Source organism: Prosopis cineraria, unplaced genomic scaffold (genome assembly GCF_029017545.1).
Source record: "Prosopis cineraria cultivar Desert tree isolate PC_DT_omini unplaced genomic scaffold, ASM2901754v1 PC10, whole genome shotgun sequence".
NCBI classification, from domain to species: domain Eukaryota; kingdom Viridiplantae; phylum Streptophyta; class Magnoliopsida; order Fabales; family Fabaceae; genus Prosopis; species Prosopis cineraria.
The window spans coordinates 9,671,816-9,815,994 of NW_026555341.1; the positions used below are offsets into that span (position 1 = coordinate 9,671,816).

General features: G+C 32.5%; 8 protein-coding genes across 20 annotated transcripts in view; 2 read left to right on the top strand and 6 right to left on the bottom strand.

Annotated features, from left to right (window-relative positions):
• Nucleotides 1-4,241: 4,241 nt before the first annotated feature.
• On the bottom strand, nucleotides 4,242-10,654 carry LOC129323152 (bZIP transcription factor 16-like). 4 transcript variants are annotated; one of them, XM_054969730.1, is made up of 13 exons: nucleotides 10,255-10,654; nucleotides 9,647-9,757; nucleotides 9,488-9,544; nucleotides 9,327-9,401; nucleotides 8,066-8,155; nucleotides 7,899-7,958; nucleotides 7,599-7,777; nucleotides 6,777-6,831; nucleotides 6,534-6,576; nucleotides 6,145-6,434; nucleotides 5,250-5,327; nucleotides 5,046-5,171; nucleotides 4,242-4,807 (listed from the first exon to the last, which is right to left on the bottom strand). In XM_054969730.1, the coding sequence occupies exons 2-13, from the start codon at nucleotides 9,698-9,700 to the stop codon at nucleotides 4,688-4,690; spliced, it is 1,227 nt and encodes a 408-aa protein (XP_054825705.1). In that variant the 5' UTR covers nucleotides 9,701-9,757; nucleotides 10,255-10,654; the 3' UTR covers nucleotides 4,242-4,687. The 4 variants fall into 4 exon arrangements, with proteins under 4 accessions (XP_054825705.1, XP_054825706.1, XP_054825707.1 ...); XM_054969731.1 differs by having other exon boundaries at nucleotides 7,608-7,777; nucleotides 10,255-10,652; XM_054969732.1 differs by lacking the exon at nucleotides 10,255-10,654 and having other exon boundaries at nucleotides 8,095-8,155; nucleotides 9,647-9,730.
• Nucleotides 10,655-19,577: 8,923 nt separating this feature from the next.
• Nucleotides 19,578-24,045, top strand: LOC129321644 (probable xyloglucan endotransglucosylase/hydrolase protein 30). The gene is made up of 4 exons (XM_054967490.1): nucleotides 19,578-20,034; nucleotides 20,112-20,212; nucleotides 20,365-20,573; nucleotides 22,487-24,045. Exons 1-4 carry the CDS (start codon nucleotides 19,818-19,820, stop codon nucleotides 23,010-23,012), a joined length of 1,053 nt encoding a protein of 350 aa, XP_054823465.1. The 5' UTR covers nucleotides 19,578-19,817; the 3' UTR covers nucleotides 23,013-24,045.
• Nucleotides 24,046-27,898: 3,853 nt separating this feature from the next.
• Nucleotides 27,899-32,966, bottom strand: LOC129321795 (uncharacterized). 2 transcript variants are annotated; one of them, XM_054967687.1, is made up of 5 exons: nucleotides 32,236-32,953; nucleotides 31,442-31,478; nucleotides 30,231-30,467; nucleotides 29,702-29,749; nucleotides 27,899-28,979 (listed from the first exon to the last, which is right to left on the bottom strand). In XM_054967687.1, exons 1-5 carry the CDS (start codon nucleotides 32,577-32,579, stop codon nucleotides 28,500-28,502), a joined length of 1,146 nt encoding a protein of 381 aa, XP_054823662.1. In that variant the 5' UTR covers nucleotides 32,580-32,953; the 3' UTR covers nucleotides 27,899-28,499. The 2 variants fall into 2 exon arrangements, with proteins under 2 accessions (XP_054823662.1, XP_054823663.1); XM_054967688.1 differs by having other exon boundaries at nucleotides 28,551-28,836; nucleotides 32,236-32,966.
• A 16,790-nt stretch (nucleotides 32,967-49,756) lies between these two features.
• LOC129322248 (glycerol-3-phosphate acyltransferase, chloroplastic-like) lies at nucleotides 49,757-64,184 on the bottom strand. The gene is made up of 12 exons (XM_054968427.1): nucleotides 63,748-64,184; nucleotides 62,693-62,790; nucleotides 61,083-61,169; nucleotides 60,811-60,908; nucleotides 59,490-59,547; nucleotides 56,242-56,343; nucleotides 56,102-56,163; nucleotides 55,884-55,994; nucleotides 55,475-55,553; nucleotides 54,266-54,385; nucleotides 54,074-54,187; nucleotides 49,757-50,949 (listed from the first exon to the last, which is right to left on the bottom strand). The coding sequence occupies exons 1-12, from the start codon at nucleotides 64,106-64,108 to the stop codon at nucleotides 50,815-50,817; spliced, it is 1,425 nt and encodes a 474-aa protein (XP_054824402.1). The 5' UTR covers nucleotides 64,109-64,184; the 3' UTR covers nucleotides 49,757-50,814.
• Nucleotides 64,185-72,689: 8,505 nt separating this feature from the next.
• LOC129322918 (inactive poly [ADP-ribose] polymerase RCD1-like) lies at nucleotides 72,690-81,650 on the top strand. Of its 5 annotated transcripts, none has more exons than XM_054969379.1 (8): nucleotides 72,693-72,946; nucleotides 73,612-73,726; nucleotides 76,369-77,609; nucleotides 78,373-78,614; nucleotides 78,895-78,995; nucleotides 80,121-80,306; nucleotides 80,387-80,482; nucleotides 81,254-81,650. In XM_054969379.1, exons 3-8 carry the CDS (start codon nucleotides 76,513-76,515, stop codon nucleotides 81,302-81,304), a joined length of 1,773 nt encoding a protein of 590 aa, XP_054825354.1. In that variant the 5' UTR covers nucleotides 72,693-72,946; nucleotides 73,612-73,726; nucleotides 76,369-76,512; the 3' UTR covers nucleotides 81,305-81,650. The 5 variants fall into 5 exon arrangements, with proteins under 5 accessions (XP_054825359.1, XP_054825354.1, XP_054825357.1 ...); XM_054969382.1 differs by having other exon boundaries at nucleotides 73,618-73,726; XM_054969383.1 differs by having other exon boundaries at nucleotides 72,694-72,946; nucleotides 80,124-80,306.
• Nucleotides 81,651-96,803: 15,153 nt separating this feature from the next.
• LOC129321387 (probable transcription factor KAN2) lies at nucleotides 96,804-102,153 on the bottom strand. Of its 2 annotated transcripts, none has more exons than XM_054967127.1 (6): nucleotides 101,001-102,148; nucleotides 100,787-100,863; nucleotides 99,605-99,650; nucleotides 99,280-99,433; nucleotides 98,277-98,340; nucleotides 96,804-97,456 (listed from the first exon to the last, which is right to left on the bottom strand). In XM_054967127.1, the coding sequence occupies exons 1-6, from the start codon at nucleotides 101,755-101,757 to the stop codon at nucleotides 97,322-97,324; spliced, it is 1,233 nt and encodes a 410-aa protein (XP_054823102.1). In that variant the 5' UTR covers nucleotides 101,758-102,148; the 3' UTR covers nucleotides 96,804-97,321. The 2 variants fall into 2 exon arrangements, with proteins under 2 accessions (XP_054823102.1, XP_054823103.1); XM_054967128.1 differs by having other exon boundaries at nucleotides 97,316-97,456; nucleotides 99,280-99,357; nucleotides 101,001-102,153.
• A 14,239-nt stretch (nucleotides 102,154-116,392) lies between these two features.
• LOC129322714 (lysine-specific demethylase JMJ13-like) lies at nucleotides 116,393-123,542 on the bottom strand. Its single transcript, XM_054969051.1, has 11 exons — nucleotides 122,853-123,542; nucleotides 121,060-121,402; nucleotides 120,517-120,673; nucleotides 120,217-120,436; nucleotides 119,614-119,667; nucleotides 119,450-119,529; nucleotides 119,059-119,336; nucleotides 118,570-118,965; nucleotides 117,841-118,259; nucleotides 117,434-117,712; nucleotides 116,393-117,269 (listed from the first exon to the last, which is right to left on the bottom strand). Exons 1-11 carry the CDS (start codon nucleotides 122,853-122,855, stop codon nucleotides 116,916-116,918), a joined length of 2,583 nt encoding a protein of 860 aa, XP_054825026.1. The 5' UTR covers nucleotides 122,856-123,542; the 3' UTR covers nucleotides 116,393-116,915.
• Nucleotides 123,543-140,185: 16,643 nt separating this feature from the next.
• The window catches only part of LOC129322979 (homeobox-leucine zipper protein HDG5), a 5,450-nt gene continuing 1,456 nt past the window's right edge, over nucleotides 140,186-144,179 (bottom strand). For 2 of the 4 annotated variants that reach the window (XM_054969466.1, XM_054969464.1), the window contains exons 5-12: nucleotides 144,008-144,179; nucleotides 142,834-143,319; nucleotides 142,496-142,597; nucleotides 142,179-142,391; nucleotides 141,908-142,076; nucleotides 141,528-141,796; nucleotides 141,355-141,450; nucleotides 140,186-141,276 (exon numbers count right to left, since the gene is read on the bottom strand). The exon at nucleotides 144,008-144,179 is cut by the window's right edge and continues 20 nt beyond it. In XM_054969466.1, the coding sequence (XP_054825441.1) occupies nucleotides 140,803-141,276; nucleotides 141,355-141,450; nucleotides 141,528-141,796; nucleotides 141,908-142,076; nucleotides 142,179-142,391; nucleotides 142,496-142,597; nucleotides 142,834-143,319; nucleotides 144,008-144,179 (1,981 nt within the window). In that variant the 3' untranslated portion in view covers nucleotides 140,186-140,802. Of the gene's footprint in view, nucleotides 141,277-141,354; nucleotides 141,454-141,527; nucleotides 141,797-141,907; nucleotides 142,077-142,178; nucleotides 142,392-142,495; nucleotides 142,598-142,833; nucleotides 143,320-144,007 lie in introns of all 4 variants that reach the window. The other 2 variants (XM_054969465.1, XM_054969462.1) reach the window with 1 other exon arrangement.

The following is a 144,179-nucleotide window of genomic DNA, read 5'->3' on the forward strand; positions in this document are numbered from 1 at the left end:
TATCTCACTAAATGAAGTTGGCTACATGAATTATATAACATTATTATGCTCTATCATTTATTAAGCTTTTAAAAATATTATTAATTAAAAAGTCTTATTCAACAATTTTTAAAAGTGTTCTCTTTAGCTTTCCTTTACCTTTCTTGACAAGGATCAAAGTTATATGTTCTATTTTTTTCATAGGTGCCTCCATTAGTCTTCTTTGTACTTATCCAAATTACTTCAAATGATTATCTACCATTTTTCCTTTAATAGATGCTGACGCTCACTTTTTTCTGTATATGCTCATTTTAGATTTTATCTTTACGGTACATCCACACATCCATCTCAACATTCTCATCTCTGTTATTTCAACTTTATGCTCATATTATCCCGTTAAAGCTCAACATTCACCACCATATAATATTACTAGTCTCATAGCAGTTTGATAAAGCTTCACTTTAAGTTCATTAGATACCTTACGATCACAGATAACTCCTTTAGCTTTCTCCAATTACACCACCCAACTTGTATCCTATATGTAATATCTCCATCAATTTTCTCATTATGTTGAATAATCACTCTCAAATATATAAACTTTTTTACTTGAGGTATGATTTGATCATTCAATTTCACTTCCAAATTACTACTCACTAACCTTTTATTAAAATTACAATGTAGATATTTCATTTTATTCCTACTCAAATGAAAACCTTTTAACTTTAATGTCCTTCTCCATAACTCAAGTTTACAATTAATCTCTTCTCTTATCTTTGCAATATGAACTATATCGTCCGTGAAAAGCATGCATTTAAAATTTCCTCTTGAATATGGTTAGTCAAAGCATCTAAGACTAGATCAAAAAAATAAGAATTCAAAGATATTAATCTCTTCTCTTATTTTTGTAATAAGAACTATATTGTCCGTGAAAAGCATACATTTAAGGATTTCCTCTTGAATATAGTTAGTTAAAGCATCTAAGACTAGATCAAACAAATAAGAACTCAAAGATATTAATCTCTTCTCTTATTTTTGTAATAAGAACTATATTGTCCGTAAAAAGCATGCATTTAAGGATTTCCTCTTGAATATGCTCAGTAAAAATATCTAAGACTAGATCAAACAAATAAGAACTCAAGAATAATCCTTGATACAATCTAATTTTTATAGAAAAGTCTTTTGTTTTACCGTCAAATATTCTTATACTAGTTGTTACCCTGTTACATGTCTTGTATAGCTTGAATATAGGCAACCTGGACACCCTTCTTTTTCAATGCCTTCCAAAATACTTTTCTCAGTACATGATCATAAGCTTTTTTCAAATCAATGAAAACCATATGTAAATCTTTACCTTTATATCGATATTTTTTTGTTAATCTTCTTAGTAGATAAATCACTTTTGTAGTCTCCCTACTTGGCATGAAGCCAAACTGATTCTCAGAAGCATCAATTTTCTATCTCAACTTATGCTTAATCACCCCTTTCCATAATTTTATTATCTGATTCATAAGTTTAATCCCTCTATAGTTAGCACAATTCTGAATATCTCCTTTATTTTTGCAAATAGGAACTAAGTTGCTTTTGTCAGGCAATATCTTGGATTGTAAGATCTCATTAAATAACTTAGTTAACTTACTATACTTCTTCTTCACCCAAATATTTTCACATTTCAATAGGAATACAATTAGGTCAATTGGCTCTACCATTTGCCATTTTTTAAGAACTTCCTTTACTTCTCAAGCATGTATCCTTTGATAAAATGACAAATTTTGCTCTCTTTCAAGAGTTACTAAATCCTCCAAGTTAATTGACAAAACCCGCCATCATTGAAAAGTTTAGAAAAGTATGCCTCCCATCTGTTTTTAATATTATTATCTGTAACCAAAATATTTTCTTCTTCATCCTTTAAACACTTTACTTATTCCAAATCTCTTGATTTTCTTTCCTTACTCTTAGCAATTTATAAATTTTTCATTCTCCATCCTTTGTCTCAAGATCATTATAAAACTCTTTAAATGCTTTAGAATGCAAGCTTCACTCACTGCCTTTTTAGTTTCCTTTTTAGCCATATGATACTTTTCTTAATTTTTATCATTATTACACATATGGATGGCTTTAAAACACTCCTTCTTATACTTTATTTTTTCATCTAAACTATTATTTTACTATTAAGACTCCTTATCTCTCAAACTAAAACCTTTTAATTCTCTCAAAACTTCTTTTGCAACTTTCCTTACCCTCACAGCCAAATCCTCTCACAAAATGTTAGCATTTCCTCGAAACTCCCAAAATTCCTTTAGGTAAAAGATTTCTCCTGAAATTTCTTGCTTTTCACCTTTTAATTGCCATCACCTAATCCTTGGATGTATTACTCATCGACACTTTTGGTTTTTACTCATAATACACACATCAAGGACAAGGATCCTGTGTTGTATCATTGTAGCATCCCTAGGAATCACCTTATAATTTTTACAAAGTTTTCTATCTATGTTTCTTACAAAAAAGAAATCAATCTGTGACCTTAAAGCTCCACTTTTATAAGTGATGAGACACTAATCCCTCTTCTCAAAACAAGTATTAGCAATCTTAAAATCATACGCCAAAGACAAATTATCCTTTATTATTTAGCGCCTCAAAACCTAAACCACCATGCACCCTCACATAATGACTTGCCTTCCTCTCAACATGACTATTAAAGTCTCCTCCAATAAAAATTTTTTTATTATGTGGTATGCTTTGGATCAATCCCTCTAAGTCTTCCTAAAATAATTCTTTAAGACTAGCTTCTATCCTGGCTTGAGGTGCATAAGCGCTAATAATATTAATAGTCTCATGTCCAACAATTATTTTTAAAGAAATAATTCTATCTCTAATTATGTTAACATCTATCACGTTCTTCTTCCACTTCTTATCAACAATGATACTCACCCCATTGCGTGTGTTTACTTTCCTAATATACCAAAGTTTGAGACTTTGGATATCGTTAGTTTGTTCGCCAAACCATTAAGTTTTTTGCAAGCACAAGATATTAATTTTTTTATGAATCATAACTCCTACCACCTCTATAGATTTAGTAGTCAAGATTCCAACATTTTGAGTACCAAATTTGATCTTGTTTACATGGACTAACTTCTTTAGCCGTGCTTATCCAAAATAACGTGATAGCCTTTGCTCATTTAGCATTACATCTGAACATTGATGCAGGGGCCCTAACTCACTTGTCAGTGTACTCGAGCCATGCAACACGTTACTCACAAGCAATAACTTAGCATTAGCACCATAACGTCTATTGTCTTTATCCATGTGAGATTCAACAGCTCTCCTCCTTTACTTGGGCTTAAAATCGCTATAAAACATAGGAGGAGTTTCATTCGATCTTCAGATTCAGTATAATCCTCCTCAACAATATTTGGTTTAATTTTCTAACACAGCCCTCATCCCCTGGTACCCGCGTACGTGCGTACATGCACTCTCAATATACGGTTGGCATCCATATGCTCTACCTCTTGATGCTGCAGCTCCCCTGCTCTATGCTAGAATCGCAGATTAGTCGTAGTGTAGATGATGAGCATTCTAAGCTAACCAATTACTTCAGAAGTTATGATTCTTCTATCGTTTAGGATATTCTTTACAGGAAGTTGACTAGAATGTTCTGTGAAAATAAGATTCAACATCTCCACCTAGTCACTGCATAATAATATGACTTTTCTGCAACCCTCATCCCAATAGGGTTTAGGATTCTGTTGTTCATTTTATATGACCGTTGTTTAATTGTAGTTTCCAATTCAAAGTGTATTATTTATTTATTCTCCAAGTGTCGGATAATTATAGTTTTCAGCCCCGCGGCCCCACCCTCCCCCCCCCCCCCCAAAAAAAAAAATAGAAGGCATATGCTAGCTTGATATAAAACTTTGAGTACCTTGGTCGCAGCTATCAGCTTGCAGTGAAAACATGTAGTCATAAGGTTGTGTACTTGTGTTCGTGAGCAAAAATGTGATCTTTCATGGTTTTAAGCTTCATTCGTCCATAGCAATCTCGCGAGTTTCCTATCCGACTTTCTGTGATCATGTTGTTGGGGCGGGACAATTTTGGTTGATGAGAGGCTCAGTTTTTTCTTTTTCTTTTTATAATTCCCCTTTGAGGGGTCCGCTGGATCAGGTAAATAAATGCACAATGAATTATGTGATCTTGGATTCGGGTCTATTGTGTTTACATGCCCACATCTGTCTTGATACATCTGATGTAACTGCTAGGTCATCTCATGCTGAAACTGTGGATCAATGAACTTGCCTTGACAAAAATAATGAAGCGCACAATACAGCAGCTTGGACAGGATTTGAATTCAACTAAAGGGGACATGGAAAAACATGGCATCCCATGAAAAAAGTTAAAAAGACAAAAAAAAAATAAAAAAAAAAGCAGGGGAGTGGGGGCCTTACCCATATCCCATATGAACTTAAGCTTGTCAAGCCAACAATGCATGACCCAGAATTGCACTATAAATATAATCCAGGTTGCCTTGACTGTTAGAAGACCTAATTAGAAATTAGTAATGATATAGCACAAACAGATCCTAACACTATATTAATGGTAATGGTCAACTTTAAAACAATTTGATTTGAGCTACAAGCTATTCAAAACGTGAACTTGCTGTTGCTATTTGGTTAGGTTATGATCTTGATCGCAGGAGCATGAAGGTAGTTAGATCCTAACGACCACCCTGCACGGCTTGTGTCTGCTCGGCCTGTTGAGTGTCACTATCCACATGTTGGTCATTCCGGCTAGGCAAATGTTCCCCGTTGTTCTCAGGTAATTCCCCGAGTTTTTCCTGTATATTATATAAAAATTGTTAGATAGCAGGCTCAAGATTTGACAAATCCTTCCAGATCATAAAGGAATACAAGTGGCGGTTATTCCTTATTTTGTTTGCTTAATCAGGGATCTAATGCGCAGAGCATATCAGTACATTCCTTGGCCGCTATTAGGGACTGCCTAGCAGGTGGAGTGCTCATGAATTTCCGAAAGAGACCAGAAACAAATATCAAACCATATCAAGATTTTATCACCTTGAGGGCAGCATTTTCTGAGAGCAGCTGCTCGTATTCACTCCTTATCCGATTCACTTCAGAGCGGAGAGAAGCATTCTCTTCCTTTAAAGCCTCAGCTCGCTGGGCTAGTTCATCACATTCAGCCTGAAATAGCAGAAACACTTAAATTAGACATGTCGCACGCATGATCGGGCAACCAGAAGCAGAAACAGGTTACATCACCTGCTTGCGCAACCTAGATCTGCGAGCTGATTCCCTATTAGATTGCTTTCGTCTCTGTCTCTTTAGCTCTCTTTCATCCTATATGTTAACCAGGACATAAAATGATTTTTAGAGGGGAAAAGAATTGTAAAGAAACCAATCATACAACAATAATGGTCGTTTGAGAAAGTCTTTGCAGCTATTGATTATGATAAATTTTTAGATCTAATGATTAACTTATAATACTACCGGGGATCCATACTTTAAAGAAACATCACAATGACTAAAGTAAATGTCCAAATAACACAAACAATCATCATAAGGCTAGATGCATCTACCAAGTACAGTAGCTCACTTAAGACCAAACAATATTTTAATAAAGAGGAAGAGAAGAGACACAAGTTGAAGGGCAATAAAAAAGCCAGACATAACATGTTACACATGTTCGTTACAAGCACAGAATCTAATATTTCCTTGAATAATTATTTTACCAGTATTCAAACAAAACCAACTTTTTTCCATCGAACACACCTAGTAGTAAACAAACCAAACATTACAACTGGTGAACCCCTGTAATTGCATATGCCGTTTTCATATCAAATTCCATACTGAGTACCGCATGCACCAGGTCACCAACACTATATTCCTTTTTTCAAATATTGAAGCTAATGAGTATGTTTTATTTTCAGAATAAAGGAGCTTAATTTTGCAAGCCTCCAGCATGTAATAAAATTTAACTTTTAACAAGTTCAACAACTAGTGAACAATTTTATGAGCCTCAATATGCAGTACAAAGTTAGGTACAAATCTGTCAAAAGGCAAGCAAATTAATATTCTTTACTGATCTAGTTAAATCATCTTGAACTGCCATGATATTATAAGTAGAAAATGGACATTATCCCGTTACAAAACTAACCTGCACCCAAAGTTGTGACTGAACACTCTCCCGTGATCCAGCAGTAACAATTCCTCCAGCAACAGCAGTAGAAGGAACCTTTCCACGCAGTGCAGGAATAGTGGATGAAGTGGGTGCACCCCAATAATCCATTCCTATATTTAAATTTGTCGTGGGACCAGAAACTCCACCAGGAGCACCAGCAGCAGATATAGGCATGATACTCATAGTTTGATTGACCATATTGTGAGGTGTATTAAGTCCCCCGTTTTGAGGAGCACGCCCTGAACCTCCATTCTGAGACGGTTCAGCTGTAATTCAGCAAAAAAGGCAGTACCTCAGCAGTGACATGCATAACTTTATCTTCATATGTACAAAACTCAGAAAAGCAAAACGAGAACATGTCAGACCTCCCAAAGAGTCATGCCTTTCCTCTGATTTCAGCTGTGAGTCCTACAAAAACAAGAGAATGAAAATGTATGATATCATATCACCTAAGACATTTTACTAAATAAGCATGCAAGAGCAAACATTGCTCTAAAGTTTTTTCCCTTCATTTTTTCTCTTTTTACATATCTTATGCTTGTTCAAGTATATAAGTACTGCAAAACTTAGTCATAACAGACATATATTGACCACAGAGTAGCATTTACATTCTCAGAATTTGCATCGCTTCCTTCACTGGTACCTTCACTTGCACTTTCACCACTGCAAATCCAAGTTAGACTATCAGCATAAGTAGCCAACATGCAATTGCAAATCGCAACTGAACACAGAAAAGTAATTGACTGTCATTCTAACAATAAAATTTCTGCTGAGCGGCAGTATAGCCACAAGATTGATGAAAGTAGGAATCAATTAACTGAGGCATTGAAAATAAACACTACTATTAACAAACATCCATAATATGCCAAACATCCAATGACTGACAAAAATGAAAAGGAAAAGCTGATATAGTTTTCATATAAGAAGCGCAGACTCTACAATATGGAAGCTGTGTCCAAATTCATGTCTATACATGCTACATGTTGGCTTTAATGAAGCACAGGCACTAACACATTACAACACATGTAGACACTTCAGATTTTCCCATGCCATTGTCCATTCAGTGTTCTGCCTCGTGTCCATGTCAATGACCAAGCTTCGTAGGTTTTCTAGCATTAACATAATCAGGAAGAAAAACCAAGTGGGGCAAGAATGAAGTGAGCAACTTCAGGAGTTATTCAACTATTTCCATATTCAACTATTTCACATCCAGAAACCTCACCAGATATAACTAGAAAACAATCTTCAAAGACACAAAAGAAGATGCTAGAATCAATTCATCATATTTGGCATTGCCTATAGGCTTAAAAAAGACTTCATTTGAATCCCTCACAAAGGCGGCCATACATAGAAAGTTACTCATCCAAAGACATCAGCAGTTTTCTAGCTTAAGTTATAAGATCTGGAATTATAGAAAAGCAAGACCTTACACGAGATACCTTTTTGAATGAACTCCATTAGCAGATGTCCCTGGTGTTTTATTATGTTCAACATTCTTTCCTGTAATCATATTCAAACTACCCAAACTTCCTTTTGATCTTTTGATTGGCAATTTTTCCTTCACCTCAGGAGGCTTACCATCAGCTTCCATGTTTCCAAGAGTGTTTCCCTGCATGAAAACTCATGGGTTTTCCTTACTTGGATAAAGACTGGTCCAGTGCAGAAGAAAAGGATGGAGATGAAGAAAAAGTCAGAAAGAGCCAAAAAAACAGGAAGGGTGAAAAACTCACAGAAGGCTCTGCAATACCATTCGGAGAAGGCATGGCAAAGGAACTAAAAGGATAAGATCCCTGTGCAAAATCATGGCAATTGGCAAATAATGATTAATGCTTTAGAGATTGTGATGATTTAGTAACTATAAGACAATTTCAAGAAAGGATAATTCACAAAAGAATACCGAAGGCATAGATGGATGAGCATATATACCACCATGAGGATACATTGCAACATATGGATGTGGTGGGGTACCATAAGGAGGCATAATATGCTGCAAGTAACAAACCATAAAAATCAAGAAAAAAATACAGTATATTATGTAATATAGCTGTATAAGAGGAAAGAGGTACATACTAGTCCCTATATTGCAAGCACAATAAAAAACAATAAATAAAAATAACAAAGGACCATTCAACAATTGAACGAGAAAAAAATCTACATTCACTGTTCGGGCAACAGAAGTATCATATTACTAGCTATTTTCCCAAAATACTTCACAAGACCACCTTTGACATGACAATTTCTTATCTACAGTAGCATACACAAACGCAGATAGTGCCCTGGAGTAATCTCTTGATATAAACAACCATATCTGTCGGGCACATGCAACAAGAATGTTAGGCATGTTATGGCCTTTACAATATCACTAGACATCCATATATTAAATGCAATGATATTTTCCATATAGTTGACAGCTCAAAGAAATTGGTCATGCTTCTGCTTGTTAAATTGTGCTAACTTATCCAATGCATGAAAGAGCAAAGAACTTCATCCAGTGGAAAAGTTCAATGAATATAAGGACCTCAGTACTATTTTGGAATTCTTACATAGAGGGTCGGATTTGACTTTGTATTCAATTCCAGTTATAAAGGAGATAGTGTCCCTTAGGTTACATAGCAAAATTAAAATAGCATCAATACCACATGCTCTTTACTATCTAGGACATAGATGTCTTCATATTCAAATAATAACCTTATGTCATGAGGTCACCAAAACCACAATCACCGCCTAAAATACCTACCATAGGTGTAATCCCAGCTGCACTACTGATCATCCAAAACGACTACAACTACAGTCACCACCCTCAATGCCTTGCCAATGATCAATTGCCACCCCAAAACCATCATAAGGGCAAGTTTTACCACAATTGTCCTTGCCCAACCGTCTAAGTCACCTTTGCTGCCCCATCCACCCAAATGCCACCACTGGATAGCTAATGGTTTTATTTGAAGCCAAATAATTTCTTCTTTCCTTTTGCTCCAAATGCATTAGAAAATAAAACGTCCAAGCACTAGAAAGAAGCAATCATGACTATTTTATGAAAAAATAAAAGATGATAAGGAAACATGCATATATATTAGGGGGAAATACACTCAGACTGAGCGATATTCTACATCATCATTTGCTTGAGATTGGTCAATCATAAGTTAGGGGATAATTACCTGGACACCCCACACATATGGGTGAGCTTGGGGACTTGATGCTAAGAACCCATGTGGAGGCATTGGAGAAAATGCCTGTAGAACGAAGCTGGTGGAATCAAAATCTAAGCTTAATATTAGTCAAAACATAATATGCCAACAAATATTTTGTCATGGCAAACCTGAAAGCTGGACCAATCTGGATTAATTGTTCCAGTGCCAGGAGTTGACGACTGCTCCTGCAAAAAAAAAAAAAAAAACAAAGCAACAGGGTTTTTTGCATTGCGTGCAAAGTGCCATTAAAATGTCCTGGTAGATAAAATAAAAGAACCCAGGTGGACCTGTGACATCACCGGAGGTGTCTTTGGCTCCTTTTCTCTTGGGGTTTTATCCATGTCACCGAGACCCGTGGCTTTATATCAGTGCCCTCCAAAAATGTACACTAAACCATGCTGCATAACGAGAAAACTTGCGTTATAAGTCAGCTAACGAAATGTTTCTCATCCGCAAAACAGACAACAAAGTCACACTGCTCAAAAGTAAAGCCTTGTAAACAAAACTTTTCATCCAAAAGCCCCAATGTCAAATCTTACAAAGTGTTACAATCTTTACGTTACATTAATAGATTAATAGGTTGTACAGGAAGCAAATGAACCAATAATACATTACTCTTTCCTTCATTCCCAATTAAAGTAAACCGTCTAAAAACATTTTTTAAATCAATTTCCGATGTTATCTACAAAACTAGCACTGGCATATAACTGAAAAATTCTGTTCAGCTAAAAAAAAAAACACTACTCGTTTAATATCTATTTAAAATGACTTGGCGTAAGGTGATAATCAGGCTCAGAACAAAGCAGAGATAACTATGAGCAAAAATTGAATTCATGCACAATTTAGCTACATAAAAAATTCAGCTCTTGGCCAACAGAGGAAATAATTCAATTACCGCTCATAAAGACAGGAATCGTCGCGGCAGAAGGAGAAGAAGAATCGGAATATGCAGAAAACAAGCAATGGAAGCAACAATTGATAGTAGAAATATATTATATGAATAATAAAATTATTCCGTGACACGTAGGTCAATCAGGCGTTTATTTTGGGAAATGTCAAAGCAAGAAGGTGATCTTCCATCTTAGAAGATACGACAAGACGAGAATGGGAGAAAGAACTGATGAAATATCAGACTAGGGTTTTTTTGGCTTCGGTTTGAGTTTGTTCGGGCGTGTTCACTCCCTCACGGAGAGGAACGCATAGGTCGTCCGTCGTACGGTGTCGCTGTCCCGTGAGATTGTCGTTACCATTTTGCACCGCGGGTGTCAAATCTCCCTTTTCTCCTCCTGCCCATTGTTTTTGTCTTTCCATCCCCTTGAATCACCGTTTTAATTGGTTCAAAAAAAAAGAAAAAATCACCATGGTTAGATACTTAGATTATATTGGAGCATTATAGGATTCTTGGAAGCCATATATGAAACAAACTCAAGCATTTGAAGAAATATTTATAAATCATTTACTAATAAAATCCTGATGTCAATAACTAAACTTGAAACATTATAGGATTCTTAAATGCTACATATGAAACAAACTAAAGCATTTAAAAAAATATTTATAAATTATTTACTAATGAAATTCCCATATCAATAACTGAATTTGAACCAATAATTTTATAAATTATTAGTGAAATTTTTATCAATTAAATCATATTTGTTAGTGTCTTTTTAAGTTTTTTTATATTGTCCATGACTATTCTCTTATTGAAAATAATTCTATTCAAATACAATTAAATATTAAATGTAAATATTTTTTAACAAAAATTTAAAATTTAATCCGTTATATTATGAAAGATTAATTCTTTCTATCAAACCTAACCTTCATTAATGTGTTTTCAAGCACAAAATCTACAATGGATGAAATGGGCATTACAGAGAAATAGATAAAGCCTAGAAGCAAGCCCGCCCATTGTTTGGAGCTGGCAAAAAGAGGGAGCCGTTGATTGGAACGTCGAAAGTTGAAAGCTTGTCCATAAACTGCGACGCAGGGCTATTAAAAATTGTGTTAGACTAGTATTACATTTAATTTAGACTTCACCAAAGCTAATTTAATTTATTTCATTGGAATCTCTTTGGCTCAAAATCAAAGTAAATGGCCTAACATACAAAGTACACACAGATATGGTATTTGGAATATTAGGCCTAATATTCCATGTCGGTTACAAGCACATGTGCGCCTAACAATCATTCATAATGGAGAAAGATTGGAACACAGAATGAAGCAAAATTGAAGGTGACGATTAGAACAATGTGGCTTTCTAGGGAGGCAGCCATTAAAAGATGGAAATAAACTACTAAAAGTACAAGAATGTATAATTGCAAACTTGAACAAGAACGGTTAATAATAGTAAGTATAATAGCCAAACAACTTGAAATGAAAAGAGGAATAGGGATGGTGTATGAATGATTATAAACAAGTGGAAAGCAACATAGAATGAAGCAAAATTCAAGACAACAATGATAAGTGTAACTTAGCATTTCCATGAAAGTTATGACAAGAAGATTCAATAAGGTTAGAGTTCACCCTAATGATGTAACATTGTGAGTTTAATATCACTTGGGATCCTCTGTTTAAAAAAAAAATGGAAAGGAGTTGTTGTGAAGACAAAAGTGACTGAAAATCTAAATATAACGTAGAGTATTAATAACTGCAACTATACCAGACAAACAACATAGAACGAAAAGAGGATAGAATAAAACAAACTCTAGCACATATTGCACCTGGGTAAGTAGGTAATTTCCTGTATTGTTGATTATTAATCCTAATTAGTTTGCCTACACTTGAAGATATTGTGGTAGAGAATTCCGGAATGCACATATTGCACTTGGGTAAGCAGGTAATTCTACAAGAAACTCGCCTACAAATTCATATTAGTTTGATTTATTTTTCACAACATGCTTCGTTTCAATGTTTTTGTTGTAAAAATTAAAGTTCCAATATATAGTAAGTCATATTATTCATTAATTATAAATAACATGATTTATTTAAATCCATGCCACCCACGACCCACAGATTAATTTAGATTCGATGTAAAGCTAGTCTGAGGATCCTTAATATATAACGATTAAGGAATGAAGAAAGAGATACGAGAGAAAGAAAGTCAAACTTCTCTATGCAAATTATCTCGTGTCTTACATCTATTCTCATTAAGTTATTTAATGTTTGACATTATCTTAAAGTTGAGAATACTGACAGACCTAACTTTTAAAGTCTTAAGTTTTGAAATCTGATTTTTTAAATTTTAATAGTATCTTGAGGCTCGGCCTTTATTGATCAGGACCAAGGTCGGGCCCTGAAAGCTTGATTTTAAAAAAATAAAAAATAAAATTATAATTTAATGTTATTCTTTTAAAAAATAATTTAATTCAACATTATAATATTTAACATTATAATTTAAATATAAAATTTAACATAAGCTAAATTAAGTTCTCACATTATTTAGAAAATAAATAAAAGATTTAAAAGCCTAAATATATATTAGTTGATGTTATTATAATTCACAATAAAGTTTCAAAAACAAAATAAATAAGGCATATCAATGTAATCTTCACAAAATAAGATGAGGAATCAAAAATTTTAAATCAAATTAAAATCTTAAAAGCAAGCATCAATTTAAAATATTGAACACCCATGACCTAAAAAAAGGTTTATGTCAAAAAAGAAATTAATTGAGAGTAAAAGAATTAAAAAGTCAAAGTAATAAAACGCTAAGAGAGAGACACCATGTTGAGAGATAGAGCAAGGTAGAGGGCTAGTAAAGCAATGAGAAGGAGAGGCAAAATAGCTAGAGAAAAGGAGAGGGCAAAGAAAAAAGTTTGAATCAGAAGATAAAGAGAGTTAAAAAACTTAAAATGATTCAATATTTAAAGATTTTTTTTTTTCATTTACCAAACAATGCATTTCAAAAAAAGAAGGAAAAAAATGGAATGAGGTTTAGAAGACCGCCCGAGCTATTTTTTTCTATGGTTTATTAGGGCTTGGCTTAAAAGTTCAGTTACCCTAAAAGCTTTTTTTTTTTTCAAGCTCGAACTCTTATTTAAATAAGACTTTCAGACTCGATCCTAATTTTTAACTCTACATTATCCTTTCATGAAATTTTTCCGTTCTCACTAAGATTATTTTTTTTATAGTTAGATTTAAGTATTGTAAAATTTAATTGAATATAACTCTCTTATGTCTTTTGTTACATTCCCACGAATTTAAACTCAAGACATCATATTTAATTAGTCATAGTCCTTTTATTAGAAACAACACCTGTAATAACCCTACAAGATCTAAATGGGTGAATTTTTTTATATGATTTTTTTCATTTACAGAAAGATCTTCTAATTAAGCATGATGCTTCATTGAAAAAAGATATTATGGTATATTTAGATTTATGAAAATTTGATATGTCATAATTTTTTTATAATTTTAAATTCTTTACATATACTAATTATTTGAAATTTTATCTCCTTCAACCCTCTTCCACTCCTCTCATTTATTATTATCGTCTCTTACCAATTAAAAAATATAGATTAACTCGTGACTTTCAATATACTATTTTTGTTTCAAATTTAAGACTGTCTCTCTTTGACCTTTAAATTTTTTTAATTATCTAAAAAATAATTATAAACACATAAATTTTAAATATAATATTTTACATTTAAATTTTAAATTCAAATCCATTCAAATGCTGTCTTGGCGTTTTTTACTCAATCAATTAAATTACAATTTTCTTTCAACAAGACCCAGCCACAATCAGTCTCTTTTTCTTTCTTTTCCGTATTTTTATCAAAAGCAAGAGTACAGATTTGCAAGACTTCAATGTCACTTTTCACCGAAGAGTTTTCAAGCTTTTGTCATTCACAAGAGGAGGAAAATATTTGAATCATTTGCTTATGCGAAACTTGACTCAAATTGACAATTTTTATATTTACTGTAATTTTATTATTTTTATAAGTATTTTATCCGGTTTTGTAAAAGAAAAATATAAAAATTTTTTTGTTCCAAAAATATTTATTTAATTTTTATTATGTTGTAGGTACCAAACATCATGTAAATTTATCAATCCAAATTGTTACCGGTATATGCTGTAATTGAAAAATGAAGACAGATACAGAAATTCAAATTTTAATAAAGAGAAATAGAGGACTGTGAAAAAAGAAACATGTCCTTGCCCTTTATAAATTTCTTTAATTGATTAAATTTGTAAAATATCATTTAAAAATATAAAAGAATTTTAATCAAATCTCATCTCCAATAAAATAGTTACTTCTATTTAAATTAATACTATTTTTTATATTTATTTTTATTTAAAAATTATTTCATTTTAAAAAAAATAAAATCATCTATTTAAAAGGGCGCTGATTAAAAATATCTTTAATATTTAATCCTTTAAAAAATGATTTATACTTTCAAACGGAAGCAATATATAATTAACTTGAGTAAAAATATAAAAACCGAAATGAAAGGAAAATGGTATCAGTAATGTGTGACACCTGTCGAAATAAAAATTTTAAATTATAAAAAGAATTCTTTTTGACAAAAAATAAAAGTGATTGATGTACGAAACTTGTATGATAACAAAGGCATAACGACGGACTCACTAAAAAGAAAAGGAGAATAACGCCGCCGCGAGTTTCGGACGCGCGTGTCATAACGCAAATGTCAGAATTGAAGAGGCATTTTTAATTTTTTTTGCGTTGAAGAGGCATTCCACTTTTGACTATGAGGAAAATCAAAGGCCATGTTTCCTTAATTGACCCTGCTTCTCGACCCAAATTACTATCACAGGTCATTTCCTTTTCCCGGACGATAATGCCCCATATTCTCCTACCCGTTTTATAAAATTATATCTTAATTATTTATTTTTAACCCCACTCTTGCAGTCTTCCCTTTTTATCTTTTTTTAGTCTGGCCTGGCTTATTTGCATTGCACTTAAAGGTGCTATTTAATAAAGTATTATCTTTATCTTGAGTGGGGGTATCTTTCGGTGAAGAATTGCACATAAATATACATATATATATGACACACACACACACACATTTTGCGTTTTAATGAATTTTAGTAGAAGTTTTAGGGTGCGGGATTAATATTTTAGTTTATTTAAATAATAACTACGTTTCAATAGGTTTAAAATTTTGAGCCTATTAAACCCAGACACCTGTAAGGTCTCATCATCATGATTCTGCTTTGATTTCGTGGGCAAGTTTTTTGTCTCTCAAGCTTGGTATCTTTTTTTTTTTTTTTTTCAAATGGCCAGAAGTTTGGCATCGAACTAAGGCTTACTATATGCGTAATTTTCTTATTATGAAATAAAACTGATAATTCAAAACACTGTTTTAATGAAATACAATAGTTGTTTTTGTCTATAATTGATAATAGCGTATGGATATGTTAATTAAAAATAATGTTATATGATTTTGGATTGGTAAGTTTGGATTTAAATTTTATATTTAAAATTCATGCATTTGAAGACCATTTATTTGTATAATATACAAAATTTTAAAGACAAATGAAGATGGGTTGGAATTCAAAACAAAAATTGCTAGAAGATTAAAAATGACAAATTTACTTCTATTTTTTAATCAATTCATGACTGAAACAAAAAATAAGAGAAGAGATGAAAGTGACAAAAACAAAATGAACGAGATATTTTGAATGATTTATTAAATTTCAAATGATTATGATGTACAAAAATTTAAGATGGGCAAAGGTGTAAATTTAACCTTTAACTATTTTTCTAGAAGCATTGGGTAGTTTGTACTATAAGGTAGTACGAAATAAATTTTTAACTTCAAAAAATGAAGCATCCAACGACCTTTGTTAATTTTTATTTACGAGAGGTTAACTTTTCATGTGAGGTTTATAAATTTTTGACTGAAATGATATGTGACACTCCATCTCAGCAAATAAAAGTACAAATCAAGCAAGAAATTATTTTTTGAAGAGCACTGGATAACCTCAATTTACTATAAAAAATGAAACATCTAGCACCTTTGCTAACTTCTAAAATTTCATGTCATTTGAGCACATTTTTTTTAGATTTTTAATATATCTTGGCACAATTTTACATATTTTGAATACTCAAGTCAAAAAATGTACATATTATTTTGAAAATTCAAACTATAACTCTATTTTGGTATTTTAAAGCTAATTTATTAATATTTTGGTTTAAGGTTTAGTTGGATGTATTTCTAAACTCTTAATGATGCTTTTGGAAAGCTTTTGAATGAAAAATCAAGTGCAAAAAAGATAAATTTGGTTAATTAAAAAAACAGCGTAAAACAAAGCAAAGTCATCCCAGAATCGTGAGTTGCAACTTTGTGTTGCAACATCAAAATGAAGCATTTTGTTTATCTGATAAAGTTAGCGCTCTTGACTATATATGATCCATTCTTAATTTTGGCCAACATTCTAGACTTTTTAAGAGTATTTGGGAGATTTGAATGTGTTAGGACATATATTTTGGTCGAGATTGAGCTTGAGTTTGAAGATTAAAAGAGATTTTGACTCCATATCTTAGTTATTCTTCTCCATTCTCCTTCCTTTCCCTTTGTTCAATGTTTGTGCCAGTATATTTGTATTTTCTCATGGGTTTTATGAATATTTGTAGTTAAACATTTGATTTTAGGATTATTTTGAACCCTTTGTATAAATTAAATACTCATTCCCCATTTGTATTTGTAATTAATGATATGATTATGTTAATTTTACTCCATACTCAATGTTTTTAACTGGTTGGGACCATTAATTAAATTGTTGAGTTCACTTAATTAATGTTTGAGAAAGCTAATTGAGTGTAAAAATTAAGCTAAATTGTGTGAGAACTTTAAGTTTGCAAATTGAATGGACGATTTTGCTAATGAGGTAGAGATACACCATTAACCACTTATAATCACATAGGATTTGCAAGAAAAATTGAAATTTAATTAGTTAATTAAGAGCTTAAGGGATTCATTAAGCTAAACACTTACTTGGAGACTCAAGAGAGCACTTGTGAAAAATTTAGTATCATTGACTAGCATAATTCTTCATTAAGAGCAAAATATATTGGGAGTTAATTAGGTATTCTTGAAGTATAAAAGGAGATAAATAATCTTAGGCCTAATTACTTTCAAAAAGTTTTAATCATTCTCTTTACTTTATTTTCTAATGTTAATTTAGTTTGCAAAATTATTTTCACCTAATTGTGTTTGACTTAACTTGATTGAATTTACTAAATATTTTGTTTGACCTCTGTTTTTAAACAAACATTCGTGTAAATGATACTCTATTCACACTTTATTATTTGTTAAGGCCTGTGCACCTACAGGGCACAACAACCTTTCTATTAATTTTGACCAAACATTATTTTTTTCAGACTTATGAAACCTCCAATGCGTCATTCGTTCTAATTTTATTATTTTCGTTTTCAATCTTAGCTTAAGAAGAAAAGATTCAAAAAGTTCTTATCTGAATACATTCATAAGGGTGATGCAAATAAAGAAGAATAAGAAGAAGAAGAAGGTAAGGTTTAGTTCAAATCTCTGTCAAGCGAAGTAACAATTTGAATTGTGATGCAGCTAGGTGTGAGAGAAGCTTGATTCAAACTTGATTTAGTCACAAATTATTTTTATAGAAAATAAAGCAATTGAATCAATTTTATCCCACACGAAGCAGCATCACAATTCAAACTGTTATGTCACTTGAATTGTTATAAAGATTTAAACAAAACATTGTATTCTTCTTTTCTTCATTGACATCATCCTTATAAATGTTTTTAGATAAGAACTTTTTGAATATCTTTTTTTCAAGCTAAGATTGAGAACAAAAGCAAAAGGACTAAAGAGATTGAAGCGTTTGTGAGTCCCATAAATTCAAAAATAAATGACATTTGATCAAAAGATGGAAATGTGTTAAATGGTCCATTTTTATAATAGATAGAGGCTACCCAATGCTCATCAAAAAATAATTTATGATTAGATTTGTATCTTTATTTATTGAAATAGAGTCTTACATAATATTTCAGTCAAAAATTGATGAGTCCCACATGGGAAGTTAACTTTCCTTAAATAAAAAATAACAGAGGCTACTAGATGCTCCGTTTTTAAAAGTTAAGAATTTATTTTACACCACTTTATATTTTAGGCAATTTAATGCTCCTTAAAAAATAGTCGAAAGTCAAATTTATACTTTTATCCATTTAAAATTACAAAGAAATCATCATAAAACGTGGATTTGGATCCAGGAAAAATAAAAATCCATAGATTTTCATGTATCAAATAAAAATTTTGAGCCGGATCCAGGTACACAATTCCCAGTAATTGAAACGCAATGTTAGTTATGTTCATCATCTGTAATAATAGCATTATGTTATGATAATTGATAATTATATATGAATATGAATAATCCGTAGTATCATGTTGCTGAGAATTAACTATTAGGATACCTCTAGAAAGCACTAATTGCTTTGTATGATTAACTTGATAAGTAAGCATATGATTCAAATTTCAAAGCTTTAAAGAACCGTAATCTTCTTTACTTAACATGATTAGAGGATTTGCCACTTTTAACATCACGCGTGGAGAGTCTTCGTCAATTCATCACCCTCTCTTTGCTTTATTCTTTCCCCACAATTCTTTTTTCTTTTTCTTTGTCATTTTTATTTCCTAGGTGGATGACCCTACAATATATGCTTAAATATATTAGCATGTACAATTCTGTATAAACAAGCAAAGGGAACTTTTGAGCTGTAACAAAAAATTTCGACATATATAGAGCGCATAATATTATAGATAAATGATGCAAAATTCACACACATAAAAGAAGATATAACTGCTTAAATACAAAATTGAGTGAGTTACTCTATTTTGAGCTTAATAATACTTAAAGCTGACTCAATAGAAATATAATAAATACTTCATCCAATCATATTTATAAGTCACTTTAAATATGTTTCATTTAATTAGAAAAATTTTAAAAATTTATTATCTCTACATACTTATATTAGATATACATATTTTAAAAATTAAATAATACAATATTTAATAACATTTTTAATTTTAATATTTAATAGGAAATGAAATAGCAAAGATGAACATAAAAATCACATAAATGCCTTTTTACCAAAACAAAACTCTCCTCCTTAACAATAAGGGAAAGATTTAAATATTACAATTAAAAACAATTAAAAATTTGTCACCATAAACCGCCATGATATATAACAGTGGCGCGTCTCATAAATGCTGGAGCAAGCAAGGGCATTATTGTACACCAGAAAAATATCTAAACCTGATTCAGCTGGCAGCCTAAGAGCAGGAGTAAGACTGCCATATACCATCGTCATCATCGTCTTCAATTCTTATGGTTCTCTCTTCCGCGATCATTTCGGGTCGTCTACTTGTGTATGTCTGAGAGATCGAGGCAAAGAAAGTGGAAGAGCGCGCGAGAGAGAAAGACGCAGAAATTATTAGCACAATCACTTAAATTTAGTATATATGGATCGCTCACGTTGTTTTGGGACTCATTATTTTTTTCTCTCCTATTGCTCTTTCATATTCTTCTTCTTCACCCTCGCCTTGTTCCGCAATGCCGCGTCGTTTAACCTCACCACCACACCGTTCGACAACGCCTATTCTCCTTTGTTCGGCGACGGCAACGTCGTTCGCTCCCCTGACGGCTATGGCGTCCGTCTCCTCCTCGATCGCTTCACTGGTAATTCCATCGTTTCAACAGCTCTGTTTGGGCGTCTTTGTGTGTATTCTGATTTTCTTTCTTCTTCGATGAAACAGGTTCGGGTTTCATCTCCTCCAGCATGTACCAGTACGGATTATTCAGCGCAAATATCAAATTGCCTTCGGATTATACAGCTGGCGTTTGCGTCGCCTTTTACGTATGTTTGTATGCATAATATTTATTCATTTTTCAGAATTGGATACTTTTTAATAGTTATTAATTAGGTTTTCTGAAGTCTATTGATCCGTAGCGCGGCATTCCAAAACAGTGTGAATAACGAGTATTGTTGATTTGAATTGGTCATAACAGACATCGAACGGTGGATTATTCGAGAAGACTCACGACGAGTTGGATTTCGAATTCTTAGGCAATATTGCAGGAAAGCCATGGAGGTTTCAGACGAACTTGTACGGCAACGGAAGCACTCATCGTGGCCGCGAGGAGCGATACCGTCTCTGGTTTGACCCGACCAAAGAGTTTCACAGATACAGCATTCTTTGGACCCCAAACAACATCATGTGAGTCTCTCCTTAATTTCTCTATTTCTCTTTTTTACTTATAATAATTATAAACTTAAATTTAAATTCCTGAATTGCTGAATATATGCGTTCGTGTGTATTATCCCAATCGAAAACTGTGCTTTGGTCATGTGTAAATGGGTGGGTGGGTGGTTTTTGTTTTGGAGAATTTTGGGATGTTGGATTGATCACGGTTCACAGGTTTGACATTACGTGAAAGCCTTTGGGGTTGCGTGTGGGATACTTCATACTTCTACGACCTGTGAACTATCAACTTGACCAATAGTTTTTTTTCTCATTGATGCTTGAGAGTAATTCAGTTCATTCATTTTTTTTTTGCTAATTTCATAAATAAAATAGGTTCCCTCCCTCACACAAATATATATAGCCAGTATAAAGTTTATTATACACTTTTTGAAAGTTACTCTCTCTGGAATTTTTTTGTTTATATTTATAAGCAATAACATCATTTTTTATCATAAATTTTCCCTATACTTCCATTAAATGTTATTAATCAAAGGGATATATATTTGACGGAGATGAAATTAAAAACTTGTTAAATTTTTCGGTAAAATTAATTTTAAAATTTTTTTAGTTTCAGTAAAATACGTTCGCTGGACCCGACGAGTGTCTTGTTCCTCTGACCGCATGATTATTATAAATTAGATTATCCAAGTTGTATTTTCTTACATAAATTTTGTGCTTATCCTTCTACATGTGATATAGGAGGACTCTTTCTTTCCTTCTTTTTTTGAGTCACACGCACACATATGTATGCTCACACACGTCCACACTTCACGGTCCTTGGTATTGAGTATTGACAGTTTTCAAAGCTTTGAATAGATTGCGGGGGTGGTGGTGGGCAAAGTCACGATTCTTAATTTTGCTAAACGCCTAACACATAAAGTGGATTAACCTCTTATGTGGTTCTAGAATATGGCTGAATTTTCTTTAATTTCTTTGCACATGTATTTGAAAGTTGACAAAAATTTGAAAAGGGTATTGATTCTATTGGGGGACCTACGCTCTCATGTATGTGATACTTAAAAAAGCGGAATTATTTTCGTGCACTATGATGAACCATGTGAACTGGATTCTTTCGTGCTTTTAATACATGGCGCGGCAATTTTTGTTACATTACCAAACTAAGCTAGCTCACAGATTCCTGTAGTGTTTTGGAAGACTTTGTCCCCACATTATTATTTCCTCTCATCGAATTCAAAAATAGCTGGCCCAACATTATTCTTCACATTGGAATATATGCATGTATGCAATTAATGCTACCGACTTTGCTTCAATTTCTGTTAAAATAAACTGTATTAGCTGTAATTTGGTGTTTTCTTCGGTCAAAAAAAAAAATAGTTTGGTATTTTCTAGGCGCTCTAATTTTGGAATATCATTTCCAGTGACTTGTATTTAGCTTCAAAACCCAATTGTGTCTGAACTAGATCTTTAGTGTTATATGTTTTGCCTCTGGAGAGTTGACACCCTAACAATATCCTATTTGACAAGAGACGAAAGAGAAATAATGATGCAAAAAGCTTAATTAAGATCTCTTGATCAGCTAACTAAGCTAATTTGTATTGGCTTTATCTTATGTAACAAAAAGGGGAAAAATTGACTCGAGTCAAAGTGATAAACAATTAAACAACTTTTCTAACATTTGAAGATAACACAGACGTCGTGTGGAATCTGACCTCTCTGAAATTGGTTTCTTAGAAATTTTTGAAGTTCAATAATAGGGATTATATATACTTTAGCTTTATCTGTAATTAACATTGCAAATTTTAGAGGCACCAACTTTAGAAGATCTGATTTTGCATGTGTGATACTCTTTATTTCATGCAAATTCTTTTTCTTCTGACTCTTTTATTTTTCCAGTGTTGAACTGAAACATGGTGGTGAATTTGCAGATTTTACATTGACGAAGTACCAGTAAGAGAAGTACAAAGAAGTGAGGAAATGGGTGGTGATTACCCATCAAAGCCAATGTCCCTATATGCGACCATATGGGATGCTTCAAATTGGGCCACGTCAGGGGGTAAATACAAAGTGAACTACAAGTACGCTCCATTTGTATCAGAGTTCAAGGACCTCGTCATTGACGGTTGCTCCGTCGACCCCATCCAACAAGTCGCCGCCGATTCTTGCTTCAACCGGCACGCCCAGCTCGAAGCCCGTGACTATGCTGTGATAACTCCGACTCATCGCCGTGCCATGCGGAGGTTCCGAGAGCGTTACATGTACTACTCATACTGCTATGATACGGTGAGGTACCCTGTGGCACCGCCGGAGTGTGTTGTTATACCCTCAGAGAGACAGAGGTTTAAGGAAACGGGAAGGTTGAGGTTTGGCGGCAGCCACCGTTCGCGGCGCTCCAGGCGGGGAGGCCGTACTTCGACGCCGGTGGATGAGAATGAACAGGCTGATATGAGATGATTGATGTTCAGATGCAATGCAAGTGCAGAGAGTCAATTAAACTTTTCATTTATTAATTAATAAAAATAAATAAATGAGTTAATTATAAAAAAATGGCAATAAAATTTCTTTAAAATATATAAATAATAATTTAATATCTTAAAATATTATAATTTTTTGAAAGTCTTAAAAATTTTTTTGTCATTAATGAATTTATGTAAATGATCAAATTGTTCTTATTAAAAATAAATGATTTAAAATTTTTTCTTATATTCACAATTTTTGTTTTTAAATTTGTAATAATGCAATAGCAAATTACAATTTTATAAGTTAAATTTTTTATTTAATATTGCATTATTGTGAATATAAGAAAAAAAGTTGTGAATATAAGAAGAAAAGTTATGAATTATTTATTTTTAATAAGGATAATTTAGTAATTTAGATAAATTGATTAATGATAGAGAAGTTTTAAAAATTTTAAAAAAATTATGATATTTTGAGAGATTAAATTATTATTTATATATTTTAAAAAAATTTTATTATCATTTTTTCTTAATTATATCTTGTCATATATTTTCACATTTTATAATTTATGTGTTGAGAATAGTTTGTGCATATTTGTGTATGGCAGGGTTTTCTTTTCTTTGTTGATAAATGTTTTTTAAAATTTTATCCAGAGCCTGGGACTGAATTATTTTAATATAGTTGGAAATTTCATCCATTTCATCATGACCCCAGTTTGAAATTTTCGTACAGTCAAGAGTAATATGCAATAGAATTTGAGTTGGTGGGACTATTTAAAATTTAAAATATTATTAAAAAGGAGACAAAATGAAATGAAATAAAACTAATGATGGAGCAAGCAAACTTACCATATGTCGTGTTGCACCCTTCCAGCAGAATATGACCATTGGAAGAGGATCATCCGCGAGTGATATGTTTGGGCCGTGTGCACTAAGGTCTAAGTAATCAATATTACCACCAAGCCCATTTGCATATGTGTAGAGGTAGAAATATATAACAACCCAAATCATATGAGTAGAAAAAAATATGAGTTGGATTGAGTTTAACCTATTTTTATTTAAGTTAAAAAAATTTCAACACAATCCAACCTTTGAAGGTTTGTGAGTTAAATGAGCTAATTCACCAACTCATTTATTTATTTATTTATAATTTATTTTTTATGAATTTGAAAAAATATACTCAAATAATGAGTTTCAATATAATATTTCTTCATGATTCATTCTAAATATCAATATATTAATTTTGTAATGTTTCTATAAAATATATGAATTGATCCATCTAGGTAAGCCATGCTTAATATAGTTTATATCTACAAAATTTTTATCTTTTTATTTTTAAATTTTTTTTAAAATAATATGGGTTAAACGAGCCAACTTCAATTCATTAGAATTAACTCATATAATTCACAGGTTATATGGTTCGAATTAATAAAACCCATTTTTATTGTGGTCAATTTTTTTTCTCACCGACCCAACCCTTATGATAGGTTATTAAGGCCAACACACATAATCTAAGCCATATTCCTAGTGATAAAAATTAGTCGCTCTACCCTTAAAATTAATCTAAATCAACCCAAATACAATATAAGGCCAACCTAAGTCATTTCTCAAGGAATGATTTTAGCTTAATCAAATGTTATCTAATGAAATAAATCACTCAAAGTTGTGAAAATTGATTACCTAATTATTATCTAATTACCTAGTTGACAAGAAATCAAAATGCTAGCTAAGTGAATGGAATGAACTTCCTTTTTTCAAAAGTAGGAACCTTAGGGTATTGCTAATGGAGGAATTCTAGCCTCTAATTAATTATAGCAACTCACTCAACTTTTCTTCCTTAGTTAAAAAATGTGTTTACTTAAGATAATTATGTCAAACAACCTAGTTTTACTAATTCATTTCCCTAAATGCTAATTACAAGCCCTTTAGGTAATCCCGTTAGCTTAGCTCAAGAATTAACCAAGTGTTTAGTCAAAATTCATCTCCTAATGCCATGGCCCAAAGTTATACCTAAGCTCAAGACTATGAAACTCAAGCAACTCATTAAACATTTACCACATAATTACATGCTAGGTCAATATAAGGCATTCACTCATTGAAATCATATATTAGAATGCAAAATCACAAGGTGGATGAAATTCCAGCAAGCAAAAAGGAAGTGAAATTTAAGTCAACAATCTTGTTCCAACACTAACAATTACAACCAACTAAGAAACTAAAGTCAAATTGAATTATAATTAACTATAGTCATAGTATTCTAATAGAATTGAAACAAGATGAAGAAATAGTTAAGCCTAACCAAATGAAGACTTTAAAGCTTCTCTTCCATCAAATCTTTCCTAGGATTTCATGGAGAATCTAGCTATAAAACATCAAGAACACTTTGCTCATCCAAGAACTCCAAGAAGCCAAGTTGTGCTCTATGACTCTTAATGAATTGAGTTTCAAATCTCCTTCCAAATGCTTGGGCTAGGTCGATTAAAGGAGGAGGAGAGAATGGTGGAAGAATTGAGTAGATTTGATGGTGAAAAGTGGAAGAATGGTGGCTGAATGTGAAAAGTGGAAGAATGGTGGCTGAATGTGTTACTGGTGTGGAGAGAAAGAAGAGAAAATGAAAAACATTATGAATTAAAGAGAGAAAATGGAAGAGATGAATGAAGTAAGGTGAATCATTTGAATAATAGGCTGAATGGCGTGATTCCTTTTATTTTCCATTAGCTGAAGTTCAATTAAAAAATAAGAAAAGAAAATAAAAAGGAATATTAGAGCCTTGCTACATTTGCAATGTGACACCCTCCTATTGGTTGATAGATAATTCTAATATATGTACAATTAATCTCATGCATCATTCATACCTTAAGCTGATCTAATCCTCCAATGTAGCATAAAACACACCTCTTGCTTCAACTTTGACCTCAAGAAGTTTTGACTTCATTTGCCCAATTGATGCACAAGTCACCCCATTTATGTAAAAAAAATTACATAATTCAATTAAATAACATGTGACATGATAAAATCTAATGGAAGTTCATAATTAAATTCATAATTAAAAAGAAGAATTTATTAAAATAATCAAGTTTCAAGCTGCACAAAATTATATAAAAATTTTCACACAAAGGCCAATCAAAAACTAGATCAAATTAAAGACACTTGAGAAAATATTGGCTATTTTATTTAATTACTACTAAAATAAAATAAATTTTAAAAATATAATTTTACTACTCATCTTTTGGACATAAAATGAATTTTAAAAATTTTTCTTGTATATTTTCTCAAAAGTTTATTTTTGGACTAAAATATCCTTAGTGTACAAAACCTAGACACTTAGGTATTTTTTTAATTTTAATGCAATGTGTGCACGTTGAGATGATAAAAAATTAATAAAATGATCATAATTGACAAATAAAATTGCGTAATAAATATGTTCTATCACCCAACTCCACCTCTAAAGCTGTAATCATAAAACTAGTATTCCTTCTGTTCTATATGTATAAATCATTTTTAACTAACCCATCATAATCAACACAAGTTAGCTAGAGTAATAAAGTTGTCTTAACAAAAATTAATTTTAGTTTTACCCTTAAATTTAAATAAGAGCACTTCCTTTGTTAAAAATATAAGGCATTTTTTGAGGAGTTGCATGTTAAAAAATGTAAGGCATTTTTTTTTAAAGGATTGTATATTAAAAAATATAAATCATTTTTAGTCTTTTAAGGTGTAATCATTACCTTTTTTTTAAATGTCTCCATTGAATAAATCACTTTATATTTATTTTAGAATAAAACACCCTATTAAATAGAGATAAATATGAAAAAATAAAATTAATTTGAAGATAAGTAACTATTTTATTAGGGGTAAAATTCAGTTAAAAATACCTTACATTTTTTAATGAAGGGAATAATTTAGAGAAAAGATTTTTTGGGAATATAAATATTTCATTTTTTAAGAAAATCTGCATGAGGACATTTTTGGGATTATACATTAAAAATTGCATAAAACAAGGAAGAATGACTTGCATAAGAACCAAAATGATCTTCTACCAACAAACATTTGATTCAATTGATAAGGAAGTTGTATCAACTTAACCAAACCTTTGGAATGTAACAGCGTTCGATAATAAAACTTTTGCCTGAAAGAAATCAAACCCAACTTGATTTGAATTAGTCAAAGTCATTGGCTCTTGGATGTTAAAAGTTTTACTTTATTTAAAAAAAATTCTAAAAAGTTATTAAAATACGACTGAGAGAGAGTAAATTACATGAAAAAGGAGGGCTATTAAGGGGCATATGTGCTAGTATATGAGAAAACAAAAAATTGGAAATTGGAATATGGAGTTGTGGGCCTCCTACATTTGCTGAGTTTTGAATGGACAACAATGAATATGGACACAGTATTAGCGTGAACAAATGGAAAATGGATCCAACCTGCGGGCGTTTGGGTCCCTCCAAAGGACACTTCGGTGGCCATCCATGTTCAAAATTTGTTCAATCTGTCAACCACTATATGATCCATGGTCGGAAAAAAACATCCATGTATGATCTCACATACATTTATCCAATTATCAGAGATGTAACTCATGTTTCAAGATATAAGCTAGATAAGAAGAAGACACTGCTCACAATCTGACCTGATACAAACAGAAATTTAATTTTTTTTAAAAAAAAAAACCTAATACATGTCATGTTTTCACTGGCTTACAACCCTCTTCCTAGCAATTCAAATGCAGTAAGCAATTCATATTTAACTTGCATATATAAACCATTTCATGTTCAAAATAGTGTTCTTTTCATTTTTTAATCTTTGGATCAACACGCACAGTTTTTCAGGAGAAAGTGAAAAGCACATAGAGCATGGAACAGCGCTTAGTTATTACCAACTAGAGGCTAAACGCACAAGTCATAACCATCTATTTGTAACATTCGATTTCTGAACTACAAACAGTACTTCAAAACATGATTTTGCTTCTCATTCACTTGCCGACCCTGCTGTAACTACTGTTTGAGGTCATGGAATAACACGCGTGTCCATCAAATGAAACACAAGTTGCTTTCTCCCAAACATAACAGAGACATTTCAAGTCTGTGTTACACACATGTCGGAAATTGGGGGTACAAGACATGACTTATGCTTTATATACATCACAGACTATATCGTCCATTTCCTCCAGCTCCTGTATGGACCCTGCAAATACCTTATTCATAAATGTTTCCAAATGGAAGACAAAATGCTATTCATTCATCATCATCATATGCCTAAACAGTTCAATGAAAACCCCCAAGATGAAACTCCACAATAACTTGAAGATGACTTTGGATCCTGTAGATTTCCTAAATTTGCCATCCACCACTTCCTCTTGTTTCTACTACGTTCACTGCACAATATTTCAAGGGCTTTGTTATCTGTACATACACTAGTTTGCCAATGTCATTCACCACCATTAGGCATCTCGTTTTACTTCTATTCCTCCACCGTGTCTTCTCACACATCATTGCCAACAGAAACATTTGATGCAGCAGCAGCGCATTGAGCAATTTATGTGGCAGCTTGGTCTTGAGCATTTCGTGCAGCAGCAAGGTGGTTGCAGACATTTCGAGAATTTCAGTATTGAGCAACATTTGAGAAAGCTAGGTCTCGTACATTTGAGGGTCCACGAACATTTTGTGCAGCTGCATTTTAAGCATTCATGATCTTTTGGTCTCCAACATTTCACTCCACAGAATCTGCAGGTGGAACTGGTGTTTGACTTTGATTGTGCTATCAGGCTTTGCCGAATCTTCTTGAGACGTTTTTGGGTTGTCATGTTCTCCATCTCTACGATAAATCTGCAGAGATGGCGTATGTAATCAGGGTAAAGTTCCAAGTTGCAGTGCCCACCTCCTTTAATCCACAAAGGCTCATATGGTTCTCTAGCCATTTTCCAGAGTCCATTGCCATGAAATAAATTGACAACATTATCCTCTGTACCCTGTATTAATAATTTTGCCAATTCTTCTAAGTTTCCAGTCCATAAGAAATTGGCACTTTAATGGATGTTCATGCATGGCACAGTACAATTATACATGACATTCATAGATGGGATGTAACAAGTGTCTTTTATATGACTCAATGTTAATTGAGAAACTATAGTTCAAATGCCTAGTCATAAAAAAAAAAAAAAACTCACGAATGTGACAAGACAGATTAAAATTATCAGAAAGAAAGTAAGTAGCAGTCCTGTAAGCATCAATATAGATGTTCAAAGTGGAATATTTCTGAGAGGAAATTTAGTATCAAAGCCAGTGAACCTTCTCCTAAAAGAAAGCTCTTCAAAATATACTAGATATTTCTTGAGATCATGACATGGTGTTTTTACTTTAAGTTTCATATAATATTTGATGTTCCAAACAGTTAGGGCTTGTATACCTTATAATATTTAGTTTTATGAGTTATCTTGAAAGAGGCATTATCTCTCCGTTGTGTTTCTCAGATACTCAGACAAAGAAAGAGTATATAGAAGCATTTTAAAATACTACAAGGCAACAAAAGCATCATGCCTATTCATGAAACAACTGCCAATTATTTCATTGTGTCATTTCCAAATAAGCAAGAATAATTGAAAATCAAACAAAGAAAAGACATGTACTCTGTAAACATCTTGTAGCATATGCAAAGAGGCAAAGTAATATGATTAGAATTCATTTTACTCACATGTATTACGAGTACAGGGCACTTCACCTTCTTTATTTTGTTGATGTTCTGCAAAGGTTAGAAAACCGTTACACTCGGATCATAGCAGAAGATACAGAAACCAACATACTCCCTCCGTTTCTTTTTATATGTCAACAAAGAATTGGTTAACATAAGATTCCAAAAATTTAGGTCTAAAAATGCGAATCTTCTTTAACCTTCATCAAAGCTCTACCAAATATACCTAGTCATTAGTTGTTACTTATTCAATTTTAATTAAATTTCTTTATCTTTTGTAGCCATGTCAATGAAGCTATCGAATGATATCTTTTGGTTAATAATATATCCAAAGATTTGGTTGTTGATAAAGCATATTAACATCGTGCAACCTATGTAGCCAACTTAACCTAATAGGATAAGGCTTCTTGCTGTAGCCATGTCAAATAGATAAGACAACAATTGTGTATGCTTCAGCTTATGCAGTGCTATAATACCAGATTAACCAAGTTCCACCTAATGTTAAGTCCTACTTTAATTTGGATAACTTTACCTTGTAAATGTCAAAGCAAAGAGTGAACTTGACATGGCAGAGTACACGAAGACCAGAAAGAATTCCACTGTGTAAAACGACACCTCTCAACCTTGGCAATTTAGCTGCCAAATGTAGTGTTGGCCCACTTCCAACTGACTGTCCATACAGGATCACGTCTTCTTGGCTAACTCCATATTGAGTCTCAAGGCATTCATATATTGCTTCAATATCAGCATATGTGTTGGATTCACTAGGCTGTATTTTCCATAGCAGTAACACTATCAGTACAAATCAACAGTGTGACATTCATAGAACAGTTTTCTATCATGAAACAATATAAGGAGACAAGCATAGAAAAACCATAACATATCTCAGATGCAAGACATGAAACAAAACTGAGAAGGAATCTTTAGCTAGTGAAAATGTTCAGACATTGAGATGAAGACATCATCAACCTAGTCACAAAATCTAGCATCATGGGGTTTTTCTTAAATTCCCAAATTACAAACAACTAGATTACTGGCTCACTACTTCAACTTTATCCTTGAACCCTATTTTTATGGATTCAGATCCTCGACATATACAAAACAATTAAAGCATAATAATGCATTCAGAATTAAATAAATAGAAGATAAGATGTAGTTTCCACACATAATCATATTCTTTTGTAGTAACTTCCCTCTCTATTTCACTCTCTCAATGCATGGATGTAAGAGATCCAATTTGCTAATATTTACCAGCAAGGTTTAGATTCTAACCTCAGAAAGTAGAGGGCATGCCTTTATGTGTTTCCTTATCATAAAGGAAATATTCTTGTGGTCCTAAAACTTGTAATTTGTCAATTAACTGTTTGGTGGCTCACTTTTTGTTCATGTCTAGTTGAATTATTATATGACTTTGCTTCTGAAATGTATTTTATTAATGATCTGTTCAACAATCAGCTATCATGGTTCCAATACCTTTTGCACCCCGACAAATGGATCTACTTTGTTCTCTGAATAATGGAAGTGAAGATATGATTTCTTGGATATTTGTTAGTATATTTCTGAATAAATACCTGTATTTTATTTTGTAAGTATATTCGTTTACTATACTTGCTATATTTTGTTAGAATATTAGAAAAACTGTTTTGAATTCATCAGTTATTATACAACATATTCTGTATTTGATTTATCATTTATAAATCCATTTTGTCCAACATTTGTACGTCAAAAAATAAAAGGTCTTACCTTGCCTGTAGAGGCCCCATATCCAGAGTAGTCATATCTGCCCAGAAAAATTTGCAGAAAAAAATATTATCAATTCAAGTCTTGAAACGCATGTAATTCGATTGTTTCCCAGAAATAAGCTAGGAGATTTCTCAAGGCAAGGTAAGATGAACATTACAGTGCAACTTAAACATGCTTGAAAGAGAGACACAAACAATGATGTATCATCATGAACTTTGAAGGGGGGGGGGGGAAAGCGTCCTTCTAAAATGCAGACAACGTCAGAGAGTTTGAAAAGCGCACGAAATACCAAGGAAAACGCTAATCCTCATCCTATGTCGCCTCATCAATCAATGTAAAGGTAAAAACTCTCGATCACTTTATACAGAAGAGAAAGTGAATCCAACGAAAGACAAAGAAAGGTCTGAAAAGACAGTTTCGAACTAGCTGCCAGGAACCATAAATACAATCACCTTTATATCTCCCCATTCACTTCATCTTTTACCTTTAGGCCAGACACCAAAACCCACACACTTTTCCCTTTTGATTGGAAAGTAGTAAAAGACATTCACCAGATCTCATTCTGATTTTGGATCCAAACTGGGCAAACAAAACACCCAAAAAAAAAAACCCCCCATGAAAAAATACATATATCCATCGGTCCATTAGTTTAAATCAACTCACACTTATACAATCACCACACGACACAAAAAGGGATCGGAGAACGCAATACCAGAAGCAGACGATGAACTAACTTGAACATGTTTTTGGTGATTATGTTGGCAAAAGTGATAAAAGAAAAGAAAAACACTGACCCCATGAGATTAACTCTGAGATTGACCTTGAGCTGCACGAATAGGTCGTAGAGCTGGCCCAGGTCAGCGGCATTGCCGTGAGAGTAAAGCAGAGTGAGGCGAGCGTAAGGATTTCTGAGGTAAAAAGCCACAATCTTGTTCCCGAACTTGGTATCCACTAACAGAATATCCAACGAAGGATCATCCGCGTGAGGAATCGGTATCAGCATGGACGGCGACGGCGACGGCGACGTCGGCGAAACCACCACGACCTTCCCGTCGGGCCGCTTCTTGAGCTGGTATGTGGGCGGAGACGGCGGAAAGAAGGCGAGTTTCGCCGCTAGCTGAGAAACTATACACCCCATTCACGACACGATAGAAAGAAATAAAAGAACCCCAACTCATTTGAACGTCAAAGAGACTGAGTTCATCGGGGCTAGTTAATATATGAATGATCCCTCTAAAGTTCTTTGTTTCATACACAACAGGTTTCTGGTCTGATTTTCGGACTAAAAAATGCTCAGAGGTGTAAACGAAGGAAGGAGATGGTGCTGCGAATCGAAGGCAGCGAGAGTTGGAGCGGTGTGGTGGTGTTGGGAAGTGTGGGTGTGAGTAACTGAGAAATGAGCACTGAGTGAGAAGGGAGAGAGAGAGAGGACATTAATTTCAAAATTCAGTTTTAATTTATGTGCGTTTCTTCATTCGTGTCAGCTCTTGCAGGAGAAATGCAGGTCTTGTCAGTCTTGGAGACAAATTTTCTTTATTAAGTTACCCTCCTTGGTTTCTCGGCCAGAGAAAATACTAGTATTACCTAGACGCTCAACTTATACCAGAGAGGAATCTCTCTGCTGCTTTTTTCTCCAATTCTCTTCACTTCCTTTATCTTTATTATTTATTAATTTTATCATTTAAAAAAATTATTTAAATGATAAGAATGAAAAAAATAAAAAAAAAGATAGAGAAAAAGATGAAGAGACCTCTCTACCCAACTTATATAGGTCTTCATTAGCTCAATTTCGTCCTTGCTATATCAGAACGGATCAATGGATCTTATTATTTCGCCTGAAAATAATTTGAACAGAACTCCATAGGATGGGATAAGAGATTGCCCAACGTGTCTCATCGCAATCCAAATATTATATATATATATATATATATATATATATTTATTTATTAAAAAATATAAAATATTTTTAATTGAATTTTACATTTTAATACAGTAATTATCTACTTTCAAACTAACCTTATTTTTTATATTTATCTCTATTAAATACCTTATAATAAATATAAAGTCATTATCAATAGAATACTTTAAAAAAGTAATGATTACACCTCGAAAACTAAAATTTTATATTTTTAAACATCTAACTTCTCAAAAAATACCTTATATTTTTTAACAGAAAGAGTATTTTTTTATTTTAAAAATATACAGTAAATATATTAATTATATTAATATAATTTAGACTTATATTAATTATATTAATTATGCTATTCTTATTGAAATTTTTTATATTAATAATTTTAATGATACAAAGTAAGTAGTACATGGTAATATTTTTTTTCAATATATTAATTATATTAATATAAATTATTTTATATCTGCTTATTTAATAACTTTTGTTTATATCTTATTTTTTATTTTATTTCAGAAAGAAGTACTACCTTGACATGTCTTAACTAAAAAAAAAAAGAACAATGATTTAATGTTGTGTCAAGCTTGTCTGTTACTTTTATAGCCTAAAGATTATTTGTAATTACTATTATAATATATTATGTTTCATGTATACACAATTTTAAATTGTATACTTGTAGTTGTGATTGATGTAATTCAATAATTGTTCTGATTTATATATTCATGTTATTTTAATTTTAAACTTAATAAGTTATATGATTTAAAATTTTAATTAATAAATATTATTATACAGGCCTTTCTTTCACATTGTTCACTTTATCAAAATGACAAGATAGATAAAAATTCAATCCTAATCATTTTTTGGGATAGGATATAGGATAAGAGTATCTTGATTCCGTTCCATCCCTTGAACAACCTTAGTATTACCCTTCTTATTTGCAAATGGCATTCTTTTAAATTTAGTAATATTAATATTAATATATTATATATTAATATAAAAAATTAATATTAAATTTTTAATGAATGTTAATAATAATATTAATATATATGGATTAATAAGTTTTTAACTTTAATTAATATATATACAGTGTGAAATAAAATGCTCCCTGTGAGAATCAGAAATAAGCATGAGTTATGACTATATATGCACGCATTATTAATTAACGTGACTAGGAAGAATGACAATAAAATTTTAAAATTAAAAAAGTTATGGCAATTAAGTTTTGAAAAAAAATTAAAAAAATAAATTGTAAATATTAATTTAAATAATTACAAATAACAATCCAACTACAAATTGAGACTTATATTTAAAATTTAAATATTTTATTTGTATTAAAATTTTTAAATTTATTATTGTCTAAATCAATATTTATAACTAATTTTTAAAACAAATTATCAAAAAATTAACTGATATAAATTTACTGTTTTAGGACTTTATTATTGTTCTCCCCTTAAATTTCGTTGAACTTATAAAGACCAGCATCTAGTTATTATGCCCATATAAAACTAAAATAAAATATCTAACAAAAGTGCTCTATTTAAGAGTTATCAATAAATAATTTATTTTCAGGTCAAGAAATAAATAGTAATTTATTTATAAGTTTGTACTGACCGTTTTATTTAATAAAGTTCGACATTGCTTTAAGAAACATATAGAAATCTTAGGGGGAAAATAAGAATGAGTGAATGGAAGATAGTGTGTGTAAGTATGAAGAGGAGCAGATAATAAATTAAAATTTAAGGTAATAAATTAAAGGGACAAATGGAAAATTTAATCTTAAATTATAGGTCTAGAAGTATGGAATCTTAATCTTGTTTTGTGTGTAATGTTTTCTTTCAATTTTTCAAAAGACTACTTGTAATTAAATTAATGTATTTTAAAAATTATAGTTATTAAACTGATAAACTCTAGGAAAATAATTAATAATAAAAGTAATAATCAAAATCAAAACTTGCAAAATCACCTTCAACACCCAAACCATTAAATAATAAAATATTTTTATCAACTATGAAGTATTAACTATTAAGTGTGAAGGCTCAAAGGATGAATGGAGAGAGAAAGAAAAGCCAAGAAGGTTGGGAGAGAGTGTCCACCAAACTCCCTTTACAAGGAAAGTGTAAGAATCGACTCCCTATACCGTAAATAGTTAAACTCCACTGTCAAGCCATGGAAGCCAATTCGATAAAAGAATGCAAGCATCTTTAACCTTATCGACAATAGCTAAAAGAAAAGGAAAATACATTCTCTAATCTCTATTGAAATAAAGCAGAAACACTTGACAGTAACAACGAATAGAGGGGTAAGAAAGATAGAGCCACAAATGAAGGATGAGGCAGATAGACTTTATTGAGGTTGAGTTAGGGGCAAATCTGGGGGGGCATACAGGGTGCTTGCCACCCATGTCACAAATTTTTGGATGAATTTTCTTCATTTTTACTTGACAAAATGAAAAAAAAAATAATGTTGACCCCCCAACTTCATAAATTTTTTATTTTGACCCCTCACATGTCGTGTTCTAGATCCATTACTGGGTTGAGCAGACGATCATAGAGGAAAATAGTAACAATGAATGGAGTCACTTACATGAATAATGCATTGGCAGTCCTTTGACTAGGAAGACGATGGTCAAAGAGGAAAGCCATAAGCAAAGGAATGATGGGATCTATGAATGTGATAAGGAAGACGGTGGAAGATAATGATGAAGGCTTAAGGCTGTTAGTGGCAAGCAAGAAATTGAAAGTTGCTTGAGTCGTATAGGAGGACATTATCTTTAAGAACTATTCCGACATACTAGTACGGCAGACCAGCAATTCCCCAAAATTAAACAAGTACGTCCTGCACAATTAAGGCAACAAAACAGCGGGCACTAATAGAAAAGAAACTCAGATAGATGAACATAGCACAGTCAAGGCAGAGGAGGAAAGAAGTAGCTCGAAACTTAAGAGCCTAGCACCTCATTTTGTCCGCATGCATGCTTATATATAGGTCGAAATCTTGGACATGAACATTAAACTCATAATCACCAGATTAAGCACTATTAAACCTCAATTATAAGCATTTTATTTCCATTAGGCACTGAGCCATTGTGGAGACAATGCAATAATGAAACTTGATTAACAAAATTCGTTTAAGAATTTGCTTAAAAGTCAGAAACGATTAAGATTCAAATTCAAATTGCAATAAGTCAAAAAACAAGGTTTTCTAGTAAGCTCATTTAAATAAATAATTATTTATTTTTTTGCAAAAAAATTGGCAAAAGGAACCTAATGCTTGTTTAACTCGTGCACAAAGGAGGTAAATCGGCTATTTACAACTGCGATTGCTTTAAGCTGGCCTGTTTTGTGTGTATGAGTCAACTTCTCCTCCAAGGCCATTTCACCAACCTATTTCATTTCTTAATATTTTCATACACTAGGAGTTCTCTTTATTTGGATAATGTGAGACTTTTTTTTTTTGATACACACACAATAATAACTACAATAAGGGCTTAGCCAGGAGAGAAGTTTAGGTTTACAGTGTGACTTCTGAATGCAAGGCTGTGTGTGTTTGCCCTTTGTTATTCTCCTATGTTCTGTTCAATCTTTTTTTTTAAAAAAAAATCAATGTTATACTATGAAATTGGGAAGAAGAAGAAAAGATAGAATCACCTAAACTGTTTAAATTGCTGGCTCATACAATTCTTAAGTGATTCCTTCTCCTCTTGGTTATGCCTCACTTCCAAACAAGCTACCTAGCTAGTTCCTTGTTAAACTAGTCAAACTAGCTAATCCAATCTAGTTCTAATAACATTACTTATCGTTGACTAATTCTTGATCATTTTTTATGATTGTTGAAATCATTTTTATAATTCTTTAATCAAATAATGGCCAAAATTAATATTTATTAACAATAAGAGCAATATTGCATTGCTTTGAAATGTTAAAAGGAAATACTGTATCAAAAATAAATTTAAAATTTTAAACATTCCTAAACTTATGTTTTTAGGACAAGCTTATCTGTTGACTAGCTAAATAAATAAATCAATATAATAGATCATTTTACTCTTTTTTAAGCCAAGGACTGTTTTATTTCTAGCATGCTCCTACTTCTCTGGTCCTATTAATAAAGTAGAGAAAGAAGATTAATCTTGATATTATTTTTATGACATTTCACTATTTTTTATATTCACCCTTACCCTTTTACCTTTAATAAATACTAAAAAAATTTATTAAAAATAATTTTTTCATTATTATTAGAAGTAGAGGTGAAAATTTATAAAATTTTAAGATAAAGTTAATAAATTTTAAATTTTTTTTAACTTAATAAAATATGTTAAAAATAACTTATAAATATCATAAGAAAAAATATATTGTATGTTCTTACAAAAATAATTTTTTTTGTTTTTCTTTAAATTGCACGAGAATCTTTAACCATTATTCACGCTAGGCTCAGATGGGTGAGAAAGATAAAAATTAATCAAATTTTTTAATATATTAATTTATTTAATTTAATATTATTGAAGCATAGCCGATATCATTGGAAGTCTTCAAAAACACCTTTAAGAAACCCAGTCAAATAGTAGTTACTCTATAGAAAGTGATGATTTAATTTAATGATTTGAGCAACCTTTTCAAATTCCCGAAAAAAAAAAAATACCCTTTTCATCTCAAATTATAAAATATTTTTAAAGGAATTTTTTTATCTCAAAATATAAGATACTTTAAGTAAATTAAGGTTTTATTAAATGTGTCAATTTCAATATTATTCTTTTTTTTCTCTATAATTAATTTTTGTTCCTTCTCTTTTCAATATATTAAATGATGAATATTTTTAAAAATTAATATTTTTATTTTGAAAAGATAAAGTTATTAAATATGTTTAATAAAATTTATTAGTATATAAAATTATATTTAAAAATATTTTATAATTTAAAATAGAAGGAGTATTACAACAAGCGGATAATGTTGAGCTTATTTAAAAATATGAGAGAGGCTAATCACAGCCTGCTGATAGGTCACATGTATCAATCATCCCATATTAACAGTAGTAGTAGTGATATAATACTAATACTAATAATAATACATCGAATTATTTAGGTTAATCTTGACAAAAAAGCAAACATGTTCAAATCAAAACGCGATATCCTTTGATCTCGATGAAGAAAGATAGAAAACACCAAGAAAGTCGTAAAGAAAAAACATAGACATCACTTTTGTTTGTTTGTTGGTCAAATAAATATTTTTTCATTGGCTGTAACTGACGCCTCATTCATTGAATGCCGACACGCTTATATACTACAACTGTAGATGGCTCTCCGTAAGGCATGCATGCATCTGAACAGTAATATCACACAATATGGAAAGGATTATGGATTATAAATTTAATATGTGACCAAAATTGGAAAGGAAAAGAAAATGATTATTTGTTTGATAATGCAACGAGTATGACTTTAAAATATACACACCCTTTCTATTTTAGCTATAATATACTCCTTCCATTTAAAAATATAAAATATTTTTTAAAAAATTAGATATTAAAAAATATAAAATATTTTTAATCTTTCGATGTGTAATTATTGTCTTTTTTTTTAAATGTATCTATTGATAATGACTTTATATTTATTGTAAGGTATTTAATAGGGATAAATATGAAAAGATAGGGTTTGTTGAAAAGTAAGTAACTATTTTATTGGGGGTGAGATTTGGTTAAAAATATCTTACATTTTTTAACGGAGGGAGTATTTTTTTGTTGGAATGTCCTATGTTTTTTAACTTGTAAAATATTTTACATCATGCAAATTAATAATTTTTTGTTTTTAATAGTAGGGAATTAATTTTAATTTACTCTTAATTAAATTTCAGGTAAAAAATATTAATTGCTCTTGGAATTTCGTAAAATATTTACATATTAAAATTAAAGATTTTTTTCTAAAACAATGCCCGATATTTGAAATGGAGGCAGCATATCAATAAATATGTGTGTGTGTGTGTGTAAGTTTCATCCTTTTTTTCATATAATTTTTTCTCTTGCCAATTTTCCAATATTCTGCATTGCCTAACTAATTCAAATTTAAGATAAAGAGGTGGGAATATGGGCCGATTCGGCTCATATGGGTTAAAAAAAAGTGGATTGAATTAGATTTAATTTATTTTTATATGAGTTAACAAAATTTTAATTCAATCCAACCCTTAAAAGTTGGCAAGTTAATTGAGCTAACTCGTCAATCTATTTATTTATTTTTTATAAATTTTTTTTAAAAAATATACTAAAATAATAAGTTTTAATTTAATATTCCTTCATGATCCATTCTAAATATATCAAAATATTAATTTATAATGTTTATACAAAATATATAAATTAATTTAATTAAGTAAGTCATGCTTAATATAGTTTATATCCACAAATTTTTTTTAAAAATAATATGAGTTAAACGAGCCATCATTAACCCATCACAATTAACTCATATAATTTACAAGTTATAAGGTTTGGACTAGAAAAAACTTGTTTTTATTTGGGTTAAATTTTTTTTAATCCAACTTGACCTTTATAACCTATTATTCAGGCCAATTTATATAATCTGACTTATATTTTTAACTCTTAACATGAGTCAGGTTTCATTTAGGAGGAAATTTTTTTAACTTTTCTTTTTTGGCAATTCATTAAACTCAAACTCAAAATCTTACACAAGACATGTGATGTGTTTTCCACCACTCAATTTACGTGCTATAGTGCCTTTAATGATTTCTTTCAAGTAACATGCGTTATTAAAAGAAGTTGTGACAAATACTTAGAAATAATTCATAATTTTTTTATGGAACAATGATGACGATACTTACGAACAACCTGAATTACAACCAACACTTGGACATGAATAATGAGGGATCACACATGTTGGATGGTGTGGAGTTCTTGGGAAACAGAGTTTCCTCCATGTATGATCGTATCGCTTCTATTTTGTTCTGTGTCTCGAGTGTCCAGTCTTTGTCGAGGCATTTTGATTGGATTGCTCATAAAAAAGAAAATTATAATAATAGTAGAATTAATGTGGAAGCTTTTGTGGCCGTGATTTTCAACTTTGATATATACCCTCTTCCCTCGTTCATTTTGGATAAGCTACGGAGGGCCCACTTTAAGGTCTTCTATGGGTCCCACTAATCCGTGGCTCTCTTCGTTTCCACCATCCCATAAACGCTGATAAAAAATGGAAAGTATTTTTACAAATGAGCAAGACATCATTAGTGCTTCGAGACTAGAGAGAGCAACATGGCACGCAGTTCAATAAATTTTGATGAGCAACGTAGCATGGCTTGGTGAGTGATTTGAAGCTGGTATGTCAAATCACTGGGTCAAGTGAAATGGACCACAGAAATGGTTAGAGACATGATCACAGTCACCTGGTGAGAGTAGGGTGTTGGGCATAGAGCGTATTTGATTCTAGACGTTTTTGAGCCTTATGATAGTTTTGAACATGGAAATAGAATCAAACATCTATACCCATTTGATACGGGAAATTGTTTTTGATACAACCAAAAGTGAAAATAAAAGTAAACCTAGGATTTAAAAATGTATTTGATATATAGATAAAAATATTAAATTTATTTTATTCAATAATTATATTTATAATGTAAAATTATAAATATGTTTTCACCCCCCAAAAACACAACCCTAACCTATAACTCGTGCTTGTTAATGGTTATTGCCTAAGGTCATGCTCGCCCTTGGAAAAGGCAAAATTTACTATAAAATACGACGAAAGTTGAAATCATTATTGTCAGATACAGAAATAGGTAGGGAAAGTGTGCATTTTAGTGAGTCTACCATCATTGGAGGAGCTCCTTTGAAGTTGAATATTGTGAACAGTGCTCCAGCGCATTGGTTCAAACATAAGCAATCACTAATAATCTCTCTCTCTCTCTCTCTCTCTCTCTCTCTCACATATCCATGTAAAGTCTTTCTTATTAATTTATAATTAACTCTAAAATTTAAGACAATCACGGAAATAACCCAAATAAATTATTAAGTTTGTAAAATTTACATAAATGAGATATCAAGTTTTCAAAACTTAATATGCTAAAAATCATTTCATGAACTAAAATTCAAAGCAAAACATTTATATGGAAGCATGAACATCATATAAGGTAAGATAACATCAAATTGGGGTTAAAATAACAAAATAATAATTCTGGCACAATTGTGCCGCAGCATAAAATTTTATGTTGTGGAATAAAATACAGAAGCCTATGACGACAAAAAAAAAACAATCATGGCAGATTTTTGACCAAATTTTTGACGCATCCCAATTCTTCATCTGACATTCGATTAAGGTGATTTAGGTGTTTACAAAAAGCTTTCTCTGAGCTCTAACTAATATCACTGGTTTCATATTCAAATCATTTCTCAATCAAAAGTTAGACACTAAAATGCAAACTTACCCATTTATACTTTTAAAACATAACTAAGATGTCCAAAATCACAACTAAGTGACATAAGCTCATAACCACCCTTAGACTACACTCAATGGACCATATAGGACTTGTGCAAAACACCACACTCAACCAAAAACACATATATCACAAATTCATCACTCAACCCCATAACACATAAAACACAACAGGGAGGAATTTCTTGCACAAGACAATCATTTTCATTTCAAACCAATTAAAAATACACATATTCCTACTTACACAAGTATTTTGGCCCTATACTAGAGTTTACAATCAAGACTCATTAACTCAGGATACAAAATGCACAAGTACGATATAATAATAATGCAAGTATTATAAAAATATTTATGTGAATTTTATTTGGCAAGTTAACAATCTTAATACATATAAAACAACATAAAGAGGCATACAAAGTATTATTCTACAATCTTATGCCTCGGCTCATTTTTCCCAATCTTAACCCGTAAGCTAGGCCTTGAAAATATTAAGAATTGAGGGGTGAGTACAATCACTCAATAACCAAGTTTCACTAGATCTATACAGTTGCATATCAATTAAAAACAGATCCAATTGGCAATAAACATGCACATAAAACATGTATGACAACGTATAGCCTTAGCCATAATAATAACAATCATGTGATTGGACTTCAAATACATAATCGTGTATATATATATATATATATCAATAATGCACAATCTGGTGTCGCAATAATACCAACCATAGGCCCTAAACTGCATCGGACCACAATATTAATAGTCATGTGATCGAGACTAAATGTATGATCATATGCCAACCTTATACCCTCTTGTTATTTCTGACATGAAATCAGTGGCTATTCAGTCGCTGCATCTTTCACGAACTAACCCAGCCTTCCACTTGTGAGGAGTTATCAGGCCAAAGTCAATTCACTCACTCGTGTAATTTGATTTCCCCTAATATTAACAACTATGGGGTGTCGTACTTCTAATCTAGCCTCCTCATGAACCAGTAAAGACTAGTTAAGTTCGAATCCCTCATAAAACAAGTGGGACAGTCCCGAATCAATCACAGGATAAGGGCTACCTTTTGATTCCAATGGTCGGTGTCAAGGCAAGCTCTCGATTTCAACAGTTGTTGCCAATACTACGTGGGTTTAGTCAACTACTCCTCTCCTTAGGTGAATTCCTGCCAATGATCATGTTATGCACGTATATCATATATGTATGTGCATTCTAATTAATCATTCATATTATGAATCCATATATTCATACTCACACCAAACTCACGTCACACACCAACTAGTACATAATTACAATTTCTCATTCATTATCACCATTAGCATGTATATGAATATATATATATATAATTTGCAACAATAATACATCACCAACCATGCCAAATTTGCATCTTGAGTTTAAAAATATTAAACATGTTTCACATCAACCATTTCAACAAATAATCAATTAATATTCAATTATATAAACTATATTTCTCCCGGTTATCTCAAATTTTTAAGAGGTTAAATGTTTACCTCTCAACAAAAATTCTTCACAAGCTATACCAAAGCTTGAATAGTGTATAAGATGATTGATCTACAATTAATTATACCAATCATTATTAAAATCATCACAAACACTCTTCCAACTTTTAACTTCCATATATCAATACTTTAATTACCCAAAATTCTAAGCTCTTGCACTTAAGCATAACTATTAAGTTTATTAACTTTTATTAACTCCATTTAGCTTCTATTAACTTAAATAATTACTAATATAACACCCAACAATTCAAAATCACACTTTAGAGGTCTATGGTTCGTCTAAAATGGATAACCCAAGCTTATAACCTTGTAAAAACTTTCAAACTATGTGTAGAATACTTAAACAACTCTTATTAATCTCATTTAGACTAATGGGTTTGGACCCATTGCCTTAAATCTAAAAATCATCATCTCTCAATCTTAAATCTCACTTTCAAAATGTGTAGAGGGAAAGAGATAAAGAAAGGATACCTAGGTGAAACCAAGCTTCAAATACCTCCAAAATACCCAATATTTGATGCCATAGCAAAGAAAATGTAACATTTCAAAATTTAACTGAAGATTAATTAAGTTAATTAAAGAAAAATGAATAATTTTAGAAGAATATTTAGAGATAAATAATTTTATTAAGGAATTATTATTAAATTTAATTTAAAATAAAATTCAAGTCTTAAATTATGACTTTTTAAAAAAATAGAAATATTATTATATAAAATTAAAAAGAAAAGAAAGAAAAGAAAAGTAGATGGGAAATGGACGTTGGGGGTGTGTGTGTTTCGTGTGCATGTAAATATAAAACAAAAAACACACAGAGAAAAGGGATTTGCTAAATCCGTGCGCGTGCACGTTTGATTTAAGGATAGGAAGAAAACAAAATTGTGTGAGACCCACACCTGTTTTTTGTCAAACAAACCCACCCCCCTCATTTCATTTTCGGGTAAAATAGTAAATTTAGCCACAAATTATTTTTTGAAGAGCATCTAGCAGCCTAAACTATCAGATGGTACAAAATAAATCACGAACTTTTAAAAACAGAGTATCTAGTAGCCTATCGTTAACTTAAGCTAACGGATGTTATGTGGGGCCCATAATGACATGTGGCACGACACGGGCGTGACACATCAGCATGGTAAAAGTATAAATTTAACCAGAAACTATTTTTTTAGGAGTGTTGGGTAGCCTTTACTATAAAAAAAATAGATCATCCAATACCTTTCCCTCAATTTTGACCAAACACTATTTATTTTCATACTTATAAGGCCATAAAGCATTAATCTCTCTAATCTTCTTGCCTTCATTCTCAATATAAGCTTCAGAAGAAGAGATTCAATGAGTTCTTATCTAAAGACATTCACAAGGACAATGCCAAGAAGTAGAAGTTTAATTTTACTATGCATGAGAAAAAGCTTGATTCTAGCTTAATTTAGTCATGAATTATTTTTTCTACTTTATTAGCGTCGTCTTTGTGTTGAGATTGAGAAGGAAGATGGAGAGATTGAGAACCTTTTCTTCTCAAGTTGAGATTGAAAATGAAGGCAAGAAAATGGAGAGATTAATATTTTGTGGGCCTCACAAGTATCAAATAAATGATGTTTAGTCAAAATTGTGAGGAAGGTGTTGGATGATTTGCTTTTTTATAACAGAGGCTACCCAGTGCTCATTGAAAAATAATTCATAGCTAAATTTACACATTTACCATGGTGATGTGTCGCGCTCGTGTCGTGCCACGTATCATTGTGGGCCCCACATAATGTTCATTAGCTGAAGTTGACGACGAGCTACTAGATGCTTCATTTTTAAAAGTTCATAATTTATTTTACACCATCTGATAGTTTAGGCTACTAGATGCTCTTCGAAAAATAATTTATGGCCAAACTTACACCTTTATCCTTTCATTTTCTCTTTCCTCTCCTCATTTCTCTTTGTGCGGACAAAGAGAAGGGAAACAGAGTTGTGTGAGTCGTCGATGGGAGCTGGTTTAAGAAGTAGAGCTTCATAATAGAATACTTCAAATGAGATTTTAAGTATTTTAAAACTAGATAAGTATTTAAAAAAAATTTAATCATATTTTCTCTTGACTTTCAAATTTTAGGATTATGAAAAATCTAAGATTTGAAAGAGGGATGAATATTTGATGAAAAATATGATTATAAAGGTTGTTGATAGTATAATAAATATTTTAGAGTATTATTTTATTAATAAATTTGAAATTGAGACTTTTGAGTTAAACTCTATACCTCTTTGGATAAATTTTTTGTTAAATTTGAAGTTATAAATTAATTTGTTGATATTTAAATGATTATTTAAAATAAGAAATAGATTATTATAACTATAGAATGATGATTCTATATTTGAGACTAAGTTTGCAATTTTTAGGTGCAAATTTTTGGAATAAAAAAAAAATTTTGATATTAGAAAATTGTTTGAATAATAATTTTAGCTAAACTTCAATAAAATTATTGTGAATGAGGCTATTCAACCAAGTAGATAAATTCAAATATATGAGATTAGATTTTAGAACTCAAGACGCTGAGACTAAGGTCTTAAAAAATGAAACAAAATAAAATAAATACTTAAGTGTTAGGATATGAGTGAAAATTATGTTAATAATATTATTGATATATTGTGATATGATTTAAATGTAGATTAATTATTATTAACCACCAATCAAACTTTGAAAAGTTTTGAAAGTATTGTAATTTGAGGGGTAACTTTTGACCTTTTAAAAGTTGAGGTAATCAAGAAAAATTTGTTTTATACATTTGTATGTTAATTAATTATTTATGTTTGTGAAACAAATGAATATGTGTGTGTGTATACAAATCTTGAATTGTTATTTGTAATGCATATTGTGGCTTTGTTGAGACCCTATAATTTGTAACCAAGTTAATTGTGACATGATTTGAGTAATGAGATTGATGGTTGATGATGATGTGCATACTCTTGATTATAAATTGTGTATTATGCATAGTGATAAATTGTATATGAGTATGTTGAGTTTTATATGATGTTAATGTGATTTAAGTGGTAATATAAAAATTGATGCAAGAGGCGTGATTGAAATATGATAATTCTTAATGCTTGTTAAGCGAGAAAATTGATGAGCATGTGGGATAATTTTGAATTATATATATGAGTTTTTGAAATACATTTTCTCATGAACATGATCACATGATGGGAGTTCACCTTAGTGAAGGAGCTAGCGATTATGCAAAATCCATGTGGTACTTGGCTATTAATCGATAATCCTAAGGGTTATAGCAACTACTTACCTTATAGGGTACTATACCGCTGTTCCTATTAAGGAACTTAACCTTACTGGTCTGCTAGAGTTTTGGGTAGAGTTAGTCTTGGGTATATCACCCCATAGTAAGTGATTTGGGAGAAACTGTGTTCATAAGTAAGTAAGGTAGCCTTGGCCCAATAGCCCCTCACGATATGATTAAGGCCTTGGATAGTCTCACCACATGAATGATCCCTTCTGATTGTTGGCCTACGAATTTCATGTCAAAGAAAATAAAGAGGATATAAGGAAGAGATTGATTATACATATTATTATTATCCTACCATTTGAGTAATTGATGGCTATGTTTGAGATTATAATTGTAATTGTTGAATTGAGAACATGTGGTAAATATGTGAATAATGTATATGTGGCCACTTGTGCTAATTTTGTACGAATATTCAGTACTCGTGGGCAGTCATGCCAATTTTATACTTGACTTTATTCTTGAGATTATTCACATGAGTTAGATATTAATGTGATTAATATGTTCTTGACATGATTATTTATATGGTTATCTTGATGAATTTATTAGCTACATGCATTCATGATTAATTATCATGCATTTGTATAGCTTAGATATACCTTGATTACTGAGTGGTTATATTCATCCCTCTCTTTTAACATATTATAGGAGCTAGCTCATATGGAAAGAACAAAGGAAAGGAGCATTAAGCCAAATGATAATAATCACTTCTATAAGCCTTTTTCTTTTTAGTTTGACATGTATATTTAGTTTATGATATTATCAATTAGGATAATATATTCTTAATTCACTTATATTATGGGTTTTGGTGTTAGGTGAAAATATATTTTGGGCCCTTGGGGATGTGAATTGATACTTATGTTTATATTAGTACATTAAAATACTTGTGCAAGTGAAAATAGTTATTATCTACTTGATTTGAGAACTTAAATGTTGTTATGGTCTTCCCTTATATTTTTTATGTCCAAGGGTGAATGGTTGATATTAATTATATGTGAATGAAAATGAAAATTCACGAACATGATAGGCTATTGACAATTAGATGATATATAGAGTATGATGACTAGATAATAGTTATTGTGATAAATGTGATTGAGATTTTGACCCCCCATTACCAGTTATGGAAGGGTTTGAGTGGCTAAGTATTATGTTAGTGAATATATATATATATATATATTACGTGGAATAGGGTATAGAGAGAAAATAAAGGGGGGAAGTTTTTCTCCCATCTTGAAATGTGTTCCTTAATTATGCTTCCACACATATTTAATTGAAAGATGTGAGTTCTTGAAATATTTTAAAGACTTGGGATCCCTTTATTTTAAATAGTTCATAAAAATACATGTTAAGAATTTGTTTAGGTTAATCTCTATAGGATAACCCTTTTAGGCTAGTCTTTGATTAACCATGATTAATGTGATGATCTAAGTTCTAATTTAGGGCACACATTACAGAAAACACTCTCTTGGTCACCTCCTCTCTGTTTTTTGAACTGATTTCGCGTTTTAAAAAAAACTAGTTCAGGAATTACACTGTGGCATAAATTTTTATATTGCAGCATAACGCACAATGGCTAAAAATCCAATTTGTCTTTATAATTTAAGCTTAGGTGATCGAGTTCATTTTTGAACTCAATCCAAAAGCTAAAGCTAAATTCAATAGACGTCTCTAACTATCATCAAACCCAATTATACTTAAATTTTTATAATTATCCTTCATTAGATTACTAAATCATGGGAAAAATTTTTAGGATGTTATAATCCACCTTTGCATTTTTGATCTAGTAATCTCTTCTCCGCCTTAAGGATTTTGTCTAACATTGCTTAGAACCAAAAATCAAACAAAATAGAAATCAAAGGTAGAAACCAAAGATAGTCACCACTATCCACAATCATCCATGTTGGAGTCACTAACATCGCTGCCATCATCATCCTCTATCAATAACAAGGAGAGATGGTGGTAGGGCAAAATTGTCAAACTTGAGGGTACGATGAAAGTGGACTGGAGTTCTGTGAGGTTGGATAGGGAAGCATCATTTTTTTTAGAAGTGACTTCCAGAAGAAGACAGTTCAAGTGTATCAAACAGTCCAAAATTTAGGATTCTACTTCCACCTCTATTTCCCTACCTTCATTTTACTCTTATCAAACGAGCAACTAAATTTTTTTGAATCAAGCTTGACTTGTTTTTCTATTAAAAATAATCATGATCGAGATATTATTAGACACCAAATATGAATACTCTCCTAAAATGAACAAGAATATGAGTTTATTATATATGAAAGATTAACCCTTTTTATTAGACCCTAATCCCATTAATTTATCAAACTTGACTTTATTTTTAAACTCATGAACCTTATTACTGTAAGAAGACAGTGTAGCAACTTCCTATTGGTAGTAAGGTTTTGTATTGTTGAGAATAGTCTAGCATGTGTGCATGAGATTTGAATCTTAGGTCATGATTGCTTTACTATAATAAAATGGAATAGAATGGATTGCAAAAATTAAGATAAAAATAAATTAAATCATCTTTTTCCTATATTAAGTATGATAAAATTCATTAATATATATTAAAAATGTGAAAATTATTACACCCTCTAAAAATCTCATAAATCATGATTTCCAACTCTATGAATTAAACTACCCCTCCCCCTTATTAATGTGCTCACCTATCCCATTTAATCATCTTATTTTTACTTTTAGCTTTTTAATCTATTTCATTCCTTTCTATTCTAGCAAGTAAATATGACCTTAGTGGTGACAAAAAGAACATGTTAAGAAATGAATACTATACAATGGGGAAGAGTCCATGGTATGAAAATACCAGAGCTAAGGTTGAGTCGTTTTCAGTTGCAGTAGTTCCCTGTTGATGGAAACAATCCGCGGAGCTCAACGCTATTTGCTTTCATGCTTCATTGTTATTAACACTATACACTAATTGCTCTGCTTAATTCATAATTACTAATAAGATGTAGCTCAACTTAGCAATTGTCATATACTCGTTTTAAATAAGGCAACTGACATGCTGTTATCTACTTCAACCGTGGTTACTATTGAAAATAGCAGATCTTAGTTTGAACATGAAAATTATTTCCCATATATTTATATATCTCCATTAATTTTTGCATTCTCTGTCCAAGCAATTTTTTTTATACATAACCCCGTTCTAATATTAAACACTGTTACGCATGACGTATCTTCTGTTACATAAATATTTGAAATTACATTTGCAAAATTATGAACGTTTAACTATTCAACCAGGGAAATGAGAGCCTAATACAAAACTGCAAGTAAAAGAATGAAATTACATATAAAATTTTTATGCCGATGGAAAGGACTTTACTCGGAACTAAGAGGGAGCTGTACAGTAAGCAGCTTAACCTGAACCTTGCTCATGCAAAACATTTTGATCGATTCCGCTATAAATATGCAAAAAAGAATTTATTGAACCGCAATTCCACTGAACCCATCCGATGGGCGTGGAAAAGAAGTGTTGAAGTGCATTAGTTGAATTGCAAAACCGATGTCTTGTCACTTGCATCCGAAAGCAAAAGGAAGAGATGTACAGCCTTCAGCCATGTAATCGGATCAGTACAAGAACTCTTCAATTGTTTTTCTAAAGATATTACATCAAAAGAGAGTTTGAACTCTTAGTCTACACCTCATCCCACAATTCGATTTCAAGTAAACTATAAAAGCAACCATACGGTAAGATGCAGATAAGTTTTAAGAACATCATTCAATGAAAATTCTATTGTTTCAAGCCGTGAACCGATCTCTATGGTTCATTAAACACCAGCAAATCAATTCAAAAGCAATTTATCTCTGACAACTCCACTGCTAAAAACCCCATTTTCAGGTTAGTTATAGCTTCTAACGAACCTTTTCCCCTTGGAGGAGCACCGTCACAAGAACAGAAAGCATGTCTTAAAACACTCCAAGGAACTAATCACACACAAAATTAAAAATGAAGGATGGTGGAAACTGTGCAGCTCTAAAGGCGAGCTGCCTTCTAATCATCACCAACAGGACCCTAAGCCTATGGATAAATATATAATCCCAGCATGAGAAAAGATGCTGATTCTGACCATAGGCTTTTAGATGTATAAATAGTTCAAAATTCTATAGCGGTCCACTAAATTTAAAAATTAGAAATGTGCTTGATCTTATAACAAAATAAAAAATAAAAAAAAAACAAAGAAAGAAATGTACCTGATCATCAAAACAAAGGAGATTGAAAAAGACACAGCTTTGAATTAAATCCATGGCTGTGACAGAGACACATTCGGAATTGATGCCACTAAACCTTTCCCGCCATGTATGGCAGATTTCAGTACAGCATATTGCTCAGTTACAGAATCATAAAGTGCCTGTGTATAAACCTCCTTACTCTGTTCCACAACCAAATATGAAGATCTTTGAAAAGACACAAGTATAAATATAATCAATGAAAAATTAGAACTACAATTTACATGCAGCAATTACAGGTGATATACCTTGGATTTAATTTAAACAATTTATGTCATCCACCAAGACAAATACTCAGTATACCACATTGTGCAACAACGCAAGCATTGATCTGTTGGTTTAACTAGATTTTATACCGATGAACTCTCAAATTAGATGAAATAGGATGGAGAGGAAAGATTTTAATCAAATGAATTTCTAAAAAAAATAAACGAAATTGAAAATCTTTAATATAGAGAAATTGTAAAGGAAAATGCAAGTGAAATTAATTAAATTCTTTTCCATAAAATTAATTAAAAATTTCAAACCAAACTATTCCAATTTTTTTAAAATAAATTTTATTAAAATCTCTCATTCTCTCCATTCCCCTTAGAGCCTCAATTCATACTGAATTTAAAATATTTGAATATATAAAAAATCTATAGTCAAGCTCGACTTTAACAACTCTAACTTTCGGGTTTATTCAGGCCAAAACTACCTCAAATTATTAAAAATTATCTTATTTTATTTTTCTCTCTTTATTGAGTCCATAAATTGCATCTTTGAATTTTTTTGGCCAACTTATATATTTAATTTTAAAAAAATTACAAAATAAACAAATTTACATAATAAAAAAAATAATTTTTTGGGTAATTTAAATGATTTTTAAATGATATTTATATTTAAATAGGGGTGTTTTAGTCCAACAAATGGTTAGATGGATGAAAATAAAATCTTAAAAATAGAAAGAAAGCTTGTATTTTGTAACTCTCTATACTAGAAAAGGTTCAATTTGGTTTTAAAAAATAAAAGAGAAGTATTATTAATTAAGATAAAATAAAGAGAAGGTCAAAATATTTTACTCTTTTTTAATTATAAGCTTCATATTAACGATTAATTTTTTGTAGGTCCCACATGTACCTTATACTACAGGGCCTACATCATTCTTTACCTTTTTTACTATATCATATTTAAAAAAGATTAACAAAACGAAAAGAAAAGAAAAAGTCATATTGGTATTGTAGATCCGACCATAATTACAATTATAGATATAGATATAGATTATAGATTACAGATATCATAGATTATAGATTAGGTGACAGATTAACTTTTGGGCCAAGGAAGCTAAAGGGTCATAGCAAGATAATGAAGATAAAGGATAGCGGAGGGGCTAAGGCTGCATTATCTGGCAGTGTGGTGATTAAAGGAAGAGAGAATTGAGAGTTATTACATCCGGTCCTATTCATAAGACACTTTCTAAAAATAATTTTTGGTTTAAAATATAGGATACCTTACAATAATTAAATCACTTTTTCCAATTTTATCCCTTCTTGATTAGTATGTAGATATTTAATGTAGTTGTATCATTATTTAAAGCCAAGGGTAAAAATGAAAACACATCACCTTTTTATGATATTAAGAAAAAATTACTTCTTCTTAATATGCGTGAAATGGTTGAAAGTATCTTATAATAAGAATAAGAAAGAGTATAACAAAAGGGATGCAAGGGGAAGAGCTAGGAGGGAAATTTTTTTTTTATTTTTTTGGGTTTTGGGGAGTGGGGGGAGGAACTTTTGCTTGAGAGGTTTAGAAGGGGGCTCAGGGTCTAAGACTCTATCCAAGTGTACTTTTTTTCATTGTCGCTATTCTACTTAGACCCGCATCATGACAGAATCCTTGTTTTTTGGTTACGTTGGGCAGAGACCTATCATTGGAGGTTGATTAGTAACTTTGTTAAAAGTTTAAACATATACTTTCAGAGCCATTTTCAAAACTTAAAACCTTATTTCCAAGCACAAAGCCATGGTTTCCCATCTTATAATAACCAGGCAGGACAGAAGACTGGCACCTTTCGTGAAGAAGCCGAAAGAAAATTTGATGAAAGACAGAGGCACAAGAGAAGTGGTGGAGAGACATTGGAGAGATGAGGGAAGGCATTAAGGAGAGATCTTCATGAGAAAGTGGAACAGAGCTTCCACCGTTGTCAGTAGGTTTGACCGAATCAGAGGCCAAGGAGCAAGGGAAGAACACTGGAGAAGTCAGTAATCTGGAAAATGTAATGCTACCAGGTTTAGATTTCTTGATCATGTGGCTTGTGGTGGTGGTGGTGGTGGTGGTGGTTGGGGGGGTGTAACTGAGGGAAGGATGAAGCAGGTAATCATTGAAGAGCAATGAAGTGACCACAAGTTCATGGCACATCATCTCCAACCATTTCCTTTCAGAATTTCAGTGCCGGAAAGTTGTCTAGACTTCTATTCACTTTTATTTACCATTAGACGTTGACCAAGCCAAGAAATTGGGTGCTGTAACAAATTGTCGTGGCTGGTGCTGGAGCGGTTTAGAGGAAGGTTTGGAGTTTGAGAGGAAAATAAGTTAGAATTTGAGTGTGGTGTGGGAGATAGATAGGAAGAGAGACAGAAGATAGGGAAGGGAAGAGGAGAGATCAAAGATGAGAGTACATGAGAGAGAGAGAGAGATGATACTTACTCAATAGCCAAAAGTCAGCCGTACATTCCAATAACACACCCATTTATAGCCATTACTCCTCTAACAGTTATAACCACCCTAACATTTCACACATGCTCCATATATCGTACACACACTAGCAAAATCCTTGTTCTTTGAGTTTGAGTTATATTGAGCAGAGTCCCACCATTGGAGGTTTGCTCATAATTTTGTTACAACATGATATTTTCACAGCTATTTTCAGAGCTTAAGAACATTGGTTCCCAAGCTTTATTAAAATCCTGGTTACCCAGATTAAAAACTGGTTCCCACATCAGGGCACTTAATGGCCTCACATGACCTCACCCAAGAGCACCTTGCTCAGAGTAGTAAGCCTCATCCAAAATTTTACCTAGGTAGCATTGCTAATGAAAAAAACAAAATGCACCTGTATTTGCACTAATAGTGACATAGAAATGGTTTTCTGTCACACTCTAGTGGAGCCAGTTCTCAGTTCAACAATAACAAAGGGGATTCTCTATAGAAAATGTGACCAGTCCATGACATAGAAAACCCATGCAAGTGACAAGGGAATAGAAATCCAAGTCGTTAAGTTTATCTAACCTCTTCTGGGCTTTCACAAGCAATGGTGGCTTCAGAAAAGCTTATTGCTGGAGCCACTGATAATCCAACTCCATGAAAGGAGATAATTCTTTTCTCTCCAATTTCTTTTTCCACCTGCAAAACTTCTTGGTCACATTAAAAGAATGAAAGAATGTGCGCGCATGTGGGTTGAAATGACAAGGACCACTATACCTGTTGGGGAGGGGGCATGATATCATGGCACAATAGTACCAAAGGATAAATATGACCCAGTTGACCAGAATTTTCAGCAAGCCTTCTCATATTGTCCACTGAAGAAGAATCAAATGGTGCCTAAATGCCTTTTTTATCAGTATGAAATGATTATAAAAACTGGTAAAAATCTTATGCTAGCATCGATATGCATACATATACACATTCACTTATAATGTTAGCCTACGCAACAAGCCAAGAAATGGCAAACTAAAAATTGTCCAAGCAATTATTTAAAGAGAGATATACGACATGCTTCATTTACAAACTAAAAAGTGCAATTGTCTAGTTAGGAACAGGTGATCCAAAGCCCAACATTTCCAACTCCAATGCTTAAACCAAGCTTCAGCTTAGTTTTGAAATAGGTACTTTTTCCTTCTTCTTTTTTTGGGCATGCCTACCAGTGTTTCAGCACTAAAATTTATTTTCATGCTGTGAGGAACCAGGGTACTCGGTTTCTAATTGAAATCGAAGCTAAAAAATAATTTAACAAGCAACTCACAAACTGACAATGCAGGCCACAAATTCAACCTGTGCATCCCATCCTAACAGGAATAAGTACTGAAACAAGCCAAAAAGAGAAGAAGAAAACCAGGAGGTATGCTAAAAGTGAGCTAGAAGTTTGGGCTTGTTTAGTACACAAAATGTAAGGGAATATAATTTTTTTAAAATAAAAAAGGTAATTTAAGAATGAAAAATAATCTTTATGACCCTACTTTCAAAAACTAATTTAAGCTTTTAATGTTACTGAGTGATGATTACAAAGGCATAATAGATATTGTGCAGAGAGGATGGAAAGAGATTCCCTTCCCATCCTTCAAACCAAACCAGTAGCCTGAAACGTAACCACAAGTCCTCCTACACACTACTGAGGACTAGCTCTATAATTTTCTCGAAGTACAACACACTACAAGAGATCAAGAATCAGATGACATGCCTCCCATTTTAAGAAATAAGTTAATGACTAAGCAACGTTCATGAAATTTCAAAAATTCTTGTTCTAAGTGCTAACACAGATCACCTGGTCTTACACCCAGCAAACCTTTACGTTATATATCATTATATGATGTTCTCATGAATATTTTCTGAAGGTTTAAAATGGGATAAGCATACTCTGATCAAAACTACAATGCATTTGGATGTTTTACTTTAGGTAAAAACTGTGCTTACAGGTAGCCATTCTCCTGTTAGGGGATCTGGTCTATCCCTACCACCACTTGGTGCAATCCAGACTATCTGTGATCCACCCCTGCATCAAAAGGCTGCATATGTCATGGATTGCCAATATGATGTACATTTGGCCAATGAAACCAATCAACTATACCATCTAAAATCTAAAGGGAAACATAACCAACAGTATCGTTAGATCTTTCCTTCATATCTACATGCTAATCTATAAATTTTGAGATTTCTAGTAAATTAATGGACTCATTTTGACGCACTACACCTCATCACTTGCCAGAGTGCACTGCTTTATGGTCAAACATTGATGCATTACAGTCTTGACAGACATTATAGTTTTCCTTCTTAAAAAAAAGAAGCATAAAATCCCTAAAGTTCCTCCATAAACTAGATGTACCTTAAAAGCACAGCCATTTCCTTCAGGCTTCTTGTATTTGCCTTTCTTTTCATCTCTACAAGTTCTGGAATATCGAGCATGTGCTTTTTAGAGTAAACACAGATAAGATTCCTGTAAACATAAAATTGAAATTCAACAATTAGCAAGGTCAACTCCATTTATCAAAGATAATATGATTATAATTCTAAAACTAGATATAGAGAAGTACGAAAAAAAACCTGCCGATACTAAAGGGTTTGCATAAGGGATCTGTTACAACTCTATCTCCTGCAACATAGGTCTGCAGAGAACAGTAGAATTTGATCACTTCAGCATTTATCAAGCATTATAATTTATGAATATATATTTTGTATTCTACCATGCTTTCGGCAATATATGGGCAGGCTGTTTCAAGAAGCAGCGCAATTACAGCTGGATCAGCTTCAGTTTGGTGATTTGATACTAAGATGATATTGTGTCCCTGCAGTAAATATTTCATTATTCCATAAGTGCCTCCAACATTATGAATTTTCATGTCTAGGTATATGTTAAATTAAATTAAATTTAAGATGGCCGAGGCAAATTGATACATAGGAATTAAGAATAGTAGGGGTAATTAGGAGAATTAGAGATATAAGGGTAGTTTGGGTATTTAGTTTTAGTTTCTATAAATAGGTCTCTAGGTTGTAATAGGTCATTACAAATGGAATTAGTCTTTCTCTTCCTCTCTATTTCCCTTCTGCCTCCTCTCTCTATCCCTCTTTGTCTTCTACTTCTATCAAAGGTATCAAAGCCTTCTCTTTGGCCATAGAGGGGCTGTCGGAGATTCGATCCTTCGATAGTAGTAGTGAACTGGAGCACTGCCTTCATTTTAAGCAATACATGTCTCAGCTTTCCCAGCAAATGAATGAAATCTTGGCTAAGCTCTTTGTGCTCGTCAACTAACGCCTATACCCTCTGTCGACAATGACACCCTTTACATCTACTACAACTATTCCTCCTCAACTTTTAGTCACCAAGAAAACAATCTTCACAGCAGTCATTGAGTTATTACAGCTGAAGAGACCACAGTGGAGGAGTACTAGCAGAAGTTCAAAACACTCCTGCCCTGGGCAAGGTTATCGTAATCCACCGCCATCAATGTCTTCATTAATGGACTCCAACCAGTGATACAATGAATAATCCAGTTCATCAATCCAAGAACCTTTGCCAAGGCTATGTATTTTGCTGATAAAAAAAGATATGGGTGGAAGAAGAAACTTGACAATCAAGAAGAATGCATCGAGGAGGAATTCAAGACTTCGATGCAAGAAGAACACAGAAGTACGGAGAAGGACTTCAAGAGTCGAAGAACCACAAATCATAAATTGCAAGGATCAAAGAACTCAAGCAACGGAGACTGATAATCAAGACAACTCATTTGTCATGGAATTCAATATGCTCCAAACCCCACTTTCAATCGATGTTATGATTACATCGAAGCAAGCAGAGCCTCTTCTCAGTCTTGAGGGTGGCGATGGATTTGTTATCCTCAAATTTCGTCCTCAACGTTTCTTGCTAATGAACCAGCTACTGCATCTTCAACCCAATAAAGGTCTTCTATCCACATTTCATGCTCACGCTCCCTCTGTGCCGCCTCATAAGTCCTTCTAAGCATTTGCATCGCTGAACTCATTTGAGTCTTGATTTTCCCCTCTAGCACTATCAGGTTATAAACCAAACCTGGTTTCCAAACCCACCTCACATACAAGCCCAGTGGTTGACAAGCCCAAACCAATAATCTCTTCTCCCAATCTTGCTAGTTTTGTGTTGTTGACCTTTAGACCACATTCAAAGCGCGAAATGGACGATAAGCATCACAAAGTCAAATGATTCAGACTCAAAACGCAAGAGAGCACTAGAGTCCAAATTACAGTTGCAGATAGTCAACAAATTTTGGAAAAGATTTCTCTACTTCGAGGAAATGAGACATTGTTGCAAGCAAATAAGAGGTTAATTAAAGACAAGGAGAACCTAGTCCAAGCTTTTGTTGAAGGAATCAGGTGGAATGGTGTTTGCAAAGAGATTACAGAATTGATTTTCTCTTGGGTCTGAGATCTCTTTGCATAGTGAAATGAACAGAACGCATGAACAAGGTTGTCGAAGCTGTATAGATGTTTGGGGAAATGGGTTTTGGATCTCCAATTCAAATATAGTTTCATGGGTTTGGATGTTGTAAATTGAGGGTTTTCTTTCAGGCCTCTTGAATCTTCTTTAATAGGGAGGACATGCATCTACTATGCATTTCCACATTAAATCGTTTGCTGCTACTAACGCTAGTCGTATTCCAGATTTCCTCCAAATGTTCTCCACATGACAGCAAGGAAATCCCATCTAATATATTTTGGGTGACAAAGGGCAATGAAATTAGGCCTTTGCAACTTAATCGAATAGTACATGTAATCAACAATTCAAGGTGGGGGCAACATATAATCTACATGAGTTTGGTGAGTTTCATGAAGTTGGGCTGAAACTGGGCTTATGGTCTGCAATGTCTAGACCTGTTAAACAATTATGGATCCTCTACTCATTGGTTTATAGCATCAACAATCCTATATGGAGGGTGACAATGGGCTTCTGGATTGAAGGACAACTGCAAAAAGTTTGAGCTTCTGATGTCCATTAATTTTTGGTTTTCAAATTATTATTTTTTCTTTCTTTTACAAGTTTTAGCACTTTAAGATTAAAAGAAAAAAAATTAATTCTAGATGTACATGTTTTACTTTCAGTTTTTGTACTGACCCTTAAGGACAAGGATCTCTTTTAAGGAGGAGCATATTGATACATGGGAATTATGAATAGTTGGGGTAATTAGGAGAATTAGGGATATAAGGGTAGCTTGGGTATTTAGTTATATTTTCTATAAATAGGTCTCTAGGTTATAATGAGTCATTATGAATGAAAGTAGTTTTTCTCTTCCTCTCCATTTCCCTTCTGCCTCCTCTCTCTCTCCCTCGTTCTCTTCTACCTCTATCACAAATGCACTCAAGAATTTATTAGTCAAAATCATGCTTGATATATCATAAGAGATTGCAGGCTTTTTTTTTTTTTTAATTCTTTTGTGTAGTTTAAAGAAGTCTCATTTAACAGGATAAGACTTGTTGTTATTGCAAAACAATCAAAGCAACAGAAACACGACAATCTAAAGATAACAAACATAACTGTGACAGGAAGCATTTTAACCAGACTAATTAGAGGACAAAGAGAAGAGCGCAAACAGTCAAATCAGCTACATAACCAGGGCCTACCAAGGTCTGCCTGATTGATTCATTGAAAAACTTCCAAGCCATAATACATGAAATTTGTTGTAAATAAAAAGTCAATTATCATCAATATTGTCCCAAAACAAGAGGGACAACCTACTGCCCCAGTCTGATGGGCATAAAGAGCTCATGCTATGCACACATGCTTAGAACTCAACCTTTAAAATTTGCCGAAGAAGGCAGGTGCAATAAAGGAGGAAACTTCAACTTTCTGTACCTCACCTCCCTCTCCCACTTGGTGATAAAAGGCTAATTACGTTTACCAATATTTTACATCAAGCAAAGAAAATCTAGAATATAAAATCAACTTGCTAGGAATTGGCACCTGCTTAAGTTTCTCTTCTATTTCGTAGAAAAGGGAAATGTTGCCAACATAGGAATTTCTGCAACAAAAAGATCACATTCATTTTTTTTAAAGAAAAACACATGTACTGCCAGATGGAACTGAGATTATCTGGATATAATAAAATTTAAACTAATTCCAAGGGGGCCAGAAAACCTGAGAATAGGAATATAGAATGCTACATGCCATAATTATACTCCTGAAAGTGCAACACATAAGTTTACTGAAATAATGTATAGGATTACAGAACCTTGAATATAAGCATATGCAAAAGTGAACATCATGAGTTTGGCATAACCAAGATAAACACATGCATCATGATCTCCAATTGAGGATCAAATTTACAGAAAGATAATTAAGTTATAAGCACATGCAAAATCATAAGCAATCATTAACAGCTTTACAAGTTCCATCTTTATACACATGCATCATGATCTCCCCTTGAGGATACAAAGAAGAGAAAGAATGAAGCCAAATAAAAATCCCACTCAAACAAACAGCTATAGAGGCAAAATTTTTGCATGGTAATAACAAAAATCTTTAGTTTTATTGTGTTATTTCTATCTTAAAGGTAACCGCAACAGCTGACTGATCACATATTCAGCATCTATACATCCATGCAAGACTTGTTTCTATATAATTAGGCATGTTCAAGACTTCTAGCATTCTAGCACCACACTCTGCAGTTGGCTGTTGGCAGAATCTTTACACCTGGAGTATTTGTCTCTCCAAAACTGTAAAAGAATATGTATTTAATCCTAGAGACTCCATGAAGACAGTGGATTATCAACCTAGATATATCACAAGCTTCAAATGTTAAACTGTATAAGTCACCACCACCTACATAAATAAATATTACATTCCTGCTCCATTCCTACATATATAAAGATGTTTTGTGTGGATGCCTAATTGAATTTACAAAAATATCATGAAAACAAAAAAAGCTAAGTCCAAGATCAGAAGTGCACAACCCCAGGATTTGAACAGCTCATTGACAAGTACACTAAGGGACGTAGCTAAGGAATCATCACAATTGCTTCCACAATAGTAAATACTCTAAATCAAACGATTGGTTATAATAGTACAGTTACATGTACAGAATTTCAATACAAACTGTACATGCAGATTGCATGCCATCTTCTCCCAAAAATTTAAACCTTTAAATTATAGACAGAACATGCATCACCTGTGCTTTCCCAACACAAGAACTTTTGCAGGTCTTATGTATTCTAAAATATAATAATTACTTGAGTAGATCAGGATATGAAGGAGATGAAGGAGAAACTTCAAGTTGTGAACTTACCTGAAATCAATTAAAGGACGTATATAATTTTGACCAAACGTATAGTAGTCAAAAGGATCTCGCTTTGCCTTGTGGTGTGGTTCAAAGACAAAAGGATCCTGAAGAAAGTTTGTAAGAATCATATTCATATATGGTGGTGAGAACATCAGCAAACTAAATGTGCACATATGTCAAGATGCCATGAAAATTTTCTCTCTCTTTTTCCTTTCCATTATTATTGTAAGTTTTTTACTGACATAATTAATGCACATTCTACTATGGTTAAAACTTACCTCTACATCCAAAAATATGCGATCCAATGCAATAGTCATGTTTGACAATACAATCTCATCTGCCCTTGGATGGCCACTTTTCATAATCTGAAATATGATTGCATGCATAAGGAATTGTATTCAACCATTTAAGTCATTCAAATGTAGAAAGATAAATGGAAAGACCTGTATATCAAACTGCAGTGCAATAACATTATATTTGAACTGCTTATGTCCTTAAAGTATATCAAATTATTTACATTACATAAGATCGTAACAAGTTTGCCTTTTACAGTACAAATGACAAGAAAACATGCAGAAGTAGCAACAAGCATTATCCCACTAGGTGGGATCAGTTACACAAATTGTACGACGCCATTATGATTTATCATATACTAAGCTTTTAAAAATGTTGTTAACTAAGAGATCATGACCAATAATTTTTAAAAGTGTTCCCTTTACCGATTCTCTACTATTCTTAACAAGGCTTAAAATTATCCCTTTCACTCTTCTCATGGTGCCTCTAGCGGTCTTCTTTGTATATGTCTAAATCATCTCAAATGATTTTCTACCATTTTCTTTTCAATGGGTGCTATGCCCACTATTTCACATATGTGATCATTTCGAATTTTATTTTTACGTGTACATCCGCACATCCATCTCAATATTCTCATCTCTACTACTTCAACTTTATACTCTTGTTATCACGTGAAAGCCCAACATTCACTACCATATAACATAGCTGGTCTCATAGCAGTTTGATGAAACTTCCCTTTAAGTTTATTAGGCACCTTACGATCGCAAATAACTCCTTTAACCTTTCTCCAATTAAACCACCTAACTTGTATCTCGTGTGTAATATCCCCTTCAATTTCCCTATCATGTTAAATAATAGCTCCCAAATATTTAAAATTTTTCACTTTAAGATATAATCTGATCTTCTAATTTCACTTCCAAATTACTACTAATTGATCTCTTATTAAAATTACAATGTAAATATTCCGTCTTACTCCTACTCAAGTGAAAACCTTTTGATTTCAATGTCCTCCTCCATAACTCAAATTTATAGTTTATCTTTTCTCTCGTCTCCACAATAAGAACTATATCATTCGCAAAAAGCATGCATTTGGGATTTCATTTTGAATATGCTCAGTCAAAATATTTAGGACCAAGTCAAACAAATAAGGACTCAAAGATGATCCCTGATGCAGTCCAATCCTTAAGCTGATATGACAAGAAAACATATTAAAGATGAAATAGTAATATAAAGCACACTAAGGTTAATGCAATACCATAAGCTGATATGCCAATCAAGAGGTAAAGGTTGAAGTGACAAACATGAATAGATAAAAGAGATGATAGGCTCAAGAAATTATCGGCACTTGAAACATAAATTTTAGGTGGTTCATTAGGAAATTCTGAATGCCGACATGATTTTATTATGATATTAGGAATGATTTAGTAAAGTAAATCATGGTCAAATACTTCATTTACATTATATCGATTGCAAAATAGAGTGATTCCAAACAAAATGACAACATTTTGTATGCATATGATAAAATGGAAGGCTCACATGTATTTTAAAACAAGGCATCTAGAGTATAGTACAAATTTATATGAATAAAACGTACTGCACTTTTATAGTTCTGGTACAATTCCTCCATTCCAGCAGCAACATTAGAAGGCAGAGATCCTACTTCTACTTCTTTCTTGATTCTTGACAGAAGTTCTGCAAAAATACAAGAAACATTCAGTAAAAAAATAACCTTTTAGGATTAGATGTAAAAACTATGCTGGAAAATAAGAGTACGGTAAGAACTGAAATTTTACATAAACTATGCCTCAAAGTGTTAAATTCTATAAGCGGCTATATTTAATAATTAAACCATTCTTCCAATTTTTACACAATACATCAAAAGATTTCCTAGTTCTAAACCATTACCTTGGAATTCATACTGTATATCAAATAATATTTCCTCAACACAAATTGGTGAATGATATTATTTGGAGAAATTGTCCTGTAAATACATCCATAGAGAGTTTGATAATTACTGTTTCTTTCTATTTACTACAGATATAACATCATGAAGAAAAGGAAAATACAAACAAACAGGGACAAAGAAAAAAATGCATTTCACATATTCAAAAAACTCCACCAATTTCATGAATTGTCGTTTCAATTTCCTAAAAAAAAGGTTCAATTTCCAAGGCAAAAAAAAAACAAATGACAGAATTTGCAGTGACTAATTGAGCAGGAAATTCCAAAAAAGTGAAGGAAAAAAAATCTAGAAATCAATAATTAATTTGATTGATTCTCTTCTACCATGTTTTCCTAGTTCAAAAGATGATATAACTCAAATATTAAATATATCTAACAAGCAACAACTAAAATCAGCGGCGCCATATTGTCGGGAGAAAATAAAAATAAAAAACAGAAGCGCCAAAGTTCAATCTATATTCTAAAACAGCAAAGCCAAAGTTCCTCTTCTCATCGATTATGTTATATAATTAAATATGACTTTCTAGATTCATTGAACTCCACATTTCTCAGCAACCAAATTGACAAAACGTCAAGAATCATTTTCTTGAAAAAATGGCAATTTGCAATTAGTAAAGAAGAACAACCAAAAATGTCAAGAGATTCATAAAAGTAAAGGAATGGCAATCAAGAAATGAGAAACCAAACCTTCCTCAGTGCGAGCATTTAGAAATACTCGCGAAGAAACCGAACTAGCCATATTATACTGAGAGTTCTTGCCAGAAAACACTTCCTCCTTTGCTATAACCTTCAGTGAGTTAAGTGAGCAAGAACAAGCAAGACTCAGAGCAGCGGATCGCAGAGGAATCCAGCCAAGCTTTGAGTGAGAATAAAACGAAGAAGAAGAAGAAGACGTTGATGGATAAACCCTAGGTGAGCTTGCGGCGACGAATGTGGATGATAGAGAAGGAGCGGAAGAAGAAAGAATAGGCATAGTCTTCTTGGAGAGGGAGAGAGAGTTCGGTTGAACCGCTGAGAAAGGACAAAGCATGCTCGTCGTTGAAGCCATGAGAGCACAGAAAGGTGAGAGAGTCGAACAGGAGGATTGGCACGTGCCTTATATCGTTTTTTTTTTTTTTTTGGGGTGTGGAGGCCCACACACCAGCAGCCAAGGCAGCGAGGGCAACAATAATTGAAGATAAGGGAACAGAAGTGAAGTACTAGCATCAGATCAAGAGGCTTTCTGTTATTGTAGCTATTCACCACCATCGGATTCAGAAGCAGCCGTTCGATGTCCAAGAAGAGAGCTGGGGATGAACCCAACACGTGGAGAACATTGGTCGGTGTGCACTAGACGGAGAGTACAATTTGGAGCGGAGGTAGTATGTCTTTTTCATTCATTTTGGAACGTTAAAAAAATTAAAAAAGAAACAAGAAACAAGAAACCAAGTACTTGGAGATTTTTTCCTTCCATGCACGAAATAATAATAACCTTCTAACAAATAAATCTATGATTTTAGTTCTTGTGCTAAATAATTTTGGTGATATTTTATTCTCATATAATACAATTTTTTATATGAAAAATAAAAGATAATTTAATAAAAATAATATTTTAATAATGATACATTTTTTAATGTTACCCTATAACTAGTAGAAAGATAATTAAATGATTGCAGTGTAATACTAACTAAGAGCTATCTTAAAAAGATTAGTATTTTTGTTCGAAAAAATAAAATTATAAAATGTTATTACTAAATTTTATTGGCATATGTAATGATATTTTTAAATTATTTCATAATTTAGTATAAAGAGAGTGTTGCACTGCTTATACTTTAATTAATCCTTATTACAATTTTAAATTTTAGTTAATTAATTTATTTTTAATTTATTATTTTAATACATTTTTTAATAACATTTTATATGATCTTCACATTATTTTTTATAAAAATATACTTCTTTCATTCAAAAATATAAGGCATTTTTGAGGAGTTGAATATTTACAAATGTAAAACATTTTTAATCTTTTAAGATATAATTATTGTTCTTTTTTTAAAAGTGTCCCTATTAATTAATAATTTTATATTTATTGTAGGGTGTTTCATAGGGATAAATATGAAAAGATAAGGTTAGTTAAAAAATAAATAACTATTTTATTAAAGGTAAGATTTAATTAAAAATGTCTTACATTTTTGGACAGAAAAAGTAATTTTTATACTTTTGAAATTAAATCATAAAAGCTCATAGATGTCAAAATTTCTATCCATGACCAAACTTGAAAATTTTAAAGCAAATATAATAAATAATAATTGTAAAGTGATTTTATAAGTATATTGCACCGTTTTTTTCAAAAAATTTATACTTTATTTTATAGTGATATATTAATTATTAGTTAATTAATTGGAAAAAATATTGTTAATTCATAAGGCCCCACCTGGAAATTTAAGGAAATAAATTGAACAATAATTCTACAATAAATTCATAAAATATGATAATAAATATAATTTGAACTAATCTCTCAAAATGGTGATGGCCATATCTACAAATCTTCGTTGTTATTATTACAGTTTTACGAAGTGGGAATTTGAGTGAGTTTGGGCAATATTCTTGTATTTTTCATAATACTTTCCCAAATTTATAAGTCAATTTTAGTATGTTTTATCAAAATTAATAAAATATTAAATCTCATTAACTTTATCTTAAAATTTAATAATTTTTTACATTTAACCCTAATAAATATTCTTAAATATCATTACTGATATTTTTATTCAAAATATTTAATAAAGATGAAATGTAAAAAAGAACATTAGAAATTAATAAGTGCCCCGTAAATATGATTAAATTTTTTTTTCTCTCTCTACCCTATAAATAGGACCAAAGGAGCACCGTGTGATGAAACAGGAAAAATTATATATAGGTTATGTACAATAAATTTATTTATAAATAAGCCCAACAAAATTCATAAATTATAATTAAATCCCTTGAAACATAAGTGTAATTTGAAGTTGAAGTGTAAAAACAACATTGTCTTTATTTCACTCATAGCTATAACTTCATAATGTATAGGTGAAAATTTTTAATTCATGAGTTAAATTTATTAACGCTTGATATCACTCGCAGTCTCTATGAAATTAATTATGCCTACTTAAGACTATAATTAGAAAGTAAATTATGAATTTTACATCCTAATTAGACTAGTTATAGGATTAAGTAGTCAGAAGGGGAGGGATATTATAATAAAAATTGAGAAATGTTTGCTTGAATAAGGAGTTGATAGGGTGTTTGCTATTACAATAGACAATGTTACTTTTAATGATGTTGCTCTATTATACTTGAAAGAAAAAAAAATTATAATTAGGGCTTTTCTATTAGGAAGTATCAATTTCTACACATGAGATGTGTTGTTCACATTGTAAATATGGTTGTTTTTTATGGGTTGAGATTAATAGGAAATTCTGTGAAGAGAGTTAAGGAGGTTGTTTAGTTTGTTAGGCAATCTGCCCTTAGGATGAAAAAGTTTAAAAAGAGTTGTGAGGATGAGAAGGTTCAAAGTAAGAACCTTTTGACTCTAGACGTCTCTACTAGGTGGAACTCCATTTATTCAATGTTAGAGACTGCTAAAAAATTTGAGGTAGCTTTTAAGAGGTTTAAGGATAAAGACCTTTATTTTTGCATTGATCTTAAATAAGGGCAAGGGGTGCCTAATGCTTATGATTGGAGGAATGTTAGAAGGATGTGATGTTTCTTAGTCATTTTTATGAGATGACCTTATGTGTGTCTAGTGCTTTCTATGTTACATTCAATAGCTTGTTTTATGAGATTCACATGATATATCGCCTTTTAGATTAGTGGACAAAGTATCATGATTTTGAGCTATCATCAATGGCTTTTAAAATGAAAGAAAAATATGACAAGTATTGGGAAGATCCTTTAAAGATGAACTAACTCATTTATGTTGTTGCTATTATAGATCCTCAATAGAAGTTGGAATGGGTTCAATTTTCTCTTTCTAAAGTGTTTAATGGTGAAGGTGAAAATTTGGCAAAGCAAGTGAAGGATGTTTTCATTGCTTTATACATGAATACAAAGAACATATCTCTCCCTTAAAGCAATCTAAAAAGGAACAATAAATGAAATCCAAGCTAATTTTGGTGATGAAGAAGACTATACTGTGAAGGTTAAAAGGTTGTTGAAATCAAAAAAGAGAAAATTTTCAAGTGATCGCCTTGGTGGAAAAAGTAACAAAACTGAAGTTGATAAATATTTAAATGAAGAAATTGAAATAGATAAACATAACTTTAATATTTTAGGCCGGTAAAAATTGAATGGTCTTAGATTTTCCATTATTTCAAGGTTGGCAATAGATGTTTTGCCAATACTAATTTCCATAGTTGCTCTAGAGTTTACATTTAGCATTAGAGGATATGTTTTGGATGTGTTTAGGAGTTTTTTAACTCCCAATATTGTGCAAGCCCTTATTTATGCTAAAGATTGGTTTCGTCACTCCATTTCATGTGGTTGTAGAAGAGAAATTAGATGATATTTAAAAGATTAAGAGGGGTAAAAATTTTATAAGGTTGTGTATGTGTTGTGTTACCTTTAAAATTCATTTGTTTATGATTTAATTTAACTTATAAATAGATTTTTTTAAGATTTTCAAAGAATTGAATTGGAATAAGTAGTGGATATAATGTGAACTCTTCGAGGTAATTCTCCACTATAGACTTCTAAAGAATTGAATTGGACTCAGTGGTGGATATAGTATGAATTTTTCAAGGTAATTCTTCATTATTATTATCCATGGTAATTAGTTCATTTAGTTATGATCTTTGTTTTGTTACTGCTTTTTGTAATTTTCTAACTTCTGTTGGTTCTTGTTGTTGTTTCTTATTGTCTTGAGTAATAAGCTTGTTCATTTTCTTAACTCTATAATATTTTGGCTAGATATTTAATTTAATTATTTTCTTTTATAATGTAGGTTTGAACAAAGACTTTATGTCATTGGCAGTTGACAACTTGTAAATTGTAATGGTTTGGTTATCTTTTATTTTTTCTTAATATTTTCTGATGATCTTATAAATGAGTTATTTTGGATTATGTTAAAACTCTTGGACTTATTTGTAATTTTTTAATGGATTATTATTGTTATGTAATGGATTATTTTGGATTGTTAAGAATTTACATTAGGTGAATTATGAATTTATAAATTATATGTGAAACTCATCTATTTTTTGCTTTACTCTTTTAGCTTATAGGTGTAGATTTGAATATGATTTTTCATTTTGATATGTTTTTCTATGTCATTCAATGTCCACGCTGTTGTTTTTAGGGGTCCTTTTTGTTTTCCTCATGGTTATCTTTATATTTGTTATGTTAATTTTACAATTTTGAGGTTTCTAAATTTTACAGGATCCAATGATATCTTAATCATTTTTCCCTCACTTTAGTTGGGGGGATTTGGAGTTTTAAATTATTTATTAATTAGTATGACACTTCTTTTTTAGATAGGCCTAATGTGTTGACAAAAACAAACCTAACGTGTTGACAAAAACATGCCCAATAACCAAGACAAATAATCTAATCAATTTGTCGGTTTGGTTTAAAAAATTTTAAATTTTAGTTTGTCGGTTTTCTTAAATCACAATCAAACCGAACCATAATAATCGATGCTCACTCTTATGCATTATTTTTAAAATCGAACTGGCAACCCGGTGACTTGACAGTTTGTCTGGTCTGATTTTTTAGTTGAAGTTGGCATTAGTTGATTTGAGTTAACCCCGAACAACTCCTGAATTTTTTTAACTGAGAAAAATTTAAAAAAAAAAACCTAAATCGCATTTTGCAAAAGCTCAAATCAAACAACCTTCTTCACCTCTTTGTCGAGTGGTCTCCCTCCCTTTTAGTGGTAGTGTTGCTCAATCTCTGCTATATGGTTCCCTTCTCTTCTCGGTGTTCTCAGTCATCGACCCCAAACCCATAGTAAGTTAATCAAATGAAGATTAGGAGATCTAGAGGTGAGAAGATAGAGGATGGAAGATGGAAGAGAGAAAATAGATTATAAAAGAAGAGAGAACGAGATGAAAAAAAAAATCTATAGTTATCGAAGAACTGATTGGGTTCCTATGTTGATAAACTCCAGCTTTTCTTCTTTGCTTAAAAAAAAGAAAAAAAACAAAGACCGAGACAAGGGACATTATAGTGTAGAGTGGGTAATGAAGATAGAGAGAGAGAAAAAGAAAGTGATTGTCAAGTTGCTTGTAACGTGATTGTCTACCTCTTTTGCTTGGCTTTAGCTACTCTAATTTTATTTCCTCAAACAACATGTTGATTGGACTAAAAGATATTCATATTATGTTATTTATAATATATATATATATATATTATTGTTTAAACATATGTATTAAATATTTTTTAATATGGAAAAATATTCTAAGAATTAATGTATTTTTATTTAAATTATATTATTTTATTGTGATCGATTTGACCCCTAGCACAACCTCAGTTGAAGCCTTAACCCCTGACCCTTGATCTTAGCCGGTTTAATGATCAATCTTATTTTTAATACCTTGCTCCTATACAACATGGCTAACAAGACATGTGCACAATGCTTTATTAACACAATGCGGAATTTGTCAAAATTTTCCAACTTCAAACATACATAGCCTTACATACACAATTCCAATTTAGTTATTCAAGTGTCCACACAAAATTTATTTAAAAATCAACCTAATGACTTTAGTTTGGTATAAAAATTCCTCCAAGTGAGAATTTTATCCACTAAAACACATCAAGAAGCAAAATCCCACTTTCCAATCATTTAACACCTTATAAATCAAAACCAAGGCTGCTAGCTATTATATAAAATATTTGACTGACTTAAATACATTCCAAACAACAATTATATCATATTAAATTGGCATATCCATTCAAAATCTTCATAGTTGGGTTATAGTCACCTAACATAATTAATATGCAAATACCACATAAATTGACACAAATAAAACATTTCCTCAAAATATGTTGTAAATCATTTAATCATTACAAAATATGACAATGAATGTGACAAAACCACTTCTTGGAAATCAAATAGAAAGTTAATCAAAAGTATGGGAGTTACAATACTCATAATTACATGTAAATGCCTTAGGGTTGACAAAGGTACATATACCTAATAAAAAAAGGGCCAACATGGCCAATTAGTATCTACTTACACCAACTATACTTCCAGTGCTTTTTCAACTATTTCCTATAAAAAAATTAGCAATGGAAAGTGAAACACAAAGGTCTTAGTAACCAAAATTAATATGCAATTATGCATTCAATACAACCTATCATGTGATTGCAAAGCGGGGCATACAAGATAAATTCCAAATATTGAATATCCAAACAAAACCAAACATTTTCTGTTTAAACATGACAACACCTTATACCCATCCTATTTGTGTGCTTAAAACCAAATCACCTAACTAAAGGTGGGTTGGTCTTAGCTCATAGTTACTCATTGGGTCCGGTGAAAACTTCCCACATGATAGAATAACAACTCTAAACAAAATGTTGAGACAACAATTTATTTTCCAAACAATCCCATCATGTCATACTTTTAAACAGTCGAATAAAAACGTAACTGAACAATTATATGCTCCCATACAATAATCATTTTTGAACAAAATACACATATTTATATATGCAATATTATCCTACTCGGCAATTATTTTTCCGAACAACAAAAACATGCTTTCTCAACATTTTGGTATCCAAACAATATAAACACACACATGACAAATCACAATGCATGCACAATTACACATTAACAATGGTTACCTTACTTACTTGCTAATAAAGCTCCCTTGCACAAGAGCACCTCTACCTTTTTCGATGTTTCTACCACAATTTACATACCATGCAATGTTAATTATAATTAATAAAATGCTGATTAACATTAATCATAGTGTCAGCACACTAATCACACCCTAAACTGCTGATTAACACCGGTCACAGTGTTAACACACTAATCACACCTTAAATCCAAGGTGAGGTTATTACCCCAGTTAATCCAAGTCTATCACAACCATTTAAACTCCTAAACTCAATTGGAATCATCATCGTCATACTTTCTAAATACTTATTTCACCTTTTCATAACCCAAATCATCCTTATAATCACCTTACCAAGTCTAAAGTTTCAAACTCGACCCGTTCAAGATCATAAACAACGTTTTTACTTATTTAATCTTAAAACACCCATATGATTCAAAGTCGAGTACTAGGTATAAATAAAAATACAACCTTAGCTTCAGTCCTTATAAGAACAAGCTAAGGGAGAGGAGTATAAGGTAGAAAAGTGATTAAATGTGCTTATCTTAACTGTTAGAAGGCCAAAATCATGCACGATAAATACCTCTTACCAAATCCTTATCGAGCTCATTAATTTCACTCAAAACCTTAGTTGTTCCCCTCTCTTTTGTCTAATTTTTGAATTCGGAAAATAGGTGCAGAATTTGTGCCATGGGTGTGCCCGTTGCTGTACATTGCATAGAAATAGGGCGCTTCATTTAGCCTCACAATTTGAGCCTAATTGGCCCATTACCTAATTTTGATCCAATTAAATCTCAATATATCAGCCTAGACCCAATTTATGTTATAATTTGAGGCCTATATACATGATTATTATCAAATAACATTGCATACAAATTTATTTTCTAATTAAACCTCAAAAATAATATCAATCCTTAATCAAATTCCCTAATGATTTTCCCTATTAAATACATATTTAAAAATCAAAATGTTACATGATGAATTAAAAATAAAATAAAATAAAACCAGCAATAGAAGGATCAAAACGTGGAGGCTATACAGGTTAACTATGTTTATAAGGGAGTGGAATCTAGCTTGTAAGATTTGAAGTTAATTATTATTCATAAAATTTGTTAAGGGTGTGATGATTTTTATATTTGCGATATATGGTATTAGGTTTTATATGTCATGAGGATTAATTTTTGTTTTGATGTTTTTTAATTTACCTCACTCCTCTCGCAGCCAAACAAGTGCATGGTGTGTTCAAAATTAATATAATTTATTTCAGCATAGTTATTATTTTAATTGAGGGCTTGGAGCACTCCGTGGCTTTCACCTCGTAGAAACATAAGACAACTCTCAGCTCCTTAAAGATCAAAATGTTCATCGACACTAAACACAATAAAGATTACAGTCCATGGATTGCTCCATCAGAATCCTCAAAGTTAAGTCCTGGCAACTTGGGGAGATCACTATCTTTGTGACACAGAACATCTTTTGAATACTAGTGCTATTTGCCTATTTCTCAAGCTGTAAGGTTTGAGAAGGAGGGCGTGAATTCGGTCAAAAAGGAAAAAGAAAACAAGAAAGAGAGGTGTGAGAAAGAAGGATCCGTGGAACTTAAAAGGCAAGAGTGGATTACATAATAAAAATAATTAAAATAATGCTTTAAATCGAGGGAGGTGTCATAGGAGCCCAGGCCTGCCCAAGTCAGCAGAAGGACGGTCCAATAAGAAAAGGGCTGTGACAGAAATGACAGCATGCAACAGGTAACGATATCATTACCTGCCTTGAACATCGGCTGCATGATGATGGTGGGGCCGAATTCTGCGTTGCTTTTCGTCCAAGCTAAAAAACTTTCTACAAATGCGTGAGAAATTCCTGGTTTAGTCCGCCGACTCTAGTCCAAAGTCTGCCATTGTTTACGGCGTCCTTTATCCGCCCCTTCCTTCTCCGTCTTCTCGAGGGGGTTTTCCTCCTAACATTACTTCAAACCTATATTTTAAAAATAATTTTATTTCAAGAAAAATAATCCTCCGGTTAATCGATTTTTGAGTACCAAAGAGAAAGTTTCGGTACCAGTAGGTTGAATTATTTTTTGCTATGTGTATATTCAGGTAATTCCTTCTTCACTTATTCTGCTATTTTATTAACTTTGGATTTTGCTTTCGTCCAGTACTATTTCGAGGATTTGGATTGAATAAAAATATGCTTGAAAATTTTTTTGCGTTTGTTACTCTTCTTTTGGGGCTTTAATTTGATAGATCGGATTTGATTCTTGATTGATAAGGGTGTTGGAGTCTACTCCTGGGTTTATAATCGGATTTTGGCTTTGCACGTGCTTCCCCCCTTCAATTTGGTGATAATTCGTAGACATGAGACCAACGACTTGATTTTTTTTTTTTTTTGGTTTGTAATTTTTAAGGGGGTTTTATATTATGTATTGTTTTTCTGTTGAATTTGGAGCTATCATCTGTTTTGTTGTTGGGATAATTTAGGACATCATGCTCTAAATATTTACGGTCGGTTGTCTTCACTGTGCATGATGCTCCCCTGCTCATAAGAGATTAGAATGAACTTTTCGTTTGCCTGGAAATTTAATCTCACTTTGCTTTGCTGTCTTAACTTTTAAGTCCTGTACTTGTTATTTTTGACAATTTCTAAGTTTTTGGGTTTTCGATTGTTCATATTGAGGAAGGCATCTTTTTGTTATTTCCTTTTCTTTTATCAATCTTTTGCTGAGATAAGGTTTATATGCTATTTCTAAAAATCTTATCATCAGGAGCAGAGCTGTGCCCGCCTGTAGAGTGAATAAAGAAGTAGCATTTTTTTCTTCAATTATATTGGGGTCATATAGCAGAAAACATGTACAATATGAACACTAACTACAGCCCTCGGTATGGTCTGTTCTTTTATTAAGCTTTGGTCGCTTTCCATGTTTTTAGCCATGACATGCATTCAGTAATTTGTTGTTTTCTGAACAAACACTTGATCTAGTGTGGTTGTTATGACCTTAGTTTTAACTGTTGGTTTGGTTTTTTTGCCATTTACTCCTTCTTGGGTTTGTTGAAGACTGCAATGATATGTGAGATTGGGCACTTCAAAGGTTGAACTATCTTTAACCATACTGAACAAGCTTGAAACTGGACTTTTGTGTAGACCTTTAGTCATGAGTACATGGGAAATATGCAAAGCTCCAATTTCACCATTAGGGGAGACAGCGCAATCATTGGGTGTTTGCCTACTCTTGGCTGGTGTATTTTAGGGAGGAAACTTACTTTTTATGTATTTAAGTTACTTTATCAAAAAATCCCTTGTCCCTATTATCAGGGAATGGATGATTGGACCGGAGATAATTTAGTTGAATAATTTTGGAAGAATTTAATATTCCACCAAAATAGGTGGAGTACAGGAGTGCACGTGCACTCACACTGATGTTGATGACTCCATGTCTATTTGCAATTAGTATATGTGTGATGTAAGGATCCTTTGCATCTGAAAGGTGAGTTGACACCTTATAGTTGGAGAGAGATTGATGTAATGGGGCCAATATTGAAAAGTAGCCTTCGATGATGGAAACTATCCCATTTGGTAGAGTGGAAGAGATTTTGGTGGAAGTAAAAGCGGAGGAGGAAGAGGAAGTGAGGTGTAAGAAGGGTTGTAAAACATGTTTGGCATGCACATGAAAGTGGGGTATAATTTTTAATTGAAATATGTATTTATAATATGAAAATACAAAAATGCCCTTAAAAAAAAAAAAAAAACTCTTCCAGCGTAGAAGCATCCATGACCAGTGCAAGAAGTCAAGAACATCCATAGCCTTCATGAATTGGAAACTGAATCAATAAGAAAAACTTCAAAGTCATTCTACAAGTCCAAAATTTAATCAAATATTTTTTTAAAAGATTCGTAGCCAAAACAAATTTCTTTTGAAAGATTAATATTGTATTTAATATATTTCAAAGATAGGTGCAGTCCCTTCTGGAATGAAGCCACCTTCTTCTACAACTCCATGGTTGTGCATCATCTTTCATGGTATTGTTGGATTCTGAAGCAATGAGAAGATCACGTACAACGCCGTTGATCTCTTTCACCTCCTTCAAAATGTCGAAGAGAGAACAAGATTAAAGAAGCTTGGGCTGGAGATTGCATCTTCCATTATTCAATGAAGATGGTGACAACAACAGAAGTTGGAGACAGTAATGGCGATAGACATTGGAGATGGTGACAACTATGGACCCTATAGACGGTGATGATGATGGACGCCATAGACGATGACGATGATGGATGCGTAGAGGGCGACTGGTCGAAGAGATGCCATCAAAGGTGAAGGAAGTTGATGGGTAAAATAGTCTTGTGGGTCATTTTTTATGAAGGAAGTGATGGAGGAAGTGGGTTCTTTTGGTGTGAAGGTGAAAGTGAGGTCCACCAATTTTGACAGAACTGAATCCTCTAAAGAAGTGAGATCTGTTATGCCAAACAGACTATTTTCTCAGTTCCACTTCTGCAATCCCAATTCCATGCTATCAAACAAAGCATGAATCTTTCTCTCTCTCTCCCAACTATAGCTCATGCACTATTGTTGAAGATTCATTCTGTTATGTTTGTGTACATCTATCAATTTGGATTCTCTTTTGTACCTAGGAAATATGTGCATGCAATTGTAGATAGATAGATGAAGGATGTAGGTCAATTAGATTCCAATATCAAAAGCTCTTCAGCCTCACTCTTCAATTGCACCTTGTGCTTTATGACTGAGGATCCAGTTTGATACACATTTTTATGTGCATACCTGTAAATTTGGGTTTATGCTGCAAAAATTTAATTTTAAATCACTATAAAATATCTAAAATTAAAATGTCTTTGATACTTGATCATTTATGAAGATGTAACTTCTAATCTTATCAACTCATCATTTTTTTTGTAGTCTAAATTTAAAGTTCAAGAAAAAGCTTAGACATGCTTATGGAAACAAAGAATGTGAAATGACATGGAATTCTAAATTACATATTCCAAATGTGAGATTGGGAGTGTAGGAAGCATTGGTGATAGGGATTTGACTTTGGTTGGAAGCTACTTTGGATGGCAACTGCCATGTGCTAGCAACCAATTACTGATGTGGATTGCTTTGTTGGGAATGCATAAGAAGCACTTTATAACGACAGTATCCTTCTCAGAACTGAGAAGATTTTTTCTCTCTTGGTTGTCTATCTATTCAATTATCCACTGTCTGAAATGGATCTATTAACTAGTTAGACTTCTTGATATTGTTAGATTCTTTGTTCTGCTCCTTATTTGCTATCATATATGGCGAGCATGCATGTATGCATGGATTATGCCCTCTTTTTGGAGCATTTGTCAAAAGAGCACATTATTTTGTGTATTGTGTCTTTGTTGAGGTCCTTACTTGTATTGTCATGTAGACCATGTCATCCTGTATTCAGTCTTAATTGTTTATGTCAACATTTGATGGGCTAATAATCTTGGGCTAATGATCTTACATATTCATTCAATTTTCTCACAAGTTTTGAATATCCAGGAAGTACAAATTATTCTTGATATCATGATTCGCCATTGCTGCTCCAGTCTCTTTAAAACTGCTCAAGCTTTAGAGTTTATTTGAGTTCCGTGTTTGAGCTTTTGGATTTCAGCTTGCTTATAGATATTGCTGAAGTAGATCCACATGGAAACAAATATTGCAAAGGCATTGGATAGAGTGGTGCCTAATTTGAAACGAAAGCAGGCTAGTCAATGTGCTGCAAGATTAAATGGAGCTTCCCACTCAGTGCTACCTCATTGGTCATCCTTAACATTTCCAACAGACAATTATGTCAAACGGAGGAGATTGGGTGAACATACAAGCATGTATACCAATTATGGGTCTAATTTCAGACAATCTTTACTTAGATGTTATTTGAACTTCAAAAAAAGTGGGAGGCCAGAACGGTTGATGTTCTATCAGAGTGGTGAATGGACGGACTTCCCTGAGGATGTTGTCAACTTGGTTAGAAACGAATTAGAGGTAAAGAAGGCTTCTGTGGAAGTAGACTTTAATGGGGATCATCTTGTGCTAGATTTTCTGCACATGTATCAGATGGACCTGAAAACTGGTTCACGGCAACCTATTGCATGGATTGATGAGAAGGGGCACTGCTTCTTTCCTGAAGTTTGTGCTGCTTCTGATGAAAGAGTTTGTGAACATCTGTGCGAGGAGCCTTCTGAACCTAATGAGATAAAATTGCATTTGGATATTGAAATAAATGGAGTGGATAAATCCAAGTTGAGTGAATGTAGTGGTGAGTCAAATGCGGTATTGAAGCATATTCAAATTGATTCAAAGCAACCCTGCAATCAGTATGACGTAGAAGTTGAAGATGGTAGTAACGAGCTGGATATTGAAAATTTTGGCAAAGCTATTGAGCAAAATCAAGAGATAGGTTTAGATGCACATACTGAATCTGTAAATGGAAAATTGGATTTGGATACTGTACAGAACATGTTTCTTAAGGGCATGAATAGTTATGGCACTACTAACATAGTGGAGATATATCGCATCTCAAACACTTTGATGCAATCACGATTGGAGCTATTCCAGAAGCAGGCTGAAATTACAAAGAAGTGTCGTGCATATGCTAATATTCAATATGCTTGGCTTGCTTCTTCCAAAGGAGAACTGTCAACAATCTTGAAGTATGGGCTTGGGCATTGTGGTCTATCTGCAACTAAATCTGTATATGGTGCTGGTGTTCGTCTTGCAGCTGTTGGCTGCCCTATCACGAGGTTGAATTTTCTTTTGATCTCAATAATATTATCTGAGTTTAAACTTGTCTGGATCAAATGAACTATTTGAATGTTCCATGCAAAGCTGCATGCCTGTTTGGCAGGTTAATATTGTTAGATTTTAATGAATTTTCTATTCTAACAGATACTAGCATTTCCATAGATTGCGTTTTGCTATACTGATTGAATTATGTATAATATGTTCATAGTTTGTTGGTAGTTATTGTTATTATTTTTTTATGTACATCTCTTTTTATTCACTATGTTGTATCCTTTGTCACGATACGCCCCATGCCATGTTCACGTATGTTTATACTTTGTTGTATGTACAATTCATACGGTCAATTGTTTGCCCATGAACTAATAGAAGACTAATATGCTCTCTCTTTTAGATGTTATATTTATCTTTGACACCTGTACACCTTAATAGTTTCATGTCCAGGACCATTACCCATGACTCGTAGTGGAAGCTATCTTTTGCCTGTCTCTACTGTTCCCCTTTCCATAGCAGGCTTGAGTATTATGCACATCATTGTTTTTTCTGTTTCATATAAAATTGCTCTCACTTTGGGCACCTTTATCTATTGCTTTCAAGATATACTATTTTAATTGAATATTCGTTACTACATGAAAGCATTTTTAGTAGGGATTTTCCTATAGTTTTCTTTATTGTCTTCCTTAATTCCTCAATGTTACTTACCAATGTTCTAGATTATTTTGTTTGAATTTCTTAGAGGAGGATTCTGTTTTTGCTTATGTACAGTGCAATTGATTGTGATGTTGACGAAATTGGGGTACGACACATGGTGTTTTGTCGTGTAATATTGGGAAACATGGAGCGTCTCCGTCCTGGCACTAGGCAATTTCATCCCAGTAGTAATGACTATGATAGTGGGGTAGATGAGATTCAAAGTCCGAGATACTATGTAGTATGGAATATGAATTTGAATACTCACATCTATCCAGAATTCGTTGTTAGTTTCAAGGTTTCTTCTGATGTTGAAGGTGATCTGTTAATTCTTTACCTTTTTTGGGTGTTTAATTTTTGTTTTCCTAATACAAATAAGAACTTATATATTTTTGTATTATATATTGTAGCACTTGGTTAACCAGGGCTTTTTCCATAGATTGTTGGTACCTACTTGTTGGGCACTCTGACATTCAAGAGATGTTTCATCATTCAACTCTTGTTCAATGACATTGCCAGGCATTCTGCTGCCAAGCTTTATGGTCTTACTTAGAAAATTCTTTTCTTTTTGTTCACCAATACTTTGTGCTTCTACAGGGGATCATTTTGGCATTGAAAGTAAACGAAATGTTTCCAGAGTTATTACACCCTGTCAAGGTCCAGGCCTGTTACAATCTGAGTCTTCTACTGTAGATATAGTAAGTAATTTGTTTTTGGGTTCTAGTATACGTTGCTTGGTCTAGTTTGCTTGTGTATATCGCATATTAGTAAAGCAGTATCATCGTAATGTGTGGAAGTCATAGGTTCATCAGCCTATTTGTGCTCTTACTTGCTCTGTTTTCTTTCAACTAGATCCGGACCCTGAACACTTGCATATATGCTTCGTCTGACTGGATCAGTCAGTGTTAATAGATCTGATTTGTGATTACTGCAGCTTGTTTAGTTTGTCAGGCGTTGTGCTATATTGAATGGACAACTCAGTACCTACACTGTTACTGAGTATTTTAATGGGACTATCCACTACTCGAATGAAGACAGCCATATAGGAATATGGAAATTATGATGAGAAACAGTAAACAATCCACACTCGCATAACAAACATCTGTACATAGTAGAAAAACGGAGATAGTGAAGTCAACTGCAGAACACACAAATAGTTATCCAGGCTAGTGTTGTCCCTCCAATTTCTCAACCTAGTCTCTCATTTTCCCACAGTTACGTATTACCCTTAAATACCTGGTAATTGCCACTTTCTCTCTCTTGCAACTCACCCATTTACTTATCACTCATTTTTTGTAACTTCCCCCTCTGCCTCATAACTTCCTCTTTCTTGGTTCTCCTAGAATATGCTTTCATTTTTCCCTAGTCACTCTTTTCCTTGTCCTTCCTCTGGCCATGTTTTTTGTCAAATGTTTTAGTGTAATATTAGAATTTCAAATGTTTTAGCTCTGGCTGGCAGCACCAGGAGTTCTGGATCCCCTTTGATACTAGAATTTCATGTGTTGATAGTGTGGTTGTTCAACATCTACGTCTGTCCACATTTACATATATTTATGTGTTCTTCTCATGGGTCGCTTGATTTGATGGGTGTAATATTTTTTTCCTGCCCTTGAAAAGGTTTCATTCTGGGCTCCCTCCGCATTGTAGTTCATCTGGTAGTAATTGCATTTAAATTTGTTAATTTCTTTTTTGTTAAATTAAAGTTAAGGATAATCACTTGATCAATATCCTTCTCACTCCATGTGCAAATTTTTAAGAGTGTTGAGCATTTGAAATTTTCATTCTGTTCAAATCTTCTAATCTTTTGCTGTACTGTCTATAAGAAGAGTGTTAGCCGACCAACTTTAGACCATGGGATTCCTCAAGGGAAAGCTGCTAGTATGAACTCTAGCTCTTCAAGAGGTCCGAAATCCCCTTGGATGCCTTTTTCTATGCTTTTTGCTGCTTTATCAAACAAGGTTCCTCCCATGGACATGAAGCTTATCAATGCACATTATGAACAATTCAGGGTATGTAAGGTAGCTGAATTATGTTCCTTGGTCTTGACTGATATCGTGCTGATTTCTTTTTTCTTTTTTTCAATCATCAGGCCAAGAAGATAGCCCGTGATGATTTTGTGAAGAAGTTGAGATTGATAGTCGGAGATACTCTATTGAGAACTACAATAACAAAGCTTCAGTGCAAGGTGCATTTATTTCTACATGTTTTGGCAATTTAAAATTGTGCTTGGGTTTCTGTTATGTTCTTATCACCTCCTAGTGATATGTTGTTGAAGTTTGAGCGGTTGATATGCTGGTATTTTTGTAATCCCAGTTCTCTTACATGCTCGATGTGAGATCTAATTATTAGGTTTCAATGTTTAGTTTGACAAGTGAACTTCAAGAAAGGGCACAAGTGGTCTTTTATGGAACGCTTGTAAAGTTAAATAAAATGATTTTCCTGCAAAATCTGCCACCATGCCTTGAAGCATCTTTAGTTACTTACTTAGTGAACACGATCATTTTAAATGTCTTTAGGTATTTTATATGCTTGAAATGCTAGATAGGACTATCGATAATGTTAATTCTAGTCTTACTATACATGGCATTCTGTGTTTGCCTGAAGTAGTTTTGTGGTGTTTCATCATTAGCGAGAATGTTAATTCTCTTTGGCATGGTTGAAGGCTGACCTCTGTTAAATATCAGAAATTCCCAATTCTGGGCATTATGGATATCTTGTGATTTGAAGGTTGGCCTTGGATGCTCGTTTCAGTAGTTTGGAGCTATTTGTATTGAGTGGTTGAAAGTTCATGTGACTGTTATCGAAAGTGTTTCTTATTTTGCACGTTCTCAGATATTGTGATGGCAATTATACATGTTAAAATCGTATTGGCCAGATTTCAGTTTGCCTGTCTGATTACTTGCCTCTTTTTATCTCTCATATGATCCGTAATTAAATTTATCTTGACTGTTTGCAGATGCCATCCGACTCAGGGTGTGAATGGGGCAAAAGTCAAGCAGCTACATAGAGGCTGAGGCTGCCTTGACGTGACGGAGGTAGAGAACTCTGATTATCTGCTTTTGGATTATGTCTAGCGAGTGTCATATCGATTAGTTTAAATGCTTGAAATGCGTCGACATGAATATGTGAATTACGGGGCTAAGGACCATGACTTGCCGGAGCATCTAGGCTTGAGTCTCTGATTTACTTCCCCTCAAAGTAAGGGGGAAAAACTCTTTTCTTTTTGCATTTACTATCTTTTTTCCCCTCGACTTCTTTGATGAAATTGGATCGTTGTTGTTACTGGTAGTCCATTAGAGCTGGCTTTGGATTTCATGTGATGGTGGTATATTTTAATCCCAATTTCTACTGTCGATTGCCTTTTTTCGGTTAGGTGCCGGTTTTGGTGATTGAATCGGCTGCTTCTAACCTGTTGTTTTATTCTGGTAATTAACTTGGCATTTTTTATAGTTTATCGGTAGAATGAAGTATTATAATATTAGGTAAAAAGATCGGCTGTTTTTGCCCCCCAAAACCATCTCTCGAAATTTTTTTATCTCCAGGTGCTACGTCTATATTTTTTCCCTGGCGAAGTCCTACATTTTTTTCCCTCGCTTAATATTAACGGGCAACCAATTATGCGGCCCTGTTTTTAAAGTTTAAAGTTTTTGTTAAGCCGTTTTGGTTCATGGAGATGGACTTCTCTGATGAGGGAGTTGGGTTGGGTTCTTGAACCTGCATTATAGACACTTAGGAGGGAGTTGACTCCATTTTGGGTGGATGGCTTGGACTTGTAGGCAATATTATATGTTTTTGGACAGGTTTGTAAATTGCAGGAGGCCCGATTGTTGTGCGCGTTTTGAATGATAACAATGACAATAGCATTGTCTTTATTAGCTGTTTAGCAATTCAAAATAAAGGTTCTCATAAGATTCACCCAAAATAATAATAAAGGTACTTATAGTGTCTATACAGTTATTATTTAATTGTTTCTTTAATCAGTTTTGCTATAAAGCAACTTTAATATTATCTTCGTAGTTTTCCTTTTCCTTTTCTCGGTCAATCACAAGGGAATAAGGTCTTAATATAGCATTGCGATGGCTAATTAGTGTAGGATCAGCTCCTTGGCATCAAATTATAATCTGTGTGTGTGTGTGTGTGTGTGTTTTTTTTTTTTTTTTTGGTTTTTGGGGGAAAGGTTTCTTGTAATTTTCAAATGGTGTTTCTAGAAGTTTTATTTCACTATTCAAGTTTTGCGTGAACGTAGTACTATATGTTTCTTATGAGTTATAATATCAGTCGAGCGACGCAGAGAGGATTTGTTTGTTTTTTCATACACAATGTCCACTTGTTCAGCACATCTATGCTACGAAAATTGCCATATAAATTATACTTTTATAGTGGGCAAAAAGTTATATAAAATTATAATGCAATCTTTTACAGTACAAATAGCTTGAGAAATGAGTCATGAAAGCTCATGGCTTTGGGAATGATTTGGCTGTGTAGATTCCATATCACATATTATTAGTTGTGTAATTTGTAGTATTTCGATCTGTTAGCCAGGCTTGAATGTTTGTAGAGGCATGAAATCTCTTCGTTCATTACGTTTGAATCAGTAATGTATTGCACAGTATATTTTAACGCCTTGGGTTTTCAAAATATAAACGCACTATAATATATATATTATTGGATATGAAATTCTTATGAGGAGACTTATTATTAATAATATGTATATGTATAGCTAATTAATGCAAGCTTGACTTAATTTGAAAGACGTTTCACTTTTTTTTTTTAAATAAGTCAATTTTATTTTATTAAAAAGTAAAGCTCACAACAACACAGCATAAAAGCACATGGAGTTAGAAGATTAACTCAGCAGTGACCAGAAATAAACACCACCATGAAAATAGACGACAAACAAGAGAAGGCACAACTCAAAACTCATGATGGATTCAAATTGAGCCTTGTTACATCAAACAAGAAAAAAACATAAAGCTAAAAACAAACACAGAGATGTTCAACACGAGCAATGTCGTCCACATCATAGCACGATTCTGCAACCATAAGAAGTTGGAGCTTGAAACTTGAAGAGAAAGAGAGTCTTCAATGAAGCTTAAATTTAACATGCTCATCTGTCTATATTTCTGTAGGCGATAACCACGGCCAAGAACAACCTCGTAGGGTTTTGAAAGATGCTGTCTAAGTGTGAGAAACAGTGGTTGTTGAAAGATTGCATATGCTCCTACTTACATTTGATTTTTTTTTTGTACAGAATTTTTTTTATTACAAGGCAACAGAAAAATAACCATGCAAAAGTTACAAAAATTGGGTTATGTAAGATTCTAAGAGGATTTTGCACATTGTAGGCGGTTGATTAAAAATAATAAGATCTAAATTGTCTTAAGATACTTGGTGTGCAAGCATATCAATGCATTTGTTAACTTTTTTAAAAACATGATTAAAAGTGATTATCAATATTTCATTGCAAGCTCCCTAATTTTCTTAGTATTTTCTGATACAGGATGGCTATCAAAGAAGTTATGCTGGATAAGTAAGAGAGTTTTCATGGAATCAAGAGAAAACATAATCTTTGGTTCTTATAATTTTATTGGGTTTTGTTTTTAAACCCTGTAGTATTTTTAGTGTTTTCAATCCTTGTAGGGACTAAAAACATTGAAAATACTGAAACAATAAGGACTTTAAAAACAAATGTCACTCAATCTTAATGAAACTATAGAGATTGAAAACACTAAAAAAAAAAATCATAGGGATTAAAAGCAAGACCTAATAAAATTGTAGGGATCAAACATTATGTTTTCCTAAGGATCAATGTGGATATTAGTTTTTGTGGATTTTGTACAGGAATTTGAACCGTTGTTGGGCCAAGGAGATTTGTCAACCTGGACCACAATTTTAAATTTTACAGAAATGGATTGCAGGTGAAGTTAAACCTTATCGACAAAAAAGGGGTTTTTTCTGGTGGGGGTGGGGAAGATATGGAATTTAAGTACATTCGAAGCGTTCAATGGGTCCTAAAGCTTGCTCCTGATACACTCAGCTAAACGTAAAAAAAAAAAAAAAAAGAGAGAAGAAGAAATACAGATAAATCTTATAACTGAAGTTTGTCGTGCTACCAAGAAGAAAAACATGGTAAAGTTAAATTTGAGGATTTTAGAAAAAAGTAAAAAAAAAAAAAGAGCAAAAAAGAGAGTATAATAATAGGGAAACATGTGATAAGTAGCAGGTTGGATCTCGCTTATAACCTCATCTAGTCATTAATTAGTGTCTAAAAAAAAGAATGAAGGAGTGGGTGATGGTGCAGAGTGAGGAGATGTGAGAACTGAGAAGCGAGTGAATGAATGAATGCATGATATGTGGTGTTCTGACGCAAAGGGGGTGAATCCGATACGGGCATTGAAAGAGAGACATATTAGAGGAGAGGAGGGAAGAGTGGTGGTCCCCATGTTTAGAGAAAGAGAAAGCCGACGTCAGCGCCTGACATTGCTCTAAAGCATTTAAAAGTAAGTCATTATGAGTGAATGATTCAGTCTCTGCTAAAGTTAAAGTCACTCCTGTCCCTATGCCTCTGTCCCTCCCTTACCTTCCTCTCTCCTTCCTCCACACATATTTCTTTTATTCTTCTTCTCATATATGCGCAATTATGCAGAATCATAGTGACGGATGAAGTCAACTATTTGAAGCAGTAAATATTAATTGAAAGCAAAGGAAAGAGAGAGCCCGGGTTGAATGCCGGGCAAGGAAAGTGAATAGTGAGAGAGATTCAAGACAAAACAAAGAGAGAAGCTAAGAGGGTATGAATGAATTGTGAGTGTCACGCTCTGTTTGGATGTGAAAGGACGAAGGAGCTAGCCCGACAAGGACGAACAAAGCACTCTCTCATTCTCATGATCATCGATCTTCAATCATGGACCAATCCATTCCTTAATCATTATATATATTGCTTAGTGGAATCAATATATATTAATACAATGGAGGATCGGACATATTCCCCACACTCCGTATCTTATGCTGTTTGTCGTCATGTACCTAAGAGCATCCATACTCATACATGGCTTTATGTTGATTGCATATATTGTGTTTGTGTTCCCAATCCTCCCGCGACAATCTCGCCTTATTATCCGTCCTCTTCTTCTCATTCTCTCCCCTTTGTCTCTTCCTTTGTTCTCTACCCTCTTCTCTCCCACAATATCACCTACCTAGAATACTCTTAATAACTTAGTTAAAATGACGACATCTAAATTTATATATTATTTTCACTTTTACCTCCTTTTTTAAATAACTTGCCTCAGTTTAAAAAAACTTTATTAATTACACCTCTTAATTAAAAGAATGAAAAAAATTGTATTAATAACATAACCTAAAAATATCGGTTAATTGTTGCAAGGAGTGAAGATCTTGATGCCTCTCTGCATTGTCCACAAATGCCCAACTGTGAAGGAAGGAGTATTTTAAATTTAAACTTACTGTATGTCCTTAATATTATATATGTGGATACAAGTATAGGGAGGAAAAGAACGAGCTAATAATGCCAAAGTGGTGATCAGTATCACGTCACATTGAGATGTTACATAACACAAAGGCAAGTCCTTTTTCATGCATTACCACACAAACTTTGCTCAAATATATCAAAACCTAGATCGCCTTTTCACCCAATACACTTTTTCCTTCCACTCGCTATGTTTTTCTTTGCCCACTTCTACTTAGCATCTTCTGCTCTGGAGACTACTCAATGAGCCACCACCCCCAGCCTCACTGTATAATTTCTGGTCATTCCACATCTCAAAAACATCAAAAAGAGAGACTTTAAATTGTGCAGCTCTGTTACCTGTCTGACAATATGCTGATGAACATGCATAAATAAATTGATTGCATGAAAATTCCATGCATCCCGCTGTCACCCCCCAACCCCTAGCTAGTGTTCCAAAATGGACCCTAACGCTTCCGACTTTTTTCATGCAAAACGTCTCGAGCTACTCAAGAGGGCCATGGAAAGATGAAAGCAAGTTTCACAGAGAGAAAAGGTACAACACGAGTCTCTCTCCCCCCCCCCTTCTCTCTCTCTCTCTCTCACTGAGACGACGCATGAACGGGTGAAACGAATGAAAACGCGGGGGCGTCATCAAAACGATCGTCACCTCACTGGTCGTTTTCTCTCTCGCCATTATCTGATCTTTCTACTGTTATCGAAAAGATCAGAGCATGCATGAACAATCTGACAGGGGCTGCCACCAAGATAAGACTAGATTGTGACACGTGGAGGCAGATCTCGGACCGAGGATGAATGGTAAATCATAGTGTAATGATGAATAAATAATTGGTGTGTCGTTTTATTCGTATAAATGTGTTGTGTGTGCGTGTTACGTACGTGCAGGAGGAGGGTCAGGGCTCAGGTATAGGCTTAGGCTGTGCTGTGTTACCATTAGCTTCTCAGAACGAGTACGGCTTCGCTTCCTGATAAGAGAGGCTTGAGTTCGGAGTAGGCTCAACCCTCAAAAGCTTTTCCTGTACACACTGTATATAATAAATATGTATATATCTGCTTTTCCGCATACGTACTCTTTCTTTTTATTAATTGTTTTATTTGCGATCCGAAGAACAATGTCAACACACAAATTTTTCAAAGGTTTTTACCTCTAATTTGCCTGAATATTATTGGCATGTTGCCTATGCGAGGTCCACAGGGGAAATAAAGTAGGGCTCCACAGGAATTGAATTTGCTAGCCAATTTTGTGTGTGTATATTTTCAAGAATTACTAGTATTTAATAAATATTGATTTTATAATAATTTATTTGAATTTTTTTTAGGTGATTTTATGTCATTAATAAACAGAACATGTTGACAAAAAAAGTCATCAAACTTGCTCCATAACTAGCTAGCCCTTCCAATATCCCAGTACTCTATGTGTGTCATATTAGAAAATGGACACCTGTATTCTTGGAAATGTATGCGTATATGTTATCTTTACTCCACATTAAATTTAGTCAAACAGTAGACTAGGTCAAAATTCAACCTATAATTCAGCCACAAGCACCCCGTACCAATTTATTAACGTGCACTTGCATGCAAACTACAATACTTTAAAGTGAAAAATTGCATGCCCAAAGATAATCAATGAGGAAAAGTAACAAACAAAATAGATGTTAATTTCCATCTTATATTTTCCCTACTTAAAGACACCTGAGCTACACTAGCTTCTTAAAATATTGTTGCAGTCCTCCGAGGTGGAACCAGCTTTAATAGTTGAGGGTGGCCAACTTTTGCCAACCAAAATGTATTATTTATTTAAAATTTGTAACACTTATCATATTAAATTTTTAAAAAATTAATTTTATAATGTAAAAAATATTAGATAACAAGTTATGCATAATTATATATTCTTTTTAGAAAATTTAAAAACATTTAAAACAAAATCATATAACATGTTTATAGTATTTTCGGTCCCTTATACTATATACTGTGCTTTCCAAAAATAAAGGTGATCTAAATTATTAGATATCTAGTCAGAGTATCAAATGATGCTTCATTTTTATTCCTATGATTTTAATAGCCTTTTGTAACTTAAATATGGCTATCTCTTAAATCAATAAAGATATAAGTAAAATATTAAAATACTTTTAAAAATAAAAAAATCTAAGAATTTTTTCTTAATCTGCATGAAAAACATTGAGAAAGTACATATAAAGGATTGGGGGAGGGTGTGTGTGTGTGTATGAATTTTGTAAGAATTTTTTCTTAAGCTGTAGTTCCGCCCCTGTCACGTGATGTATAAGAAACGTAATATCCGAGTGCTCGAATTAATGTTTTAAATAATTTAATATTATGCATATCCCATAATATTAATATTTAGTGTGTTATATATGCTTGTTTGTGTGTGTGTGTGTAGGGTCATATTTGTAAATTATATTGAGATACCTCCATTAAATGGGATAATGCTCATCAAATCTAAATTGCCCCTTCTAGTCCTAAATATAGGACCATGGCTTTGAATATAGACACTTAATGATGATTTTCTCTAAAAGTGCCCGATTTAAAGAGTATCTGATTTTAAATTTGACTTGTTTAAACAGGGATAGAGATGAAATCTCCCTCAATTTTAAGATTACTTTAATGAGATAATTAATTTTTCTTAGTTGTAGTGAAATAAATAATTAAAATTAATTCATGTCTATGATTAAAGGGAAAAGTTATAAGGATGACAATTAGGTCCCTAAATATAAAATTAATAATAGTTACAAGTTGGCTGGTTTCAAACAAATTTTTTTGAAAAACATTGATTTACAAATAAAAATCTCAATTACGCCTTCGGAAACTCCTAGATTTGTAGCCGTTTAGAATTTTTATTTTCAATTGATTTTAATAATTTTTTCAAGGATCTAATTATAATTAAATTGACATAATGAGATCTGACTATATTCCTCCATTTAATATATGGATCTAATCAATATAGATATATAAAATCGTGTTCTTTAGAAATTTGGATAAATACTACGATTTGTTGAATAATTCTTAATGTAATGCATGGGTTCCCCATATAGAATCTAGATTGCCTTCTTTCCCCCACTTTTATATGCAAGTTATTTTTAACTATACATCTTTCCAAAAAAAAGAGAGATAATCAAATAATTGAGATTATTTAAAAAAATTCCATGTCACCCTATTAAAGATATCATTTTTAAAAACATTATAGCTCTTATATATAACTTCTTACTGTATTCTTAGAAAATTGCAAAATGATAAAATTAAAGAAACTAAGTAATAGTTTATCTTTATAAGAAAAGTCAGTTGCTTCCAAAAGATAGGAGGGAGTATGAGGTAATAATTAATTAAGAAATTTATCATGTAAGTGTATATTTTAAAATTACAAAGGTACTCTCATTCAATAATATTAAAAGAAATCTTAAACCAAACTATATTCCTCAACAAGGTTGTCAAACTCGTGAGTCTAATAAACTCATAATGAGAATGTAAACTTAGATAATAAACTTGTAAGAAATTTCTTCTATTAATAAATATTTAATAAAAGCATATCATTAAATAATTAAAATATAAAATATGATCATAGTTTAATTTAAATATATTTTAAATATAAATTATTGAAATTAATGTTGTCAACATTGGTAAATTATAACACTCAACATAAAAATTTCAAAACATGGCATCTTATTTTTTTTATTTTTTTCTTTTCCTTTTTTATTAATATTAGTGTTTTCTTTTTGACTTTTTTTTTCTATTGAATCAGGTCATATCATTTCAATGAATCAAGTTCTACATAGTATGCACTTAAATCACTCAGCTCAGTAAAAAATCTATGAATTTAGCAAGTTTAATCTAGTTTGCAAATAGTTTGAGTTTTTGAGTGAGTTGATATGATTTTGTAATTTAAAAATAAAAAAATAAATTTAGAGAGTCATTTTATGAGTTCAATGAGTTTACATTTAATCTGTGTTTATGAGTAAGTTAATATATTTTTATAATATATAAATGTAAGAATGATAAATTCAAAGAATCTTTTAAATTATACACTCTTCCTAAATTTACGTTATTTAATAGAATTCTCAATTAAAAAAATTTATTAATTAAACCTCTTAATTAAGGACATTTAAAAAAAAATCATCAATTAACTATTAAAAAATTCAAAATACCTTATACTAGACAATATTTTTCATATTAATAAACTATAATGATGACACTTTATAAATTTACTTTTTTTAAAAACAAAACTATACTTGTAAGTTTTAAAAATACCTCCATGCTATAATTATTATATTACAATATTATTTTAATTCTTTCTCCATTAAAAAATAATATTAAAAATTATTATTAATAAAATTTTACTTTTTTTAAATTATTTTTATTTTAAGATGACATAAATTTTAAAAAGTTATTTTATAATTTGAGTTGGATGAAGTTTTTTTAATTATCTTATTTCATTAAAATATTTTATATTTTTAAAGCAGAGTACAAAGAATGATACACCAATAATTGTGGGGAAAAGAAAGGGCACCCCCAGAGCGCGTGTGGGCTGTGGGTAGGATTGAGAAGACGTGGCGCAATTATCACCGTCATTATGGATGTACTTTCCCTTTGAGTCGTCAAATACTCAAACCTCACGCGAAGGGGCTAAGGAGGTCAGTAGCCGTTGGATGAGGAATCGTGAAAGCACGCTCCTTTTGTACGAGTGGGAAAGGATTTGGGGTGGGGCCCAGATGGGATGTGATCACAGAGAGAGTTGACCAGATGTAAAAGCGTTCGACCTCATTTGATTTGCCCTTACAAGGCTTTTGGTTTATTGCAGTATGTCTTTAGACTTTAGCCTTATGATATTATTTGGTTTATAATTTGATATTTATATTTGAAAAGTTTGTAACTAGGATCAACCTTTGATTTTGCTGGTAAACAAAAAAAGCCTTTAATTTTAAAAGTTTAAATTTAATTTTTTTCATCAAATTTTGGTCCATGTTCTTTTACATTGATGCGAATGCGGTCATCTTATCTCATCTTTATATTTTAAATATGTGCGATTGAAGTGAACAAATAAAAATAGAAATTAACTCATATTGTAGATGACTTAAATAAATTTACTTGCTTACTCACAAGAGTTAACATAATAGATGTAATTTTTCCGGTTATTATTGGATGATAGACATGATTCGATTTGTGAGCAAATTTAATTTGACTGAAAAGATTAATAGCATTTTGACGAAAAATTAATAAAAAGGTTAAATAATTTTTTGTGTGCATCTATACAGACAGTAGAGATATATTAATAAATTTATTTTACATTTATCATTAGACCAATATATATATATATGAACGAAGAGGGATCTATCAATTATTTTCATAAGATGAGAAAAGATGGGGAAGAGAAATGTGGGTCTCAAAATACACCCAAACTTTTGTAAAAGAAAAATAGTTGTAGAAAAACAAGCAAAACTAAAATCGAATAATAGCACTGCAAAGGAGACAGAAATAGCAAAGTACGTCCTTTGTTAAAAAAAATATATTTTTTAATTGAATAACACATATTGTTGTTAAATTCTTAAATTAACTTTTTGAGTTTATCATTTTTATATTTTTTAACTTACAAAATTATTTAAATAGCTTATAAATTTAAACTAGATAAAATTTGATTAACACAGAGATCACTGCTTGAGTTTACTGTTTTTATATTTTTAATTTACTCATAAACCTATATTAGATGCAAACTCAGTTAAACTAATTAAACTTATTGACTTTTTACTGAATTGAGCGAGCTAAATAAAACTTAAAAAAGAAAAATTAATATTAAGAAAAAAAAAATATTAAAAATAAGTTGCCCTATTTTAAAGTTTTTATATTGAGTATGATAATTTATATCCACATAAATTAATTTAATTTCAATGATTTATATTTAAAATATATTTAAATTAAATTATGATAATCAATTTGATGAACATGTAAGAACAGGTTTTCAATTGTTGTTGTTAAGTCATATGGCACCAATTAAAGCGTTGTCATATAACTTGAAGATAGAGTCCAATAAAACAACCCTAACAATAGCTGTCATACTATCGATATGGTTATAACCTTGGATACTTTTAATAATTATTTATTAATAAAGTAAACTTTGATGAGTTTACTATCAAAGCTTACGATTTAAGTTTACTTTAACTTTTGATAACACCTCTAATAAATTAATTATTTATTTTTAAATTGATATACTATCATCTCATGTTATCCTTATTTAATAGGGTATATCATTTACAAGTGAAAAGTTGAGTCATGACTGATCTATTTATTAAAGATAATTTTGAAAAAAAAAATACTAATTACTCATTGAAAAACTAAAAATATATTATATATTTGAATATATATTTTTAGAAAAATAAATGTCTCATATTTTTAACAAATAGAGCATATCACATTCTAATGGTTTATTATCAAGAGAAAATATTCATGGAGTTTATTTTAAAAAAAATCTAATCTTAAATATTGAAGGTGAAATTACCTTTTTTAATTTTAAAAAAAATTATTCGTTAGTACGGTTAAACTTCTTTTAGCCTTGTGATCTTATTTGATTTTCAATTTGATAAGTTTGTAATTAAGATCTAATTTTGAACATTTTTACTAATGTCCTCTCCATTTCGTTGACGTGCCTATCTTATCTTAATATTTTAAATTGGATAGGTGTTCTTGACGTGAACAAAGTAATAGGAATTATATCATGTAGTATAATGTGACATTTGATGCAACACAAGACTTCAATGAATTAGCTTGACTAGTACCTGCTTAGTTAAACTGTTAAGATAATAGATATGATTATTTTTTTATGACTAGATAATAGATGTAATTAGTCATCTAAAAATAGCAACAGACGTAAAAAAATTTAACAACAAAACTTCGAATATGTTTTTATAAATAAGAAAATCTTATTTAGAAATCTTTAAAATTATAAAGACGAACGAAAAAAAAATCAATAAAATGATAGAAGACAAATGGAAGCAAAATTAAGTCAAAAAAATAGAAAGCACTTCCTTGATCTACTGGAAATGAAATTTAAAATTTGTAAGAAGTTTTGGGAGAGTTACATTTGATTGAGCTTAACAATATTTGAATTTGACTAAGTCAAATAGTCATATAAAAAAAAGAACTTATTTAAAAGAAACATCAATCTTTCATATAAAAAAAACAGAAAAAACAAGCATCAATAATCCTAATAAAATGACACGAAAACAGGAAATGAATAATAATAATTATTTATCTTGTTTCACGTGGGTCATACTCCCATTCTGAATCTTTATTATAACAAAGATGTTTTTTAAAAATATTTTCATACATATTAAGAAAATGTTATTACATGATAAATTTGAAAAACAAATCCAAAAATTCTAGTTTTACCTCCTATTATAAAACCCCTTTATAATTAATGAGATCACATTAAAAATTTTTGGGACAAAAATGAAAAAAAATATTAGATTTTAAGTTGGATCAATGTGAAAATCAAGACTCTTTTATATAAATAATCAGAGGGAGTATTGACTGTGCTCTTCGAATATAAATTTAACTAATGTTAAAATTAAAAAAATCACAAGACTAAACAATGAGGAAAAAAAATCTGTCCAAAATACTCAAAGAAATTAAAAAAATTAGAACCACATAAATAAAGAAATGAAACTAATTCGCAAAGCCCGCATTTTATTCTTGACTCTTTCTCAATAATGGAAAGAACTTGAGCATCCCAACAACATCCATAAAAATTTATATAGGTTAATGGTTGAAACCCTCTCAAATATATAAAAATATAATGCACTGTTAACAAAAAAAATAGTCCTGATGATTTTATGGCAAAACATAATTTTAATTTTGAATAAAAACATTAACAGAATTATAAGAATTAAATAAAAACATGTCTTGCAAAAACAAAAAAATTACATGCAAATGACAATCTTTTCCTAATTAATTACATTGACAATTACAATGTGAACCAAACAAGTTTGTTTTTTGGCGGCAATATAATTAATGGGATTGAGTTGTGTAATCGGTACGAATGAAATCTCTTTTTGTTTTGTAATACTGAAAAAGAGAAAAAAAAAAAAAATTCGTGTGCCACTGGGTTATCTGAACACTGGGGATTCCATGCATTCGTGCAAAACCAAAAAGCAAAGCAAATAAAGTTGAAAAAGAAAAACCAAAAGCCAAAGCACTTCATTCCCTTTCTTTTGCTTTTAATTGTTTATTTCTTTATTTATTTTAATTAATTTCTTTTTCTCTTCCTCAATTTCAACACCAGCCATTACCCTTTTCTTTATTTTACTTCAACCCTCTTTTTCACGCCCACATGCATCCTCTAAAGCCTCCTCAATATTTATACCCCCATACTTTAATTAAAACCCTAACCTTTTTCTCCCTGCAATTTTTTCTTTTCTTTTTTTTAATACCTTTCAAGAGGCCTCAATTTTATTGTTGGTGATTTCTTTTTGGGAAGTTTCTACCTTTAAATGAAATTAACTTTCCTCTGACATTTTAAAAAGAAAAAAGAAATTGACGGATGGCCAAGATCTCATTATTAATTAGTTGACAGTTAAAATTAGTACCAACTACTAGATTTTGTAAATTTCACTATCACATCACAGGACCATGCGTGAATTACTGAACACTTAACTCTCTTTAACTCAATTCGTGCATTATCACTGGTTTGATTATATATAATCAAAAAAAAGTTTTATTTTGACCATTTTGATCACCCATGCATGTATATCAGAGGCAGGATTTTTTTTTTTAAATAATGTTCCATACTCTAAATAACCTAATTAATTCCCTTTCGAATTCTTCACACGTCTTTTATTTTCCCTTATTTCGTAAACCCTCTGGGTAAGGAACATATACAAAACCGTAAAATTTAATTTCTAATTGTTTTCTCTCAAATATGGACCCATATACATAAAGACACAATACACAACTCACCATTGTGTTTTTAAGTTTAATTTACTTCCTCTAAAGTGGACATTATTTGAAATGTCTCTCAACTCATCCACTTTTTTCTATATTTCTACTCAATCTATATTTTTTTAATAATTTTTAAATACCCATCATTCTCTATCTAGCCTAGAGTTAGGTTTCTCATGTTATATGCTTCTTAATCTTATAATTAACCAAAACATATATTCACCGTACAGTATAAGCTCATTTATTATTTAATGTCTGTATACGTACATGTGAGCATTCATTCTTGTTTTTTTATATATGTTTAGTTGAAGGGCATGCATGTGGTTCGTTGGGGAAGGCCTTAACTGTGATGCTTGAAGAGTTTAATGATGTTAGTTGTAAAATGGTAATGTATAGTACAACTACAAGCTGGATTGTGATTGACACCAACAACACAACAACATATAGAAGAAGCTCAGATTCGTTTTTTTTTTTTCAGTTTGCTGCCACACAAATGTTTTGTTTTATCTCATAATTTTTATCAAAATTTGGCATTCTCTTCAAAACTAATTCATTCATTCATTTCCTACCTGGAGCTACCTCACATTTATTATGTCCCAGATTTTAAATAAAGTTATATTGTCTTGCTAGACAGGGAAGCTATTAAAGAAGGTATATATATATATATATATATATTTGTGTAAACGACAATTAGCTAGGCATTTCCTGAAAGAGCGAGAGTGATAATATGCAGAAAACACATGCATTTTCCAGGGGAAAAAAAAAGTTTATGTCCTTTTTATTTGGTGTTTGATGTCTATTTTGCACCAAATACTAGAAAGTGCCGAAAATAGAGGCTTTAGTTTACTTTTCCTTCTTAGTTCTTCCTCCACCAAAAGGGATTATAGTAAACATATACAAAACAGAAAAATAAAATCTAAAAGAGCGTTCAAAAAAAGAGATCTTATTTACTTTCTTATTGTATTATTATAGAGTCTCGTTGATGTATTCTCTGACCATATATATCTTGTTGCTAGCATGTTGAAATTCCTGAATATAGTCATTTCTTCTTTTCTTGCCTTCAACACACACAGAGATTTATATAGAGAGAGTATGACAAGGAGATATCTCATCTATTAAGCTCTAATAAGTTCAGCAAGGTTATTATGCCCTTCACACCTATAAACAAGGGGGAAAAAAATATACATAACATGAAAAATCTTTGAATATAGATATCTAAATTGGATTTTCTTTTAATTTTTGGTAAAGAGAGAATGACACGAAAAACCTTGTGCAAGTTTCACTCCCATTGTTTATATTCCTGCACTTTGTGTGTGTGTCTGTGTGTGTGTCTATACCATTATTTTTCTGACTGCAAAAGATCTATATTGAACCTTTAAGATTAAGCTTTGTATTAATTTAAAGCTACGAGAATGAGACATGTACGACTCCAAACGCTCTGCTGCCACTTCAGAGAATTTTTCTTTTGTAAATAAAAATGTCATCTGAACTGCGCATTTCAACCGTCATCTTTATCAAAAGCGGATGATACTTCAAAACTTTATCAGATCAGTAAAAAAATGATAATATCAATGATAAAGTAATTGACCTTCCGCCTATACATAACAAGTAACAACTAAGTTATAACGTACTAGCTCGAGTGCTTTATTTAATTAACAAGTCATCGGTAGTTTAATTGAGAATATATATTCTAACAAAATGAAAAGAAACAATTAACTTGGGAGGACTTTGATTTATATCTATGTCAATAAAAAGAGAATTGCAACATAATTTTCTTAAATGCTTTGCTTTGTAGTTTTCCTCCAAAAAGAAATTGCCTGAGAAGAATACACAATTGTATATTTTTCCTAGTTCCACTTTTTCTTAGCTCACAACCTGCTTTATCATATCGTCCCTTTCTTTTGTAACTTGACTAGGGCCCCTATTCTTTTTGTCACTTTATTCTAAGTTTTCAGTCTTTTACTTGAGTCCACACACACACACAAACACAAACACATCCTCACAATCCTTTCTTTTTCTCAAAGTGTGAAAGCATGTGAGTATGCCTAGGATTGAATATTGGAATAACCAAACTATATCCTTTGGTAGAGAAACAAGAAGGAAAATATATTGATGATAAAATGAAAAAAGTGGTCCATTACATTACCAAGGATCACTTCATACTTTAAGGTAGCCAAAGCTCTTGCTCTCTTTTTTCTCTCTTTTGTCTCTTTCTTTCCCTCTCTTTCTCTCTCTCAGATTGCTCCAGAAACATACAAATCAATTAGATAATTTGACGAGAAATATTTACCATGAAATATATATTATATCGTGATATATCGATTTGGATGGATCTCACACAAGAGCTTGATAGGAAGGACAAACTTTTCCCCCCCACCTCCTTCTACTTTTGCTGCTTTCTGTCTTTCTTGTCTCCTTGTCTTTCTTTAGCTCCTTTCACTTTTCTTCCCCCCCCCACCCCCTGTGTATTTTTTTTTTTTTGCTTTCTTTTCCTCTGATTTTCTCATCAAGTACCGATTCTCTCATTCCAGCCCTAGCTAGCCGATTAAATCTTCCATGCATATTATTATATTACTCAAAGAGAGATCAGATATGATCTCAAAGTGGCTGCCCTAAACTAAACTCCAAATCCAAATCCAAATTTGGTTTCTTGGGGCTTGTTCCTGAAAGATCTGACGATGCACTTCCATCTGATACTCTCTCGTAACTTTGGCATTTTGGATCCATCTCCTTCTGAAGAAACCAAAAAAAAAAAAAAGATCAATTTTTTAAAAAAATATTATCACACATTGTATTCTAGCTTATTGGAGAATCTAATGATAAACTCATGATAAAATAATAGCATAAGAAAAGTGTTTGAAATGGTTTTGGAATTAAATCAAAAGGACAATTTGACAGAGAGAGGACAATGGGACATTTATATAAGCTGGGTTGTACATACTTAAAAGCCTGTTTTAGGATTTGCATGATCATATATAGGCAACTTTCCAATTTTTTGTTTTGTTGTATTTTATGTTCATGACTGCCTTATATATGTTCTTTAGTTGACCCATGATCTGCATTTGAGTCAAATGAATTAGGCTTAGGATATTAGATCTATATATGTTGTTGGTCAAAAAGACCTATATATGTCTGTTTATTATATGGTTATTAACTGCTACCACTAATTCATTAGAGCTAGGCACTTCTTTTACAGCTCATTTCGTTTTTTCCTTTTTAACTTTTTACCATTGAAATGGTGAAAATGACAGGTCTAAACCCATTTGAATTTGGGAAGGACAAAGCAGCTTTTGAAAAGCTCTTTCCTTTTCTCGTCTCCATAACGAATGAATGTGCATGGCTACATGAAAAAGATCAAGCGTAGTTCTCTTTTACTCTCATCTCCCTTTCATGCATTATTCCTAAACACAGCTAAAGCATGCTTGCTTATAATTATACTACTAAATAAAGAAAACTTTGGAATTAATTAAAAGGCCTATAGCTGATCTCCTTGGGAAAGAAAATAAATTAAAGGGCTATAGTCATCAAAGTAATAAATTAGCAATTAATTTACCTCAAAAGAACTCAAGTTTCCTGCACAGTAATCCAGCTTTGGCTTCCCATGCAACCAAACTTCCCTGTCAAAATTGAATCAAAACATTACTTTGAGAGAATATTTTGCCATTACTAGAATCCATGCACAAGAAATTAAAGCAAACTGAGGAAAGAAAGCCATCTTTTACTTTCTTAAATGCGCGCGCGCGCGCTCTGCAATATTCTCCTTTTATTTATTCAGCTGATTGAAGTAAAGTTGAAGTCATCCTATGAAGTATAGCCCATGACATATAACAATAAGACCATTGAAGGAAGTTTCAAAGGGCATATAGCTTTATCAGCACCTTGAGCTTTAACTTTGACAATAAGTATTCCTACAACGGTGGGGGTCCCATTTAATAGTCTCATGTCTGAGCCCCACAAAATCCCAAGGAAAGAGAGATATCGATGAAACTCCATATCTTTGGACTATCTTCTATTGCAGAGAACTAGAGATTATTATTACCCCATCATGGATTTCTTGGGTGCGTGTGGCTCTGGACAAACAGAACAAAGCACACTGAAATGATTTATTCCTTGCTGATTTTTTTTTTTGTGGTTTTGTGTGAGACTTGAGAGAGAGAGAGAAAGAGGGAGAAGGACAAGGAGGAATGCTTTTATATATATATATATATTATATGACATGACAGGCGAAACATACATATACATATATATATATATAGTATGAAACAAAAGTTTGTATTATTATTAGAATCGAAATAAATAACAATGTACAAAAAGTTAAACAACCAAGTCATGAGTAGCAGCCAGGAACTTAATGATGAAGTTTAGAAGTCTTAACAGCCAAGAAAATGGTTAAATTTACAGTAACTTTCAACAATATGAACCTAGCTAGCTATATATATTGCTCGTATTCTCAATTTCAGTAGTTTTACACACTGTATGCAACCTCTGATTAGGATAAAGAGAATACAAAGAGCTTAAATAGAACAAATTACATATATAATTCCTGGAACTATTACCTGGAAGAGTTGCTCCAAAGCCCATGTTGTTCTTTAATAGCACTTGATGTTGTTTGCTTGGTAGATAGATCAGACCTCCTTGAATTGTCCATGTCAAACATTAAATCTTCAGAATTATCTCCAGATGATCCATTGTCATATATATCAGATTGCCCTTCATTTTTTATTAAAGGGTAGAATAAACTTAGAAAAAAGCAAGCCAACTTAATGATATTAATAAGTCAATTTCGAAGACTAATAATTGGCAATATTCCTTCTTGCCTCAACATTCCAAATTTTAATAAAGATCTCTCGGGAAGATCTTAATTGTTATATGGACACTAACCTGAGGATGCTGCTGCTTTATCTGTTGTTTTCACCGTTCGGTACATCTGCGTAAAAATTTTGTATTAGCAGCATGAGACTGTCTACGTGCATGCATTACCAACAAAGATATATGTAAAAACTACTTCGTAATTAAGTATATTGTTGGTTTGAAAAAGATGATGACACATCACACTAATTAAGAGACAGACAAGTGGAAAGTGGAAACCCAAGAAGTCGACAGAGAAAAGAGCAAAACCCCTTGAACAAACCTTCCCATCGAACCTGTGAGATTTAAATTTGAGTCACAGAATCACAGTGTCGTACAAGCCCTAAATACAGAAGCATTAATGGCTATGTGAAATCAAGTGTATGTGGTGTATGCACATGAATGGAAGCTTGTGACTAACCCTGGTTAATTGTAGGTGCAGTTAAGAAACCCCTCTGGATAGATATCATTGAGAAATGATGATGTTGTTCTGTACTTGCTTACCATTTTTTCTTTTCTTTATATATATATATATATATATTTGCTCCTCCCATAAGATAAAATGCATTTATATTTTTCCTCAGCGATGGTCTGAAATGTGAATCAGTGTTTGAGCAATTGTCTCGGCTTGGCTGCGATTCAATTTGAATTCGTGGGGCTTTAATTGTTGTCTTACTCGTTTTCAGAAATCGATAAGTACCTCCCTACTCCCCCCCCCCTCTCTCTCTCTGGGTAATTTCTTCTCTCTTTTTTTTCTTTTTCAATGGTTGAGCTTGACTGGGTTCGTTCTTCCAAGCAAAAAGCTGTGTGTTAGGTTGCAGAAGCAGAGGTAACAGATCTAATAGAAAAAGAGAAGCGCAGAGGAATTGAGAGACTCTGCAAGGAAACCCATGGGAATTTGAAATAATAATATTACATATAGATTATCGATAAACCAACTTCTTACTGCAATGTGGGGGCTGTAAAAGTGTAAATATTAGTCAATATACAAAGTACGTTCAGTAAACCGCCACCAAAAATCCTATCACCAACCTTACCTTGCAGCCGTATTAATCAAGAAGTGATATGAAAATACACACACACACACACACACGATACTTATTTTTTTTTCTTTTGTTTATTTGGAAAAACTAGCAAGTGTATATATAGAAATTAAATCCTGAATATCATACACAAAATAAGTAGATCGATTATGGAAGCAGGAGATTTAATTACCTGGAGATGAGATTTAACATGAGCTAAAGTAAGATCCTTGACATCCATTAGCTCAAGAACTGACTTTGGTGTTGCCCCTAGAACCCCATAAACAGAAAATTAGCTATAGCAGTTGTAATATATTTTGGCATCACTATCGTGTCTTTCATGTTATAATATTCCCATGTGGAAGTAAGAAATTGCAGAGGAGAGAAAGAGGCATAGATGTACATACTTTCATGGCCACCCAGAAGCTCAACGGCATGGACAAAGCGAGCATGGAGAGTGGTAGTCCAACGCATCCGAGGAGCTCTTATGCCGCGCTTAGCAGGAAAGCGAGACAACAACCTAGACCTCATCAAACCTTGGTGAGATTGAAAAGTGGTCGAAGTTGTGGAGGTCGTCATGTTAGATACAGAAGACGGAGGAGGAGGAGGAGGAGGATGAGGAAGAGTAACAGTGGAATAATTAGCAGCATCAACAAGACCACCAAATGGGATATTAGAAGGAGGAGGAGGAGGGTTTTGGTAGAGAGGAATTCCTCTGATGGGTCTGAGAAAGCCCAGGTCTTGGGCCAGCCTCTGGTGGTGGTGGTGGTGGTGAAATGACGACGACGATGGCAAGGGATTGGCATTATTGTTGCCGTTTTGGAAGAAGAGACGGTGGTGGCGGCCATGGATGTTGTTGTTGCTGTAGAGTGAGGAAGAAGAAGAAGAAGAAGAAGAAGAAGAGGAAGGAGGGGTTGGTGTGGAAGTGATATTAATGGAGGAGGAGGAGAGAGAGAGGTCGAAGGAGTGATGATGAGTGAGAAAAAGATGGTGATTATTATCAGAAGGTTTGGGTTTGGGCAATGAAGAGTTTGAAGAGTCCAAAGCTCTCTTCCAGAACCCCAAATCCACCTCTGCACCATCTCTCCTCCAATTGGAACTAGGTTTGGTGTTTGGAGGGCTGATTTGCAGAGACAAATCTGGCTGTGCCGGGAATAGCTCCATCCACACAAACACCAATTTTCTCTTACCTTCCTCTCAGCTGTAGATAGAGCCACTCCGATTTTTTGTCTCGGCAATATGTGTGTGTGTGTGTGTGTGTGTTGCAGAGAAGTATGAAGTAAGAATGATGATGGGGGTGATATTCTGGGAATCAGAGGGAGAAGCTTGGTTGCTTATAAAAGTGAAGAGATTGAGTGGGTAGGATGGGGATTTTAATAAATTGAGGAAGGAGTAGTTGCAGGGGGGAGATTTTGAGAATGAAGAGAGAGAGGGAGAGAGAGGGACGAGGAAGATAGAGATAGAGAGAGAAGTGAAGTAAATAGTTGTTTCTTTTGTGTGAAGTATATGAGAGAAAATGACACTTTGAGGGACTACAGGATGGGAGTAGAGAGAGAGTGCTCGTGGACGTGGGGAGTAGGCTAGCACTGGTCTAGTAGGGTGAGAGAGGTAGAAAAGGAGGAAAAAAGAAGAAGAAGAAGATAATAATGATAATAATAATAATAATAATAATAATAATAATAATTAAAAAAAGATCTTCACAAAACAAAAATAATAATAATAAACATGGGATAAGGGGCGGGAAAAGAAGAGAAAAAGGTAAATAAGTTTTGCAACTTTTATTCCTTTTAATAAATGCCCTCTGGTTAATTTAACAAAGGAATGAAAAATTCACTTTTACGACCTTTCACGTTTGCATCCTCCATCCGCAACACTCTTTACTCAACTACTGAAACCTAGGGCACTCTATACCCCTTTTCATTTTCACGCCAATCTGTGTGTGTACACAAATTAATTTCCATATCGAAAGGATCGTGCAATATTTCCTCCAGTCTTGTTTATTATTCTCTCTTATTTATAAATTACATTTTATATATTTTATCAAAATTTAAAAAATTTAAACCTTATTAATTAACTTTATCTTAAAATTTAATAAATTTTTTTATCTATAATAAATATTTTTAAATTTCATTATTGATACTTTTATTCAAAACGTTTAATAAGGACAAAAATATAAAAAGGAGTATTGAAAATTGATAAATGCCTTATAAATATAATCAAATTTTCTCTTATTTCTCTACTCTATAAATAGAACCATAAGAGTAGACAATAAGAAAATATTTTTTTATCTTAATTATACATCATATTATTGACTGTTTAATTTATCACGAATTATATAGACACATATATATTACCCACGTTAAATGTTAATAAGAAAAAGGATGTTATTAAAATATACTAAGACTATCCACATTGCCAATGAACCCAATCAACCCAACTTTGCTTGAGCCATTAGGCTTATCTGCCCGAGCTATGCGCAAAGGTGATACATGGCATGACCTTCACCATGTATAGCCGACCCCTTTAAATCACAATATAAATTATTTTTTAGAAGTTACTACTTTGTTCAATCTAGTATCTATTTAGCCAACCCGATTCCATCGTGATCATATTAAAATCGATCTTTCCTAGCCCATAAAGTCACAAACACCCTTATCCAAAATAGAGGATGTAATTTTATAATTATTTTTTTAACTATACCCTTTCTTCATTTATTATTTTTTAATATAAGATATTTAATGAGGATATAATTAAAATGATGTACTTTTTTCAAGAGGTTAAAGTTTTACCTAACTTTTTTAAATAATTGTGAAGTGGTCACTGATGTCTTATATTATGATATGGATAGAATATATTCCCTCTGTCCCCATATGTAAGGTATTTTTAATTAAATTTTGCATACCCATAAAAGTTTGTTATTTAGTTGAAAACTAATAAAATCATAGCATTTTTCTAGTTTTGCCCCAATAAATATCATAATTAATATTGTTGTGGTGGGCAAATTATACAATTAATATATCTTCCTCTTTTCAAGACAAAAGTAAAATTGTCCAATTACTTAAGATTATTATGACACATCTTATATTAAGGGACAATATAAGTTTTTAGAAAACATCTTACTTCCTTCACCCCTATATATAAGATATTTTTAACCGAATCATACAAATCAATAAGAATTGGTTATCTAATTAAAATCAAAGTAACATTTTAATTTTTCCCTTAATTATTGTAAATGAAAAATAAATCTATTTTTTCAAGATAAATTAGTTAGAGTACTTATCTTTTTCTTTTTTCAATTTAATAAGGATATAATGGTCCATTTATTAAAAAATATACAAACAACTTTTTATATTTAAGAATAAAAAAAATTTTAAAAAATCTCTTATATATAAGGACGGAGGGGGTGTGTGTGTTCAATGAGGATAGAGTTGGAAACTCATTAAAATGGTTATAAGATTTCAGTTAGAAGAACTTTAAATAGTAATAAAGGAATATAAGTGTTTTGCTGAGAGCCCCATTACGCAATGATCAGTACTTAATGGGATAATTAATGGTGAAAATGAGCATTCGTATGACAGTTGAAACTTGAAATCAAGCGCTCGTGCGTATTATTGTTTGGTTAGCAGTAGCGTGGAGTAAGGGCCCACCGTAATGTTGGTATCATTTTCTGTTGAGTAATTAAGCCTTGCAAATTAAGGTTTATTTGTGGGTGGTTACATAGATCCGCTTCTCCTAACCAGTACTAACTGCGAAGGTCAATTGTCTGATTTACCCTCCCAATCAAATCCCCAGGGTTACATTTGTCTTCCTTACGTACAGTCGTTAAGTCTTCAATGAGACATGCCAAACAATTATCTCATCTACACATATTCCTTTCATACACACTGCTCTTGAAGCTTGTTTTTATTGTTCACATCACCAAATCCGACACTAATAAAAAGTTCAGAAATTGGAATACCTGTAACTCAACATTTTTATTCTCTCCGCTTTTTTAAGTACGCAAATTAAGAAGTATATAGTTAATACTCCTCTCGTTCTATAGCTATAGAAAAGAGAAAAAATTAATTTTGATCATATTTATAGGACACTTCACTACTTTTTATATTTATCTTTACTTTTCTTTTCTTATTGAATGTTAAAAAAATTATTAAAAATTATTATTTTTGTCCTTATTAAGAGGTAAATGTGAAAATTTATTAAATTTTAAGACAAAATTAATGACATTTAAGATTTTTTTATTCTGATGAAATATGTTGAAAGTGATTTATAAATAGAGAACCAAAGAATTTGTAACAATTTTAACAAAATTAACTCAGCTTAATTTTATTTTGATGATTAACGTTATCTTAGGCTTTTTTAAATTTAGTATGAACAAGGCATACTCTGTCCATATATATCACAATCTATAAGGTATCTTCTAAAAATTAACCTTCTTTAGTCTATAACATAGGGTGTAACGTCTCAAATTCTTAAAGTTTGAATTTCATTAATTAATTAGGGTAAACTAGAAACTTGAGTTTTAATTGAATTAATCATTTAATTGTATTTCTGGATTATTATAGGACATATCGAGACCTTAGATAATCTTAGGACCGGACTAGGATAGGTATTAATAGATCCCAGGTAGGGGGCCAAAAATGTGAAGGTTGGCACACTTTGCCATTTGCCACGATGGATAGGCATTTTTGATTTTAAATCAAATACGAACCCACATCTAAAACAAGAGACAAATAGAGAGAAGGAGTGAGAGGCAATGGAGGAGAGCTTGGGATCTACAAGGATTTCACTTTTGGAACATTTTGGAGGTATTCTAAGGTAGTTTAACATATGATTAAGCTTCCTAATCATTTCTCCTCTCTTCTATGCGAAGTTCCTTGATGTTTGGGTGTTGGGGGATGATGATTTTGTCTCTTGGGTTGGTAAATATGAACCTATTGAGTTTGTTGGGATTAGTAAAAGTTAATTTAAGCTTCTATGCCTAGGTTTAGTGATTTTATAATATTTTAGGATTGAGCTCTACAGTTTGGACGAACTCTAGATTAAATTTAGGACTTTTGAGAGCAATATGAGGCATACTTTAATGAATATTGTTTGAGTTGAGGGAAGCTAAATGATGTTAATAAAACATTGTTAGGTCATCGGATTAGTTAACGATAAAGGTTTAAGATTATGTGTAATTAATTTGAGCCAAATGATGCTTATGTTAGAACAAACAACTAATAATTAGCATTCAATTGTATATATTATAATTGTTTGGAACCTTATTGAGCTTGTGAAGGCTTGAGAATTCTTGGTGTTCCACTAGTAACCCTTTTCTATAACAAAAAGGTTAAGGTAACTGAATAACCTACTCTATTTGGTGGTTTGTTGATTCATTAATGAGTTTTATGAAATTATTATCTCTCTCTCTCTCTACACATGTAGGTGTGTATGGTTTAAAAATAAGAAATAATATGTGAAGTGGGCACTTGGTTTTGAAAATAAGACTTTAATTCTATATGCCCCTATGTTATTGAAATGGCCATGATCTTATTTTGTGACAAATGATAATAAATATTGCTATTATAATGTGAACATGAGATATTGTGATGCATGATTGTACATGTAAGGGTAGGGGATTTCCTTAGGCATGGAGTAGTGTAAAGACTATATGACATTCATTCACACCCCAAGTGGCTACAGTTTTCAATCTTACCTATTTGAAAGTCATAGCCCATCATATGTGGTGGTAGTTAGGCATGCAACACCTCGATTGTGTCTTAAGGGAGGATTCGTGGTTTGGAAGTGGAATGTGACATTGGATAGGTTGCCTTCCTTATTCAATATGCTTAGGTCTGTCTAGTCATATTAACTTAACCTAATGGTGTGTCCGTAGATTTAGTCGCTAATATTGAGGAGGTTCAGATGGATTTGGGATATTGCATGTGTATATTATGATATGTGTGTACCTAGATTTATGCCTTGAATGTATTTTATAACATGTTCCCACTTTACATACTTGTTTATGTTTTAGCTAGCTAATAGGTAGTGTAGTTTATTTGGTTATTAGGATTTTGCCTCACTCCGTGTTATATTTTACAGGTGACATGACCAATAGGAGCAAAGAGAAAGACAACCAGGGAAAGAGTAGATTAGAATTCTACTTTTGTAATGCCTTTTAGACTTTTGTTTTATCTATAATTTGTGTGTGTATATATATATATATATATTATTACCAATTAGGATGCATGATTATCTTAGTACATTAGCATGGATTACTTATGTGAGTATGTTGTAATTTGGCCCTAAATGGTCATTTAATGTTTTGACTATGTAATGGGGCCAAATTACCATTACAAGTGTGTATTTGGTCATATTAAACTCAATGTGATAATTTGTTGAATCATTTAATTGGCCGAACTTTATTGAGTGAATGACCCTTTTTGTTTGAAATATTGAGGTCTAAAAGGCCAAACATCATCTGGACTATGTTATTATGCTTGTAATTTCTCTATTAAGTGTGTTCAACCTATTGGACTTGGTTCAAGCCTTAAAAAAGACTAATGGCATTTAATTTAGGTTATGTGCACTTGGATGCCAAAAGGTATATGAAATGATCATTTTACATTTAGGTATTCAATTCCCAAACATGTGATCCTTTTAAGATAAAACTGGTGCCATTAGTTAAATCTTTGAATTAGTTTCTTGTGGACATTTAAACCACTCTAATGATGCACACAAGAAGTTAGTTTCGATGTGTTGTCATGATAGCATTGTTTCACAACACAAGGTACAATGAAAGCCTTAGCTTTCTATGTCATGCACTGCAATGGGTAACTAATATGCCACAGCACATGTGCCCCTTTTTGGGATAAATTGCTATTATGCTTTAATTCTTTGTATTTCCTTCTATTTTGGTCTTCATGCTTTTGAAATGTGTTTTGCTATTTCTTAACCCTATTTCAAGCTCTAAATATTTTATAAAGGGTTTTCAACAAAATCTCAATTTATAATAATTTTACAATTTTATTTTTACCTCTAATTCTTATTGTGACTTGTTATGTATAGTGTTTTCTTAATTATATTCTTGGTTTATTTATTACTCGGTTTGCAAAATAATATATTGAAATTTTAATTATTATTATTAAGGCACTTGTATACTTCCTTTAGTCATATTTACAAGTTATTTTCATCATGTTTCATCAAAATTAAGAAAAAAATTAAATTTCAATAACTTTGTCTAAAAATTCATCAATTATGCAACTTGAATGCTGTTAAATATAGGATAAAGGGTAATTTGTCCTCTAAATTATAAATCCAGGAGCGTTAGAATTCTAAAATTATTTTTTGTGCAATATTTCCTTAACTTTTAAAAATATTGCAATGTAACCAAACCTTTATCATTAACAAAAGTTAACTTTGGCTATTAATCGATAGAAAATGACTAAGAAAATTACATAATATGATCAAATTACAAAAAATTACAAACAAGGACCCAAATAATTACATAAAATGATCACAAAAATTTTCTTAGTCATTTTCTATAATTTTCTTGATCTTTTTTCTGTCATTTTTTGGTCAACTAATTATTAAAGTTAATTTTTATTAATGATAGGAGTTACATTACATAATTTTTAAGAATTGATGAGGAACGTTACACAAAAAATAAGTTTAAAATTGTAGATGCTCTTGGACATATAGTATGGGGGCCAAGTTATTATTTAACCCTTAAATTTACATACTTTAAAAATAAAATACTTTAACATTTAGTAAAAAAACAAAGATGAATACAAAAATTATAGAGCTACTTTATAAATAGAACCAAAACAGATATTATCTCTGCCTTATAAATATTATTAAAATAGTAGGATATTTAATGAAAATATATTTAGAAAGGTGTAAATTTTTTAAAGAGATTAGATTTTACCTTTTTTTTTAACTTTGAAATGTACTCTTGTTAATAATGTCCTATATTATCGTCTATAATAATTAATTATTTACAATAGCTATTAATGTTCTTTTTATATGTCATTGAGGATTTGAGGGTTTTAGTATACACATAATAAAAAAAACAATAATATGTTAGAATTCTCAGTAACATTCCAAAGTAATTAAATATAAGGATATAAGTGAAAAAGTAGTACTTCTAAATTGATGTCGTTTTTTACCCAAAAAAATATAATATTGCCTTGAAATTGCAAAAACAAAAAGGCAAATAGAAACAAAAATATTCTGATCTTCAAAAGTGACCGTTAAAAAAGGAATAAAGAGGGTAAAAAGAAAAGGAGATAGAGTAGAATAAATTAGATATGAAATCTATATATTTATTATATTTCCTCAGTTTAATTTTTTATAAGGCATTTTTAAATGAATTAATTTTCTTTAAAATTACACACACTCTCATATTCACCCTTATTTATAAGGTGTTTTAATTAAAATTTTTTATTAATTACTCCATATGTTAAAAAATACAAATACTTTGACGAATTGAGGTTAAAAAATAAAATATATTTTTAATATTTTAAAGTATCATTAATTTTTTTTAAGAATACACTTAATAAAATATCCTATTAAATAAAAATAAATATAAAAAATAATACTATTAATTTGAAGACAATTAATTACTTCATTGGGTGATAAAATTTGATTAAAAATATTTTATATTTTTAACTAATGGAGTATATCCCTTAATTAGGGGTATTTAAAAAAAATTTATTATTAATTGCATATTGAAATACTCAAAATCCTATATTTTGAATATCTTACCTTAAAAAAAATGCTTTATATTTTTAAAAAGATAGAGTATATATGAAGCACAATATTGCCACCTTGTGAAAATACTAAATGGCTTTCTAAAAATTTATAAGATATATACGTATGGGTATATCAATACACAATATACAGAATTTAGTATAGTTGTAATATATGTAGATAGTCATTTTGGATTTAACAAAACAGATAGGTTAGACGGAAGAGATGAAGGAAGTCATTTGAATATAAATTAAAAAAAGGGGGAAATGAAGGGAAGGATATATATGAAGCATGATTGGAAAAGGAAAAGACAGTGGTGGGTCGTCAAAGTCTTAATTAATTATTGGTTGCGAATTTTAATTTAATTAATTATTAATTAATAAATATATAACATGTCAATTGGATGGTCGTATGCGTAATGCTCCCAACCTCAGATCCTCCTTTTGCGATAAATCACTGTCTCCCAATTAATGTGATACACACACACACACACACACACACACATACATACATATTGTCCACGTCTGACTTCACCCACTCTTTATCATCTAATTCTGTATTAAGTTAATTAATGGCTTAATCGTCCAGTTTTATTTGTATATAGTTTTGTAATTAATTCATGTTAATTCATAATCTTTTTATCGAAGCGTTGATCTAGTTAGTGTAGTTTTGTTTTAGAAAAAAAATCATATTTGGTTGTTTATTAGTCACATATGAAGTTAATTAACGTTTGATTATTACCTTCCATTACATTTTTTGATTTAGAAATCCAAATGGCAAATATGAACTCAATCAAATTGCTCAACTTAATCCATTATTATTAAAAAAGTAGCTCAACTTAATTCTTTTTCACTTTTTACATGCATAGAAGTGTTAATTTTCTTAAGGCTTACAATTTATACCTACAGTTCAGTACTTCCTCCATCCCACTTTATAAGGTACTTTTTAAAAAAAATTACAAAAATTAATTAAGCTCATTAAATACAGTTTATAATCTTGATTTTTTTTTATAAATGTTTAAAAATATCCTTATTTTGTAAGAGAGAGGAGAAAGATATTTATTCAAGCAGTGATGAAACGACAATGAGATGTATTATTGGAATAATTATCACTAATAAAATCTATTTTTAAATATCTTATATTTTGTAACATTGAATCACCTAAAAAATGTTTCATAAAACAGTACAGGTGGAGTATTTAAAAGAAAGGTTCATAGTTAAATTAAGTATTCGGCCAAAAAAAAATTAAGTAAATTCTGTAAAATAATAATGGTAACTGGTTTAATCTATACGCAAAGGCCAAGCTATATCCAATAATATATGAAGAAGGTCCTATTCTCCTATCTGCTAGAGGATTGACTGCTTCGTGTAGGGTTAAAAAAACTTTGGTAAATATGATCATTTTCTTTAACAAAAGCATAATTTTTTGTCTCTATAATTTCATCAAATTTTACTTTTAATTTCTATATTTTTTTTTAGTATTTTCTATTCCTATAGAAACTAAAACTACTAAGAAAATAAAAACTATAAGGGTCTAAAAAATAAATCACATCTAATCTTTCTGAAACTATAAGGATTAAAAATACTGAAAAAAAAAACTACAATGATTAAAATAAAAACTGATAAAACTGTAAGGCTCAAAGGTTGTGTTTTTTTCTTTTCTTTAATTGCATCTGATTACTAACGCTGATTCCTTTGCTGACCAAATATAACGTGGTTACCAAAAGAAGCCAAAGTTAAAATTCACTTTTTGACCCCAAATTTCAAACATTGAAATAGAATTAATTCGTACACGCATATATCTAATTCGTTCTTTATCTCGCAAATCTCACTGTCGCTTGAGTCAATAAATCTCGAATTTTGGTTGACAGTATAAATCCACTGTGTCGTGGCAAAGAAAGCTATTATAGATGGAATTGGATATAATATATTAGACCTGAAACACATCATGAATGAGGAATAAAACAAGTGTTGTATGGCTAAAAACAAATATTTTTTTATGACAAAGGAAAACCAAAGGGAAATAGAATAATGGAGCAGGGATCAATTATTTTACTCATATCACAGTCTCCTAACACTTAATTATTTTGTCTAAAATTCCACTTAAGTCAAGATTCTTGAAAAACTAACCAATTAACTATATATAATCAAATTTAATATACATACATAAAGGTTATAAAGAGTCGTATTATTTATAATTATGTCATGGGTAATTAAAGAACAAATCATATATATATATACACACAAGAGGCAGGGCTTACTCCTACACAATTTTTATCTTATTAAACTCTCATTCCTGAATTTGTTCAAGCTAATTATTTGAATTAATCAATAGTGGTTGGCTTGGTTAATCCTCAAGTCTAACTACGTGGATAAATAAATTAAGTTTGAAAAATCATCCTTAATCAGATCCCACAATACTCAAGTTTAACATCATAGTATTAAATTTCAAATAATTGTAACAATATAGCCTCTTATTTTAAATATCTACCTTACCGGCCAATACATTGCACTTATGATATTATTGTTATTTTTGAGTTTGTATATAATAATTTGTCTCAAAATTTTATATAGAACAAAATTAGCCCATAATCAATAACCCCCAAATGCTTTTGCAAGATAATCCTGAAATTAGTACTGAGATTAGATTTCAAACACAAGGCAATGACAAAAAGAGGTAGAGAGATACAATAGTTAAAAGTAGTATGATATTTTCAATTAGCATTTCAAGTAGCCTTTGTTCTTAGAATTTATCCTAAAAACCAAAACCGTTATTCTAATTAGAAAGTGTTGAAAATGACCGCCACATATAGATTTAATTACTTTCACAAATAGATTGTTAATAAGGAAAGAACAATGGACCAACATGAGTTGGATCTTACAAAAAAAAAAAATTAACTTCTCATGACGGAATGAATTAATATTTAAATTTTTATTAAAAAAAAGGACCCATATTTAGTATTCTGCTGTGTACAATATGAAAGATGTGTCCATATGTAATGTCTGACCGTACTTTGAGTAGATTTCTTTTGATATGGGAATATATGTACCCAATAAGAAAGACAATGAAAAATCAATTTTCTTTAATTATTTATATATTATTATTTGGGCTTTAAATGAAAAGAAAGTAGAATCATTTATAGGTTGGGGCACATATGAAAAGCTTTAAACAACGCTTTAATTAAGATGCAATGGGGATAGCTTTGGTAAGGGTTACTCTTTGCTTTTGGGTGCTCATATGCCTTCCTTTGAGTCATCCATCCATAAAGCTCTGCCCCTCCCCCTCCTTTTTTTTCCCCTTTCCCTTTCCCCTTTTATTTTAATTTCTCAAAAGCAATTTAATAATTTGTTCTGATTATATAATACAAAACCTTTCACAAATATATTAAAACTATACTATATATTCACGAGCCACAAATAGTATAGTTTATTTTTTTGGCTCCATATAAAATAAATACTCCTTCCATTCAAAAATATATGACATATTTTTCAAAGTTAAATATTCAAAAATATAAGGTATTTTTAATTTTTTACTTCATAGTTAATAATTTTTTTAAAAAATACTCTAAATAAATAAACTACTCAAACATTCACTTTTAAATGAAGTACACTAATAAATATAAAAAGATAATATGAGTTTAAAAATAATTAACTAATTTTTTTAAAAAAATTAAAAATATTTTATATTTTTAAATGGATGGAGTGCATGCACAGAAATTAAGGTGCAGGAAAGTTGTTTGATTTGAGAATTAGAACACGCACGCACACATGTTTTGGTCACAGGCATGGAAGCGTATGCTAGTCTCATAAGCAGTGTCGTTTTGTGTTTTTTAGATTAGAAATGTTACCCAGTAGGCTAGCTTCGTTTTATTATAATTTAAAGGCTTGAGATTAACAAAATCTTCATGTGCAGAGAAAATGGACTAATAAGCCGCGAGTATCCAATTCTTGAAAATCTCAAGTCAAGCAAAATGAGTCCCAAATCTTTTACTATCCAAGAGCACTGACTAAAGTGAAGTCTAGTGCTCTCTGTTTATATATACGTTCACAATTAAAATATATACAGTCTTCGTGCCTTGGAGAAATTTTGAACATATTGATCAAGAAAATATTTTTGCAATTAATCACACGTTTATGAAATACAACTTGTACGTGTGTTATGACTGGGGTAGTGTTTGTATATAAAAAACTGCTCACACTTTGTTCTCTGATCGAAATCATTAACACTTCGCGATTCAATTGGGGTAGTGACTGTTATTTTCTTATCACTAATCCAATCACTATATTCCATATATATTCCTTAGGAACAAAAATTAGGATTTGGAACATATATATGTTGCGCATTCGATATTATTTGAGATTTAATTTGTGCTTTAGAAGCATCTAAAGTATATCTCTTCAAACATTTCATATTGGATAAATCATAAACTATTCCTTGGTCGTCTCAGTCTTCCTTCCCATGCTCAAGGAAGAATCTCATAGTATGTGTACTCTTTTGATCCTATTTATAAATTACTTTTAATATATTTTATTAAAATCAAAGAAAACTTAAAATTTATTAACTCTATCAAAAAATTTAATAATTTCTCCATTTTTGTGCCTATTATATATATATATATATATATATATTAACAATATTTTTTTCTCTTCAACATTTAATGAAAAGTAAATGAGAGAATTTGTAAAGACAAATTAATAAAATGACTTATAAATAGAACAAAGAAAATATTATTTCTCTATCTTATAAATAGAACTAGAGAGAGTAATTTTAATAATTAATCATTCCTTTTTTTCGTCACACATGATTATTCTTTTATTATCATTAAACCTAAATTTCAGTACTTGTAGGGGGTGTTTGTTGCTGAAAACATAATTTCCGTGAGCTATGGTTTACTCCTTAAAAAAAATTACTCCCTCTATTTGATTATATTTATCTTTTTTCAAAAAATAAATTGTTTCACACGACAAATTTTTTCAGAATTCTAATTTATCATAGTTATTAATCTATTCGAAATAACTTTAAAAAAACAGATATAATCTATGTGAGATACGGTTCCTCAGAGAAGTTTGAGAATTAAATCCAGGGGATAGAAAAAATTCACAAAGTTGTATAAAAAAAAGGACATATAATTTGCTAGTTAGATTAAAATGGCATGCTAAAATTTAAAGATAAAATTAATAGAAAACACAAAAGATTTAATATTGTTAGAAAATATACATAAAAATGCGAAATTTGGTCATTATTGAACTGAGCGGTTGGATCTGATCATTCTTACCGACAAGATGCGTCATAAGTTGAAGTTGTAAATGTTTGTTTGATTTGTAGCAGGAGATAGTAAACGTAAAAGAAGCAAAACCCATTAATGGCTCTCACCGTGTCAAATCCATTACGTAGCAACCTTTGAACCACAAAATCAGTCAGTCTACTGTTCAGTAACCTTTGGACCATACACGTACTCTATCATTTAATTTCCTCCTCCGTATTCATTTCTCCAATTTTACGCAGAAAGTAATTAATAAAAAAGAGAATATCATAATACCAAGTAAATAACTAAGAGTCTGGCCCAAAAAAACAAAAAGTAAATAACTAAGAGGGATGGCGTATATATGAACTATTGAGTCGACATGATGGTAACAGTTTTGATTCTCGTTCTGGTTGATAATAAGGGAATCTTTAATGGAGTTAATTGAGATCACTAGCTGGTTGAAAATTAGTCCCATCCATGTCCTATAAATACTCAATTATACTTGCCTGCTTTTTTCATTCCATCCATCACTCATTCAAAAGCCTCCTCCAAAGATGACCGCTCCTTTTAAATTCTATAATATTTTTTCCCTAAATTATCAACTAATATTATGGCGATAACTCTGAGGTGGAAGGAGAATGTGGCATGTTAATTGATTGGGAATTATGGAAATAAAAAAGATGATAATAATAAGCAGCGTGGGAATACTGGTGCAGGCCTTTGGAGACACTTGGGATAATATCTGCATCGTATATAGCTTTCTTCCTATATATTAATCAAAGGCCTATAGCCATTGGAGAATGATCACTTTCAATAATATTCTCCAAATCATTTCAGGTGTGATTTTTCCCCTTCTTCTTATGGGAAACCGGAAATTCGTGCTTGAAAATAGACCGCAAGTTAATTAACAAGAATATTTGTTCTTTGATGGAAGCCCCCATACGATTGTAAGTCCTAAAAGTAGCGAAAGTCTCCTTTTCCATTTAAGTCCTCAGCTATGACCAAATAGGCATGTAGGATTAATCCTTTTCCTTTCCTATATAGCAGAGAATGGGGGGGAAATGCATTTTAAAAACACAAAGATGAGACATTGTGAATATTTTCAAAGGAAGAGGAGCAATAGAGTAAGAGGCTACCCCACAGGTATAGAGGGGGTCTTGACTGAAAGATAATATGCAAGATTTTGACAAGAACCCATTAACATAATTTTTGGCTTTGTTCCCTTTCTTGTTACAATTTTTCTTGCTTCACTTTGTACAAAATCCACTCAATTATTCTCCTTTAAGAATAAAGTTAGACATATTTTGAGAGTGAGAGAAAGGGGGGCCTACAAAGACATCGCTTTGTCTTAGACTCTTGGGCTCTTAATCAAACAGGGAATTGATGGGCTTGTCCAGCAACAAGGTTTCCACCAGGCTGGGGTGAATTATAATTGTGACAATAAATACGTAATTCTTGACAACAACCCGCTATCACTAGGGAAGGTAATATACCTAAAAGTCTAAAACTGACCAATGACGCTAGCACACCCTTGTTATGTCTAAAATGCTACAAGTGTCTAGGGGTGTTTTTCTTCACCGGACAGGACTGGACTTTGAAAACCAACAAAAATGAAATTACAATATCTACTTTAGACATGTACCCTTTTATCCAATGTCTTCCTAGTCGAAGGCCTACTGAAGTCAGGTTTAGTTTGTGTGTTTTGGGGGGGTGGGGGGATAGTCCAGTTGATTCCCATGAATTACAAGCGTGTCGTTAAAATCTATCGAGTGGAGTGCGTCTAACGTATAACAAACTCCAAATTGCAAACTAACAGGCACGGAGTAAAGTAATTGAGATAATTTGTAATCAAGTAGTTATAGGTACAACAAGATACCTATTGCTACAAAAAGAATGGATGAACATCAGCTAGGGAAGCAGCAGAAAGCACTTAAATCAGATATTAATGGGAGAGACCCTAACAATAAGAGACCTAAATAAAACAAATTTACATGGGTTTTCACCAGACCGACCCTTTTTTTTTTTTCCTTTTTTTGGGGTTTCGGGAAGGGGGGTGGGGTTTCACTTCTAGCTTGCAGAATGGCTGCAACAGAGCAGAGTTAGAAAAAGAAAAGCACCAAGGCCGGAAGAACCCAAGGGATCAGCGCCCCATGCAGATTGCCCGAATCTTAGGCCCTGCAAAAAGAATGTGATATATATATATATATCCTAAATGGTTAATATCTTTGCCGCTGCTTCCAGAATCAATCATGTTGAAAATTCTTTCTCGTGTGGTTAGAAAAGCCCATTAGCTGATTGATGTTAGCGGAGTCAGACTCTTGAAATGTGTAGGCCTAGCCAGTGCGTGCTACCATTTTGGGGCGAAACCGGGACCCTCTAAGCTCAACAACGAAGGGCCTCGGACTTTAAGGCGCTTGGGCCCAATCTCTAAGGGAGGCCGTTCGCCAATGGCCTGCTGGAACCTATCTTTCCTGTGCATGTCTCGTTCTCTACTAACTCCCTCACTGCCCAACTTCTTATACCTGACAGAAATGGGGATGCTATTTCCCCCTGCAAATTTGTCCTTCACCGATCTTTCACCCTCCCATTTCCGTTTTATCGGGTGACTAAATTTGTTACTTGAATCACTGCTTCTACTGCAATCCATTGGCTGCGGCGGGCTACTTCCTTCATGAACAACTCTCTTCAATCGTTTAAGCCCCTGCTAGTGCGTACGCATTAGGTTGTTATATTTTAAGTCCATAAATTCAGACAAACACAAGATAGTAAATTTTGAAGACCAGTAGCTGAGAACTTAACAACACATAAGTCTAGCAGCTAGACATGATGCACTTGAAAAATCAAGGATGAACTAATTGAAAATACCTGTTGGTCAAAATGCTTGGAAGACATGGTAGCATTCAAATTTCTCTTCTCTGCCTTCAGAGAAGATGGCCGCTTTACCCTGAATATTTCTGAATCAGAATCGTTATCCTCTTCATCTACAACGGGTGTCGTCTCGAATTCAAGATCGCGCTGAGGTTTGCTTGAGATGTCGTGATAGCGCGCTGAGGATAGTAAAGATTGGCATGTGCTATTAGACACTCCTTCAAAACATTGTTCAGAGTCAATAGAGCCTGAAGTAAAATAAGCATGCCCATCGTCCTGCTTTCAAATAAAAATAACAGAACGGGGTTCTTAGTTCAGATTTTAACCTCCAATCCCAACAGAGTGAGAGGCAATGACAAACAAACAGTGCAACGATGCTCAAAAAGTAGATGAGTATGAATTACATTTTTCACAGGAGGAGAGCTATCAATAGGTTCTGAAAGAGAACAGAGGGTGTATGCAGCAGAAGAAAAAGAAGCCTCGCAAAATCCTGGTTGAACATCTGGGCAATGGCTCAAAACAAGTTGACTTTGTAAATTGCCCTCTGGATTACTTGTTGCCTGATCTGGGGTTGAATAATGTTCAATAACAGGATCAAATTCTATCTCGCAGTAAGGAGTATATCCATTTGCTTCAGCTCTCTGGAACATATTTGACAAAGGATATGAATACATGTTATTGTCACCCTTGGTTTGCTTAAGAATCTCATCCACGATTCCATCTTCCCGCTCAAACCTCTTGGCTGCAGCTTCCAGATCATTAATATCCTCCCGCACATGAAGAGTGTGTTCGCTACCACAGGTGAAGCCAAGAGCTTCAATTTCTGCATCATCAAAGTTTCATTTCAGAAAATAAATGCTAATATCTTAACCACCACATAAGAATATATGATGCGAACAATCAAGTTTAATCTTCATTTAATGATCCCAAAAACATCTTTTGGTCCCAAATCAAGATTATAATTCTCTCATTTACATGGTACGTGTAATTGACTATTTATATGAAAACCTATCAAATCCAAAATCAATGATAGAATAGTGTTTGCGATAAATTTCACGAAAGTGTGCGTCAGCCAATCTTCATACAATATTTTTGAAATAATACATAAGTGAATAGTAGAGGTCATAACATACCATGGCGAAGGCACACCGGGTGCATGCGACACTCACAGTCTACATATGCAACATAACAATCGCGTTTGCAGAGGCTACAGAGAATTGTGCTGTGGGAATGTGGAGAAACACTCGAACAAGCCCTTAATTTCATTAGGAGCCAACGAGCACAATGCTGAAAGCGCATTAGATTCACAAAAGAAATCCTTATGCAATTATGAGCCAAAAGATCTGCAGAGGGAAAGTCTGAATCTTCAAGTTCTAAGTTTGTGTGAAGAAGCATTGCTTCTTTGCATAGAAGTTCTTCGTGAGGCAGCAGAGGCATCCTGTTAAGATGTGCATATCGCTGGCTAGCAATAGCTCCTAAAGGAAACCAATCACCAATTGCAAAGTTCACTGCTTCTCCACAGTTGAAACCTGAAATTTGAGGGAAAAGATAAATATATATTTGTATTTCAGACACGATATTGAAGTTTGGGGTGGAACAAGTATTTTGTGTGCGATTCCTACCATGACTAAATCCAGCATGATATGCTCTGGGAAAAGTTATTACAAACTCCCCTGGCATTTGAACAGCCTTATAGACGGGGACTTCATTATCCAACAAAACATTTGGAGGGAACAGAGTTGTTTTCCCCAGAAGAACATCAAAGGCTCCATCTTCCCCATCACTTGAAAGAATATCTTTAGAGTACACATACTCTCTCACCACCCTTTCAAAATCCAATGCTGCGTGACCTGGAATGCCGTACCAAGTTTTTGATGCCCCACAGTGATGATAATTTATACTGCCACAAGAAAATATATAATGAGTAAATATAATTATTTAGGCATATAAAGCAGGTAATTTAGCCAGTATTAATATTAAGCTAAATTTATCATGAAAACATGAAACATTTACCTATACAAATAATGATCCTCCACATGCCAAGCAAACACACTGAAGAGCATTCCAATGTATAGCATGGGTTCTGTTACTCCCTGAAATAAAGTCAAAAGGTGTCAGAGGGAGAAGTATGTTGAAAAAGTGAGTACTAAGGTAAGATAAGTAGATAACTGACATACCGGAATTGTGGTTTCCAAGAGGCGCAAAATGGACTTGGGCAACTGTGAAACTTTCTGAGACCAAACACAAATTTGAGCTTTGAGTGAGTTAATGAAAATGCCAGATCAATCAGTCCATCGGAAATAACAGAAGATTGTCTAACACTAATTAGATCAACAAAAATACGGGCATGAACAGGAATCAGGGGAATGTTACAAAAGTGTTCAGAAAACAAACACAGTAGATCACATGGGAACTAACTGTTAAGAAGGTTATATTTTAAAGGCAAGTTAATACACATTTCTTTCAGAAACAATCACCATCTAATCATATTTCTTTTCCACAACCCTTTCAATACCATTGCCTTTTGGTAATTTCTCCTGTGACTAAGTATTGAAACTGAGAAACAGAATCAGCAACAGAAAAATATTTTCCGAGATCACTCTCAACAGAGTAGCAAAATGCAAAAGAAATTTCATGTTCAAACAATCAGGCATGGAACAAATAGAACCACAAAAAAGAAGCATCTTTCAACCAGATTTTCTTTTCTGTAAATATCGAAGAAAAAGATGTAATCATAAGAGAATACGATAAGAAATAAGAGATATTAGTAGAATTAACACCTTTAAATTCCATTTGCTGTTCCCAAGCTGATCAGTAGGAGAAGATGAAAAAGCACTACCATCAACATCACACGCATATTCAACAGTTTCCATCTGTCCACAAGCAATTTCATGCCAAAACTCTTTTTCCATAAATGTGGGAGGAAGAGATCCAGCACTAGAATATCTATGTGCAAAAACTCTATTCGCCATTTTCTCAAAATCACGGAATGTATAATTGCTGAAAGAATTACAGTTGTATTAAAAACCAAAAGAAATAAGACCATTGAAGATTCACATATATGCATTTACAAAACTTACCTTCCACTCATGAAAAATGTGACTTTGTCTTCAGTGTCCCACTCAGCAAGCCGAAGAGGCTGTACTCTAGTTGTAAACTTGAATCCTGCTTTTTCCTTCATTAAAACAACTCCAGCAGGAACAGAAGCACTCAAAGGTGAAATAATCTTGCATATGCCTGGAGTTGAACAAAATTTAATGAAGAATAGTAAGGTCACAATTTTCTCAATCTACTTATTCGTCACCTCAAACATATTCAGCAAATCTACATCCAATGAAAAAAAAAAACATCTTTAAAGTCAAAACAAAGATCTTTCTCTTAATTGAAAGCCAGAAAAAGGTCACATAGACTAAAATGGTCTATATTTGGAAGTTTGCTGAGTGCTCACTGCTCAATGATACTTTACTATTAACACATACTCAGCATTGATTGGCACCAAACCTTAAAAATTATGTTTGAAAAAGTGACAGATAGTGAAATGATTTTGCATGAGCACCCCATCAAGCCTCTGTTTAATATCATAATTCAAAATCCAGAGGAAAAAATTATTCAATAGATCATACCATATTTTGAAGCTTCTGGAGCTATCTTTTGCAAGTAAACCAGCGGATCCTCAAATTCCTCCTTCGTTGGAGAATACACAGGACATTCTGGAATTTTCTCAGTCCATTCAAGATCACTTGTCTCAAACTTATCCACCTTCCGCTTGGAGAAGACATCTGCATTGCCATGCAATCGGGCACCACATGAAGCTGAAGCTCTTAAAGCATCTCCCCCACTTCTAGTCATTGTGCTAGCAACAGTTGTTTCAGGGGCAGTAATGAGTTTTGCCCGTTGAAGCCTTTTACGCTTCAAGAATTCTAGCCCAAGTCTAACTTCCTTGGATAAAGAAAGTCTTCTTTCCACCTAATAGACAATTCACCATTTAATACTCAGAACGGCATGCATATAATTGGAAGAATTATAGCGATAGTTACATGCATAAAATAAGTAAAATCATGTCAATAACTTCAAACTCAACAAGTGCATTACATACAATAAACTTTAGTATCATGAGATTGTGTATAAATCAGAATGGTCCAAGAAGTAAATCAAAGAATTTCAAAACAACAAACCAAAGGAGTATGGACATTGAGCCACATGACTAGAGATAATTGTATCCCTTCCCCGAAACCCTCCTCCCAGAAAAGGATAATACTAATTGAGCCAATTTGCGTCTTCAAATCATTTCTCATACAAGAGCTAAGACGCATGGACATTAAGATGGAAACAGCAACTTCTATAAAGGCTTGATATTTTTTACAATACTGTGTCATGTCTAAAACATGTTGGACAAAGCCTTTGTTAATTTAAGTTCCTAGCTCCATGCATTGATAACCCAATGTGCAACTCCAGTTGGAATAGGAACTAGATAAACGGAGAGAACTGGACAAATGCATTGTGAACTCAAGCAAGCAGCAGCAGCAACCCCCCCCCCCCCAAAAAAAAAGGTTGGAATATTACCAGCAAGAATTCAATAACCAATAACTAGATGAACACGGTTTTTAATTATCACTCAATCGAAGTCATACACGAGTAATAGCGTCATAACTTGTACAATCTTGAACCGAACGCAAATCACCTCCTTCAGCAAAATAAACCGCTAAGAATAAAATTTGACCCACCGACTGGAGTTTTTCACAAAAAACGTTTCGCTTAGAACCAAATGAGCAAACGCAATTTGGTCAAGCGAAAATGATCCACAAAGAAACATTCAACAAATGCATGCGCTGAAAATTGAACAGTCCCTCTTCCCAAAATCATTACTCCCCACCTTACCGTAAGCCAAACGAACAGTAAATAATATTAAACATTTACGTGATTTATTAAATATTGAATCCGCGAAAACTTTTTTTATAAAAACAGAATTAGAGACCAAAAAAAAAATTATTAAACATTGAGGAACATGAATCTCAGAATTCTTTTTCTGGAAAGCGAAGGAGACAAAAAAGGAATTAAAATTAAAATTAATATAAGTAAATAACCCATATTTTCCCTAATCGATAGATGGGGGCTTCCGTTCATATGGGGGGAGAAAAAAGTTGAAGTCCGTTACGCCATAATGCACCTCAGCGTCAATGTAAAACAGGAACCCCCTCAAGCTTAGAGTTCATAAATTCAAATTACATGGTTTAACAGGAAAATCATCACTCGGCCTAAAAAAAAAAGGAAAATTGTATCTAGACCGTACATAGTCGAACAATGTCCAAGATCTGAAGGATGGACCAGAAGAAAATGCAATTTGAAGAGAATAGAGGCTTCTATCAAAAACCAAATTACAAGATAGGGGGAAAATTAGGAAAGACAGTTGACTTACCATTTCATTACGGAGTCGCTCCCTGTAGGTCTCCGTCTTTGTACACTTGAAGTAGAAATCGCGAAAACAACCAAAAACTAAATCTAAATCCCAGAGGTAAACCCTAGATCACGATCCTTATGGTTACAGATTAAAATAAAGCCTTCCAAGATAACCAGACTCGCCACATTCTCGAAGAACGAAGAGTACAAGGGTGAAACCAGCTCAAAAGAGAGATCCAAGCGCTTCCACGACCAACCACGGCCAAAAAAATGAAAAATAAAAATGCGCCGATTGGAAAGGGTTAACCAGCTTGCTGTGGAGTGACAGAATATGGCCGCACGTAATCGTATTAATTTACCGGCCGGAGGAAAGAGGTTTTCCGGCGCGTATGAAACAGAGGAAAACAGTGAATGAGGAGAGAGAAGAAACGAATGCTTAGAAAACCGAAAAAGAGCACGGAAGGGATAATTTATAGTTTTATACTCCAAAATATGAACGCCTTTATTATTGAGTTCGGAAAACCATATGAAATTTGATTTTTTTTTTCCTTTAAAAAAATTGATTCTCTCTGTTTTAAAAACTAAATGAAACTCACTCAGAGAAGAAATGTGAGCCCAAGTGGTGGTTGGTTGGTGGTTCAACCAAGAACTTGCCGTCCAAAACGCGTTTATCGCCCCTCGCGTTTCAGGGTGAACAAAACGGAAAGGCTTTCCCGTTTTGCGTGTTATGACGGAATTATCGTTATTAAATGGGAAAATTTATTGGCGGGGACAGAAGGAAATAAACGGTATTACGCCTTGTAAACTGGAAGGGCATTTGGGTAAATTCACAACGACGGCGTTATCGATGTATTCTGGTTCCTGTACCGGTCAGAGAACAGAAAGTGGCAGGAAAGACGGAATTATCACATGTGGCAAAATAGAATACAATTTCTTGCAGTATGTTGAGATCTAACCGTCCATCTGTGCGATAGTTTACTTTGAAAGGGTCAACTAACGCAAATTCTCTGGAAGCTGAAATACCAAGCGGCGGGTGTACTTTTTCTGCTCAACTGCCGACTTGTACAGGATAATTCTTACCTACCTTCCAGTTAGTTAGTTCTAAAACTAAAAAGACGATTTTCTCCTTGTTTGGTTTCGTTTAGTTAGGCGAGAGGTAGAAGGGCGTTTTCGACCTAACCGGGTGTCACGTGGGAGCGGCCAAGTCAGTTCTGTAATGTAAAGTGAAAAAAACCCCCAATGCGTAGTTTCAATCGACACGTGGCGCTTGTTGTGAGAGGAGGGAAATACGTGGGAGAAGGATAAGGCAATGGTTTCGTGGATTTTGGGTGTTACCGCGGGTGGTGGCCAGAATGGAAATAGCTGGCGGTTATACAATAGGTTTTTGGGGGCCCAGGCGCTGAAGGTCACGAGAAATCCCCTTGTGCGGGATACGAATGGCTAATTACTAATTAATTTAATAATTAATAATTAATTAATAACGTGATATGGAAATCCACCTATAGATTCCGGTTTCCTGTGGGCATTCTCTCTCCTCTTCCCATTGGATAGTTGTGCATTGGTGCTTTTTGTTACGCGGAGGTTGGGCTAATCATTAGTTTTTCCACAGTCGGGGAAAACGAAGCTTTGAGAAGGTCTTCTTGGCGGCTCGGCTTTAAACCGGGTCAACCCTTCACGCGGTCACGGCTCGGCTCGGCTTGGGTCAGATGTAAACTTCGTTTTGTCTTCCTTATGGGGGCTTAAGAAAAAGAAGTGAGAAAATGAAATTGGAAATTATGTGATTGGAGAGCAGGAAGTGACAAAAGAGGGCTTTTGTTGAGAGTTAAAGCAAGGGAAACGCGGTAAATGACGATTGTGGGCAAGGGGACGAAGCTTCCGTGCTTTGCGTGCAAGCTGAGATTGGGAAGGGACGGTTTGTCTCGAAGGAGGGTATTTTCGTGATATCGCAGGCAGTGGGTGGGGCTCGGTTGAGTTCGTTGAGACAAGCGAGGATGAAGATTCTGATTATCCTTCGCTCTTTTGCACGCGCGGTGAACAGCAACATGGAATTATCCCTTTTTTCTTCAATTAATTAAATGCTCAACTTTTTTTTTTTTTTGCTATTTCCATTCTTTGGAGTAGAAAGACTCTAGGAATGCTCCTTTGACCACAAAAGAAAAAAAGAGAAAGACTCTATTAGAAATTTTCCATTTAAATTTATGACGAAGTAGTAAATGGGTTTCGAGCTATCTTTACTCGGCTCTGATCTGTTAGCCGAGGCCTATTCCTGTGTTAAACCGTTCAACGAAATATTTTGACTCCTTATTTGTCATTGATTTTTGTGTGTTTCAATTACCCAAAAAAAAAATGACAAATAAACTTTTGTTTAAGAAACAAGCCTTTGGACTTCTCACCATCGGCCAGATAAATAAAAAGATATTAAAGATTGGGTTATCAATAATGATGACAAAAATATGTGTCAAATGAAAAATCAGAACTATATTTTATAATTATTACTCCCTCCATTTAAAAATATAATACATTTTTAATTCTTTGAAATACAATTATTATTTTTTAAAAAAAATACCTCTATTGATAATAACATTATATTTATTGTATAGTGTTTAATTAGGATAAATATAAAAAGATGAGATTAATTTGCAAGAAAGTAACTACTTTATTGAAAAGTAAGATTTAATTAACAATATTTTATATTTTTTTCATAAAGGGAGTATGTGCTATGTCGTCCCAATTGGAATCCCTAAAAGTTATAGGAAAATTTGAAATAAAATATCTGAAAAAAATCAAGGACTGTCCTCATTTTTCAGCACAAGCCACTCATTTGGTGTTTCTTTAAAAAATAAAAAACCCACCAAAAAATATGCCAATGAGCAGATCGATTAGCTAGTTAGGTGCCATAAAGGTCTTAAATTTTTTGGCTAAAAAAATAGAGATATTAAATTTAAATTTTAAATATGCAATTGTATTAAATATTTGTTGTAAAATATTGTCATTCTTGTAGTCTCCAAATTAGTCAGCCTACGGAAAACTCTGATACTTCATCTAAAACGTAGGTGCTTGACTAAATTCAACTATAGAAGAAAATATGGTCACAAAATTGAAATCCGTATAAGATGCTCATGTAATTCTGCTACACAAAACACGACAAGGACATGTTAATAGTCGTAGGAATGTTTTAACGTAGAAGGAGAAGAAAAGGCATTGATTAAGGAAAGCTAAGGAATTTCCCACATTTGGTACTCTAAAATGTACTTTGAATGAAAGAAACCCAATGATTTAATTTAAGTAACAAAAGAAAAAAGAGTTTCTTGAAATGGAACCGCAACCAAAGAACAAATCTCAGTGCAAAAGATTGGAAGCAGACTAATTATAAGAAAGAAATCATGGGGAAAGCCCCTTTTGTGGGCAGCGTCGCATTCTGAGTGGTTGATTCCTTAAGCAATCATTATTTAGAAAAATAAAATAAAAATAAAGCGAAAATAGAATCAACCAAATCAATCAACGAATCCAACTTCATTAAACAAACCCACCCACATCATAATAATAATAAAAGGCCCTTACCTATACTATAACCACTCAATCAAGCAGTCTTTTCACCTACGTAGCCCACATCAGCCCTCTATTTTACCTACTATTCCCTCCCTCACATGCTCCCCATCAGGAGAAAAATCTGTACCAAGATTCAACTATTGGTCTCAATGTTTTTAAAGTTAGTTCTTAAATTTCACATATTTGCAGTTTTAATTTTTATTATTATTCACGGAACTAAATCTGTTTATATACATATGCATATAATTCTGTTTAATTTTGTTGGTGATTTAGTAAAGTTATGATAAATTGGATATTATATGAATAAAATGATTATTATTATTTTTTTGTATGCTCTAGCTATGTTTTATACATTCTGAAACTTTATTTATTACATATTTAAAAGTTTAAGGTAATTAAAACAAATTTATTTTATGTTTTATTGCTTGTTAATGGATTGTAGAATTTTACAAATGTAATAATGAATATCAAGATTTATCTTCGTATATATTATGATATATTTCATGTTTTTAAAAATCTCTGATGCAAGCGTAGCTTTTGAAAATGGTTGTTAAAAATGTTTTGAGTAATGTGGAAATTAAAAGATGTTTTTGGGATGTGAATTCTGTTGGTGAAAGTGTTGATTGGCAATAGGACATTCTAATGGAAATGTTGTATTGATTCCTAAATATAATGATTTTAAAATGAGATTATGTGATGTGTTGTTTATTATGAGTTTGTGGAATGAGAAAATATAATATGCTAAATATTATGAGCATAATGGAGTTAAATACGACATGCTATGTGTATTAAGCATGTGAACATTGCATTATCATTGTTGGTGGGAATTCGCCTTAAGAGAGGAACAATGATAAATCTATGGAGCATGGCTGCCATTCAATAGCCGATGGATAGTCACCTATCCCACTATTTACTAAGGGACTGTCTCACTATTTATTGAGAAACTCCAACCTAACTTAGCTCCATTTATTCTTTGAAGAGACCAGTTTATGTCAACAACACCCTTGGGATTTATGAAATGGATAAAATTGTGATTCGAGAGTTAGTGTGGCAATCTTTGACTTGGAAGCTACTCACAATTGGTGAGTTTGGGTTTGTCCATTTACACAGACATAACCCTATTCAATTTATTACATCACCGTTTGAGTTGGAGGTATCAAGGGGTTATAAAGGAGATTGTTGATTATGCATCTCATTGATAAATTATCACACGATTGATAAGTTCGTGACTATGGTAACACATGCTTCGGTTGTAAATATGATATTTACAATTGCTCGTTTTGCATTACTATAGCTATACTCACATCTCATTTAAAATATAACATGCACTAGTCTTGATCAAAGCAACAATGAAGCTTTGGAGGCACATGATTGAGTTTTCCTACTAAAATGCCTTTAATAATTTCATAGTACGTGTAAATGATAATGATATTGTCAATTGGCTTCTTTATTCTATATTCTTGCACCAGTTGCATATCTTGCATGATGGGTTGTACTTTGGGCTTTAAATCTATGTGTTATATGAACTAGATCGTGTGAATAGGGTTAAAGCTTTGGTGCAAGTAGGATTATAATAATATTGAGGAATTACGAAATGAAATGTTAGAAAATGGTATTAAACCTCCTCGTCTCAATTTTTATGAAACTTATTGGTGGTTTTGCTTGATGTGATATATTATATAGGTTATCCCAAGTTTCTTGAGTTCAATCTAGGCGTGATTGTGAGCTTTTGATACTTTAGTATGATTTTTGGACATCTTAAGAGGCTAAAATTGTGCAAATGTGATTAATGTGATTTTGGGTGCCAACTCAATGATATGAATTAATTTGGAAATGAAATTGATGCCAATGGCTACTATGCTGAATAAACTATAACCAGAGAAACTTATATCACCTTAATCAAACGTCGGAAAAAGATTTAATGTGCACCAAAAGTTCAACCTCTACATTTGGTCTGGCAGCAAGGAATTGTTATTGTTGTTGATTGATGTGCTGCAACACGCATCATAGAAGGTTCAAGCAATGACAAGTCACTTAGCCACAATAGATGACCTTTGTGCCATCAAGTGTGATGTAAGGATGTTTTGTCATGAAAGGTGACCCAAATTTTTGGAAAATGAAATTTTAATTTTGTTTAATATGCTTTTTGATTGTGAATAATATCTTATGCTTCTTAATATTTGCAAACTTTTATATTTGCTTTCGAGTTTTGGTAAGTCTTCATTTGTTTTTAAATTTGGGATTCCATATTCATAAATGGTTTAAAATTACTTGTGAGTTTCAAGCTACTCTGCCATGGCGGGTATTATTTGTAAGATTCTTTTGTTAAATTGTTTTGTTAATCACATAAGTCTTTTAAATCAAGTCTTTTATTTTCTACTATGGTTAGTGATTTTTATAATTGTAGTTAAATATTTTGATGGTGAAATGGTAATCAGTTTGTGTTAATCACATGATACCATGGTAGTTTTAGTTATGCGTTAAGGTAATAAGAACAATATTGCAAGACACAATTAGATACTAAATATGAATACTTTTTTTATAAAAAAATTAAAACTTTAGTTCATCATATCACAAGGGATTGGCTTTTTTATTGGACTCACTCTTATTGATACAATTAAAATATTATGGTATTAGTTGATCCATGGGTTTAAAAATTGGGATTCATTCTTGTAATAATAGATTTTGTTTTTTTTTTAAAATAAAAGAAAAGGAGGGTGACATTGAAGTAAGGGTGGATCCCGCTTTAAATAAAAATGCAGAAACCATTCTTGAAATACCAGTGAGTCAGTGACATTGTTATTAATAAGCATAGTCTCACACGATGAAAGTCCAAATTAATCTTAACTGGTAATGACAGTATCTCAAAATTTTTTATGATAGCGGGACATGAAATTAAAAAAAAAAAAAAAGACGGACGCACAAAATGATGAAATTGAAAAACCATTATTCAGAGTGTTCATTTTGCGCTAATATCCACCGTCATCAAACTTTGATAGATATAATGGATAGATAATATATGCAGTTGGCACCAATGTGCGTTTTACCCACTAATTCTCTAAATTCATTATCCAGCTATTTTATAAATAATAAAAAACTTGTCATTCATTATTTTTACGAGAAAACATGGTGTTTCGTTCTTACACGGTCAACTTGAATCAAGGTTCTTCTTCTTCTTTTTTCAATTAAGAAACGAATCACTAAAATTATGGCTAATTTTGGCCATGGTCTCTGAGCATGATATCGCGATGTTCAGTAATAACAGGAATTTTAACCAAATGTGACCGCGGCTCCATGGAGTGAATCCTAATTGAAGAAATTACAAAGATTTTAACTTTAAGTTGACCAAAAATTTTATTTTCCATGCTTTTATTCTTCAACAAAAAAGCATATATTGATGTTGAAAAAATGTTTTAAAATTTATTAATTCCTCCATCTCAATTTATAAATTAATTATAGACAAAAGTATACATACTAATAAAATTTATTAAATACACTATAATTTTATTTTTTTGAAAACAAAATTAAATTTTAAGAAATAATCTTAAAACAAAGAAAATGTAATAAAAAGTAATGAATAATATTAAAAAATACTTAATAAAGATTTATTTTTATCAAATTATTTTATAAACTAAATTAAATACCTGTGGAATGTTTTAGTATATAAAAGATAAAAGTAAAAAATTTTGAAAAACTAAAAATAATTTTCAAACATTTCTAATTTAAAGTAAAATATGTTGTCGCCCCTCTACTTTATCTTAGTTATGTATACTTTTTTCTTATTTTAAAGGTTTATACAAACCTACATACAAATACAGATATCTATTATATTTTTTAAGTTTTTATTTTCATCTAATCAATTAACAGTTAGGTTATATATATTAAATTAAAATATTTTGTATATAAAAATTTTTCAAGTCACCTCTAAAACTATGCTTTTAAACTTATTTATTTATTATTTTAAAAATTTAAATACGTAAATTAGTTAAAATAATATTTTAAATATGTATGTAAAAAAACTTAATGGAATATGAATATTTTTTGGTTAAATGGAATATAAATTTAATATAATAAGAGATAGATTAGTTGACATAATTTATGCATAATTTTATTTTAAACTTATAATTTTAGTAAAATAATTTTAAATTGTTTTTAAAACAGTTGACTCCTCTTATTATAAATTAAGAGGAGTGGAGTAGAAAAGGCGAAAAGTAGAAAACAAGCGGAGGCGCGAATATGTGGGCAGACATGGGAAAGGGACAGGGTGGATTAATAAAAAATAAAATAAAAAAGATTGAGAATGAAGATGAGGGATACGCCTACGTGTCATGTGTGGAAGGGGCAGGTACTTTAGGTGGACAAGAACGCATTGGAAGCATGAGGTATCACGTGGGACTATGCTCCTGAAATCCTCATAGCATAGGGCACCTAAAAATAGAATTAAATATTGTGTGTCAAATATGGTATTAATGAGATTTGATGTGAAGGAGGGGTGGATAACTTCATACGTGGCACTGAAATGAAATGGGGGCATGAGAGAGGAGAGGACAAGATGGCGTATTTTGGGGAAAATGGTTTTGTTGAGGGTACAGACATTGCACACCGAACGAGGCCGTTTTGTTTCCCACCTCTACGCTGCTGCTTTCTTTATCCCACCATTCTTCCTAAACACGACATTGCGAAAGAGCCCTGCGTTTTAACATAAAATATACTTTCACCGTTTAAAAATATATACATTTTTAAAAAATTAAATGTGTAAAATCATAAGATATTTTTTATTTTTTAAAATATCATTATTATTTTTTTAAAAGTACCATATTAAATAAATTATTTTATATTTATTTTAAAATAAAATATTCTATTAAATAGTGATAAATATAAAAATATAAGATTAATTAAACGATAAATAACTATTTTATTAAAAATAATGTTCAATTACAAATATCTTATATTTTTAAATGAAATGAGTGCTACATCAATTACCATAGAAACTTATTGGATGCGTATTTAGAATCAATTCTTGTCCAAAATTAGGGTTCTGAAAAATTTTATCTAAACATTTTTTATTTTCTCAAATCTTTTTTGCTTTTTAGAACTCTATTTGACAGAAGCTATTTTTTTCTCTATTTCAGAATCAATTATTAGCATTTGAATTTTTTTATTTTCCTTTATATTCATAATTAACTTTGAAAAAACATCCAAACATATTCAATTATTAAAATCAATTTTAAAAAATAGTATTCAATCATCATTACGTTTTGTTACTTAATTTTTTATATAATCAAAGTTTTTAACCAATTGAAATCCAAACATTCTCATTTGAATCAAAATTAACATGTTCAGCCCAACTAAGAAAAGTTGTCGAGACCTAAATTAGTGAAAGAGTGGGTGTGGCCTGCTAGTAAACTCGCCTCATATGTGTAAGTGAAATGATACATTTTGAGAGAAGCATTGACGAGATTACTTTCTTTATGTAAACTCTATTCCCTAAGTTAGTTTTTTTAAAAGAAATTGTGGTAAAGAACTTAAAAAACCTCCTTAATCGTCTAATCACAACACAAGATTTTGAAGACTTGCTTTTCTGGCATGCTTAGCACACATCCTAAGGGTCACAATGCTCTAACCCCTCTATCAAAAGTCAGACCAATAATACCCTTAAACAATTTAAAAAAATTAGTTTATTAAAATAATTATGTTTGAAATTAAAATGTTTGGACTAAATTGCCCTTGTAATTAATGTTTACTTTTATGTCTAATTCAATGATGCTATTTGAGAAAAAAATTTGACCACAACATAAATGAATTTTTTCATTCCTTAGTAGTTAATTTTTTACTCAAATTAAGTTAAAGAACTCTCAGCATATAACAAAGTTCTTAGATTAAGTACTTGTAGTCAACAAGTCTTGAAGAGAGATTGTATGTGAAAGCATGTGACTCATGATTGACTGATTAAATGGTTAATAATATTTCATCCTCCACTATCTCGACCAATGTTAATAAATCACTAATCATATTTTTTCTTAAAATTATTCTTTCTAGATTTAGAAGATAGATAAGGAATAGATGTCTTCCAATTGATTAACAAATAATACTTGAATGAGGTGAAAGAGTTCACTAAGTTTGCACTTGTACATACAAATGACTATAATAATATTGTGTACCTTTGTGTAAAATGTGGACTCTTAAAAGCAAGTTAGCATGCTTGAATTGGAATACCTACAAAGTCCCCACATTAAAGATCAAATAACGTGGATTGTGGATATTGTATGTTAAGATTTATGAGAGATATCATCACTCACGGCTAGGCTACAACTCTTAACAAGGTTCATGTTTTGTTAAACTACATTTTGTATATAACAAAATTTAGTTAGTTATCTAACTTTGTTGTGGTTATGATTTAATTATAGTACTATGTTGACGCTTGTTGCAAATAATTTGAGGATGCACACCTTAACAAAATTCATGGAAGAGTAGTGTCAATATGTATTCCAAGTGTGGATCATGCAAAATGCACGTAATGCTTAGCAAGTATGTTTGGTCAAGCTAGAGCTATATTTTTGTCATAGGGTTGTGAGGACTTAGGAATTGTGATGATTTAGGACTTAAGATTTATGAATTGTGATTTATGATTGTTGTTTTATAATTTGTAACGTGCTTAATTGAATTTAGTGCATGATTCTAGCTATTTTTTGTGTAATGGATTAAATTTGTTATTGGATTATTGATTTTGGCTATTCTATACTAATTATATAATTGTATTGTGTTTGGATTGCAGGAGGCTTCCTTGAAAAACAACCCCTAAATAAAAAAATATTGGCGTAGCATATTTGATTGATATTTGTATAACCCTCAAATATGTGAGCTATATTTGACTATTATTGATAATGACGATCAAAGATATCTCCACATTTTTTTACCGTTATCACATTTGACGATTAAATATGCTTGTCTCATTTTTATCAAGCTTGTTTTTGGTGCCTTATATGTGATGATTATGCATAACCGTTAAAAATATGAAGATAATATATGATAGTTATATGAAACCATCAAATAATTATGACCCTAACATATACTAATGGGTAACATCCGTCACATATAAAACCAAATAACCATCAAATACAGGCTAATATGTGATAATGCATGCAAATATATATTTAAAACATGAATATTTAATCTTAAGTAAAACATTGAAAAGCGAGGGTGCTTCTTAATTAGCAACACCAATGAGGATGCTTCAGAGGGAGAGGGCACTGGGGATTGAGGGCCGTGGATAATACATATTTATCAATTTTCTTGTAAATTATTAGTATACAAAATGTGTGCGTGGATAATCTATTTAATTAATGAATTGGCGACTTCTAATCTGTCGTGTACATTTTTATACGACAAGATATTCTCACAATCATTTAAAGTTGCTCCTTCCGGACACCATCCCCATCATTTGGTCAAAAGCAGATCATGCAAGAGCACGACAATATTAAAAAAAAAAAATTTCAATGATCAAAGTCTTGCGATCACACATGTATGTATTCACCAACTTTATATATAAATTAAATTAATAAATTAATAGGCAATATAATCAAGTTATGCAGTTTATAAGTCATGAATGAGCAATTGAATCTCACAATTCCCAAGCCACATGAATCGCACGGTTTCATGTTATAATTAATCAATAAGCGTTTTTTATTTTTCCTCGTATTCTTATTTACTCTTTTTTTTGCCTAAAGAGATTGGAATATTTGTTTAAATTTCATATTTACGGAAATTAACACCTATGTCCACTTTTTGACAACTCAAGCTTTTAATGATTTTATTTACTCCCTCCATCCTAAATTATAAGATACTTTTAGACAAAATCTCATGTATCAATAAATTTCATTAAATACACTTAATAATCTTATATTTTCAAAATAAAAATATAAACTTTTAAAAATACTCATAATTTAATATATTGAGAAGAGAAAAGATAAAAATTAATTATAGAGAAAGAAAGGGTAATATTGAAATTGATGCATTTAATGAAATCTTAATCTATTCAAAACGTTTTATATTTTGAGATGGAAAAACTTCTTCAAAAGTGCTCTATAATTTGAGATGGAGGGAGTATCATACTACTTTTAATTAACACCCATATCATTGCGTTGAGGAAGTGAATAATGAAAGAAAAAGAATGTTAACTCACGTATTTGGCTAGCTCGTAATTGTTTTGTGATAATGGATCAGTTCTCATTAAAAAATCATTTATTATTTGAATTTTGTTAAAATCAATATATCTTCTAATTAATTTTATAAGAAGAATATAGTTTTTTTTAAGTCCTTGAACTTGTTATCCATTATCAATCTAGTTTTGAATTTTGACTCGAAATAAATCATTTCCTGCAATTTCTTAATTTATAACATCGAAATTTCAATAGTTTCTTTGAATCACCATAAAATTCATTTTCTACAATTCATTAATTAGCTCAATAAATTACAAGAATTAAATTATATTAGATCAAAATTCAAGTACTAGATCAGTAATAATTAAGAGAAAGTTTAGAGACTAAACCTTATATCATCCCAAAATTTTATATGAGGTTAATTTTTATTTCCCATATAAATAAAAAATTTTAATTGAATAGTTTGATATTTATATGTCAGAGCTGGCTAATTGTTTCGTTTTGTTTTTCTTTTAATAAAAGAGTTAGTCAATAGTTACTCCTGCTGATTTGCACGAAACCTGAACCGATGTAACAGTACGTGAAACAATTGAGCGGTGAAAATATATAAGATAAAGTTATAAGATTTTTTTATTAAAATAATACCCTTCATTTTTTATTTGTGGTCTGTGGTGATTTAACCATGTAAGTGGGTGAAAAGGTACTATAAGCACAGAGCAAAGGAACGTTCAGAGAAAGTAACGAGAAAGACAGAATATATATATATATAAAATATATATATTTTGTGGGGAGAGAGGGATCATAATAAAAAAGTCAACAATTCGATGCAGGTGTATTCCTGGGCAATATTTATCGGAGGAAATGCCATAAACAATAATAAAAAGATAATCAGAATATCAGCTCATACATATCACAGACTCCATTAACAACCAAGAAGTTTCTATGCGCACAAGTTCTAATTCTAGTCACATGTGGTACCCACAAATTCACAAAATCACCTGCCATAAATATCGAATAATTCTTTCCCCGTAATATTCCCTCAATATTTATAGGATCTCAAACACACCCACTTACACACAAAAGTAAGCATGAGCTCATTATTATTCCTTGCATGAGCTAATCAGCAGTATTGAACAAGCTTAAAACATGACCATATATATATATATATATATATATATTCCCGTTTGCAATCACATGGAGAGAGAAGGAAAATCTTAATACTCCATTCATTTCAAAATATGTTTTTATAAGGGGATTTTTTTAGAGAAAATTGTTAGTAAATCCTTCTTGGAACTGAAATTGTACTGGAAAATCAAAAGACCATAGTGCAAGTTGATGGTCATGAAATCTCATATCTATCTATTGGCACTCTGATCCTTTGGTCATCTAGCTCAATTTTGACTTTAAAGAGGGACTTATTAGCAACTTTTTCTAATTTTTTATTTGAGTTAAATGGCAATATTGTTTAGGATTTTAAATTTGTTTCTCCTTCAATTTTTGACAACGGTGCAATGTCACTTTTATTATTAATAGAATTAATTTTAATCATTAATTGTTCAAAAAATAACAAAAGAATACAAGAAAGACCAAAAAAAGTGCCAAAACATTATAGAAAAAATTAAGAAATTCTTCTAATTTTTTCATCAATTAATAATTAAAGTTAATTTTTATTACTGATAGAGGCAACATTACATCATTTTTGAAAGTTGAAGAAAAATATTATATTTAAAAATGAGATTGGGATCCTAGACATTTGTGGATCTATAATTTGTAAGCTAAATTGCCATTTAACTCTTCTTTCTTGCTTTCTTGCTTTTTTCTGGTTCATTCTGCATGTCAGTTCAGAAATTAGAAGCAGGATTTACTAACATTTTTCAATAATATACCCTTGTCTATCTAGACAATATTTTCAAATAGCATTTATTAAGTTTTTAACTTTCAAGGACAAATTTGATTGATAACATGATCAAATTTTGAAACTAACATCTAAATTGGGATTTTCCTGAGAGAAAGATTGACGGACCCAAAACAAAAAACAAAAAACAAAAAAACAATGGGAGGGGGAAAAGGAGATCACCTTCAAAGTCATTGGATTAGACGGAGCTTTCGTTTTCAGGAGGGGTTGTTTCTAGGATATAGCTAGATACGTATGTGTTAAACATGGTCCACGTACAAGGTTTTGAAAATTAATAATAATCATATTGACCGAAAAAATAATAATAAAAATCATGAGAACAATTTGACTACGCATATATAGGATTTGAAGAGGATATGGATATAATAAGAACTGGTAAGAAAAATAAAGCAAAGAAATGAAAAGCAGACACGTCGAGAAAAGGCCAACAAGCTCTCGATAGTCTTACTTACTAACCCAAAACGTCCTCCCTTCTCGTTCTGCCTTGTTTGACCCAACCGCACGCCATCCCACTGATTCATACTTTGACAGAGAGAGCATGATTTAGACACAGTAATAAAGTTAAAAGCCATTTCCGGTGGAAAAGAAAAAGACTCCACCCGCAAAATTACTTTTTCACCCTCGAGAGTCCACTTCCTGACCAAACCACCTCTTCGAATTTCCTACCAAACTTTCAATATTAACATTATCTTATGTCATTACTATTCTCCGCTTCAATATTCTAGAATACACTATAAGATTCTTGTTTGTTTACCTCTCTCGCATTATAAAATTGTGAGATTCTTTCCAGGCGGAAGGTGTTCACACAATGGAGGGAATGAATTCCTGTGTGTATGGTGGCTGTGTTCTCTGTAGAGAGGTCACGCTAAAGAGAGGCGCCCGGAAAATGGGCCAAAAAGATGAGGTCAAAATTTTGCGCTTTATTTTTATGTTCTTGTGGGGACTGGCCAATGGTTGGATGCCACGTGGTCCAAAGGTGGTGCTTTGGCTGCGTGGTCACTGGCACAGGGCAATTATTACGCTGATTCTGGGATTCCAAAGTTTCAACCCCACAAAATGTATATGGTTTTGGTGATTTGGGCTTTTAGGCCCACATTTGAGGTCCATTTCGGTGCTGCTTTTTGCCTTTTCGCTGCTTGAGCCGATTGCCACGTGGGTTTCCCACTGTCGTTTAGTCGCTTACAGTGTGCGTTTTAGCTTTTTTTCAGAAATCACCTGGCTCATGTTTTTTGTTCTTCGTTCTTGATTCTGCTGCAGCCAGGTTATGCAAATTTCTTCCACGTGCCACCAATTTATACTCTTCCGACTTGCCTCTCAACCTTCACATCTCATGGTTCCACTCGCTTCTTTTTATTATTCTTTAATGTATACTAAAAATCAATCGGACATTAACCAGCCAAAGAAGTTTGTTAGATATTATTAATTAATCATAACTTACACGAGATTAAAAAAGAGTTTGATAGTCCCATTGATTCCTTGTGGTGATTAATATGAATAATATAATTGAATTGGGTAAGTATGAACGACAGACAGTGGTATGTGCTGGAAGCAAAACCCCAAGTCCGAGGTCAAAGCAAACATACGCGGTCAAAGAGAATGTGACCCGCGAGAGACTAGGCTAAGTTATATGCTACTAGCACTTGCTAATCAACGCGGATCATTAAAGCCACGTGTTGGTTTACTATGGATAAATGAAGAGTTTAAAAAATAGCTCTGACTTTTATTAATTGATAAATAAAGAAGAGAGGTAATGAAGGATCAATGTCTTGGAACTTTATCACAAGTCCGCCCAAATGGCTGAAATATGCCGAGTCTTCCAGAGACACTTGACTTTGTATATTAAAAAGACAGTGATGCTGGTGATGTGTGTGTGGTAGGCGAAGACTATGACCTGGAAGTTGGACCCGATCCCTCTCTGTCTATCCCGTGTTGGGTTGACCCGGTCAAAATCAAAACGACATGTGTTGTGGCTCCTTAAATCATGCGTCGTTGCTTGGTCTGGCATTCCCAAAACGACACCTTCTCATGCCGCTCGGTCTCACTCCGAATCTTGTGCTCCTTGTGCTTTCAACTATTTATTTGCCTCCCTGCTGTCTTGCTCGGTCAAATTTTCGTGCCCTGCCTTTTGTCCGACGGCTATAATTCATGCCTGTCTCTTCAACCTTCTTTCCTTTGCAAGTTGCGCTGAATTTAAAAATTACAATTTTGTTTGAGAAGGGAATAGCGAGATATTAAATGTGAGTATATTTTTTTTAGTGAAAATTACATTCTTTCATTAGATCCCATCCTGTTGGTCCAGATAGCTTTATCTTACTAACGGAACGTGGCCTTCATTCACAAAATCTTGTTCTTTCCTCTGTTGGACTTAAATCAATGCTAACTGAATATTTGGTTTGACTTGTAAAGAGGATGACTCTTATTTTTTTTTTCTTCCTGATGTTTTTATATTTTATATTGATGTTGGTATTACTTTTTTTGGGAAAAATTAGTCAATGGTGTTCGCAAGCATGCTAGTGAAGTTGTGAACTTTGATAATTCGATACTCTTGCCCATTTTTTAGTTAAGAAAACAGGCCTGGACCATTTTAACCATCCGAAGCGTACTGCAACATGCTCGTAAAAAAAAACCGGGCCCAAGGTTCATTACAATTAGAAAAGTGGCCCAAGATCAATTCAATATGCCCAAATAAAAGCAAAGCATTTCATAACTGATAAAAATTGCAGTATCTGGACATATTTATTTATTTTAATTTATTATATTATTATTTTTGCTCAGTTTCATTCTTAAAATTTTTATTTTAGATTATGTTCCCCCCTCTTTACATCAGCTAAGTACTTAATGTATGCTGTGAATTACATACCCAATATATTTTATAATATATCCTAGATGTTCAATTTCATAAATCTAGTTTTAATTTGCTTTCCCAGACTATCTCCTTCTTCTTCTTCGTGATGATTATCTTCTTTTTATTATATGCTTCCCTCTGTTTTTTGTTGGGCCACATGATTGGTTAAGGTTTAGTTTAATAAAAGTGTGATCAAAATACTAATATACGTTTTGCTAAAAAAAAAAAAAAACAAATACCAATAGACGTTATAACCGTTTAAGAACAAAATTTTGGGTTCAAGCCTATGTGAATACATAAAATATTTTTGGGAGTGTTGCTCCCAATTAACTTTCTAATTACTAAATTTACGCAAACAACATGAACGTTGCATGTTAAGTTCCACAGGAAATTGAAGAAAGTTTTTTTGATCCAGATATAATTCGAATTCATGGTAAAAAAAAATTGATAATTTTAAGAAAATTGTTGGAGCGAAAAGATCAATATTGACAACCAAAAAGAATCATGAGAACTTTTCATTAATCAATTCAACAAATAAAAATGTACTCTTTAAGAATGATTTACAAAGAGACAGGCTAACTCTTTTAAAAATGGTCATGTTGAGAATAAGCCCCAAACTCTTTGAGGTCACATGGTGAGGAGAGGTAATTTTACTTGCCTAGCTAGTTGATTATAAAGCGTTTCCTGAGATCTTGCGAGTGTAAAATCACATTGAACATCCAAATTACTTAAATTCAAGCATCTCCTAATTTATTTGCGATATTATTTATGTACAGTTTATCTGAGATTTGAAATTAATGTATGATGTACATTGTACAGTAATTTCGTTAGACATAGAAGAATGGTAAGAAAGGGACATTGCCAGTTAGATATGCAGAGAAAACACAAACTGCTTGAAATCCTCGTTGACTACAAAATACACAGAATTTGAAAGGGCTATTGAGAGATATGAGAGCCAGCTAAACCAAGAAGTGAGAGAACCAAGAAACATCCAAGCTAACGTACACCAAGTCGATCATGAAAGGGTAAATTAAACAGACACAGAAACATTAACAATGTGATTGATCAGAATCAAATTCAATATGACAAAGCATCAAAATATGATCCATGACGACGCAGAGAGGCCGAGACATAGAAGCAGAAGTCAATACCCGAACCACCACCCCTTCTCAGCAGTATTAATAAGCCCGCAAAATGGCCTTACATATACCACAGAGCCAAGGGTTCTATAACTATATATATATATATATATATCTATCTGGTGCGCTCTTGACTCCCTCTGTCCCCTCTCTATTCCCTCACACAGTAATCCATTGACACCTTTCCCTAACCTATTTAACATACTAATAACTTAATTAACACAATAGTTCTTACTCAGATTCGATCAATATATTCTAACACGCCTCATTTTCAGTTGGTTTGGTCTGGTCTGCTGCTAGTTTTTAGACCGAATCTCTTCATGACTAAGGTTCTGTTTCATCAGTTACAACAACAGACTCAACTATTGCTTAGGGGTGTCCGTAGTGGCGGGTTCAGTGCAGGACCCGAAAAAAGTGCCATTATGATCACTGCAAAGAGCAGCTTCAATTTGGTGCAGAGTATTGCAGAGATGGTTGTTAATGGCGGTGACGCTGGAGAGGTTGAGTTTCGCAGAAGGGATAGTGCTTGCCAGAACTTGGAGGCCCACTGTAAGGAGACAAGCTTGGTTCAGAGAAGAAGAATGTAGCGGCGGCGGGGGTGCGACGGTGGTGGCTGATGCTTCGGTCGAATTGGCATTGATATTGGTGACGGAAGTTGTTGCGGGAACGATGTGGAAGCCTTGCGGAAGAAGAGCTACGGAGGAAGGGTCCTCACCGGACATGGCGAGCTGAATTGATTCGACGTCGATGGTGGCGTACACCACCAGACTTCCCGACTGGTCGGTGCAACTCTCTTGCACCACTAGCTCTACGCTCTGCGATGAGTTGCTCGCCACCTGTTTCTAACAAGAGGCCACAGTGAGAAGATGATCAGTTTAATCTATTTAATTCGTGGGGATCAGAAATGAGCTTACATTTATGCGCAAAAGAGAGATGCAATTTCCTGGATGTGAGCCGTTAGCAATATGAGCCACTTCATGCAAAGAGTTCCCATTGGAGAGAAAATCCAACTGCTAACGATATATATAGTCAAGCATTTCTTTGAGTTAATAATTTGTTGGCTGATAAAGTGAGAGGAAGGACGTACCTGAGATCTGCGACGTTCGTCCTTGAGGAGGTCAAAGACCTTGGAGTGAGAATAAGGAAGCCAGGTGGTGGAGGCTGCACTGAGTATGACGCCATTAGGTTGGCCTGGGTTAGTTATCTTCCTTGTTGTAATTCTAACAGTGTCTTCAGGAGAGTCTGACAATGCCGTCCATGATTGACCACTCGAGGTGCTCATGTTCAGGCTAAACGTTCTTATCATTCTCTGAGCCAGTTTCATCAAGTTCTTCCTCGCTTCTGGTGAGGGTATCACTGCAAGTAAAGTAACACCCACCAAACATGTCACATACATGAACGTCATTTAAACCATTTAGCAACATTTATAGCAGGAAGCATAAGATTTTGTATGTGAAGATGATGAACCTCCAAGGTCTGAAATATTCCTTGCCATGAGGCTCGCGACCCTCTCACATTGCCTCTGCAAAACTCCCAACCAACGCTGTGCTCCGAACGCCATTGCACTGTACACATAGTTACTGAATATCTGATGCACTGGTTTCTCTTCCACCTCTGCGTGCTCCACCCATGTCACCTATACGTACAGCATTAAAAAAGCATGAAAGTTTACGCTAAGTAATTCATGAATCAAGAGAAGCATCATCAACTTTTTACGTGTGTTCGAAACTGAACTCACTCTTGAGTATCCATTTGGCATGTCTTGAATAATACAGCCGGAGGGTCGCCTGCAATATCTGGGATAAGAGTGGTGAAAATTTTCGTGGAAACTATCAAGGGGGAAATCAACAATGGCCCAGGTTCCCTCCTCAGCGTTTTGCTGGCAATAACGAAGAAAATGAGTCTCACGAGTTGGCACTAAGGGAGAAATCACCTGTAATTCTGCGTACATCTACAACAAAAGCAAGTAAATTTTCAACAGGAATATATACACACATGTACATGGCATTTACCAGAAGAAGTAGAATTTTGGTTTTGGAGGAACTGGATAATTACCAGCTGAAGAGACCCACTTGCATGACCAGAAGCACCCGACGATATGATTTGGACAGTTTTTGCCCTAGAAACAATGGTGGGGAACAATTCCATCCACTTAATCTGAAATTAATTCGAAGATCGAGGGCGAAGAATTAATCAGCAGAAACATGAATTTATAGTGCATGGAGAACCTTGTTCATCTAGAAAGATAGACAAACACAAACAGAAACCTTGTACATATTCTTTTAATTGTGTTTGTTTGTCTCCGACTTAATTTACAACTCAAGTTCCGAAAAACATAAATTCAGTGAATTTAAATCTGTGTGGGAGGAAGAGTTCCAGCAGGAATCACTTACAGCATCAAGGAAGGCGTCAACAAGAGTGACGCTATTCATTATGACCACAGCAGTGTCACGGCTAGCTTCTCTCCTGAGTCCAGGCGAATGGTTCTTGAAATTCAGAGGCCAATGAAACAGCCTCGCATGCTCCTCAAAATTGAGCATTTCCCTCTCATTCTCACTGTTTCTCATCCAAAGAGGCTCGTTTACGTGACACATCTTGAGGAGTTCATCCATGGACGACAGTGCGAGCTCCAATGCCAGAGATTTCTCGTCTTCCATTAACAAGAGACCACCGTCTGGGAATGGTGAAGTATCCGGATGAGGCAGCATAGGGACAGGAATCATCTCCGAGGTACAAGAAGTAACAGGATCAGGAAAGTGCCTTGAGTATGTGTTCATGTCCAAATCCAATGAAGGAGCCAACAGAGAAGGAGCTGGTGACGCCATTGTTTGCATTGGACGGCCTGTGTATCTCGAAGTGAGACAACAAACGCGATCTAGCTGCAAAATATTTGCAATGTCAACCTCATCAGTTCATCCTTTCTCTCGTTTTCCTGGGGTTAGAAGAAATTAAGATTTCTGCGCTTTGTATATTTAATTGGAAATGAAGATACAATCGGAGATCTCATGGAGCACACTCTTCTCTAAGTTATAATTTGAGAGGGGAAGGATTCTAAAGAAGGGGAACAAAAAGATGGCCTGGTCATAAAATAATTTCGTTTTTATCTACTTTTAGTCTCTCTTTCATATAGATAATAATAACGGTGATGTTTGCTATTAATCTAGATTATCCAACTAATGGAAGTTTTATGAAATTTTAAGGACAACAACATGCAATCAAGTCAAATATTTCTTCACACGTTCTGAGAAACTTTTCCTTTTAAAATCCATTAGATTGAGGGGAGTAAAAGAAGGTATGAGGGGTCACACTGAGGAAGGCTTCGAAAATTAAACTTAGATGAAAATATTATTATATATTTCGCTTGATCAGTGAAAAAAAGAGAAACATTTTCTGAAACATTTTCTGTGTTCTTCCATTCTGGCCCATTCAAATTAAAGTACACTATAGTCTCAGATGTTAGTAAAATACACAGGCCCTTTAGAAGGGAGAGAAATTAGAAATGAGCCGACTTGGAATTTCAAGAAATTACTTAAGCAAGCACAAGTGCAATGGATAGGGATAAGGAACCTCTTCTCTAAGGCGAGCATTTTCAAGGCGAAGCTGATGGTCATCCATGCCCAGATCACCACCCATCATGGCTGGACCACCACAATTAGGACACATCACATTGCGCAAAGCTGCTTGCAGACGATAGTTCTCATTCTTCAGGTTCTCATTTTCTGCTCTCAGTATCACATTG

Excerpts from the sequence above, each read along its gene's own strand:
- LOC129322248 (XM_054968427.1), bottom strand. The coding sequence starts at position 64,108 with ATGGCTTCAACGACGAGCATGCTTTGTCCTTTCTCAGCGGTTCAACCG. Across the intron at positions 59,548-60,810 it reads CGTCCTTTAATTGATTTCAG|AAATTCCTATGTTGGCAACA; the intron begins GTAAGTTCACAA and ends TTTTTGTTGCAG. Across the intron at positions 50,950-54,073 it reads CTTGTGAAAGCCCAGAAGAG|AGTAAGGAGGTTTATACACA; the intron begins GTTAGATAAACT and ends GTTGTGGAACAG.
- LOC129321795 (XM_054967687.1), bottom strand. The coding sequence starts at position 32,579 with ATGGGGTGTATAGTTTCTCAGCTAGCGGCGAAACTCGCCTTCTTTCCG. Across the intron at positions 29,750-30,230 it reads TTTGCTTTGACATTTACAAG|AACATCAACAAAATAAAGAA; the intron begins GTAAAGTTATCC and ends TAACCTTTGCAG. Across the intron at positions 28,980-29,701 it reads GCCCTGTACTCGTAATACAT|GGTACAGAGGATAATGTTGT; the intron begins GTGAGTAAAATG and ends TTATTAATACAG.
- LOC129322918 (XM_054969379.1), top strand. The coding sequence starts at position 76,513 with ATGGAAACAAATATTGCAAAGGCATTGGATAGAGTGGTGCCTAATTTG. Across the intron at positions 78,996-80,120 it reads AGTCTTCTACTGTAGATATA|AAGAGTGTTAGCCGACCAAC; the intron begins GTAAGTAATTTG and ends ACTGTCTATAAG. Across the intron at positions 80,307-80,386 it reads CACATTATGAACAATTCAGG|GCCAAGAAGATAGCCCGTGA; the intron begins GTATGTAAGGTA and ends TTCAATCATCAG.
- LOC129321644 (XM_054967490.1), top strand. The coding sequence starts at position 19,818 with ATGGATCGCTCACGTTGTTTTGGGACTCATTATTTTTTTCTCTCCTAT. Across the intron at positions 20,213-20,364 it reads GCGTTTGCGTCGCCTTTTAC|ACATCGAACGGTGGATTATT; the intron begins GTATGTTTGTAT and ends TGGTCATAACAG. Across the intron at positions 20,574-22,486 it reads TGGACCCCAAACAACATCAT|ATTTTACATTGACGAAGTAC; the intron begins GTGAGTCTCTCC and ends GTGAATTTGCAG.
- LOC129323152 (XM_054969730.1), bottom strand. The coding sequence starts at position 9,700 with ATGGATAAAACCCCAAGAGAAAAGGAGCCAAAGACACCTCCGGTGATG. Across the intron at positions 7,959-8,065 it reads CTCATCCATCTATGCCTTCG|GGATCTTATCCTTTTAGTTC; the intron begins GTATTCTTTTGT and ends GATTTTGCACAG. Across the intron at positions 4,808-5,045 it reads CAGAAAATGCTGCCCTCAAG|GAAAAACTCGGGGAATTACC; the intron begins GTGATAAAATCT and ends TATAATATACAG.
- LOC129322714 (XM_054969051.1), bottom strand. Across the intron at positions 119,337-119,449 it reads GAGGATCATTATTTGTATAG|TATAAATTATCATCACTGTG; the intron begins GTAAATGTTTCA and ends TTCTTGTGGCAG. Across the intron at positions 117,270-117,433 it reads CCAAGCATTTTGACCAACAG|GGGCTTAAACGATTGAAGAG; the intron begins GTATTTTCAATT and ends ACGCACTAGCAG.
- LOC129321387 (XM_054967127.1), bottom strand. The coding sequence starts at position 101,757 with ATGGAGCTATTCCCGGCACAGCCAGATTTGTCTCTGCAAATCAGCCCT. Across the intron at positions 99,651-100,786 it reads ATGTTAAATCTCATCTCCAG|ATGTACCGAACGGTGAAAAC; the intron begins GTAATTAAATCT and ends ATTTTTACGCAG. Across the intron at positions 97,457-98,276 it reads GAAACTTGAGTTCTTTTGAG|AAGGAGATGGATCCAAAATG; the intron begins GTAAATTAATTG and ends TGGTTTCTTCAG.